The sequence below is a fragment of the Anser anser genome (genome assembly GCF_964211835.1).
Source record: "Anser anser genome assembly, chromosome: 14".
NCBI lineage: Eukaryota > Metazoa > Chordata > Aves > Anseriformes > Anatidae > Anser > Anser anser.
The window spans coordinates 13964010-14106889 of NC_139735.1; the positions used below are offsets into that span (position 1 = coordinate 13964010).

At 48.9% G+C, this 142880-nt stretch overlaps 4 protein-coding genes across 10 annotated transcripts in view; all 4 read right to left on the reverse strand.

Moving 5' to 3' along the window:
• Positions 1-5399: 5399 nt before the first annotated feature.
• On the reverse strand, positions 5400-77442 carry FGF18 (fibroblast growth factor 18). 4 transcript variants are annotated; one of them, XM_083798693.1, is made up of 7 exons: positions 77376-77442; positions 76670-76931; positions 76323-76359; positions 58223-58360; positions 51299-51479; positions 25473-25579; positions 5404-7085 (listed from the first exon to the last, which is right to left on the reverse strand). In XM_083798693.1, the coding sequence occupies exons 2-7, from the start codon at positions 76699-76701 to the stop codon at positions 6819-6821; spliced, it is 762 nt and encodes a 253-aa protein (XP_083654819.1). In that variant the 5' UTR covers positions 76702-76931; positions 77376-77442; the 3' UTR covers positions 5404-6818. The 4 variants fall into 4 exon arrangements, with proteins under 4 accessions (XP_083654820.1, XP_083654819.1, XP_083654818.1 ...); XM_083798692.1 differs by lacking the exon at positions 77376-77442 and having other exon boundaries at positions 76670-77299; XM_083798694.1 differs by lacking the exons at positions 76323-76359; positions 76670-76931; positions 77376-77442 and adding an exon at positions 69878-71856 and having other exon boundaries at positions 5400-7085.
• Positions 77443-87093: 9651 nt separating this feature from the next.
• NPM1 (nucleophosmin 1) lies at positions 87094-99697 on the reverse strand. Its single transcript, XM_083798801.1, has 11 exons — positions 99518-99697; positions 98890-98969; positions 96102-96221; positions 95201-95294; positions 94233-94336; positions 93810-93871; positions 93369-93423; positions 92053-92142; positions 91024-91125; positions 88406-88480; positions 87094-87447 (listed from the first exon to the last, which is right to left on the reverse strand). The coding sequence occupies exons 1-11, from the start codon at positions 99579-99581 to the stop codon at positions 87409-87411; spliced, it is 885 nt and encodes a 294-aa protein (XP_083654927.1). The 5' UTR covers positions 99582-99697; the 3' UTR covers positions 87094-87408.
• Positions 99698-129775: 30078 nt separating this feature from the next.
• TLX3 (T cell leukemia homeobox 3) lies at positions 129776-132519 on the reverse strand. The gene is made up of 3 exons (XM_083798190.1): positions 131965-132519; positions 131489-131732; positions 129776-130771 (listed from the first exon to the last, which is right to left on the reverse strand). Exons 1-3 carry the CDS (start codon positions 132374-132376, stop codon positions 130561-130563), a joined length of 867 nt encoding a protein of 288 aa, XP_083654316.1. The 5' UTR covers positions 132377-132519; the 3' UTR covers positions 129776-130560.
• Positions 132520-140753: 8234 nt separating this feature from the next.
• Positions 140754-142880, reverse strand: part of RANBP17 (RAN binding protein 17) — a 160077-nt gene continuing 157950 nt past the window's right edge. For all 4 annotated transcript variants that reach the window (XM_083798213.1, XM_083798209.1, XM_083798210.1 and 1 more), the window contains one exon: positions 140754-141150. In XM_083798213.1, the coding sequence (XP_083654339.1) occupies positions 141054-141150 (97 nt within the window). In that variant the 3' untranslated portion in view covers positions 140754-141053. The remainder of the gene's footprint in view (positions 141151-142880) is intronic.

A 142880-nucleotide genomic window follows, 5' to 3' on the forward strand; every position in this document is an offset into this window, starting at 1 on the left:
TCCCTAGCAGTTCAGAAGGACAGATGGGATGGAAACTGCTGGTGCACAGGGACGTAGCCTGGACAAGGAGACAGGTCCCCACCACTGGCTCTGATGGCACTCACCAACGTCACGGCTGTCACAGCCCCATAACTTGCCAAAACCTTTTGCCTAAAGCCGTGGGCAGTATTTTGGGGTTTCAGAGCCACACCAGAGCAAGCAGGCTCCATCCCCCCTTGGCATTTGAGCAGAGGTGGGTGTAAGACCCAGTCTCAGGTGCCTCCTGAGAGCCTCCTCGCTGCAAACCTTGCTCACGAGGGAGGCAAAGAGGATGGCCTCCCTCCTGCTGCCTCCCCCAGAGGCAGCAGCACCCATCGAGGGCTCTGCTGGGTGCTCCCCTCCCAGCCCAAAGCTTCCCCTCATGGTCCCCATGTCCCCGAGCCAGCTCTGTGAGCCAAGCTGGGGAATCTGGTTCATTAGCTCTTGGCAATGCCACCACCCCGAAATGTCATGGCATGCAGAAATCTATGAAAACCAGAGACCTGAGACATGTGTTTTTGTTTGTTTGCATGTGCCAACATTTCCAATGTCTCAGAAATGTGTGCCTGCAAAAGCTGCATGTGTGTTATTCATTTAGGATCATTTTCAGCCCTTATAATAGGAGGCTCATTTTATCCTTTTGAAAACTCCCGAGCAGAGATGATCACAGCCCTAAAGCCTGCCATTGCTGTAAACAACATTTAAGCTCCACGTAGCTGACTCTCCTTGGGAAATAATAGTGCCATGAAGGAGTGGAAGGGTTTTCACTATTTGCCTGTGTCAGATACATGGATAGATAGGCAGCTAATTCCTTTAGGCTCCTTTGTAAACTCCAGCCAAGATTTTTACATTCTGATTCATGCAAATACGGTCATATGATCAAAGTAACATGTGCTACCTCCCAGAAACTAATGCACTAATCACTTATGTGCCCTGGGCCATGGCCTATCTCACACCATCGCTTTGCTCCGTGGTTCCTGACACTGCTTCCTCCTGTCTTTGCACACAACATCCCCCAAGTAGACAGCCAGCCTGGAATAGGGCTTGCTTCAAGCTGGGAAGCATCACAAAATGCCCCAAAAGCCATTGCCTTCTCCCTTTCTTCTTCTCCCATGCCAAGGTTGCTGAAGGCAGATTTCGTCCCGGCTACTCATGGTGACAAGGGACAGCAACACCACAACAGAGCCGCGTTCCTCAAGATTCCTTAGCTGGAAAGTTTTGGGATGAAATCTCCGAATTACAGTTTTCTCCCAAGATTCCCACAAGTCCTCCAGCTTACTCAGGATGCAGTTTTGGAATTGCCTGCTCTGACAGCAAAAGGACGTCCCTTGCTCTAGCAGGTGCAAGTGCAGCCGGGGTGAGCAGGTTTGGGATGCTGGGCTAGGAGAGGGGCTCCTGGGGTCTCCATGCCCTTCCGTGGCCCCATCCCTTTGGTTGCACCGGGACCCCCACCACCCATGTGCTCTGCCATGGGGCTTCCAGCCTGGTATGATCCATGGCCTTTTGAAGCCATACCCTCACACAGGTATTGTGTCCTCCTGCATGAAGCTGGTTAAAATGCCATGGGGTAAAGTAAACCATGCTATGAGCTCTTTTCCTCTGGTTACAATTGCTGGAGAAGCCTCGTCACCTGGGATTCATGTCCTGGAGACAAGGGGGTGGTGGTGGAGGAACAGCAGGAACGGGCAAGGCATGGCTAACCCAGGAGGGCTGGGGACGTGGGGATGTCCACAGGCTCCAAGGAATATCTCTGGGTGTCATCACACGGGGCACACCAGTGGTTGGAGTGGGGTCGCATTTGCTGAAGAGACAAACTGCCACAGGAACAGCATTTTAGAGCGGGGGGGGGGGTTCAAACCTCTTTGGATATTTTGAAATCAGTTTCCACTGAAAAATAAGCAGGGGAAATTTCTTTCAACACCAAATATTGTGGTTTTTTTTGTTTTCAAAGTGAAGTTTCTGATTTGTCTCTTTCTTTTTTTCCCTTTAAAATCATCTACACTTAAGAAGCAAATTGTTAAATAGGTTGAATTAAATGTTTTTGGTAAACCCAAATCTCTCCACCCAGTACTTTGTCTCACTTAAAAAAGAAAAGCTTCAGTTTGACCTGATTTTTCCTCCCTAAATTTTCAGCTCACACCGTTGGAAATAACAGAGTCTACGTAGGTTACATCATTCGTGAGGAATCTCCTCTCATCCGTCTCCAAATGAATAACAACAAACATTCAAAAAATAATTGAAGTTTTATATATATCCCTTGGCCATTCAGGTGGTATGGCTGGCACGAGACAGCGGCACTTTAAACAGCTGTTGTGAATCTTAAGTGTAAACTTCCACCCTTTGGCAGTAAATCAGGAAATTATGCATAGGAATATACCTGCTTTCCCTCGGAGCAGACAAAAATTGCAATGTTTAATGCCTTGAGAGGGAATGGGGGAGAAAAGTTTTTCCCCAGGGTCACCCAGGCTTCGTCCTTCCCTTCCTGCTACTGCCAAGGGCTGGGCGAGGGGGACCGGGGTAGGCAAAGGGCTTTGCAGGGACTGTTCACACCCTCACCGGCATCCACACACCTCCTCCTTCTTCGTAGGCAGGTACCTGCCTTGGAGATTAAAGAAAGAACAAGCACTGCTCCACACACATGCGCTTCTTCACATAACACAACCTTATTTTCCAAGGCTAGGTATGGTAACACAGCGTGCTCTTCCAGCCAAGTTCACATGTGTTTTGTGTTAGCCAACCTATCCCACCTAGAGCCGACTCAGTGTCAGAGCTTTGCTGGTGGACAAAGTCTCCTCGGGGAGACAAATCAATCGACCATCTTCTACAGCCCGGCCTGGTGGGGCCAGGCCTGCAATGACAGCTGCGTTTGTTCAACAAGGCAGAGGCAAAACGAAAATACGCCATTGTTGAGCAGGAAACACCAAACCAGCTTCTGCTTGGGTTAGCCGAGCTCACCTGGGCACCTTGCGTGGGGATCAGGACACTCCTTGGCCTCTTGACCAGTGCTGAGCCCCAGGCAGGGTGTGACAATACTGTGGTGAAGGTTTGCTGCACCCTCCTCTGCCCAGAGCTCCATGGAAGGCAAGGTTGAAAAGGGAAGGGCTGATCTTAGCACAGCACAGACAGCAGTTCACAAGACCCTTTAGTTAGGCTGTATCTGCCCCGATGACAGCTGGACCTATTTCTATCCGGACTCTTTCCCTCCTCATTGCCCCTCAGACAAGAGGTGCTACGGGAAGCACACCAGTGCAAAGTTCAGATCTGGACCAGGATCCAGATTTTTGCAGAGCTCCAGTGCTTCACCTGGGGCTTGGGCTCTGCTCAGGACAGCCTCAGAGCCCTGCTGGGCATGGACCACTGACCCATCACTGTCATGGGGCCAGCACAGGAGAACCACCAGGAGAGCCACCACACAGAAGATCTCCCCAGCCAGCAGTCCAGTTTGTGCCAATCACTCAACGTATTGACAAAAAACTCTTATCTGGACCTACAAAGTGTCCCCCCTTGGATGGACTCACATTCTGGCACGCCCATGGGCCCTGCAGCATCTGCACCCAGCTCCATGACCAACCCAACCACGGCGTTCCCAGAGCATGCCATGATCTGATCCCAGCTATGGAGACATCACTACAAATCCAGCTGTATTCCTCAAGCCATAGCTACAATCTGCTATTACGAACTTCAATTAAGCAGTGTATTTGTTTAAAATGTGCCCACCCAGAGCTCCACACACATTCATGCCATCAGTTGCTTCAAGCAATCGCCTGGCGCTACACCCCTTGCTATTGAGGTTGTTTCCACAATAGTAATTAAATCCTCATTAACAGTTTTCAATTATAAAGTAAATGAAAGGTAATAGCCTACAAAGGGAACCGTAGATCATATCCAGGGAGCCTGAAGAATTTCTGAAAGGAAGAAATAAATGCAGAAAAGCTTCTCCTCTACAGAGAGCGGGGCTGCTGGTGGCCACTGGCAACCTCCAGCCTAACCATGGGGCATGACCCAGGCCTAGAACCACCATGTGCCCAGTGGCCGTCAGCATCGGCCTGTCCAGCTCTTGGCATGTGATGGATTTCCCCTTTCTTCTCCTTTCTTGAGTGTCTCTGCTCCCGAGCACCCATTTGCCCTTCCTGAAGGTGCTCTGAAGGCAGCCCGGTGATGCAATCGTCTCATCTATTCTGCTGCTTTTTGTTGTTGTTGTTTTAACGAAGCGTGAGGAGCGGATGTTCAAACACACACAGCATACACCATCCTCAGCCAACAGAGCTCTCTGAAGGCACCTAACCCAGGGGAGCAACGCCATCTTCTCACCACAGTGACTTTTCACAGCCTGAGGAGCCCACCTCACTGCCATCCACCAACTACTTCTGCAAACCACAACTGTCAGAGGCCCCTGTTGCCAATGCACAGCCCCTAGTTTGCACTTGCCAGACTCCAAACCCCTTCCTGTGGGCATTGCGGGACAGGGAGCAGATCTCCCCCAGTTGGTCTTGGCCTCACAGGAGACTCCTTCTGCACAGCCCTTCTCCATCACTCACTGCCTCCACCCCTTCTGATTTCCCCAACGGCAAACAAACCCTGTCATGCTGACAGTGATCCTCAGTGCTATGGGCCATGGCTGTATTTCAAGGAAAAGAAAGGCATCCATAAACCCTTTCTTGCTCTGGAAAGCATCTGGGTTTCTCGTCTTGGAGGAACTCACACAGCAAATGTACAGCCGCTCCCCATCGCCCACCCCCAGAGCTTCTCTGAACTCTCCCCAAATCTCTCCCACGTGAATCAATCTGAAGGCAAAGCTGGCAAAGCCTTCCAGCCCCCACCAACCATATCCACCACCGTGCCATCAGACAGCAAGGTCCCGCTTCGGTGCTGGTCCCCAGGTGGGTCAGGAGCGGCTCCCACTGGAAAATGGGCTGCCCAAGCCACTTCTCCCACTCAGACATGAGTAGGGCATCACCAGCAAGGCTGCCCAGCCTCTCTCTGGGCAGCTTGGAGTGACCCCGCTCAGCATTGTTCATTTTTCTCCAGGCTTGCGAGGTTTGGAGATTTGCTCAGATAAGCATCCTCAAGTTTGCATGCTTATCTGCACCATCTCCCCAAATGGCTTTGATCTGCAGGATTTGGCTGCAGCTCTCAAAGCTATCTTGAGAAAGCTTGCTCTTGGGAGAGCCGTTCCTCTGATTAACAAGAAAAAGCTTTCCGAGTGGCTCTGAGCAGTCGGAGCCCTGCCTGGAATCGGGGAGTGCAGCAACGTGAGCACACAGCAAGAAGAAAGTCAAGCGAACTTTTCCTTAAAGCTTGGCTGGGGCTCAGTTGTCGTTTCAGCTATAATTTAAGGTCGACCATTCCACCTTCTTGCTGCTCTCCATTTAACATCGTCTCACCCACCTCACCAGGTGGGTCAGTACACGCTGCTGGCAAACACGGAGCAGCACTTTGTGTTTACACGTGGCTTTACAGCATCCAAATTCTCTGCAAAACACTTGCGAGGAAAATTGGCTGTATTGAGGAGGAAAGCAAATCAGCGAGAGGCTGGGGGAACAGGGCAAGGAGGGAATGGGTCCGTTTGGGGCTTTGCTAGGTCTAGGGAGAGTTTTAAAAGATAGAAGAATACTGAAACACGTCAACTCCATGGAAACAAATAGACCCTCTCAAAAACTCCTGTGAAGGAAACACGAGCTACACGTAAGAACATGTTAATTGAGTCATATGCTAATTTTCCAGTTTACCTTCTCCTTGGCCAAAGCTTTAGGAAATATTTGGTGTACTGAAAAGTATCAAATTTAAGCCTTGCTCTTGAAAAACTCCAGCACATCAGCCCATCACCCCACATAAGATTTCTCCCTTTTGGAAATGAGGGAAAAGAAAGAAGACAATGTAGAGGAAAAGGAGGAATCACAGACTTAGCAATGATGTTTATAGAGGGGAAACCATCTCAAACATACTGCGTAGTCCTCACATAAAAGGTAAATGTTCATCAAAAAAAAAGCAACAACAAACAAAACCAACGCTATTCAGCAAAGGGAAAGAAGCATGAACAGCAAAAATATATACATGTGTTTTAAATAATTTTTTTTAATTGTTGAGGCAGTAATACTTGGTTCATGGAACTGCAATATACAGAGAGGTGAAATAAATAGCTTATATATATATAATATATATAATATAGCTGGTTTTAAAATATTCCCTTATCATTGGTGTACTAGGTCATTTTGTAGTCACTTGAATGTATTTAGCAGCATTCTCCAGAACTGAGCATAATGCAGGATCACGGAGCCGTGACACCTTATGTCGTCAGAAAGGTTACAGAAGATCGATGCGTCGAGAACTCCACGGAAACTCAGTCACTGCGGCACACACCATCTTGTCTCGGTCCAGCTTGCAGCAGACAATAAATAGATTACTGCAAAACTGGCAATTTTCAGGGCAGGGTCTCAGTAACTTTGGGAAAGAACTTTGGTTTTCTTTGGTTTTATTTATTTATTTTTAATAATTACTTTTTCCTCTGGGGATATGCTTGAAAAGTTGTCCTTTCCAAAAAGAGAAATAAGCACCTGTGTGTCATCAACAACAAGAAGTCAATTTAAATAGAGCAGTTCATTTTGTTTTTCAAGTCACAATAAATCCCTAACAGCTTTTCCCCAGCGTTTGCCACCTAGTCTTTTATTAATTTTTTTTATTTTTATTTTTTTTAAACACAATGTACAAAAATAGAGCTTCTTCCTTATTTTTAATGTAAAAATATTCCTCTGGTGCAGTTTTTTTTGTGGTTTATTATTGTGACACTGTTTTGTCTATTTTTAACTGGGGTTGGTGGGTCGTATTCTCTTAGTCCTCTTGGTGACTGTTGTGTACTTGAAAGGTTTCTGTATCTCCACTTGCCCCTTTGGGTACCTCTTCATAAAATGTACATCTTGCTGGTTCTCCCGGGTCTTGGGCCCTTTTCGTGGCCTCCCTTTTTTGGTGAATCCAACATACCAGCCTGAATATTTTGCTGACATCAGTGCCGTATAGTTGTTTTCTAGGACTTTTTCAATGAAGACACACTCCTTGCTGGTGCCATCAGGCTGAAAAAGGAAAAAAAAAAATCATTATCCAAATGCAAGCACAGTGACCAAAACCCAATTTGGCATAAATAAAATCATCGCATCTGGACTCTGGTTTTGGTTCGACATTGATAATAGGAGCAGTAACAAACATCAGCTCAAATAGAAATGATTAAAAAACATAAGATCATCCATTATGTGCTTTTTTTTAAGCACTTCCATCCAAGGGGAGATTTTTCAAAGACAACAGTTTATCCAGTCCAGCTCCTTCAACTGCAAGCAAAGCAAGACATTTTGCTTTGCGTTTTCCACTAGCAAGTAGGATGAATTGAACCTGTTCCAGGGAAACCTCATACAAGATCAGGAAAATAAAAAAAAAGAGAATTTCACATGGGCCAAACAACAGTGCTTCCACTTCTACTGCTATATTTGATATATTTTCAAAAATACCTTATAAGCTGTGTCCACAACTACCCAAATCCCTCTAAAATTATTATAAGCCTTGCTCTAAGCCTTCTGAGTGCTTTGAACACTCCCCCAGCCTCCCAGGCACGACAGCAGGCAAATAAATGGCGCATGGGACCCCTGGGATGAGCCGACCCCACTTGGATTCCCATGTTGGAGCAGCCCCTTCAGGATGGGTCGGCATCTCACACGCCTCCTGCGCCCCAATGCCAACGCAGCTTGGGGACAGCTTAGGGACTACGGGGCAGCAGGGTCCTGAAGCACCACATCCACCCCACAGCACGCCCCTAAATAGTTTTCCTCTTCACAGAGGGAGCCAGGACTGAATGCAGCACTGGAGGTCAGATGCTCCTGGGTGTGAGTGCTGTTCCCTGGCCACCTGGGAGCAAAACGCCCGCAGTGCCAGGACTGTTCAGACACAGCCTAATGCAAACACACCTCCCCGTCACTGTCACGGGCCCGTGATGGGACAGCACCCAGACCTCAAACCGCTCACTGGTTTGGGATTTTGGCAAGACGGGTTCACTTCAGCTTGGAGGCTTTCTGCCAGTCCCAGAACTGGATTTGGAGTGTGACAACATATCAGTCTCAGGTTGGGTTCAGGACTCCAATCTGCACAGCGCTCACAGCACTGGAGGGGATTCCAGCATTGCCCAACAGCACGTTTAAGTTGTTATGCACAGTGGAAATTCTTCTCACCTACAGTCCTCTGCCAAAAGACGTTTTGTCCTTTAACTGCTGATTTACTGGTGTGCACCTAGACCACATCACACACTGAGTGCCTCCTGCACCAGCACTTTGTTTTAGGCATCAGAAGATATTATGTAGATATAGGCTTACTTCAGCCCTGGATATCGTACCAGCCCTGTGTGTTTTACAGACTCTGGACAGTGACAAACACAGTACAGAACATCCTACAAGATTTAATCTAATGCTTAGCGAAGCCAAAGGAAAGATTCCCAGCACGGCAGCAGTCCGAGCCAACTCCCCACTGAAGTCAAGTAAGGGGCTTTGGGTACTGCAGGCCCATGCTTACGATTAAACTCATCCCTCTCCACACAAACACCCCGGTGTCAGACCTTTCTGTCCCTGGGGGAACAGAGAAGCAATAGTGCCTGGCCCCTCCTCACGGGGCTGCTGTGGGCACGATGCTGGGGGAACGAGCCCCTTCCCCACAGCCAGCTCCGTGGGGCCAGGCTGCTGCTGCATCCTGAAAGCCTTCCTAAAAGCCCTGCACACCCACAACAGCTTGGTGCAGTCTGGGGGAGCCGGTGTGCAGGGGCGGGAGAGAAGCACCAACAGTCTGAGCAGCAACGTGTGGTGTTAACCCAGAACCATTCGTGCACCATCCTGTCTAAGGGGGTTCATTACCACATGTAGATCTCATTAAGAGGGCAGGAGAGATCACGGCAAGTTCTGCAACAACAGAACAGGATGGTAACAGGCAGAAGGTTTGAAAAATGGTGCTGGATGACTTCGTCTGGCATCAAACAGCTAACCCGGGGTCTGCACGCCTACGGGGACAGAGCCAACTCTGCCATACAACAGCAAACTCCATCCTGGGCCAGGCACAAAGGTCCTAATTTCATCATCTGCAATCTGAAGGTTGCAAATGCTTTAATGAATGGCAGAACTGGGCGAAGCACTGTGGTTTCAGTTCCTGGGGGGGTCATTCTCTGAGCCCTGGGTTTGATCAAAGCCACATGAGTGGGGAAGGGGGAAATCAGTTGACACCACAGGGTTCCACCAGGTTTCAATGTGAGGCCATAAAACCAGCCCCAGGTTTCTCAGGGCTCAGCCCACTAGAAACCTTTCACCAATGAATGGAGAACTTTTAAACAATACCATGGCTGGCTTTCAAATCCACCCAAAACCAGGTGCTGATGAACCGACCAAATTTGTACTGCAGGGGCAGCAGGTAATTGGAACGGCTGTTTCCCTCGTGCTTGCAGAAAGGTCCTGGCTTTGAGCCCTGACCTTGTTGCTAGGAGAATTGAGGCGTTTTCATGCAATTTGGGAGGTTTCCGCTTGCACTGCAATGTCAGTTTCTCATGGAAAACGAAGACTGGAATTAAAAGAAAACGTGTGTGTAGGAGGGGGAAGTTATTCTATTCATAACAGAGAAGTATTTACTTATACCTTCAAATTTGCCGACAGAGGCTAAGACGGAGACAGGAGGTGTAGGAATAACAAGGTGCAACTTCAGGCCAACCTCAGGGCTAATTTGAAGTAAACAAGGTACACGAGATAAAATAACTTCGTTCTGGAAGAGGAAGAGCTAAATGATTTGATAACATGAAATTACAGCAACATTTACAAGTACTTCAAGATAAATCAGGATAAGGACCTTGCTCTTCCCCAAACAGAGCATTCCTGTACATGCTAAAACACGTCAGAGACAGACAAATGATTTTCAAATACTTACAAGATGATTTTACAGCATCTGTTATAATCCCCAATAGAACATAAATCACTCACACATGTTACCTACACCATGGAGAGCTGGACCCACAATAATCTATTAGGGCAAAATAACAATTTATAAGGGTTTTCAACATTTTCTCTCACCTTGTTTTTATCGGGTGCCAATCATTTAATCACGTCCCTGTTAAAACAGCAGCCCAACACTCATGGAGACTGCTGCCTCAGTCCTTCTCTCCTCCATGGGAGAGAAGAATGGAAGAGAAAAGGGAGATGGCTCTCACCACGTGTGAATGGCTTTCAGGCCAAGACAGCCTGCCCTTCTCTGAGAGCTCTCGATGCAGTTGTTTGCCACCAATATGGGGCTGCAACCTCTCCTGCGACGTCAGCAGGGAGATGCTGCCAAGCTGCATTTCATACATACTTTGCTGTCAGGATGCACCTTGCAGAGCACTCACCCTTCAAAACACAGAGTTTTATCTTTTGAACTGATTCTTTAAAATAAACAGGACTTCTTGAGAGCCTCGGAGCTGGGCAGGAGCTGCTGAGTGGCGGGGGAGGACCTGCACCCAGCCCCGGTGCTCTGGCAGCCCCTCGGAGCAGGGCTGGCATGAGGGACGCAGACAGACAAAATGCAGGGAGAGGAATCCACCTGCAGAGCTCCCAGCTGAGACCCTGCCCCAGGAGGACACAGACCTCAGCAGCACTGAGGCTGCTCCTGTCTTTTACTCTCCACAGGTGCAGGACAGGGTCCATGTGCAGCACCCCAGTGCCCAGCACACGCTGGAGCCTCTGCCTGGCACCAGCATGACCCTGTGGATCGGACACCCTGCACTACACTGCTCCTGGAGCAGCACGTGCTTTTGCCAAACACACACATACACACACACACCCTCCCCAGCACAGCATTTATAGATCTATTTCTTGTAGTGGCACCTTCGCACTGCTGACAGCACCAGCCAAGGAAAGCGGATTCAGGCTGTTCCCCAAGCTAGCCCAGCGCATACCGGGGGTGCTGGCTTTTGATGGCACACGTAAAAGCATCGCCTCCACGATGCAGCACATCCACTAACACTGAAACACCTTCCCAGCCACCACCAGCGGGTGCTGGGGTAGCCAGGAGGAGCAAGGCTAGCTCAGCCCGCGGCGCTCAGTCCCTTTTGCCTCTGCAGCCTGCTGGCACCTGCCTGCCTGGAACAGGTCAGTCTGCAGGCAGTTATGTGAATAAATGAAGTTTTAAAGAGAAAAGCTCAATACAGCATAATGGCTTAGGCCATTCTCCCCCTTTTTTACTGAAAGCAGTGTGTGTACAGAATCCCTTCCCTGCAGGAAGCATCCCTACCCAGCAGGACCGCCAGCCCCACGCGGGTGCTGTGCCCCAGCTCCCTCGGGACCAGTGGCTGTGACACAGCCCACAGCTGCCTCGCAGAAAGGGCTGCGGGACTGAGCCTCGGTCTTGCACCAACACCGATGCTCAGCTCCTGATACCTCAGCTCTTTCCAGAGAAACAAATTTTTCTTTTTTAAACACACTCCTAATACCTGTGAGAAGGCGCGGGAGCTGTTAGCCGGACTTGAAATAAACTTCTTACAAAATGCCTGACCTAAAATCCACCCTCCACAGAAAACTCTCAAGTACTAGGCAGGCCTGCAAAGGGGTGACAGAGAGCACAGCCGTGAGGGTGAAACACGGACAGACCCAGTGAGGCGGGCAGCGTGCAGCCGTGGCTTCAGCGGGGCATCTCCAGGAATTCACAGCCGGGCACCAGCTCTGGATGCTCCCAGCGGCATGGCAGTGAGCTGGAGCTGTTGCAATCTCTTTATCAAGCAGGGCTTGGGCAGCGGCAGCCGCTCCAAGTCCAGAAAGGGATCTCTCTGCCGTGGAACTGTTTATACACCCCTGGCCAGCTTCATCCCGCATGCAGCGGAAGGCCGTGGAGTTAAGGGAGCTGCATGTGAGCCAGGGTCTCTCTGAGTGCCACGAACTTACCAACGAGGAGCACTGGATTGTTTGTGCAGAGCATTTGGCGACGGCCTCCCCAGTATTAAACGTGAAACATGTTGAACTGACACTAAAGCAGAATTAAGTGCCAAAGCATTTGCTGCTTCTACAATTACACTCCAGAGCGCTGTGGTGCTCCTTCTCTCCCGCTCTCCTTTTTTATGACCCAACTTGGTCTTATTGTAGTTTTGCTTTCTTGTTTTAAGTTCTCCAAATGGAAAGGATCAAAGGGCTCTTTGTTGTTGTAGCAGGAGCGCGGCTCTGAGCGAGGCATTACTGCCACTAACAGCTTGCTGCTCAGGGGGAATTCGCGGGAGCCTCTGTGCCACCAGCCTGAGCCAAAGCATTAGCAGGTGCAGCAGCCGCCTCCGCCTCCTCCCTATTAGCCCGCAACACTAAGCCACCTGAGCAGCTTTTTATGGGAAAGGGAGGCCAGGGCAGGTTTTCTCATTTATGCTTCACAAATCTGGCTCAGTGGGCACCGGCAAATCCAAACTTCCTTGGCTTTTACGGCAACAATAAGCTTGCACAAACGGCTCGGATAACGACACGGAGCAGTGAGAGATGCCTCCAAAAACTGAAAGGTTTCTCTGTTCGCAGAGATCAGGGTGCAAATTAAGCCCTGTGAGTAATGCTGTGTTAAGCTGTTGTTAGCTCAGCTTATGTTAAAACACCTCCCTCCCCTCCCCACCAAACCACGCCGAAATTAGGAGCTCATGGAGTAAGGCTGGGGTGACTGAAAGCACTGGTGATGGGCTGCAAATAATGACAAACAAACAGCCGTATGAAACGTGCCTGTTAGGACCCAGGAATGCAGGCTTGGCACAGGACACTGTGACACTCAATGTTTCAAGAGAGAGGGATGACTCCCCTAATTATCACCTTCCTGCAAGTTCAGCCCCTCCAGGCTCTAAGTGAAATCGTGGAGACACGAGCCCCCCATGCAGAGCCAGGACCCAGGAGGAGGGAAAGCTGCTGCTCAGGCAAAAGGTTTCCAAGTGGGATACTTGCCTACCTTCTTTTTTCAAGGAAAATCCCTGAAAATGGACCTTTTCTGCATCCCTCCCTCCCCCTCTGCAGACAGACAGACAGACAGACGTTTCCCAAGCAGCGCTACCCCACGGCGCTAGGTTCTCACACCACCCCAGGTGAGAGGTCCCCCCACGGAGCACAACAATTATTTCAAAGGCTTGAAGAGAATTTCCTTCTAATGCTGGCACTGTTATATTCGCGCGCCGCATTATACAGAAGAAATCCTGCCCTTTGTTTTCTAAATTTCAGAGCAGTGACAGCATGGAAGTCTTACGTTTTCAGGAAATGTCCAGCTCGGGAGTCTCAAAGAGCCTCTCCTGAACCATCCTCGGCTGAGGACCGAAGGCCAGCGCACCCAGCATCACTGATACCCCCCTATAAAATCCCAGAGCAGTTTACAAAGCAAGTACATAGTGGCGTGTGATTTTCAGCAAGCATATTACTTCAGTGTTTTTGCACCAGCTCAGCTCAAAGTCAAACAGATGGGCAGCGCACAGAGCCTCCAGACTCACCCCACATGGCTCGGAAAATCCCGAGAGGAGGAAGGTAAGGCAGGAGCTATGTTAATGTAGCAGCTTTTAGCACTCCCACCTCTCCCAGTTCACACGTACACCTTTTAAACGCAGGTCAGAAAGCGTGACAAACGAGGCGGGCGCAGCAGCTGGCAGCCACAACTCCGGCAATGCTGTAGGAGAAATTCCCCCCTGCAGCACGGCAGATCCCAGTGCTCCAGCTGCCGGTAAACTGGGCGCAGCCACACTCGTGCACTTTCTAGGCATTATCGGGACAGATCTGTCAAAAGCATCCTGATGCGCAGCATCCAGGATTTATGGCAAGGACTCCTGACCACAGAGACACCTCTTGACCCAAATGCATTCTTGCTCCTAGACCGGGCTGTAAATCAGGGAAGCTGCATCTATAACTGCCAAGAGTTACTCAGCTCCATGCGCGTTTCCTCGAGCTCTCTGGCCTCTGAACCTGCACAATCCTCTGAGGAAAATACTTAGGAGTCATGATGGGCAGTTCAATAAAAGTGTCTGCCAGAGCACCGGAGAGGTTAATTACGTACGCTGGACATCTAAGTGCATGCATAAAGCAGGGGAAGTAATGCAAAAATCTCCGCAGAGGCGATTCTCCAAAGAAGGTGCATCTGCATTCGTAGGCCCAGGTTCAAACTAGTTTTGCCCATACCTGCCCATACACTGCGGGCACTCCCGAAAGCAAATATGGGCAAATAAACGCAAATATGGGCACCGTCTTGCTTGTGAGGGATGGGACCTGCAGGCTTTGCAGAGCCCTGTCCTGCCCAGCTGCCAGACACAGCACAAAATACAAGAACCAAGGAAGGAAGAGAAGGTTTAAAAGTTTTTCTTTCCTTCTACATTTCACTCAAAAACTCCACTTTTCTAACTGGTATCTGCTGAGCAACCCTCGTACTACCCTTGAAGAGCATTTTGTCACAGGAGAAACAGAAGGATATGGAGATGAAATAAGTACTTGTAGGGGTGAACCCAGCAAGGCTGTGGCTGTGTCAGGACATGCCTCCTAACCTGCTGCTTCTGTCACAGGCAAATTTATTGCTAACAGCATGGCAGGGAGGCACATATCCATAATTGGAGCAAATTAGGATGGCTTCATCTGGAAAGATGCACATTTGGTTAATAGAAATTCCTAACTGCATCTCAGAGAACTGTGTGTACTTACTATTAATGACGAAAAATGTCAATCACTCTTTAAATGAATTTTATGAAAACTTAGGAGGATGTAATTTAAGTGAGTACTTTGGGTCTCCTGCAATAGGAAGCTAGGCTTCAGGAGATGTGAAACCACAGGCAGGTTTCAGACGTGACTTCTGAGCAGATCTGTGACATCTACCATTCCCTGCACCTACCTGATCCAGCTGAATTTATGCTCCTAGGTGCTAACTGAAGGAGGACCTGGGAAGGTATTGCTACCCATCCATACGAAGCACCACCTGTTTGGCTATATGCAATGCTGGGCTTTGCTGGGCTTCATTTTAGAGCAGCCTCCACTGAGACCCACAGGCTAGTCCTGAACTTTCTGTACAAGGTATGTAAAAGCAGCACAGGCCACCATTCATTATATGGTGACCTGTGCCACCACAGGAAAACTTAAATACTTTTGATTAAAACATCAGGTCTAGGCAATAACTAGAGCAAGAAAACCAGACCAGAACAGCTGCTGACCTCATAGCAGGCCTGCTATATCCTACATTTACACACATTAAACAAACATATGTACTGACTTTCTAAGTTACCATTTCAAACAGGCACAATTCCATTCATTTGACATTCTGGTAGTGACACCAGTTTCCCTGGGGCAAGTTACATCAGTGGAATATGGGACCAAGAAAGGCCATTGATTATCTGCAGGATGGCATTGGTTCTGTTCACACCAAGTTACATTGCTAAGAAAAAAGAAAAACCCACATTCAAATCAAGTGCTATCCATAAACCATTGAGACTTGCTCCAGCCTGTGAATGACAAACTGTAAACAACAAATGTAAAAAACTGTAACTGCAAACAACGCATGAAAGGCTTTTAAGACTTGTCCTCCTTTAGGAAAACCTAATACCTTTCTTTAAGCACCCAAAAGACAGCATAAGAACACGTCAGGGACAAAAACATACTTAAGCAAGATATTCTTTTCATTGACTTAACAATGGTATTGTCATGGCCACATCAAATGGACTGTTTTTTGCTGCTGTTGGAGCATAGCTTTTTATTCTCCACTAAAGAATTAGACTCTGTGCTCACTTCACATCGAAAAACCACTTGAGAGTTGAGCAGAAACAGTCCTTGAGCAGCTGGATCCACCTGACTGCACATCTCAACTGCATCCCCTTAGGAAAGACAAGACCACACTGCTTTGTTCCTTGTTAAATACATCAGCGTATTTGCAAAGTAACATTTAGAAGAAATATCACCCCCATCTTAAAGGCTCTCAAGACCAAAAAAATTGCATGTGGGACACAAGATGATCTAAGGAAAGCAATTAAATGCAATTTGATACAAGTGTCTGCACAAGGCGCATGCAGCACACCCTCTCCACCCAAACAGGGTGAGGCATGACCAGGGCTCACCAGGGATGATCACCCCCTCTCAATAATTTTAATTAATGTTTAACCCTAGGGAACTGAAATACTCCAATGTGACACACAGCTGCAATCACCAAGAAACACAGAGGACAGGATGTTAGCAGCTTTATGGTGACACTTGCTCCTTGAACACAGAAAGGATTAAATTAAATTATCACATAGCTTTCAGGAAGGTGGCATTTTTTGTCCTGAAGGGGATATACAGCTTTCTGCACAGGATAAGAAAAAGCTTTAGATGTCAAGCTCGCAAGCCTGGTCTGCAACACGAACCCTGACTTTGCAAAACTCCAGTCTGAGAGACAGAATTGCTAGTACTTAAGATATAAAATACGTAAGGTTTTCTAAAGGGAAACATGAGGTTTGATAAAGAGGAATTGCAAGAAATCCGTGAACTTATTACGCAGCTCTCTGGTGACCAGACAGACAACTGGGACTCCTTACCATAAAACCAGAAAAAAATATATTTTTAAAAGAAAAGGACAAGTGGTTGTCAAAAGGGACCTACCTTTTGCTTTTTTTTTTGAGCAAACACCTGACTTAAAGTAGTGTGGCATTACTGAGAAGCCTCAGTTATCGGGAGATGCTGGCACATGCCTACAACATGACTACAATGGCCTCTTGACCACCTGGCCTGACCCGTGAAATGATGTATCGAGCACCAGTCCCATCCTGGATGTTCCCACTGCCAGCCAAGGAAGCCCTGTCCCGCAGGGCGCACAACAGATGTCACAGTTTGGTTAAAGCAAAACCTGTCTTTGGTTAGCCTAAGAGGATCAGCATCCACCTGAGGTGCTTAGAAGATTGCATCAAGTGAAGGTAACACAGAAGGACTTAGCACACACCTTAATACCCACATTATTATTTTAAGATGCTAGATGCCCAACCCAAAAAATGTGAATTCTCTGCCAGGCAGAGCAGCTAGATCGGAATCCAAGCCCAGCAGCATTGTGCATGCTTAAATATGCTTAATAACCTCAGTCTATGAAACCTGTGAGCTAAATCCATCAGACCATGCAGGTAAAATGAACACTCAGCAGCCACTGCTTTGAAATCTCTGACAACTGAGCAGCAAATGGAAGACATTGGTAAGCTGCCTATGTGGTGGCATAAAGCTCTGTCCATGCAGTGCCACGAATACCACAACCCTCTAGCTCAAACAGCCTTCAGAGGTTTGGCATCCAAGCATACATACACAAACACACCCCGAGGCCAGAATCTGTTAAGAATTGATGCAGTTTTTCACCATTTATGAAATAAAGGCATCTTCTCCATATAAGCAAGTTTATTCCATCTCTTCAACGTCTCCTGCACTGAGTGAGCTCAAACACCTCCAGCAACTCGTAGCTATCCCCATCCTCTGCGCAAACTTTCCAAGCTTCATGGCTGTTCAATATTCATCACCATCCACAAAACTGCTCTCCTGCTTCTGAATACACGGAGCTTCAAAATGACCTCTGCTCTCCCTGCGTCACCCAGACATGCTGCTTACCACCCCACAACGCCACAGAACATCTAAATTCCTTCCACAGAATTCATTCCCCGCATCATTTTCCCCTTTCTTTTTCACCTCCAGAGAAACTTTTATGTAACACACTGCTGTAAACAAATTGCCAAAAACACAGACCCAGGACAAGGCCCATTGCTAACAGCAAACATTAACGCCGCAAAGGTCCAGTTAACTCACACAAACCCTGACCACTTTGAAGGAACCACTGAGCACCTACGTCTATTTGCTTTTGTGCCAAGGCAGCCTCAGTGTAATAAACACTGGAAAGTAGTTTCACTGGGCTCAGCCATAAATGGCTTCTTGGGAACCATTACACGGTCGTGCCATTCAGAGCAGGGATTCCTGGAAACGCCGGGCGACGCTCGGCATCTGAAGGCTGCCCCAAGCGGCCCTCAAGGACAGGAGTTGTTCCAGCATGGCTCCTGCCCGCTGGGTGTGCAAACCCAGAGCAACCCTCAAGCTGAGATGCTCCATCCCCGTGCCACCTACAGCTTCAGAATGGAGGGTAAAAATCACCACAGCCCATTAGGGAAGGTGCGTAATGAAATCTGGCCAGCTTTTAGCATGTTAAACCCACAGAGAAGTTACACAACAAAATTGTCGTGTGTCCGCATAACTTGAAACTGTATAACAACAACGTCCCTGTCACAATGTCTAGCAACCCCTCCTCAGCAACCCCTCCAACACCTCTCCAGTACTGCAGAGATGTGAAACTGCAACAAGCGAACCAGATGCAAATACCTCCAGCATCCACAAAAGTTTGAATGCGATGTTTCAGTTCACCCAGAGATAGGAAAGGAACAGCTGTGAAAGGCTGCAGTGTTACCAAAAGCTTCATGGTCTGGGGGCTGAGAACAGAGGAGGGTGATTTTAGCTTCCACTTCTGCTTTTAATTTTATGAGAATCTCAGCTTCTAAGTTTTCAGAACACGCAAAAAAAAAAAATCAAAATTTTCTCCACTGGTCGCAGAAAAAAAAAGTCTGCTTAGGCAAATGCAGAAGACTAATCGCTCAATGGGAGGAAAACTGGCATTGTCTTCTCAATGGTTTCAAGACCTTTGCAGTCCTGGAGGCTCTGAGTCAGGATTTTTGGGCACTTGAGGTTGGTTTCAGATCAGGTCCATATTCCAAGTACGAGAGGGTTCGAGGTTGGTTGGCTCCAGGTTCTGCTGGGGTGTTTGTTTAGATGACTAAAACTAAAACTCAAAGGGGAATAAAAGCTTGGGAATGACTCATTTTTAAAAAGAACCTATTCCACCCTATATGAAGAACCAGATCGCAGTCCAAAATGAGATCTGAGTGAGATCCAGCAAAAGCCATGTCAAGTTTTGTTTGCAAGTGAGATGCCAAGTCAGAACAGTTTATGATTGAACACATCACAAAGAGATCTGCAAAACGCCTGTTATTGAACCTGACACTCCACTGTTCCTGCTTGTGTTTTTGTTGCCAGTTCAGCATTCAGCCCTAGAAATCATTAGGTTTTATAAGTCCCTTTTTCAAGCAACCCGAACACTGTGCGACTCTGGGAAAAATTCCGGATAAGCATCAAAGCTGTATGAAACTCGGAGTCCTGCCCCAAATCCAAGATGCAGTTAGGCACGGTTTTAAATATACAAGCTGGGGAGCGCAAGCACCTCATCTGCTGGATCAGAGGACCAAACCACTAACCCCTGGATATACGAAACTGCGAAGTAACAAAGATCACAGCTGGCAGAGTGCCCCCCCACCACACCACACACCTCCAGAGCAGCTCAGCCCATCTTGGCAGCTGTGACAAGCTCTGTCACAGGGAGGGACCGGGGAAGACCCAGGACCCAGCACCATGAAGGACATCCTCAGGTAGGCAAATGGCCCCAGTCTCTGAGCCCATCCGTGACCGTCCTTGTTCTCAGGCTCATGCAGACCCCTGGCTTTACAGAAACGAAATGTTTTCCCACCACTGGTGTTTCAAAGGTGGCTTTTCAAGAAAGCTCACCCTCAGTCTTGACCTTGTGTCCACCAAAGTCAACTGGTGAAAAAGTGGATCCAAACACACTAATAAGGGTTTGGAGAATCCACCTGGTGTCTCCCAGCCAGGTAAGTCCCCTGTCCTACAAAGCGTGGCTCCCAGAGAATAACCCTGAGCCCTTGTAACCCAACACACTCCTCTTCCTGCAAGGCCAGGGGTATTATAAAGGGCCAAGACTGCATGCAAAGGCCGTAACAAGCGCCTTCACTCTTTGATGCTGTCAGAGGCTTTTTTAGCCAACTTTCCTGACTAAACACACACATGCTTCAAGAAAACCCCTATTTTAAAGCTGTAATGTAAACAACCCCGAGTTATTACTATCCCCTAAAGGCTACTGCTGGCAGGAATCAGTGATAAAGCTCTGCCAGAGCAGTCTGGCATCTAGCAACAATTTGTTTGTTGTCCTGCAAAAATACAGAGAGCCTTGCCATATGGTATTAGCAACTTTCTGGTAACATTAAGAAATATACTGGCTTGGAAAGCAGTTATCACACCAGAGAAAGCCTTACGTTTCTGAGGCAGGTCTATGCTGTAAGCAGCATCAGCGTGGCCGTGGCGGTCAGGGGAGGGAGGAGAGGCAGAGCTGTGCCACCTCCGGCCCCAGAGCTGATAACCGGACCCTGGCACAGCCGCACATCCCCTGGCACTGCCTTGCTGCGGGGCCGAGAGGAGCTGCACTGCGGTGCTCATCTGTGCTTGGTGAATGCCACAAGGGTTTCAGCATGGCAGGCACAGGAGCAGCAAATTTGTCCCCAGAAAGCCCCCACGTTACCTGTCATTGCGCAGAAGCAACGCTCCAGCCACCCCAAACAGCCAGCGGGGTTCCTACCTTGCCACGAGCAGCTCTTTCCCACCATTCAAATTAAACAAAGGGAAAGCGGAAATAAAAGCAAACTCATTAAATTGTTATTTTTTTCCCAAATAACGCATAAATATTGTAATGATTTTCTGAGGATGTTTGTATATGGGGTTACTGAGGATTTTTGAAAGAAAACCAAAACAGAGATGGTGCAAGTCAGCATGTGGTTTTAGTGGGAAACTGCCCATTTTATAGCATCCCATAAACTTTGGCTTCAATTCTTAGAAGGAGCTGAACTGATATAAATGAGAAGAGGCTTCTGGGGACACAACTCGTTTCCAGATTTGACATGCAGTGCGCTTTTCTGTCTGGCAGTTGTGTCGAGGAAATCATCAACCAGAAATACTCGGTCATCATAGCCATCTAGGAAAAAGAGCTGCAGCTTTTCTCATGCTTTTCACAACCACAACCACTCCCTGCTTTCCCTTAATATAAATAAACTGGCAGGGGATGATACTTGGGATAGACCCCCTTCTATTGCTTTTCTAACTCTGCCCCTATTTCTGGAGTTTTCTCCGTAGCCACGTCCTGCCCCAGAACAAGGGCTCACCCTCATTTACAGCAGCACTGGATCTCCTGCAGGCTCACAGTGTCATGAGCACAGCAGCATTGCATGGAGCAGCACCACACAACTGACCAGTGACAGTAACCACGTTGTCCCGACAGCTCCTGCGCTCAGAGCCCCATCCCACCCTGGAGAGAGGGCTCCAGCACCTGCCCCCTGCTTCTCCTTCCTGGAAGGGTTCAAGAAGTGTCTCCAAGCACTGACAGATGGAGCTGTGCTCAAAATGCAACCAACAAAGAGTGAGGAACAATATTGCTGTTGGATCCAGAAAATACACAACCCAGCTAAGGCGAACCAACCATGGAAGAACATCAGTAGGAGTGCTTGGAGCATCTTCTGAAGAAATTTCTGGATCAAACCTAAGACATGCTCAGCCCTTTCCCCATTCTTCTCAAATCATTTGGATTCCTTCCAGTCATTACTTACCTTCCCTTCTCCTACATATTGCTCTGAAAAAACATGTCTCCCTTGCCATGGTCTACAAGAAGCAGCCTCTACTCCTCCTTCGCAACTTTGCAAGAAGCCAAGGTCCTTTCTCCTCTGCCCTTGGTCAGTCCAAAAAACAGGCCTGTTCGTTCCCTCCTCTCCCTTTATAACTGGGAGAGCAGAATACTCCTGGTATGGATACCAGCACTCGTGCAGACCACTCTGTGTGATCCAATGGGTGACTGCTGCAGGACCACAGGAAATTCCCTGCAGCACTCCCCGGGGATCAGAAGGTGCTCCAATCCCAAGGACCAGCCACTGGCACCAGCTGTGCCCGATGCAAATCTGGGCCTCTTGTGGCTCCAATCTCAGGCACCCTTCAGAGTAAGTGGTGTAGGGCGGTATCGACCCCTGAAATAACACTGCGTCTGCTCTGCCACCTTCCAGAAGACACTGATGGATCTTCAAAGTCTGTGTGTTATGTGAGGCAGTGGGGAAATCAGATCAGTGCCTAAAGGAAGGGGCAGAGCTTTGGTAATCTGGTAATGGTGCCAACAGATCCACTTTAAGCTTCCAACAGATCACTGACCTCTTGCAAAGACTCTCCTGATGAGAGGACTGGGCAGAGACAGGGAAAGGAAATCTCTGCAACGTCCTGCAACTCTAGATAGCACAAATTTGCAGTAAGGACAGACACAGCAAGAGCAGTTAGAGGTGGCCAAGCTAATTAACAGCCACCTGCTCACATCCTGGTCTGCCATTCCTTGCTGTGGAGCTTTAAAAGACTTATCTTTGAAAAGCATCAAGTCCCCACTTCACTGACATCATTATCTCAATACATGAGATAATAGAAGTGGAGGCAGAGAGAAAAAACACTAAAGGACTCACTGGGAGAACCACAGTTAGCAGCTCAGAGCCCCTCCAAAGTGACCATCAGCTCTTCCTACCCCCCAAATTGAATTATTGCAAATATTCAGAGTTCCTGCATTGTAAGTGGAAAGTCACCTCGTGCCTTTTGCTATGTACTCCTACACATGAAAGAAGCTAGTATTTCTACATGTGCTAAAATAGAGACACCAAATACCCACAGGCAAAAAATATGAAAAAAAATAAAAAGAAATCTTTCTTGGCCCTTCCTTAACATAACACTAAGAACCAACCAAGAAACACTATCCAGTTTGTTTTCCCCTGGTGCAGGCCACCTTCAACAGAGAAGTCACTCCTTGTACAACCCGTCCAGTTTTCGTAAGCAGCACATAAGAACATTGGTGACCTCAGGAAGTGTGAGCTGTGACAATAAATACTGTCAGAAGCCTGCCCCTACCAACTCTGAGCCGTTTGGCCAACGTTAGCTGTGAATACGCATGCAGTAACAAATGAGTGAGAAAACACGAGGCTTTGGGCTCCTGAGAAAGCTCCATCAGGTGGCCTACACTCAAAAAAGCTGGCATGGGTGCAACTTCCAATACATAAATAAAAAAGCCAAAGTCTGCTCTTCTGAACCCAGTGGATTAATCTGTTTGCCTGCAACGTAACCAGCTCCAAAGTGGGGAGCAAGCCCAGTTTCTGGAGTGCTTCATCACAAGTTCCAGCTGAGAACAACAACAACCTGCTCCCATTTGTAATGCCCATTGTAGGTGATTATGGGAAACAAGAAGGACTAAATTCAAAGCAGGTTTTCAACTGGGGGGGATCCAAAAATGCTGACTGAGAAGGAGAACAAAGCCAGATGGCATATGCTGGTATTGTTAGGGATTATGCAGTGTAAGGCAATAGGAAATGAGCAGAGAAAAAGAACCAATTTCATCCCATGGCTCCTCTGCTGCCAAATGAACATACCGGGGCAACCGTGAAACAATCAGTTCATGGGTTTCATTCCCCTCCACCCCCAGACTGAACTTAAATATTTGTATAAGCTGAGGCGTAACTTTTATCTAATGTTTTCCTTGGGGTTTACTAGCTGTTTAGAGCATTCAGTGTAAAAAGCATTCCCTCAAACTCTTGCCACAAAAAGAGCTGAAACTATGATACTAATTAAAACCACACTCTTTGGTATCAAGAAGACATGCTATTATTTTCTTTTTTGCTCATGAGAAGCTGTTAATATGGGCAATGCGTCTGGAACATTTTCCTTCCAAACGCAATGCTCAGTACCCCCTCCTGCTCAGGTCGGTTGGTTTATGAACTTGTCAGCAGTCTGGGGTGGGAAGGCTCAGATGGCATATTTACAAGAATAGATTTATTTTTTTTTTTTAATAACAAGCTGTTTGCCAACTTAATGTTATAAAAAGCACATCAAGAAAAAACAAAAGCTTTATGCTGCATGAAAGGTGACAAGCTAAAGAAATGTCCTGCCTTCTTGCCCAGTGGGCCAAACAAAGGGACTGATGTTGCCAAAATATACTATACATTTTGAAAAACAGCCTCTGACTTTGCCAGGATGCTTCTGGACACTCAGCACATACCGGGAAAGAATGTGGGTGGCAATGTGTACCATTAGTGACCCACACTGGGGTAAAATCCATTAAATAAAATGGTAATATTTCATGTTCATTTTAGCCCCATTGAATTTGGATGCTTCTAAGGTCTCTATTACTGTGCTACCAGCACCTCATAAATATTAACATATTTATCCTTACAACATTTCTAAGACAAGGGGAAAAATGCTATTATCACATATAAAGGATAGAAAACTAAGGTGTAAAAAAATCAGCGGTTGGGTTTGCGTTCAGTGCAATGTTCAAAAGCATCAGCGTGTATCCAAAGACGTCTATGCCCAGTCAAAAAACACATCTCTTATCCAAGATCAAGCAATGGTGTCCCATTCAGAGCAGGTAGTTACACCACAGAGGTGCAGGAAGCAGAGAGCAGTGCCCGCTTTGGTCCAGCTCTCCCAGAGCACCACGCATTCCCAAGTCCCCACTGATTTTGAACAGCATCCTGGATGCTCCCAGCGTCACAAGAGCGGATCTTCAGCAGTCTAGGCAGGGTGCCACAGCTAGTGGCTGCCTCTGAGAGATCTGGGCTCAGTCTCGAAAGAAGCATCTGTAGTGCTTGTGAGGAAAACAAAAGTGGCAGGAAGAATCCTCTGGGGAAGGCACTTGTCCCGCAAGTGTCACTCTTGGGACCACAAAAGTAAATAATGTTTCATCAGAGCAATTGGTTTCTGGTTTCTGTTTGGGAGTGTGGCTTTCACTGCTCTGCCTTTGTTGACTCAAAACAAAACTCTGCTTCCCTTTTTCACAGCCACAAAGATGCCAGATTTTAATTCCTGGCGGTGCACAGCATTGGCAGAGGGGGAGGGAGCTTTTTGGGGTGTTTGGTGATATTTTAGCTTTGAACAACCTCCTGCCTGCTTAGCAAGCTTCTAGGTTCGCCAACAATACAGAAAAACCGCCTAAGTTACAAAAACAAGTTAATACGTAAAAATATGACTTCAGCAAAGAAGTTAAGCTGCATGGATGAATATGCTGTAATTTGCTACATGCTTCCATCGAGCAGGGATCCAAAGTAATAAAATATTCCTGTAATGCTAGAACCAGAAGGCCCAGCCCTAATAAGATGTTCAGATTCCAGTATTAGCTTTGCCACCCTACAACCTGACTCACCATTGAAACGAGTACTCTATTGCTACCCTTTCTAGCACATCCCTATGTTTCCTTTCTTCCAATTTCACTCTAAAGTCAGAATTGAATCAAGTCATGAAGTTATCGTGGAGATGTCTGTAATGCTGTCATGCAGAAATGACTTCTTTTGTCATTTTACTCAACCGTGAAATGTAAACCCATATGCACCCAAATCATTGCCACAGAAACACGGTGGCTGGCTGCAGATTTGGTTTTATGGATGTGGAGGAGGCTTGGTGAAGTTACAGACTGCCTCAAAATGCCACCTTCCTGCTTTTCATTTGAGGCTGACAGACAAAGCTCGTACACAGCATTACAGCTTTGAGGAGGCTGCTGAAGGTAACAGTCACTTTACAAATGAATTAATTGGAAACACTTACCTTCCCCACTAGCTTGCCTTTCCTGTTCATGCAAAGGTAGAAGTCTGTCTCCTTCCCTTTGATCCGGACTTGACTGCCAAAAGTGTCCGTTTCCACTAGAAGCTGGGCTTGTAAAGGAAGAAGAAAAAAAAGCATTTACCAACGTGGCCACATTAAGTCAGAGTGTGCAAAGCTGAGCAGCATATCGTCTCACTGCCTCCCCTTGAACCACACCATGCTGCTTGGATGCTCTGCAAGGGAACAACTCAAAGAACCATCCATGGGCTGGGCTTCAGACTTGTTACAGGTGCAAGTCTCACACGTCTCCACTGACTCCTGTGCAGATGCTCCAGATTTAATGCCAGTTTAGCACAGAACATGCATGCACACATGTGCGCTCCATATGTCCGTGCTATCCCGTCAGGAATACAACGCTAGATGCTCTCCTGCACACTGCAGGAGGGTTGTCAGTAAGAAAGTGGATTTAATTCTCATGCAAGGTACAAGACTAGCATGACTAGAATCAAATTCCTTTCCCCACAGTCAGCAGCCCTCAAACGCTTCACAGAAGCATCCCAGCTACACGCTCGCGGCGCAAACATCACAGCGACCTCCTGAAGATCACTGTGGCAGCTAGTAGGGGAGAAATTCAGCACTGCTTGTTCTGTATGATGAACACCCACGCTCAGAAGTCCTCAGAGCATCTAGATATGTTCCCAGGAGGTCTCTGATTTCTTTGTGGCAATCCACTTCTGCCGAGTCCGTGACTCATGCTCTAGCTAGGAGAAATATGGCCAATCTCATAATAGTTTGCATGCCTATTATTAAGGCTACAATGCTACTTTGGAGCATTTCCAGCAGTCATTGCAGGGGCTAGATTTCTGCTGCATCTTTATAATGCCCTGACACAATTTTATTTGCAGAATTGGGTCAAGCTGTCACCCAGATGCACAGCATGCTATCATCATCACTAAAACCTATACATGTTCAAATTCAGCATTTCATTCTGTCTCTGATCTAAACATGAATTCCAGTCATGCTCGAGGTTCAGATTCCAAGAATTTCCCTGGAGAGGCAGGAACATGCAGACTGGACATTTTGGTTCAGCTCCATCTCCGATATGCAGGGGAGAAAGTAGACATGGTAGAAACACAATGCAAGAATGTGTAAGTGTCAGCAAGTGCAAATCCACGGTCCTGCTCTGGAAATTCTCACGTTTGTAAGAACTGAGTCTTACCGTAGAAACACAGTTTTTGCCAAACTCTGGAGAATGTTTGATCTGTGCTGCAAAAAGTCACGTTCTTTTTGGCATTCATATTTCAAACTTTAAAACCCTCTAAGAGCAAATATGTTCACTGTAAGGATTTACCATGGGGATAGAAATAGGAGTTTGTTTCATTTAAACACATTAATATTTTTCCCACTTGTAAAGTCAGCTTTTGGCTTCTGCAGCAGAGCAAATATCACAAACCTTTAACTCACAAGGGCCCTAAATGGAGTTTTCCCTTTGCAGCTCAGTCGCATATGCAAGTTCAAGGTTTGCCAGTTACCAGCTGTTTACATTTATTTAGATATATTAAACCTTTATCACAGGGGATATCTAAAGAATAACTTCTTTCAGACAGCAAATGGGATAACGCCTGATTTATACCAATATACTACTTGCAAACACACATAAATATGGACATTTATCTCTAAATCTTTCAGAAATGTAACATGTTTTGGGATGGACACCAGCTTGCCAGCAACAGCGGAGGGCTGCAGGCTTTGTCTCCCCACCTGCCAAGGAGGCACCAAACCAGCGATCACCTGCACGCTTAAGTGAGGAAGGGCCACACAAACCAGAAATGTTCCACCATAGTAAGGATATAAAGACAAGCAAAGCCAGGATAACAGAGCATGTCACAGATCAAAGACAGGTCTACAGGGGAGGCTGAGCCAGCTGGTATGTCCTTTGGAGAACGCCCACCACTACAAGAAGCTCAGGGGGGCTGCTCAAATACGGTGCTGCACAAGTGGATCACGCAATAGCCATTTATCTGTAAAGAACTGACTGAAAGATTGACTCCTCACATGAGGAAGGACCTGAGCACTAAATGGTCAATCTGAGAGTGGGAGAACAGCAGCCTGAATGCAAGAGGCAGTTACAGAGCCAGCACAAGAGATGCCAAAGACTGGCTCAAGAACCACCGTCAACACCCAGAGCTCTGAGGAGTTGCCTGCAGACCTACAGTGCCAAATCCACCCAGTGATGCAAGCGGGGCCACCAAAGGGCTGTCCAGCCAGGGCTTGACAGCTTGCACGCAGGCAAAAACAGGACGCTGCAAGTTTGCCCGTACCACCTGCCCAGCTCCTGCTAGCCCCTGCTCAGAAACACGTCTCAGCTGCAACGCAACCCCTGTCCCCCCAGGCCTCAGCACTGCTACTAGAACTGCTAAGAATAACCCTGAATATCAGATATGGGTCTTGTCCAGCCAAAGTAGAAGCAAATGTTGACAAACTCTCCATTCCTCTGCTCAGGCTGCTGTCCTGCCAGTCGGTCAGCGACCTGCACACCTCCAGCGCTGGGTGCCCCCTGTGTGAGTCCACGCTCCAATGAACAAACACGGGGCACACCGTCTGCTTCCCCTACCCCCTTGCGCTGCAGCCAGTATGAGTAATATCCAAGCTGATTTTAATTTGAAAAATATCACCTTAAAAAGATGCCGGTTCCCTGCTGTGAAAATTAAAACCATCTGGATGGAGTGATTTCAAATAATTAATCTAGGTCTCCTTTGACACCGCTACTAATTAAAATATGATACCTTCCTCCCCCTTTTTAAATAAAGAATTTAAATAAAGTTTAAAGATCTAATAAAATAACATTATAATTTAGAACGAAATGGGACTCACCTTTCCTGCAGGCTGCAGAGGTTACACCGGCACCAAAGTCCCTCCCGGATGAGTGCCACTGCATGGACCGAGCAGCAGTGGATGGGCAAACATCCAGTGCAGCACCCACACCAGTAAAGGCACCCACACACCCCCTGTTCCAACAAGGCGCGTCGGCCCCTGCACCTAAAGTCTAGGAACAGGGAGCAGAGGGAAGGAGGCTCAGCAGAAGCTGTGATCCTGGCTGCTAGAGCATGGGCTGAGGCAACCCATGGGTACCACTTCTGGAGAACCTGAGTCTTCAGATACTGGAAACATGTTCTTACTTTTAGGGATCCTTGTCCTACTTTCCTGCAAGAGAGGTGAGTCTGGCCTTGGCCTAGGGTTCATAACCCAGCTGGTTTCTAGTCTAAGGCACCCTTTAGATTCTCCTTTTAAAAACAGTCACCTAAATGAGGGAGGATTTACCTGTCTCTACCTAAATTCTCTCAACAGCCCAGACAATGCCCATGAAAAACACATCTAGCTTCCAGACAGCTAAAATCAGCTGGGGTGAATCCCAGCCCTGTAAAAACAAGGGAACTTTACGTGAGTTCTCAATGGAAATCAGCCACACCAGGCAGGGGCAGTGTCCCCTTGGCAGCACGCTGCTCACCCCACTGCACTCCTTACTTTGAGCTCCGTTTGTCCCTGGATACACTGTGAAGAGATTACAATCTTTATTTTCAAAAGCCCTGCACTCTAGCCTTCAGATCAGGTATTATTGTTTAAATTCTTTGACAACTAGATATTCTGACATATTTTCCAGGAAAAAAAGAAAAAAGAGAGAGAGAGACAGAGAGAGAAAGAAAGGGAAAAAAAAGATGTCTTTAGAGGGTAAGATCTTCTGCTACATGCTTTTGCCTTATTGGCCCATTTAACCTAAACCTTCCTGAAAACTCCCACTGGAAGAGACTGGAATTCCTCAAATGTCTAGGTGAAAAGGATTACATATATATGTTGAAAAGCTATCTTCCAGCTAAAAAAACACCAAGTCAGGGAGATATGTGAAGGTGGCAGAAAATATGCCGAATTATCTTTCAAATATTTTCTGGGAGTGCAAGGATGGGAGCCAGAAAAGCACACGGAAAGAGAAGAGAAAGAGGGCACAGTAAGCACAAGGTTTATACAGTATCACAGAATCCTAAGTGCCAGCTAGTTTCAGGTGAAAAGGACAGTAAAAAGGAATATGCAAGCAAGGTGCAGAAGGACTGGATAATTACAAATGTTTCTGAAGAAGCACTGGCCATAATCAGAGTAGACCAATTTGCTTTTTCTCACTCTGGTTTTGCCTTCAAGGAAAGCTGGATGAGACAGAGCCCACAGGCTGGAGGAGTCCGTCTGCTGACGGTCAGCACGGGAGCCCATCTAACCAAGTACTCCTATGCTGTATTTGCACTTCCTGAACTAACAATTTTTAAAAGCTTTGAGGCCAGTCTACAATAGTCTGCATCTTCAACAGGCCAGCTAAAGGGGGCTTTCTGGAGAAAAGGACCTCAGAGGGACCAAGATCCCAGGCTTTTGTCGTTTTTTTTGTCATTACAGTCTCACACAATTACAAGTTGGGAAACTATTCTCAGTATCTGAAACTATTTCCAGTTAATTAAAAGAAAGGATATATAGATGAACTGATGCTGTGGCCACAGCTCCTGCAATGGAGAACAGCTTTTCCATAGTTCAAAGCATGTATCACATCCAACTCATCCCCTGAGAGTTCAGGAGACAAAGATTTATTCTCTTGTAGGACTGTACCTCCCAATGAGAACCCCAAGCTGGCCAAGGGCAAACTCTTCTGCACATCCATGCTTAAAATAGTTGGAACTAGTTTGAACACTGCCTACCCCTACCAAAAAACATGAATCCTTTATATGACCACTACATCAGAGAGAATGATCCTGTCTCCACTTCACATTCATGACATAACGAAGAAGAAATAATGCCAAAATTACATAAAGTCTGTAGAGTCTAACAAAGCCTGTAGACTAAGGACAAGTGAGGGAGTCTATGCTGCATCCATAATTTTTATTTTCTCACTTTTATGTTCCTCCAAATTGTATCATTTAAAATAGTTATAGCCCATACAACCCGATCCCCTTCTCCATTGCTCAGGTGCAAATCAGGAGTAACTACTGACATCAGTGAGGCTGGTGCTCGGGAGGGCAGAGCTCTGACCCACCTCCCAGTACCATAAGCTCATCCCCTCTGTCGTGACTGAACACAGGCTACGTATGTCAGATCACAAAAAGGGGTGGTCACGGGGAGGTGGAGTAACAACCGCTCCAAGGTTCAGGCCCCAGATGTTTTCTTCTAAACGCCTCTAAGCACCCAGGTTTGAAGGGACAACCACCACCTCTTATTCAGTCAGCTGATGGAGTTAGGGAAAAAGACAGGATTTCAGGCACGTAAGCCCCTTGGAGCATCAGCCCATTCTTATCCCCCACAGCACTCCTGCGTGCCTGCTTTCGGGGCTGGAAGGGGAGCAGGGCAGAGGGCTCCATGGGAACAGAGGAAAGCTCAGAGACAACCTGTCCCTCCCGTAACAGCACACGCCAGCGCTAGCAGCTCTCAGGAACCAGGCAGGTTAAATATTTGCATGGGAGACATCAGAAGAAAATCTATAATGCAGCAAAGACCTCAAAGGCACTTACACTGCAGCTACTTGATCTTGCACATACTTCCACACAAAGGACTTTGCACACCTCGGAAGTCCCTGGAGTGCTGATAAAGACCGCTGCATGGCCTCAGGGTCCTGTCCCTGGGTGGGTGGACACAGGAGGTAGGAGCTTTCCCCTCCCAGCCCTCCAAAGGGCTGTCTCCTCACTCTGCTGCCTGCAACCACCCCAAGGGCTTGATGAGACAGAAAAGCCCAGGATCCCAGCAGCTTCAACAGAGAAATGAGCTAAAATTCCCTTCCTAGCACACACTGGTGCGTCTTCCTGAGGTTTTTACCTCTGAAGTAGCTGATAAGGGCTTCAGCCTCTGGGAAACGCTTCCAGGCACTCTCATCTGCAACCAACAATCTAACAGCAAAAAGACGTCCTGTCCTGTTTCCAGGATCCTGAGCTACCCACTCGGTGTTTGCTGGGCACGTCTACGTGACAGGAGGCCAAGCCATGTGGAAATATCCGTGCTGGTGCCAACCACACCAGCCCATGTACCCAACCCAATACAGATGTGCAAGCACGACACCCTGCCACGGGCAGTTAAAGCTGCAGGGTGCACGGGACAAGATATTCAGCTACTAAAGGCATTTGGGTACTACAATGTCACACACACACTGCTGAAGCATCCATTCTTTAAGCCTGTCACACTGCTAGTGGCTGCACCTTCAGGGACGCCCACCCAAAAATCCCCTGCCAGTTCAGCAGCGGCTAACCAAAGATGCCCAAGGAATGACTTGGAGCTGCCAGCGCTCCCCGAGCATCTCAGGGATCATCTCAGGTGAGCCTGCCTCACAGCTCTGCAGAAGGTGCACTGCTTCTGCCAGAACGGCAATACCACGGGGAAAAAAAATGAGTCTGAAACAAAGAAGTACTCTTCTCAGGATTGCCCACTCTGGCTCCTAAAGGAGCTTTCAGACACAATCCCTATAAGCTAACTCTATTAATAACAATGTTCGTCTTGAGAGAAGCCTAAATGAAAATATTCACTGAACTTTGAGGTCTTTAACTAGTCCATACGTATGAACATTTTTTGACAGTTTAGTTGACATAAGACCAGAATAATTACTCAGGTAGGTCTTACAGGTTTTACCCAACTTAAATAAAACAAATATATATATATATATATATATATGAGGACAACATTAAGACCATAAGTACCATGATACTGACACAAAGCTGCACTACCCAGAGTCTCATCATCATTTACCCACATGAAAAGTGGGTGTAAAATATTGTCATTCTGACACAGAGCCATTTGCACCCATTCGTAGATATGAGAAAACAGGACTAAGCAGTGGAGAATAAGACTTGGCCTCTTGCAGATGTTTTATACATAATTCACCATAAGAGACACTAAAAATACTTTGGCAGTAGCTTTAATTATGGTGAATAAGCTTATTTAGACAAGATTCAGTAAAACTGCAGGCAATAGGTTGTGTGCTTTAAAAACGTCTGGGCGGGGAGCGGCAGTGTACAAATTCTGAACTGAACTTTACCACCTGCGAGCTTGCAATGACTAAGACGTAGGCCTGGAAAGAGAAACTTTAAAAATGTTAGCACAGAAATTCCTCTATCTCACCAGGGTGTCTTGCTGTCTCCAAACACAGCTCAAGTGGACAGTATTTCTACAGAGGCAGGAAAACTGCTTGAAAAGCTGCCAGGCTCCAAGTCTGGAATTAGTGAAGGATGAGCCTCAAAAAGTTCAGAAGCTCTGTTATGCTTGAAAAAGCACCTAAAATGAAAAATAAAGGGCCAAACCCTGATGTCTTTGATCATTCTCATTTGAATAAACTCCTACTGACATAGTAAAGACCAACAGACAAGGACCTCAGAACCTGGCCCTGAGTGTGCAGCTGAAACACATCCAAAGTATTGGAGTCTCTTGGGTCTGGAAATAACGTGAACCTTCCCCGTCCTACGGAGGGTTAGAATTACCACAAGAACAAACTTTGCTGAAGTTATTTTGACTCTCTTGTTCCCAGTCTCAGCTGAACCCAAAAAAAATACTGATGTACACAAAAATAACAATAAGTAGAGAATGACAACTATGGGAACCCCATGTACTCTTGCTTCTTCAAAGCTGCTCTTCGTGGCCAGAGGCGTAGGACAGACTGTATTCACCCCGAAGCATTCATCCATCTTGGGCAGCCTGGTGGTTGGCTGCTCATCCTCGGCAATGAAGTAGGTGTGATGTTAGCACCACCACATCCCCTCACTGAGGAGTCCCAAGCACATAAATCTCTCCCCTGTGCCAACACCGTGATGGTTTCACACACTCCAAAAGTTAGCCCCATCCAGGTCCTCATGTTGTATTTGTGCATACTCCAAATTGGTGTCGAATCAGGAGCAATGCATAAGGTATTTGCGGTGTTAGTTGAATTAAGTTATCAGCCACATCTGGCACAAAAATGAATGTTACATTCTCTGTATACCATGCAGGTTTTATTATTCTGTGCTGCCCAGTAAAAGTTGAAATTATGACAATTAATTTTACAGATAGGAACATAAGCGTGCTTGTGCATTTTCTCAAAGGGGCTCATTGTAACTCTCCCTTCTTCCAACAAGTTAAAATATGTTGAAAATAAAGTTGCACGATGCTACGGTATTTTCAATGGGATTCTTGTGGCTCTGGAACCCAGAAGAGCAGAGGCAGCAGCACAACCTATCTGAAGAAAATGTTCTGGCATAGAGGAAATCTTCCCATATGTTTTAAGATTTTAAACAGGGATCAGTGTTACAAATGGATGCAAATGCAATTTCAAAGAAATACAACTGATTTTTTAATGTTCATGCTGCTGACACTCACTTCTGCCATACAGAATATAATGTACTCTTAAGTGAAGTGTACAATTGTCAAATGCCAACATGACTTTTCCAGTAAAGGCTGAAATAGGGGAGCAAGAGCTGATCAGCTACAGAGCCTGGTCCTTCCATTCCAGGGATGCACAAGCTCTGAAACTGACTGCAGCCAAGGTGTCCCTCAGAGGAGGGTTTTCTATATCAATCCCTTAAAAAAGACCTCTCCCTACAGACATAGCACAGTTCTTCCAGCTATTCTCAGAGCAGCAGCAACAGAAATAATAAAAATCTGATAACAAATTAACTCTGCCTTTAGCACCTTTGGTTTCATATCTATTTCTGGAAACATGTTTTTTTCTTAACTATTGCCTTTGGTAGACAGCATAGGTAGGACTATTTACCTGCCTTTTACTTCATTTTAAATTGCATGAAAAGTTTCAAAAGCTGGTGTGGTTTTTTTTTCTTTGCATTTCTATAGTCACTTGGGACAAAAGGCATCTGGCATTGGATATTTAAATAAGACCTGTCAGAACTGTAAAATTAGTTTTACGTTTTAATAAATGTATTTTAAAAGCTCTAATGCAATTCTGTATTCAGAGCCCAACTGTTCAGATTTAGAAAAGGAGATTCCAAGTTAAATTTCAATATAAAAAATAAATTGAGTACAGAACTAAGCCAGTTCTCTTCTGTGGCATTACGAACAGGAGCAGCAAAGAGGCAATATCTCTAACAGCTTACTTGTTATTCTGTGTTTAAAGAACCAGTGTTGATAGCATAAAAATCCATATTATTGTTACTTATTCCAGTTTCAATTTACCTAGAGACACGTCTTCTGTAAAGCTCAGATTTGGTCCCATATTTACATCCAAATTTTGTTCCCCAAATACTCCAGTTTCCCAAATACTTTAGGCTCTGCTTGTCTGTGTGCCCATAGGATCTTCTAATAAAAGCCCAATTTCTGTCTTGATTTATCACCCATATCACCGCGTTGCAAAAAGCCTCAATGCATAGAAGCCAAGCTCAAACAGAACACGACCTTGTCCTACTCCAGACCCTTATCCCAGCTGCCCACATTTCTCCTCTTCCCACACTAACAGGGGTGACCCTGTGGATCCGTGCAGGGGACAGTCCCTCAACGTGGTGGGTGACACACTGGCAGGGACGTTGCTGCTGTAGGTGTCCAGCCTATACCTGTCCTAGCACAGAGGAACACAGCTTATTTAACTTGGAGGGCTCTTTAATCAGCATATAATTCACTTTAAAAAAAACTTCAGACATAGGGACAAAGGAAAAACGCAAATGAAAAACCCTCCTCCCAACCCTCAGTACCCTATGTCCATGAGCACATCGCTCCTCCCTAGCTAGACACCTCGTTACTCTCCTCTTATCTCCTACAATCTTTAAGCAGAACAGAGTACACAGAACAAGTTTCCCCTTGGTTATTTACAAACAGTGGAGTTGAAATATTTAAAGGCAGCCCTGATGGCCACATCTTTAGCCTCTATGGCCAGGCGAAGGAGCGGGACCACCATTCACCTCTGTGGCAGACGAAGCCACCTTAGGAACCTGGCCAAGGCGGCCAAGTTGCCCCATGGCTGCTGCCACCCCGAGCTCTCAGATGGCCACCGCTGCTGCAAGAGGAGCTGCTGGGGACCATGACTTCCCTCACGGGTAGAGCCACAGGCGTGTGGGGGCCCGAGGCCATGCCACACAACTAGAGACAGCCCTTGGGAAACAACAGCCTGTCTGAAAGCTTTGTAGCCCCCTGCAGGGTTGCAGCCACCTTAGGGTTGATACACAGGGGAAGAGGAGTTCCTCCACCTGAAACCTCAGAAGGAGCAAAGGAACCAGCTGCTCTGAGTGAAGGAGCCTCTGTGCAAGCTCCTGGCAGGGAAAGGGGACATTCCCTAACCCAGGAACCCGCCAGGCCTGGCCCTTCACCAGGGAGGGTCAGAGCAAAGGCATGAAATGAGCAGAGACCCTTTGTAGACCAGGGTAGGCAGGGAGAGGGAAGGGAAACACTGCAGGTGTGAGCAGGCTGCGCACAGCCTCCAGCCTCCCCACAACAGCTGTGGTGCTTGCCCTTGCCCCTGTCTCCAGCTTCCCAACTCAGCGGTTTGCTTCAGGTCCACCTCCAGTGTGAAGAGTTAAAATTCATCCCCAACTGGCAAGAACAAGGAGGAGACAAAAAAGCAGGATGCTGGTGAATGATAACAGTGGGTGGCCAGTCGCCCGTGGCTGGTGCACTCTGCATACAACAGGCACAGCCAAGTGTGTCTGGCAATAGACAATTATTTTGCTCGAGGTGTGTGAACCGGGAGCTCTAAGAGCCATTCTCACGGCAAACCAACCAGCCATGTCGGCGAACAAAACCGCTCACCGTGAAACGTCCCTCTCCTCGCTCGCATCTCCCCACTGGGTTTTTCTGTGTTGCCCTTCCCGCTGCGGCATTTGCAGCTCTCAGAAAAAAGCAGGTCAAACATCCTCAAATGGGGTATTTAGTGCTTCCCCTCGGGTTTCCGTGGCTTCCCTGCCATTTTCGTACTGGACTTCCAAGCGCAGCAGTATTTATTGGGTAGCGAACTGACCCCTCGGCTGCGGTGGGCGAGAGTGCCTGACGTTAAGTGCTGCTAATGCGTTTTGCATTTGTGCTTGGGGGCAGGAAATCTCAACTTCCAGTGCCAAGGGGTTAATTATAATTTATATAGCAAGATCTCAGGCTGTGTTTTTTTTTCTCCAGCTAATTAAGAGGTACAATTACCTCTGAGAATCAAAGGGATATTTTGGTACCCAGCTCTTAGAAACAGATTACAGGCACTTAGAACACAAGGACAGCTTAGCTTTTTCTACGTGTGCTTCATTGTTGATTGAGATCATTAAAAAGAAATTGTCGTATTCATAATCCACCATTAAAATGTACTGGAAAATGCCTATGAAAACGGTCGCAGTACATTGACATATTGCCCTGCTGCTTTCCCAGGGATTACCTACATTTCCAACAACACATTTTCCTGGTATGTCACCTGCCGCTCTGGGAAGACTGGGAAGACTGGGAAGAGGCACAGATTTGGGCAGGCTCACACCCTGCGTGGGGCTGGGGGCTTCCTTCCTAGGAGCAAGTCAATCCCCTCACCTAATCTGCCTCTGTCGGCTCTTTTCTTTCATGTTTGTGCAGAGGTTTAACAGTTACAGTTCTCTTCCTCACCCCTCCCAGAGGTGTCTGCCAAGCCATTTGCAAAGGGTTAATGTAATTGAATATTCAGACACGGGGGGGTTGGGTTGAAGATGGCAAAAAAAGTTCTGGGGAACCTTGAAGTCCTGCCCTGGGGAGTCACCACAGCTACACACACAACACAGGCTGCACCCTCAGCCTGACTTGGCACAGGCTACGCACATACGTATTGCACCAGATATTATTTTTTAGGGATGCAGTGGACTATTACTCCGGGAAATGAAGCGCTTAAGTTAGAAACTGGTGCTGCGAAATTGTCAGCAGACCACATATGCTACAGGCAGTTACACAGCAGGCTCTCACGCATCTGTTTCAGCAGCTTTCACCCTGACCTGAAACACAGCTAGAATCACGTGTGGGGCTGGCAGTGGCACTGAAGACCAACTATTTTTCTATAGAGGATACTAGGAATGTCCACCCATTTGAGCTAGAAATGAAGCATGTGCTACCAGGGCCAGCAGAGCTCAGCAGCTGGTATCTAATGTCACCTGCCTCTGCCCACCACTTGATTAAATCTTCCCAGGTTTGTCTGGCTGCCCTTTGATGTGCAAAAGTAGCTAACTTGCTGTGTTGAATTTGCCGCAAAGCAGGAGGAAGTACACAAACCAAATACATGCTGTGAAAAGCGTTATTGTTAAATTATGAGGAGATAATGCAATCAACACCTTGGCATGGAGAGATGCTGATTGGTACTGCTCATCTCAAAGGAGCTCCGAGAAGTTCATTTGAAACCTGACAATCAAAAGCTCTGTGGCCTTCACACGTCCTGCACGTCCTTCCAGCCCTTGAACCACTCCTTGATAGGCAATCGCCAGAGAAAGGGCACAGCAGTTGGCACAAGCTGTGTTACAAGAACATTTACAAGCCACCCCAACCTGCAGCAAACAGAGCAGTCACTGCATTTTCGGGACTACAGCAGTCTCCAAACAGAATACCTGGTTTCACTGTGGGAGACCAAGTACAAAAAAAGCAAGCTTTCCTATGTAAAAGTTGATATTCGAGGTATAAGATGGGGATAGTACTTTTTAGAAGGTTTGTTATTGTGTACAGGAAGGGGTAAAAAAAAAAATGCACAAGACCTACTAGATGGTGCAAGCCAGGAAAGCTCTGCTGGAGGGACAAACTGAGACTGCGTCAGTGCAGAAAAAGCCGCATCTCTCTCCTAATGCCAGGTACAGCAATGGGCGCGAGTACACGTAAGAAAGTAGCAGGCTGGTAAAAGATCTGGCTCAGCACTCGAAAAAGCAAGATAGGAATCACAAAACTGTTGCTTTTGAGTCCTAGCCTAAGCCACTAACCTGCAGGATGTCTGGTGAAAAGGAATTGTGAATGCTTGATCAGCAGCACAACCAAGTTTTACAGGATAGAAAAAGAAAGGAAGGGCAGATCCAGAGGGAAACACGTATCTACCTTTCCTCTCCTTAAAGCTTGCTATTTATTGAAGAAGCAGCAAAAGCTCCAGCGCACTTTAGAATACAAACGCTGACACTGAAATTCAGAGCCCAGAACCACTTCCAACAGGGAAAATATACTGACCGCAGTCTGTTTGGAGGTCAAACAAAATCAATAGCCTTTCTCTCCAGTCTGTCTCTAAACTGAGCTTCTTTCAAAGACATCCAGAGAAAATGGATCATCTTTTGTTGTTGTGTGTGGTTTTGGGTTGGGCTTTTTTGTTTTGTTTTGTTTTTAAGTGGTCAAAGAGTCACACAAGTATAGTATAAGAAAACTCTCTCCTCCCTCAACATATCGAAAGGATTGTATACAGGTCAAAACTGCCCATCATAGAATCATAGAACATCCCGAGCTGGAAGGGACCCGTAAGGATCATCAAGTCCAACTCCTGGACTTGAAATCAGTAAAAACAGTTTTACTACACAACGGATGAGTTATCCAATTCTTGGGGAGGAAACCAAGCTGGAAGCTGCTTAACACTTGGTAAGAGAGGAAAAAATAAATCAATGTATTTGCTTGATCAGGGTATGTTTAAAGCTGGTTGTCAATTAGTTCAACACAGTTTGCTGTTAAAGAGCACAACAATTTAGCCCCAGGAGCTGAAATTTGCTGCGTTTCCTCAGGTTCCTCCTGCTGAGAGACTGATATTGGTTTCAGCCAGGTCAGGCACTGAGGAGAAGGGCTGAGGCTGAAAATCACAACAGCAAAGCGGGGCTCGGTGAAGGGAAGCCTGGAGCGGATACAGCAGGACTGGGAACTCCAGTCTGGAGTCTGGGAAGCAATCTGGAGAGACAGACTCAGGCCAAGGGATTTCCTTCTCCGCCTTTCCTCCCCATTCAAAGTACACAGTAAACTGGTTTAATGTCCAGAAAGGAGTAAAGATGACAGGTATGGGTTACGGCACTGGTGCAAAGCATGACCCTCCACTACACAGAGCACACCTTGTAACAAACTACAGGTTACACCCTTGGTACAGAAAGGTATCATCTTTACAAACACAAATCACGTCAAACTGAGGGAAAGGGCAGAAGCACTAGCATGGCAGTATGGAAAATTTTGCCTGATTCAAATTTTTACAGGCTATAAATTCTTCAAAATCACAAGGAGGAAAGGGAGGGGCAGACCACCACAAGATGCTTCCTAAGGGTCCCACTGCCTCTGATGGAGAACCACTGTCTTCAAAGTAACTGATCATTGACACTTGATCAACCAGGTCTGTTCTGATAATCACTGTTGAAAGATACCAAATCACAGAATAATTTAAGCTGGAAAGGGTCTCTGGAGGTCACCTGGCTCAACCCTCTGCCCACAGCAGGACCCTCAGGATTAGACTCACCATTCCTCAGCTGCCCTCCAGCTCCCCTGCAATAGTCTGCTCTCCTCGAGAACGCTGACATCCTTGTCTTGGATTAAGAATACCTCAGGGTGCATGGTTATTGTGTCAGAGATACGGCTGCAGACGAACAGGCCTGGGCCCCAGCAGCAGTGAAACAGAGAACAGACCCAAACAGGAATCACCTGCCCATGGCCATGCCCATGACTGCCCCCACGATGCCTGCAGCCAACGTACATGGAGCTGCACTGATTCACATTTACTTATTGGGCATCAGGAAGGTATTAACATCCACTCCAAACCACCAGCCACACAGCTCCTACTGTCCCCAGTTTTTCACTCTGGAGGTTGAAGTTTCCTCTCCAGTCCCCTACCACACATCTCCCCACTCACTCTGTGCGTCCACACTGCAGCTGGAGGACCGATGTCTGGTGCGCTCCCACACTGCTGACTTTTGCTGCTGTCAGTACTTATTCAAGGTATATTAGAGCTACTACACGTCTCAGTAACTTCCCTTCTGCCTGCAGTATACACAGCATGCCAGCCCCAGAGCTACACGGATCCTGACTCATGCACCATGCTGCGCACACATATGCTGAAGGAAGAAGGCTTTGTTCCACCAGCCGAAGTAAAGGGCACCTCATTTCTGAGCAAACATATTTAGCATCTCCTAATTAGGATCTTAGCTTCATCTTATGCCCACATAGGTTTAATAGTTCTGGCACTAGAAAACCCTGGCAAAGCCCAAAAGAGGTTTCAGCACTGGTGACAGTCAAATGTTCACCCAAACTCATTACAACTGCAAGAACAACCAAGGTGACTGTCTAGAAACTAAAATGCAGTTTCTTTGCTATGCTTTTGAGCTCCCCTCCTCCAATCCTTCCAGGTGGCTCAATTTACCCAGTGACCATACAGCTCTTATGTTTACTTGTTAGCACCCCCAAATTAGTAGGTGTAAAGTCAATATCCTTTTGCCTATTTGCTCCTAACGAGTCACCAGTCAAAACTTTAACTTGAAAAAAGAGTCAAGAATGCAGATGCAGAAGTAAATGTAATAAAGGTAAGAATTGCTGCTGATCATGCGTCACACAAAGACAAGGGGCTAGCCTGGCCACGCAGCACCGTACTATTGTCACGGGCTAAAACCTAACTGCTTTGATTTGCCTCCCACTGGCTAAAATGGCTTGAAATGCAAGGTCTTAACAAAGGTGCAAGACACAAGAGGAACAGGAGGCACTGCTGGGCACTTAATCTCCTTTCAGTCTCACACAGTCGCCTTGGGAATGGCTCTGCTGAAGTCCGGAGTTTCATGACCACAGGCAAGAAGAAACTCAGGGCTCAGTCATAAAAGAGATCCAACACTGTGACCCCTCCAGCTCCACACAACAAGCAGAAATTCTGTTTAGGATTTATACTGAAGTTACCTGTAGGCAAGATCCAAGCTTCTGGAACCAGAGACAACAAGACTGATGCCAATGAGACAAGACCAGCTTTCAGCAGCTGAGTTCACCCACTGCTTTGACACATGTAATTTCAAACAAGGAACCCCAGAATCTCCTAGAGTGGTAAACAGGGGGGGGCTGTGGGAAGGATATCCCCCACATAATCCCCCACAGGGGGAGCCACGGACACAGTGGCTCATGATCATCCCTGGCCAAGCACTGGAAGCCATTTGGACATTGCTTTTCCACTTTTTAGACTTATCTGGTGTATATATGCCATCTGATTCTTAGCTCTTCCCTGCTGCTTCTCCACATCACAGGGTCTTCATCTCTTGCAGTGGCTGCGGGTGATCTTCTCCTGCTGCTACAGTTCCCTCTTCATATTTGGTTGTCTGTTTCCTCTCCTGCTTATTCTTGGAAAAAGCACTTCAGAACAAAGGGTATAAACCAAACCATACCAGCCACGCCAGCTAGAAGCCTGGATCCCAAGTGCATTTCGCCTACCATATGCTGCAACACCAACCAGAATATGTTTCAGCTTGCGTCACCACCATCCAGGCACAACATCCACTCCTCCTCCGTCGCACGAGCACAGTTCTTTGATGAGGAACAGAAGCAGCTGAGGATGAGGGCTCCTCTCTACCACACTACCTGGGGCCAGATCCTTCCAGCCAACACAGCTGCCATCCAGTTGTGATCTCTGGGAAGCTGCTCGTTGGAGAAGACCCAACGCTCATTACTGTTACAAGAAGGCTGGGTCACAGCAGATGGCTGGGTTTTCTCTTACTGCTTTGGTTAGAAAGGCACCCTTTTTAGCAGCAGTAAATGCAAAGGAGAAGGCCTTACAGGCAGTCATTTCAGTTCTCAGACACAAGAGGAAAATAAATTTGAGTACTACTGAGTGCTTCTTCAAACTTAGTCACACCAGGTAGCATATGCAAAAGATAGGCATGTTTCTAAAGAGACTACAACATCAGGGACACAAAGCTCAGGAGACATTTAGAAGCTCTCAGCTTCTTTGTCACCATAAAAGCCTGAATCGTCTCTTATGGGCATTCTGAAAATACTTAAAATTCATTAGGGACAAAAGTATGCACTATTTATTGCTGGCACGGCTCATGAAGAAAGATGCTCACACAGTGCAGCCACGCAACCATCTCCCTCCAACCCCAATACTCCTCTCTTCCTCAGAGGAAGAAAAAACTATGATTTTTTTTTTTTTACTGGGCCTTCTCTCTCCCTTTACTTCCAGCTTGCCTTCCCCTTCTTGCGAGCGCTGAGGAGACCGCAGACGCTCTACACGTGTTCTCCTCTGCATCCGACTGGCAGGCAGTCTGGAAAATGCCAGTATTGGAACGGCCTGAATTCAGCGGTTTCTGAATGCTGATCGGACACTATTTCGTTCAAGCCACAGATAGTCACTTTTGGGGGGTATTTTCAGCTCCCTTTTTGGACTCTTCCAGATTTCCAAGCGTCATGCATCAGCAATTTCTCGTCTTCAGAGATTGATACTTTTCGCCTTTCTGCTCAGCCTGAGGCTCTGTGCAGATTCGGAGGGGACAGGGCTCTTCTCTCCTCTTCCAGACGGCCACGCAATGCTACTGGCATCGTGAATGTTTGCTGTGCTCCACCTCGCGACTGCGGAAATTCCTATCTGGTTTTTTAAAAAGTTGAGGTAAAATCTGAGCAATTAAAGTGCCTTAGTTTTTATAAAGCCTAACACCTTTCTTGAAGAAACCCAAACCTGAAAACAGCAATGTCCTCACAGCTTCTGAAAATACCAAAATAATTAGTTTTAACCAGACTGCTGATATATTCTCCATTACCACTGTCTCGTTAGCATGTCTCCACTCATAATGCTGTTATCTTTTGGAAACCTACAAGGGTTTATTGCAACTCTCGTGTTGGAGATGAGGGAGGAACAACCCAAGGATGTTGAGACAGAGGATGAAATTCATGCCATTTCCTCTCAGGTGAGGAGCAAAGGTCTTTACCCCACCACCTAACCTGGTCAGAATGGAGGTCAAATGGAGGTTCTCCAGTTGAGGAACACTGCTCCCACCATTGATATTAAGTCTCTGGCAAAGCAAGCAGCAGAATATCGGTCTGCAAACTGCACCCTAGTGACACACCATCTTATCTTCAAAAGCAGAACTGTGCTCTTCACGCTCCAAGTTTTCAATTTCCCATCCTCTCTTTAAATAGGCATGAAGGTTATCAACATTATTCCTTTCCCCCAAACATTTCTTACAAAGGACAAATCTCACCGGCCTCTTGACAACACGCATAGTCATCTACAGGGAAGCCAAAAATTACTAGAAGTCAATTTATTTTTATTTTTTACAAGGTTTTCCTCCTCCCTGCAAAGTAAAAGCAATTTAAAAAGCCCTTCAGAAACATTGCAGCGACTAGCCCATTCTCTGTGTACTCTTAATTGTGTCCCAATAACCAACTTGAATTCATGATAGTCTGGATGCTTACATACTGGAAAACCTCAGAAACCACAATACAGTGCTTGATAACAGACATTAAAATAAAACAACTAAAATCAACTCAAGACAACTTCTGTTAGCACTTTTGTGTACAATCACTCATGGCCTAGAAATATTTAAAATTATGCTAACGTCTTCTAGAACTTTATCTCCCAATAACAACATGACAGTCCCCATGTATAAATTTTGGATAGAAGTAATTTTTACACGAATATGCCTAGTGCCTATTTAGAATTACTAAAGAGAAAGGGAAGCCCCAACTTTGTTTTTGTGTTATTTCATCACAGAGAAGAGCATTTAGCAAAGCAGCTGCTCAAGCTTCATGGGAAAAAACGTAATCACAGCAAAGCAGGAACAGATAATATCATATTGACCTGTCTTCAGGGTCTGGCATTCACATTTTCATAAAGTGCCTAGGAAGATAAATCACTATACTAATAATATTTGTATTGATTATCTAAACTGAAGCAGCAATCGACTCCATTGTCTCACTTCCTCTTAAATTGCTCACAGATGGGATCCTATTTCCTATTCTGCATTTCTAATGGGAACACTTAAATCACAGCATAGAATTATATACACAAACTGTTAACAAAAACTCTTTTACGACTTGCATGAAAATAAAGATTTTTCATTTTGTAGCTCACTTTCCACTCTGCACAGAAATTAAAAATGACAAATTATCAGCAGACCTTTATATCACTTCTCTTCATTATTTCTGGGCACCTAATATTTACTGTCAGACAGGCCTAGGTTTTCCAAACACCAAGCAGTGATTATAGGGGCTTTAAGTTCAGACAGAGCTAAAAGGTGACTCTTTCTTCCCTGAAAGTAAAGGCTCTTTAAGACAACTCAAGGCCCAAAAGTCGGGAAATTAAAGATCACTTTAGTGTCAGAGGAAAAACAAACAGCAGCTTCTGCTGTAAGGGCTACTACAGGTACTTACACCAAACAGGGACTACAGAGGCAGCTGAACTTCAGGTGTGAAACAGGCCACAGTGGGAGTTTGGGGTAGCAGCTATCAAAAGCAAAAGTTTAAGAAACCAGCAAAAACGTGCATTGTTTGAAATAGGCTTGTCATAAATCAAAAAGCAAAAGGTTTCTACTTTTTTCCCCAAAAAACTTTTCGTCTTGCCTAAGCAGAGCTTTCTGGCACAGACACAGAATAGAGCAGAAAAAAAAAAATCTGAAACGTACAGATGGTTCGTATAAGATGATTACAACATATTCGCATGGCTGCTGAACCTTTCAGAGTCAACTCTAAGGTGACGGCAACCGAGCCTCCTCGCCGCACGGGGAAGCCTGGGAGGTCCAGCTCCAGCCCCACTGTTCGTGGCTCAACAAAGCCGCGAGTCGGCTGCAATGCTTCAATTCATCCCGCCGCCCCTCGCTCCCCGCATCCCCGCGCCTGCTTTCAAAGGAGAACTTTGCCACTGGCTGACTGCACCACCCAGATGAGAAGGGGAGACATTTTAAGGGGAAAAAAAAAAAAAAAAGCGATCAGGGGATGTTGGGCAAGAGGAAAAAAACGAGACACAACACAGCAGCTGGACAGCGAAGGCTTCTCGGGCTTAGGCCAATCACCAGGACCCATATGACTGTACAGCTGCCATGGTGAATGATCATCGCTTACGCTGAGGTCAGCTCTGCCCCCGGGCTAAGTAAGTGAAAATAAATGGTTTAGAAGATAAAAGGTCTTTTAAAAAAATTATTTGTCTTGTTGTCATGTCAAAACTGTAATGGGAAGAGACTGGAGGCAGCAATACGTAGTTTAAATAGGAAACAGCCATCCTGATGTTTCAGCTGAATAAATTACAAGGCAAATCACAGTGCTTTCAGGCTATCTGGCTCATCTACCCTGGGCCAGACAGGCCCTTTTCCACATACCTGATTCCTGGTAAGAAAAGCAGGTTTCTGAATGCCGAGCTTGTGGAAATCCGGCTATTAACTAGCCTCAGCCACTACTTGGGCTACATCTCCCATCTTCCTTGCAGCTTAATTCTGTGCCTTCCAGCCACGAGTCTAGTTTTCCTTCCTGATCTTCCCAGGGGGATCAAAATTGATTTTAACTATTCTGGGGAGGGAAAGGGTTAATCAGTTTTCCCAAGGCAGCTTGCTGTTAAGGTGCCAGAAATACTGAGGGGAAAGAATGACTTGCTAAAGATGGGACAATGGCACTGGTATTTTGCATTTGTTTCCAGGCTTTGAGATAGAACAAATGGGAGTCATTAGTGAAATGAGTTTAGGGAGTTCTAAATTAGCTGTCAGGCTGCCAAACCCAAAGAAGTGCTATGTCAGCTCATTAATTCTGGAGAGCGCAGGATTACCCAAACCTAGGAAGGAATCCTGCAAAATTTCGAGTCAATTAAAGGAGGCTATTTTGCTATAATAATATTTTCCGCACATATTACACCTCCTCATGGAACAGAGCCCACTTCTACCACAAATGAAATCTCTGGCAGGATGGAGTGTGGCTGATGTCTAGACAGCTGTAATGCGCTCTCCATGGGCTTGTCCACTGGCATCTCTGGGAAGCTGCAGCAGAAGAGCCGGCGGGACTGCCAGCTGCAGGGCACATCACCCAGCCTGGGGTGGCCCCAGGGAGGAGGCACCCATCTCCCCAAGCTCTGTGCTTCCCCTGCACACGTGAGGATGCTGGTTGCAGCCTTCAGAGCTTGAGACCTGCCCAAAAAAGAAAGTACAGGGTGCAGTGATGTGTACGCCACCTGCGATACATGAAGGTTCATCGTGCACGCACAATGCTTTTGCTTCCCTTCATGGCCCACCTGATGCCAGACGTGCTGACACTTAGCAGACACGTGCCTTGTCCAGCTCCATGGACTTCCCGTGCATTTTGTTGAGTCCTGAGCTAAAAGCCCCTGTACCCGGAGGGAGTCCTTGAGAGCACCTCACTGGCTTGGAGTCAGTCCATCCAGCAGCCAAAAACACCAGTAGCTGAAGGGCTGCTGAGGATGAGAGAGACCGCACCTGTGTGCTGTGCCCCTCGTGTGGGGCATCTTCAGACAAAGCCTCCCATAAATGAGATTTTATTTATTTATAACTGGAATAGACCAGGTCAATGGACAAAATAGCAGTGGGTGATAACCTGTAGCACACTAGCTAATAACCTATGTACACCATGCCCTCACCTTAAGGATAGCCAAGTATTTGCCCTAAATAAAAGTTAACTCAAAGGAAAGGGTGAGCACATCCCCCTCACGTCTGTCACTTCACATTGCGCCTCAGGACAACAGCAGACACTTTAAAACAAAAATTACATGGCTGTGAAATACAAATGAGGCAAAAAATGCCTTCACCCAACCAAGAGAGCTCTGTCTCACCAACTGCACCGGATACAAAGATAGTGAACAAACAGGATAGAATGTCTTCTGCCTTTTGTGAAATGAAAATAAATGAAAGGATCTAAGGTTTCAGGTCACTGATCCCTCTCTTCCCTATCTGTACCATTTATCGGAGGTAGAATATAAAGGTTCCAGGTCCTTTTCTTTTTTTGTCAGCACTTTAATGGTTGTTTTTTCTCCTTCCCCCTTTCATTTTCTGAATGAAAGGACCACTTAGGAACCTGTAAAGTAATAATAAGCTTATAACAGGAATATTGTTTTTCTGGGCCAGTGCAAACTCTTCTGAATAGGTTGAGGAGATTAAAGTAAAAATGCAATCTGTAAATAGATCAGTCATTTAATTAGTTTATAGTCTGTTAAGAGATAATATTTTGCTCACATAGATCCGTCTGTTATCTAAAGATCTCAGAGCACTTTAGGAACATCAATTAAGCCTTAAAAGAAAACAACCTTGGGAGATAGGTAAGTGTATTTAGATTAATTAGTGTAGCTGTGAGCAGCAGGCATTATTATTAGATTTAATTTAGTCCAATAATTGACTTATCTGTTAATGGATTCTAATTCATCTGAGAAGGGATCAAATCCATCTGATTAAAAGGATTACATCGACTCAATTAATTCTATTAACTGACTTAATTTGCCATTTAATAATTCCACACATGGGGCCAGATCTTGGCCCTGAACAATGCACAAGCCAAACATCACATACCAGAATTATTATGCCAGTAAAACTATGCATTACGGAGTTGCATTTTTCCTTGCACATGGGACATGCAGGCCCAGATAAAACATTCAGGGGGGCTTCCTCCCGCTGGACTTCTCCTGGCCCTGCAGAATGCTCTCTCACTGAGCCACGACTGCTCAGTCATTTTGCCGTACTTGTGATGGCTGCCTGGAAACGAGCAATTCACTGCCTGAGATTTGTCACTTCCCCTCTTTTCTGGGCATTCTCTTCAACCAAGAGGTGAGAAGTTTTACAGAAGTCAATAAAACCTCGCAATAAAACTAACCAACTCTCCCTCCTTCAAAGGCAGAATAACCCTTACACGCCAGCCATTTGGAAGCTCTGTATGTGCAAAAAAATAAAAGGCATCTCTTCACTTGGACACACTGTTCTTTATCCAGTTGTGAATGTATGGGAGGAGAAAGGTGCTAAAATGTTATTAGCTCCCCATCCTTAAACCTGGCTAGTGCTTATTGTTCACGATGAGCACTATGGACCATAGCCATGCTCACTCTCTCAGCAGTACTTCCCACACTAAGTCCGAGTCTGCACTGCCCTTGTTTAATATTACCTTCTCTTAATTGGGCTGAGCTCTTGGAAGGACACAGCGTCACTTTGAAAAGCCAAGAAAACAGCATCTTGCCCCCAGTACAGAGACTCTTAACACACTCCATCCCCTAACCTCTGCTGAGCCTCCTGCTCACAGCCTCGACCCTGCAGCAGTGAGACTTGGAGCTGGAAGCGTGCTCAGTAACACTTGCATCTCACAGCTTTCCAGTTTGGCACCTTTCTGCATTGCCTGTGCTTGTGTCCGAGCAGATACAACTGTCCCCCACCACTGCAGAGCTGGAGCCCAGCACAGGCGTTTCAAGATAGCCCTGCCTGGGTTTGTAACGCGGCTCAGGAAGGAGTAGGCAGGAGAACTCAGGGCTGGAGCCAGCTCACGTTCCACCTCCGCAGGCACCTTTTCCCACATCTGTTGCTTTTTCTCAGATGTTGGCTCCTGCTCGTCCTCTCAAAGCCTTCCCCAGGCTGACACTTAGTCTCTGAAATCCTTCCAACATCAATTCACATCACCTCCACCATGATCTCGCCTTTCCGTGGGGACAGGGTTAAGACAGGGGAAAAGCTGTGGGAGACTGCATCGCCTGCAAGGGCAGCGCAGCCAAGAAAAGGAGTGGGAACTGGGCACTCCCAAATGCTAAGCCTAGCTCTGACTCACTGTGCCAACTTAAAGGCAGGAATGGAAGAAAGAAGAGAAAAAGGGCAATAGGAAAAACAGCCATCTGCTGCTTAAGAGGAAAGGTGTCGTCCTACAGAGGACGTTCTGACCAGCAACACAGATTTGGATCAAAAGTTCACAACTGTTCAGATCCCCAGACCTGGTTTAAGCCTCTCTCTGGTCTTGATCAAAGGTTACTCCATAATAATGCCTCTGGGGGAGGGGTTCCCAGCACATAATGAATCCTGTGTCATTGCCTTTGTATCCAGTTTTGGCTGTAACACAGATGGTTCTCACTTCAGTAACTCCGACATCTCTCCCCCCTTCATTATCACAGCTAGGAGCTCTGCATGGTCACATCCTGGACCTCCATGCCCCACCTCACTGTCTCCCCGATTATCATGCTCTAAGTGTTCCTGTGCCAAGCAAGATGATGAACAGATTTCCATAACCTTTCAGCATGGCTAGAAATGGGGAGGCTTTGCAGCTTGACACATCAAGGAGTTTTATTAGTAGGAGAGGGGGAGGGAGCAGGCAGGGGTGTTAGCAAATGGCCTCAGCGGTCAGTCAGCACACATCAGGTTTTTAGAAGGATGCCAGCAACCAGGAGCAGAGAGGATTTGGTGGCGAGCAGCAATGTGCACACTGCAGAGCTCCTCAGACTGGAAATGTAAGGCTCTACAATTGTGTGGCTTCTCCACTGGTCACGAGCACTCCCCTGCGCTAGGATTTGTTGTTCAGACATGATTGCATATGTATGAAGGGGACAAGATGGGCTTTGACACATAAATTAGCACTTGTCAGCTGCTCACGGGCACACTTCCCTGCTGCACCCCACTGTAAATGCTGCCTTCTTTCATGGAGAAGCAAACTGCATCACGTTACCTGACATTCACTGCGGGCAGGAGCGCTTCCTGGGAAGCTAGCAGCTAGCACACAGCAACTAGTTTACATATCAAACCTTAAGAGAATGAATGTAATAAAATGACACAATAATTAGCAGCCAAGTGGCACTTTGCACTCCTGTTTTCTCTGAAAATTTTGGAATGACAAAAGACAAGGTTGAAGATCCCTCATGGCAGGGCTTTTCCTGAGACTGGGTGAGTTTGCAGAACAGCTTTGGGGGCTCATTTCGCAGCAGTCAGGTACTTTCTAGTTGACACCTCCAGTGGCACAGCTCTGCACATGTTGGCATGGCAGTAGCTACCCCGCTGACAGGCACGGACCGTATGTCATCCTGTCCAAAGTTCCCTGAGGGAATAACAATTCCCATATTTTGACCTGCCCTTCATCGTACCCCATTTCCACCTCACCAGCACTGCACATGAAGTCAACCTCACGTGACATGTGCACACCGGCCAACACATACGAACACATCTGCAGTGACACATACAGACTGTATGTCCGTAAGAGAAAAAGGACCGTTTCTCAAAACAGCCCTGAAACCCTTCCAACAACAGTCATTCAGGCCTAAAACAACTAGAGCAAAATACCTCTGCCAAAGCCATCTCCAAATGTACCAGCATTAGAGAGCTGTGTTTTTTTTTTGCATAGTACACTCTCCTGGAGGCATTTCTATCATAATGCTTATGTGCAAATCAAGACAAAAATAGTTGAACATACTGCTAGCCTGTGCAAGTTAGTTGCATTTCTGCAGGATCTACATGCCCCAAAATTCAACTTAAGCACTCAAAGCTCAAAAGTCTGCTTAATTTCAGCTCAAAGCAAACACACACACCCAGAAAGATGAGAGGACGCTTCATTCATGCAATGGGATTCATCCAAACTCAAGCCCAGGTCATAACCACAGCTCCCAAGTTGCTAAGCCCAGGGCCCGAGTTCATTGGGAAAAAACATTCCAAGTCGCCAACCTCAGTATCATTTATGAATTACACTGGACAAACTGTAAGCTCATCTGATAGGCAGAAAAAGAATTTTGTCTTCAAGCACCATCACGCACTCATAAACTGGGGCATTATGGTACTGTGGGAACTGCCCGCAGCTGGGAACTGAGCTGACAGCTGCTCTAGCACTGCAAATTCCATGTTCTTAATCTGAAAAGGTTTTTTGTTGTTGTTTTTTGTTTGTTTTGTTTTTCCCTGTGATCCTCTGCATTTTATTGCTCTTCTCATTTTTCTCCCATGAGGTTCTCAGGCCAACATAGTGAATTAAAGCTTTTGAACTGGAGTCTGGGGGATCCCAGTAAATATTCTTACCATATTTATCTCCGTCTTCTCCTTTGGCACTGATCCTCCTGCCCAGCACTTGGATGTGTTTCCCGCTTGTCCTGCTGTAGAGCTGATAGAGCCGGAGCTGCTTCCTGCTCACATCGTCCCTTGCTCGCGTTTGGTTCTCCACATGTATCCGAAAATCTACATTCTCCTCGGCAACAAACATCTGAAAGTGGGAGGGAGGGTGGGGGAGAAAGAGAACAGAATAAACTATGAAACAAAACAAGCATCTTGGATAGAAAGATTACACATCAACCTGCCAAAGGGCACATGGCGCAAGACGACTTAGATTTGGCTGGCCTTCACTTGACAGTCGAGGCCGTGGTATCAGGCACTCAAAATGTAATTCTATCCAGAGCTGGCTCTAGACAGTAAACCAAACCTGGATTTTTACAATCAAACTGTGGGGGGTTTTCTGAGTAAAAACTTCTGCTCGGTCTTGCTTTGATTTAATCCTGGTCAGCCACACTGACCATAAATTAGGCTCGCTTTTGCATATGCATAGACTCTACCAAGTTACGCAGACATGTATGGGAGAAAGGGGACTGACAATTCCATTTCAGAAAATTTGTGCTTCACCTTTAGCAGCTGCGTGGATTAATGGCAGGGAAGAAGTCAAGGGAAAAACCTATTTATGCTGAAGTTAGTAGACTGGATTCTAGCTACACACAGGCATAAAATCTAGTATGATAAAAGTGCCATTTGTTTGTGGGCCCTCTTCAGCATAAGTTTGTTGCCAGCTTTGCTTTAGTGAAGCTTGATCACTGCTGAAGGTCGATTGCTGCATCTTTTGTCCACTCCAAGTCAGGGAGAGATCATTTGGACCAGCAAAAGCACAACTGACACGTCCAGCAGAGAGGTCATTACCAGCGGGGTTCTGGGCACTTGAGCCTCTTCCTGTGTTTTTTCTGGCCAATAGATTAAATTAACCTTAGTTAACTACAGCCTTAAAATATTACAAGAAACCTTCTCAGCCACATCTGCCCTTCTCTGGAGATATTGTTTCCAATCTCAACTTACGGTTCCCAAGAAACACTGAAACAGGATTCCTGCTTTTGCTTTAGACCCATCCCAGCTTGCCCAAGGTCAGGGGACCAGGCAACCAAGATGCTCTCAAGAAGGCCCTCCCGACTGGGAGGCTCAGCAGCACACACCCAAAAGCACTTCACACCCAAACAACACAAAAGACCAGAAATCACTCCACGATCTGCCCTGAGAGCTTTTGCACCACTGTGACCATGCTGCCCATACAAATCCAACAAATAGACAATATTTTGGTGACAGACTCCCTTCACAGTATAATAAATCATTCAGAAACCAAAAACAGCAAAATATTACTGAGAAGCACACAAGAACACTACCACACAACAGGCAATTTTTAATTTGACCGTGACAAATAATGTTCAAAGCTTACTCATTGTTGATGAGTTCTAATGCTATGTACCACTTGCACGTAAGAGATGAAATCCACAAGAAGTAAGAATCATGCGGGAATTTAATGTTACCTAGGTTGGCAAAGGAATGACACTTGTTCCTAGCAGGACTTACTACTTCTACTCCTAACACATTCCAGCTACAGCATGCTTGTCCTTCTAGCCTGGAAGCAACAATGTTCTGATATATTAGTGGGTGGATGGAGCTGGTGATGCAAATGAAAAGGGGTCAATAAATCCTTGTACAGGTCCGTTCTGGGCTAAAACACATAAGAGCAAGTGGTCAAAGCACAGAAAATAGTCCCTCTTAAGCCTCCTACATCTGTCATCTCATACCAGCAAGTACTTCGGAGCCAAATAGTCAAATACTCCCTAAAAGTCAAAACCTCAAAAGAACTTTTTAGCTTTTCCAATTAGCAAGAAGACACACAGATCAGCAGCAGGAGGAAAACTTCAGGCTGGCCGTGCTGCTTAGCACCAGACCTTCACTAAGCAACCCAAACAAAAACATTATATTCAATACGGTGGCAACAGCAATGAGGTTCACAGGGATGTTACAGGATTGCCTTTGCTGCCCTTATTAAATGCTGGGATTATGCTATTTGAATCCCAAGTCCTAGGAGAGAAACCTATTTAACTCTCTTATTTTACTGTCAGAAGTCAAAAGGAGACTGCAGGAGCTGGACACATAGGCTGCAGAGAGAAGATTCAAGGTGATGCTGTGTCTAAACAGACATTCAGCAGGATGACAGAAGTGATGGGCAAGAATCACACAATTAATAGTAGCAACATTTCCCACTCCCAGAAAACAGCACAACAAGAAGCAAGAGCATGCCTATCCCTTGCACCTGCCAAGAGGACATGGCATGAGGCTAGCAGAGCTCTCATCCTTTGCTTGAGCCAAGCTCTGCTCACTTTCCTCTCTAGAGTCACCAGAGCTACCTCTGAGTAAAGCAAGCAGGATTTGGCTTTTAACATGAATAATATTAATTTATTTTTTTTCTTCCTACATTTCTTCTTGCTTTCTTTTCAAATAATATTGTTACAAAGGATGCTGACCTACTAAAAATAGAGATGTTCAAATAATGTCAACAGTCTGCCTCGTACCCACAAAAGCAAGGCTATTTGCAGTTAAGATTCTGGCTTCGCCATTCTAAGATTTAAAACAGATTTTAAATCAAGATGACGTCGCTACATTGCTTTCACCACATGTTAATGAATTTCACATTTTTTCTAGGAAAAAACAAAACAGGTGGGATTTGAAGTAGGGGGAAGGGATGGTTGTTTTGCTTTCTTGGAAACTTCAAATAGAAAAGGCGATCTATTTTCCAAAACATGTTTTAATTGTCTCTTTGCACTGAAACACCTTTGGGGTGGACCATCATCCCCACACTTTTCCTTTGCTGTGTCTGGTCTCCCCATCCATACCTAACAGCTTTCATCCCTAAGCCCTTTCCCACAAATTCACAGGGATGAAGCTCTGGGGCCTGCTCAAGACAAGGCCCAGGACCAGCATCAAAGGTCCTGATCATCCCTGACCGTACCCGTGTCACCAGTCCGACCAAGTCCCCACATTTAACACAATGTCTTTCAGTGAAAGACAGATTTTAACTTGCCAAAGCAACCTTATTAAGAGGTTTCTCGCTAGAAGAGATGAGCTGCGTTCACCTGAGAGCTCAAGCACTTGCACCATGAAGGCCCCAGCCTGTAGCCAAAGTGCACACGTGGCCTCTGGGCCATCCGTGGAGCCACCTTGTGCTGCAAACGGCTCCAAACACGTTTGTCACAACTTTCCTGCATGGTACAGCACAACGACCAGATAATACAGCGCTTCCTCCCAGCACAAGAAGGTAAGCTTTTATGCAGTGGGATGAAGTCAACTCTTTCTCCCCAGAACAGGGCTCCCCCGACTGAAGGCCTAGCTGGCCGTGCAGCTGAACTCCAGCACCCAGCAGCTCATCCAAGTACAGCAGTGGCCTGAAGCAGGGCCAGCTGGCCTGGCAGGGATCAGCTGGGGACACCAGGCCCGCCAGCAGGGCCGCCCAGGCCTGCATCACTCTGCCTCTCTAGTAACAGGCCTAGCTCTAAAGCAGGGGAAGAAATCCTGAAAAAGGAAGGTGGAGATGCAAGTTCTCTCCTTGTGGCTGACCTGTCCCCCTGGTCAAGAAGCCCTGATGCAGAGAAGCAGTGAATCGCTGGGATTTAGCTGTGTGCTTAAAGATAAGCACATGCTTAATCACTTTGTTGAAACAGGATGCTCTGCTGGAGCATAGCCAAAGTGAATTAGCTGTGCCAGCCTGGGCTGCATCTGGCCCACAGCAAAGAGTATCAATATTCTAAAATAAAATTTCATGCAGTGTTGATTTCATGAGATAAAACCAATTTGATCATTGCTGCAATCCATTCTCACAGTTTCCCTGCCCTAAAGAGTATACTCCCTCAAGCAGCTAACTTTACTGAGATAAGAAGGTCCATTTATATATACCATAAGAGTGGTTCTCCTTCATAAATCTCAAAAAAATTAGTAACATATGCCTCCTTCAGTAACTGATCGCCAGCACTCACTCAAGAAAGTCACCTAAAACCAAGTCCATTCCCCCCCAAATATATTTTTTGTAACAATCACAACCACACAAAAACAAATAATGTCTTCAAGTTCTAGCCTCACTTTAAAATTTTAGGGCTTTGAGTTGTATTCACCCAAGCAAAATGAAATCTTTTTTTAAAAACCATTAATGTGTTATTACTGCACAGAAAACATTATACACAAAATGACCACTTTTGCCTTTTAATCTGATCATCCACACTAACCACCTTGTAACTGCAGATCCTGCAAAAAGCATATAACCGAACTCCCTGGAAATTACCATTGCTTTTCCGTTTGCTTCAACAAACCATAGATGAGGCCCTGGGCCAAGCACCTGCATGTGAGCCGTCTGGGGGGCACCCAGCAGTGTTACATGCCAGCAGGAAAGTAAATTTGCAACACCAGATCAGAACTGCTGAAATACCCTTACTGCCCGTAGAAGCAAACCTACAGATCCAAAGTTCAGCACAACAGGTCCCCAAAATCAACAGCTGACTGCATCTTCTAGCTCCAGACCAGGAACATGACTTACATTCTCTTGGAACAGAAAATGATTTCTTACATTACTTTATCTCCTCCAGCATTTTGTTGCTATTTGGCATTGTATTGTGGTCTATTCTGCAAATCTATTCAACAGGTATGGACCTTCACTGCCTATGGAGGACAACTTCAGCATCTCCAAATAGCAGGTGTCATTTAGCTCCATCTAGTTCTCTGCCTGCTGCTTATAGTCTGCAAAATCTAACAGCATCACATTCATTTTCATTTGTATTCTTCTTTTATTTTCCTTTCCAAACAGTTCATCCATTTATTTATCACTACATTTTTCAGCAATAATACACAGCTACAACAGCATACCAGAAATACAGTTGGCAAAACAGAAGTTTATGCAAGGGAATAAATAGCAGTCATTTCAAAAAAAAGCATCACTTCAAGCAACTGATGCATCTAAAATGCCTCACCAGAAACATGTGCACTTCTGAAAATAAGCAGCTCTCCCTTCTCTTTGCTTCTTCTGTTTTACCTACCCAAGCATTCAAGGTAGGTCCGTTTAGTCTTGACTCCTACTCAGTCACAGAAACTAGAAGTAACGTCTAATCCGTCTTCTGACAGACTACAGTGGGAAATTTTCAGTGCTTTTTTGTGGAATGGCTTTCAAACAATGACTGAATTTCATTTTAAATAACTTTACAACGATCCATCAGCTTAAAGAATGACTATCATATTTGTTAAATCCCAGATGGAGGGCAGGGAAAGACAATTTTGCTGATGCTGCCTAGAGTTTCAGCATTAAGTAATCCAAGAAACAGTCAAGAATCACAAAAGCCTCTGACAGCAGCACCGTGATGTTAGTCCTACACAAGCTCATGCCACAATTCTGAAAACACCACCACGTTGTTTTGAACTGCAAGCAATCAAAGCCCTGCCAAGGTCAATGAAATCCTTACAGTGCCAAACCATGTTTACAGGATTTGGCTTTCCATTCAACCAACCTCTGCACACTCCTCATTTTCTATTTTTAGCTTTCCGGTAAAAGGGAATGTTAATATGTTATTGTTCATGTCATAAAGCGTTACAGCGTTAGAAGTCCAAGGCCCACAGCATGGCCAAATTAGCTGGGAGCTGGACTTCAGAATTTCCTGATTTTTTGCTTTCTATCGTACAGAGTCTCCAAGCCTCATCAGAGAGCAAACCATATGTCATTCCCCAAACTGAACTAGAAATACAAAATCCCTCTCACTGAGGGCCTTACTGATTTCAGAAGATAAACAAATCAAGCAACTCAAAGTCCTTTCAAAACCCAATCTGATAAGCAGGAAATACTTATTACCTTTCAGCCATCAAATCAACCTAATATTAATGATTTTCTCCGTGACCTTCTGAACACATGAAAGTTAACTTAATAAGGTCAACAAGAGGATATCCAAGACAGATCTCTCTCAAGTCTGCAAAGGCAAGTAATAAACCGCTTTGCTTCCATGACTTTGGCAAAATTCCTCTATGCCAATTACGAGATTTGCTAGCTCACCACGACAGTCATTCTTTGACATACAGCGAAACATAATGCCCTCCTTATTTGCTGCTTTTTCTTCTTCTTAACTGCAAAGTCAATCCACAGCCAGGATGTTGTTACATTCACATTATACAGCCCGGTTCGAAGCAAGACATAAGCGGATGTGGACTGCTTTGACGTACTCAGTTCTTTGTGCTTTGAAGCACATTTGGAAATTAATCTAACAAACTGCCCCATGCAGGAACCCTAAGCAAAGGGAGAGGGCACTTCAGAGCAAATCTCTGTGCATCCAACAGGAGAGAGGCTATGACACAACACTGCCAGGATTGCACAAATGTTATGTAAACCTTTCACAATAACACAATAATTTAGACTTTTGTTTCATTGTTGTTTTACAAAGTGACTTCTTTCTGCTATTCACAGAACAGTAACTTTTCCTTGGAAAATAAATCTCGAAAAAGCTAAGTCACTCTCAGTCTTGGCAGATGTCACCTTGAACGATGCCCATGTACCCTACAGGATGCCCAGTAAGAAAGGGCAACGTGGTGCACCAAGGAATTGGTTGTTCAAACAACACAGACACAAGACTCCCAAACTCCACAAAAGACCCATGATGCTTACAAAGTACTTGACTTTTTTTTGTGGTGGTGTTTTTTGTGGGGGGGGTTGTTGTTCTTTGGTGAAAACATGAATGTCCTATTTAAAACCCAAATGCCAAATGATCTAAATTCACAAGAGCCACATCACTGCATAGCCCATTCACAAATTGAGTTATAAACCATTGGGGGGGGGGGGAGGTTGTTTCCATATAAGGCTATTTCAGAAACAGACTTTCCTAATGCTCTATGTCATAATTCTCTAACTTGTGTACTTACGTCCAGTTTACGTCTATTTATTCTTGTACCAACAGCGTCCTTGAGCTTGAACAACACTTTTCCCCCTTGCGCTTCTCCTTGTGATGCATTCAGGCTGCTCCCTTTCTCCGCTCTCCTCCCAGCCTTCATTTCGCCATGCTGGGGAAGGAAGAAAGCCAAGTACGGCCGTGTTCGCCCGCTCTCCTCGCCGACCGCCCCAGGCCCACACCCCATGCCAACCCCCGCCCCAGAGTAGCTCCCGCCCGCAGCAGGGCCTGGTGCTCGGCACCGCGCTCTCGCCACCATCCAGCGCAGTCACAGGCCCTCTCCACTGCACACGCCTGGCCTACCCTGGCCGTTTGCACAGCTGCATCGTGTCGGTGGTTTGTGGCAGTGACCTGCCATATGCATGGGTCCCCTCCACCTTTCTATTCCTGCCCCCCCCCCCCCCCCCCCCCCCCCAAGGCCCTGACCACAACATGAGGAGAATGGCTGGGGCCTGGAAGGGGGGACGCGCGGCCCGGCAGGGTGCCACATATGTGGGGGTCCAAAAGCTGCTCTGCAGTTTTAGCCTCGCTGTCTCCAGAGAGCTGCCTGCCACAATGGGAGAGGCTGTATGTTAAATCTCCTTGGGCCTTCATCCCTCCTAGCCACACAGCTCCTAGGGGAGACAGCCATGGCTCGGCCAAACCGCCCGGCTGCCCCTCCTCGGTGTCCTCTGCCCGTCTGAAAGCAAAGTGCCCATCGACCCAATGACGGATGGCAATATTGCTGAGTGCAGCACAAAACCATGAGGAAGTGCCAAAAAAATGGAACCTGAGAGGGCCTGAGGAAGCAAATGTTTTATGGCCTATCACTGAGTACTTGGCCGCTTTCTAGAGAAAGATGATGATGCCTTCGAGAAAACCAAGCTTCTCCTTTTGATGATGGGCTGAATCTCAGCCAGGACTGTGAAAACGCACCGTTTGCTAGATGGTGACATTTTAAACTTGTTCCACCCAGGGAAATGGTTCGGTCTGGGGAAGAACAGGGTTTCAGCCTTGATTAATGATGTAAAGGAACAGCCACACTGTGTAAAACCAGGAAAGGGAAGGGTTGGGAAGGCTTGCAGTACCAGGCCTCTCCAGCCAGTGCTGCCACCGGAGCAAAGCTCAGCATCCAAGTTATGCTGCAGTGCAGTTCTGTCAGACAGACACCACCAGCAGCATCCTCCACATCCCTACCTCCATCTGCCTGTTCTCACCAATTCAAAACCAGGTCACTGCCCGCAACGCGAGTGACATTATTAATACAATTACCGAGAGCAGCAGCTCAACCATATGCAAGGGTAAGCCCACCCCTCCAGCATCCACCCTTCCCTCCACAGTAGCCTGCATTGTGCCACAGAGTGGCAGTGCCGTAGGGATCAAGACAGCTTCCTGCTCACTGAGCTACCAGGACCATAAGGAACCTCCTTCCCCATGGGACCAGTTCCCATTACCTCCATTAACCAAAGCAAACCATTCCCGTATATCTCAACCACATGGCTATCCGCAGGACACTGCCTTTTACCATAACTAGATTCTCTGGAAACACAATTCAGTCCTTAACTTTTTATTTTTCTCCAGTTGTAATTTTTTCTTCTTCAAATTCAGGACTGGTCTTAATTTTACTACAGCTATCAATCAGTCAATGAGCAAGCAGGGCTTTTTCTTTCTTCCTTTCTTTCTTTGTCTTTCTTTCTAATGCTTGTTATATCTCTCCTATGTACTTCCTCCCTGCACAGAAATATCCCTTCAAAGCTTGATATTATTGAGCAGCTTTCAACCATGCCCAGCAGAGCCGTGTATTCTCTGCATTTGTCTGGCCTTTGTTTCTAGGAATGAAATACCAGTGTCTTAACAGTGTGACTTCATTTCACTACTTCATTCCAATACTTGTTCTATTTCTATCCCACTGGGTCAAACTCACCTATTGTGAGACCTCACCGATTTCAATTACATCAGGGATTAATTTGTTCCATGGCGTTGAAGCTGTTAATACAATCCTTGCTGGCTCTAGATTAGAAAAGGCACGATCGAGACCTCCCTCGCAGGCAGTGTGTTTAACAGCGGTCTTGATCTTCATTTTGTTCTTTCCCCCCCCCCTCCTTTGTGCCCCTTTGCCCCTCTTTTCACAATCTTCTCCTTCCTTTCTAAATTGCCCTTATCAGAACTGGGTGGTCCTCCTGACTTCCACTGTTACTGGCAGAAAGTTGCCTTCCAGCAGCTGCTGCCCAGCATTTGTGAGGGAGCCTTCCCTGCTGGAAGGTCAGCAGCGACAGGTCCGACCTGACGCTGCACAAGCTCGTGGCAGCCGGGCTGCTTCGTGAAAACGGAGCACAAGGAAGATCTCAGCGAGGGACGTTAAAACCAAGTCCGCCTGCGCTGTCCTCCCTCTGGCATCGCCTCTCCCCGAGATGTCACAGGCAAGGGCTGGCTCTGAGGAGTCACTGCAGGACTCCGTGCACCCAGGTGGATCTGCAGGGGCTCAGCTCTGCAGCTCAGAGCATCGTTCATAGCAATTAGGTTCTCTAGGAAAAAAAAATAGATTCACCACATTGCAGGTGGAAGCCTGAAATACGAATTTGTTAAGTGACTCTAGTTCTTCATTCTGAAGAGGGTGTGATCATGGCAACCCAAATTCTGGTGCCAGCTGAAGCCCTTAAATGTCACCAGGACCATGACCTCACTGCACTTACATTGCTCTGGATGCTTCCCACAATGCAGATTAAACCCAGCCTCTGCCATGTAGCCCTTGGAGAGAAGACAGGATCGGCTCTAGAGGACGCGTTACATTACAACAGGTTTCCCAACAGTACTGATCTGCAAAAATCACTGCTTTCACAAGCCTGAGCTTTCCAAAGTACTCCCCTTTAGCATTGAAATCTCCTGCTTTAATTATTCCCCAGATGGTTTTGCTGGGGAATAGCTAAGCTCCCATTGTTGCAGCTTCACCACAGTTATTTCCGACACCTGCAAGTTCAATGAGGGCAAAACAAAACCCAAAACAATTTCCCACCTTCCCACCGTGCCTTCCACAGGGTGCACTCTCTACTCAGGAGGAAGTTTAGGTATTCATTAATTCACCACACACTCTGCATTCCCAGCTCAGACCAACTGCATTGGCTTTCAGAGCGCCAGGGACATCACTGCAAGTGGGTCCCGTGGGACTTGTGAGCAAGACACAGTATGACACTGTCACCTTAGCCATGGGAGACAACAGAAGCACTGCCACTTCGGCGAGCTGAAGCTCCTGGCTGATCAGTGGCAACATGCTTCAGGCTCTGCAGGGGCCATGAGTGACCCATGGCTCTGTGCTACTGCCACCGCTCCTTGCTGCTAGCACCAGGATTTATTTTTTGGAAGTAGATTCATGCTTGTGTCCCCCTGCCATCACCAGAGCAGCCCTCCTTCATGGCATGGTTACTGCTTCAAAGAAAACAGTAACAAGGCTTTGCAAAACAGCCTCAGTCAACCTCTGAAATCCTGGATCCGCAACGCTAGCAGTTGGATTCGGGGAGCTTGCCATACTACAACTGCCTAACTGCTAACTTAACAACAACAAAAAAATTCTTTTCATTAGGGAGAAAATACTCAAGCTGAAATAAACTGCCCTGATACGCAGGAATGAAAACTATCCAGCAGTTCAGACTGCTGCAAGTAGTTGTCTCTTAGCATTTCTGAACAGTTGAAACGTGCATTCAAAAAACAAAACCTGGAGAATAAAGTGCAAAGTCTCTGCAGCCCAAAACACACTCAAAAAGCAAACCTGGTCCCCAGCACGGCAGCAGCACAGAAACCCCTGAGCCCAAGCACACATCACCTGCACCAGGAGCCACGAAGGAGACGATTTTGAAGCAGACCCAGAAGCAGCAAACGTCTGCCCCCAAACAACAGGGAGTGCCTTTGCAAAAAGTGTGGGCATCTCTACAAAAGGCAAAAACAACAACAACAGGGCTGCCCTTGCCCCGCTGCCCATCCCAGGGTGCTGCTGGCCGCATGGCCCCAAATACGTGCCTGGCTCGAGCAGCTGCTGCGCCCCTTTTGGCACACAGCAGCGGAGGAGCCCGGGCTGGCCACACCAGCAGGCTGAGGTGGAAACCAGGGCAGTCCTCCCTGCAGGGTGCTCTGGGACAAAAGCTACGCACACACCCCACTAAAAATACTTAAAAGCAATTTGTTCATCTCTTCAAATGATACCCATGTAGCCTGAAAAAAATGCCGAATTCGAAACAGTCCTGACCTTTTCTCTCCTTCCCTCCATCAGCAGGCACGTCTTTCTGGGGCAGATGCTCCAGCCACAAACCTGTGCGGCCTGCTGTTCTGCAGCAGTAAAGAGAAGAAACCCCAAACACACTACCCTGAAACAGGTCAGATCACCCTGGAAAAAGGCAGTCATCCCCCCGTAGGAGTTACAGTGACTCTTTAAAGCACAAGCCTGTCGGGTCCGAAGTAACATCTCTGGCTCTTCTGCTCAATGCCAGCCCCACTGGGACCTCCACGAAAACAGCAGCAAAAGCCCAAGACATGGGAAATCCAAGTGATGCTCAGTAAAACACCACTGTCAGGAGGAGACAGACGATCACCAGAGACCAATCTCCCCAGAAAAGAAATAAATATTTGCAGTGGCAGCACAGCAGCAGGGATCTGGTGTTTACCCAGGTAGCTCCTTTCATCCCAGTCCCTTGACATCGTCCAAGGAACACACAGGTCCCTGCTCCCACTGCAGAAAAGCAACTCCCTCTAGGGTAAAGCATGGCAACTGCCGACAGCACACACGAGTTTAGGGCAGCATTTCCAGAACTCCTTTTTCTACTGAATTTACAAAGGAAACAGAGATGGGAGCTACTGCCCAAGGAGACAGCTGTTAGCCACCAGCACCTATCTCACATGAAAGGTGGCTTCTCCAGAAGCACACAGCTCCCATTTCTCTGCTGATTCAGCAGTGAGGATGCTGGAGACCCTATCGAATTATCCTGTGCCACTTTTCCTCTATCGCATTTCCTCTGGAAACCTTTTACGAAGCTGCAGACAGTCCCACTCCTGCTTATTCTGGCAAGATAACAGTGACCTGACATGGGACAGGTGCCAAGTGGAAAGGGACCTGCTCAGGTGTCACCCCATGATTCGGCAGCATCTGCACAGAGCTGGGATGTAAGAAAATGGCTGTGGGCAAGGACGGGAGAGTTAATTCATCTAACAGTACCTGGAGGACAATCAGGAGATTTTCTGGAATTGCAGGAGCCATTTCACTGGGAAGCTAATTAATATTTGTGCTGCCGATACCTCCCTTCTGCCTTACCTTCATCTCTGCCAGCCTGCATGCGGTTTTTATTTTTTCATGCCTACTTTTTGGACTGGCTGACATTAGCTGTTTGAGATGCCAAAGCCTTCGCATAACTTGTCTCCTTCCCTCAGTACATTTCAAGTTTCTGTTGTCTATCATTTGGGACCTACAGGTGCCTGCAGCTGAGCATCACCTCCACTCCTGCTGTCTCCACTCTGAATGGAGGTGTCTGCAGGTTTGAGGCAAGGATCAAATCCATTTTATGGAAACTACCAAAGCATCAAAGCATCACTGGAAACTGTTAATGCACAGCAGCCCCAGTGTGTTTCCTGAATACCAGCTGGCTGATGCTAGTTACTGAGGGAGAGAAGCCCTGTCTCTCTGGACTGATTTCTTTCAGAGACAAGTCAATGCCCGATGGGGATGCCCAGCCTGGGGGCAGCCTCTTCAGCCTGACCCCGCACAGCACTGCAGGAGCCAGCCCCTGGAGCTCTATGCAACCACCAGGGACTTGGATGAAGCAAGGTCCTGTGGTGACAACACTGAAGGAAGAACAATCAGGGTGAAAAGTGGAGCAGGCCAGCAATTCACCTAAAAATAAATTGCAATTTATGAAGTCACAGCCATGGAGCTGAGCACCCGTTTCAGCCACACACCTTGCCAACGAGTTTCCTTTTCCTTTCCCCACATTACCATGACCAAGCACCTGCAATGTTAGGGTCTGTCCCGCATAACCCTCTGCCCGCGTACATGAGAAATACCTTTATCTACAAAAATCTTGCCAGTTATTTCTGGAACAGGGCTTTCCAGAGATGATTTTGATCAGTAATTCACTTATTTGAAACATAAGATGCAAAGTTTCCATCGTCTTTGTATGGGAGATATTTTGCCTTGATCTTGCTGTAAGGTTTCGCAAGGCAAACAAAGCAATTCCATGAACTGTGCTGCACAGCGGAGCTTTCTGAACCCCAAAGACATCCCTGCAGGAACCCTGCTGAAGCAGGAGATGGACAGATCCAGTTTCCATTTGAAGATGTGTTACTACTTTTAAGTAAATCTCTTCAAATCTACTTACCTGGGAAGACCCAGTTCTATTTAAGGAGTTTAATTGATTTTCACTAACAAGCGCCTTTTCCATTTAAGAGCATTTCTCCAGGGCCAGGCCATCTCAAAGCACACCGAAAACCTGCCGGCACCGTCCCAGAGGTGAGACAAGCGGCTCTGCAGCACTACCTTAGTGCTGCCCATCACGCCAGCTCAGTACCTGCTAACAGCAGCACGGAGCATGTATTTGGTGCTCCCGGCTTCCCTTTAAAGCCCTGCGGCCACAGCGTCTCCTTTCTGATGAAGCCCGAGGGTATTTATCGCTGCCTGCTCCCGCTTGCAAGTCTGCTTAAACAAATCACCCCCGACGCAAACCCGAGCCTGCTGCCTCGGGATAACGGGCTATGCAGGCATTTTTTACTCGGAGTTATCAACTCTGCTCTGCCTGCAAAACCCATCAGCCATAAAGAGAGAGCAATAAAAAATACCCTGCCTGGGCTACTCTGCACTCTTCCTCCAGCACAGCCAGCACCACGTATCTGCTAACAGCACAGAAAGTTTGCTTTCCCCAAAAGTTATTTTCAAGCTCTATTATCTCCCCTGTTTATACCACGCTCCCTCTGTTATCAAGAGATCTCCAAGTAATTTATAAGCCCACCAGCTCCCGCGCTAACGTGGCAATAAATCAGGCTTACGCAGCGTGTTGCCTACTGTTGGGAGCAGCGGGCAGGACGCGGCCGGGTGAAGGCACGCAGCAGCAGCCATGCCACATCCTCTGTGGCCACCAGCCCCATGCAGATCAGATGGGAACCTGGCTAACTGCCCCACATCCTGCTCCTGGACGGCACCGTGCGGAGGTGGGATGTAAACCGTGTCTTAGAAATCCAAGAGGCTGCAAAGGGAAGCTCCGTTGAAAGTGGAGTGGCTTTTTTCTTCCTATTTTTTCATTTTTTCTTCCTATTTTTTCAGGCTGATACCTAGCTAGGCAGCCCTGAGTACTGCATCTCTACAACTCTGCCTGACGAACCCAGTCCTTGGATGAGTCAAATGAGACAAGGCACACACAGCTGATGTGCTCTTCCAAGTGCTCCACCTTCAGCAGCGCTCAGACGACTTGTTCAGAGTGTGCTGGTTTTGTTCTGAATGGGCTGGACGTTTATTTTTAAGTATCTGGGGAGGATTCCAGTCTGCGCCTCACCTCGCTGTGTTTTCCCCATCTGACACAAATACAAGCACACAAAAGAGGGTTTTCTTTTCAAAAAATCCAACCAAAGGAGGAGGATGTTTTTGGCTATTTTCCTCGAGGAAAGAGGTTGCCCATCTAATAATCCCTAAATGGGCAGTGGGTTGTTGGGTTTTCATCTGCGCCTTTGAGCCTTCATTCCCTCTGCCAGGTTGCTGGTTTTCTTTTCCACAGAGTTGCAAAACCCCTGAATAACAAGGTTTGTGCATGGAAGTGCTGACACAAACCTTAACTACAGCATCCTGAACATGATACCAGAATAAGGACGCTCCCTGTGTGGCCCAGAGTATGGATAAATAAAGCATTTCAGCAGCCAGCACCGACAGATCATAAACCTCCACAAGCATAAATACCAACAACAACCCAAAAAGATTAGAGGGCTTACGGGTGAGCCAGACTGGGATGATTTAGAGTTGGGGTGGAAGGGTCATTATTTCTGAATAGGTGGGGGCGAGAGGGCCAAAGAAATCAATAAACCATTCGGCTGCCAGGGAAGGAAGGGGCCACGCTGATTGTGCGGACACGAGCCCGACACGCTCCGCATCAGGCTGGGGACCTCGGGCTCACCAGTGCCGACGGCTGCGGGCAGCACACAGCACCCTGCTGCCAAACGAGGGCACCCATGGGGGCTGGCCTTGGCTCCTCGCCGGGCACGACTCGCTGAAACGAACGCAGACAAGGCCAGCCTCCATCCCCACTGCAAGCACGAGCTGCGGGACTGAGCTCGCCCCAGGACTAGCCGCAGCGGGCTCCTGCTTCCTGCAGCGAGGGCGAGCGCAGAGCTTCGCAGCCGCCTTCCCAGACCAACAGCTGCTGACTGCGGATTTCAAAGGCCACAAGCAATTCCTCCCCTGCCTTTTTTCTCTTCTCGTTCAGCCCTCCTCGTTCCCAAATCTTGGATGTTTCCTTCCCCCACTTTCTTTCTAGTGAGCTGAGCAATGACGAATGACTTGGGCTTAAAAGGCTTTGCAGTAGAAAGAACCTGAGCTCGCAAGCCTACAGGTGCAAATGGGAAGGATCTCCATTCCCAGCTGAGCACAGCAACGAGCCGGTGCTTGGCATGGGGGGAAAAGTACAGAAACCTGCTCTGATGCCTCCCAATGAGCCGGCCACCCCCTCTGCTGCCTTTCCAAATATATTTAAAGGAAACTCACTCTCTATCAGTTAATAAAATAGCTGGAAACCTGACCAGGTCATGTCAAGCTCAGCTGAGTTAATGAGTTTCAACTTTACATAGGACCTTGAGAGTTTTTAAAATCAGTAATTTCATCTTCCCTCCAGAAATGAATTCCTCAACGGTTACACTGCAAAAATATTCCTCGGATGGACAATTCTGCTGCTAATATACTAAAGATGGCATTAAAAAAATCAGATTAATATTGAGCCTTATCAAACGTACAGTACAAACCATGTGTTGAATTTAATCCAAACCAAACTGTCAATCTGCCTTCGGGATCAGATATAACAAACATGTGAGCCTGGGGCCAGAAATGAAAGCATGGTTTGTTTTCTAATACAAGATTTGTACTGATCTCTATTAGTTGTACTCCTGCATGGAAATCTTGACACTGCAAATGCCGGAAAAACACAATTTCTTACCTTTCTGCTTTGGTGAGCCGGGAAAAGTTTTGTTTGTTTCTAATCAACCTTGCATTGCAGGTTTCCTGTTTTCAGGGAACAATTCTCAACAGTTTCTGAATATAAATCCTTTTTGAAACATTTTAAATGGGGGGGGGGGGGGGGGGGGGGGGAAGAGGTATTGTAATCATTAGGCACCAAATGTTTGGGCTGCTGCAGCCCCGCACAGCCTGCCTATTCCAAGGAGACCCAACATACTTCGCTGCATCCGCCACCAGCCTCCAGAAAGGGACCTTCTACCATGAAGCCTGAGGTTCCCCCGTGGTTCCTTCCTCCAAAACCCCAGCATTTGTTCCTGTGTCACCAGGATGCCATAAAGCCCCGTGCCTCATCCCAGATGTCCCCATCCCTGTGCTCACCGAGCATCCTTCTGCAAGGGGACCTGCGGGATGGGTGGGAGCCCTGCAGGCACCGGCACGTGGGCAGTGGCAATGAAAAAGCACCAACAGCCCCCCATTCGGGCTGGGAATGCCTATAGATTCCCCCCTTCCTGGGCTGCCACCCAGCTAAGGTCACAGCTCTGTGAGCTCAGCCAGAGCTAGCGCAGGTTTTGTTAGAAAAACCCGCTGCTTGACCCGGCGTTACTCAGCCTCTTGGCACGCACCGCTACGGCATGCACCGGGGAAATCAGGCTCCCAGACAGAAACAAGAACCACACAAGTAAATTCCATTTTCTTGTTTGCTAAATTCAAAGGGCAATTAAATTCATATTATCTACTCTTTCAATATAAACAGCCAGAAAGAAACTCCTCTGCCTCTCTGGCAGACTATTCCCATCTATTTGCTTCCCCTGCAGATCACAGGGGTGCAGCAGCAGAGGCATCACCGCGATGCTCACACTGCGGGATCAGGAGCGAGGATGACCCCACACAAATCACCCCAACAGCCCCACACCTCCCTGCCCAGCCCCAAGCCCATCAGCTTTGCTGATGATATTGTCTTTCCCTGCAGTTACGCCAGCTTGTCATGCAGCAGGAAAATCCGACAGGGCTTCCCATGGAATTCGAGACAAAGTTTGCAAAAGAATCGCCTGGATAACAGCACCACGCATATGCAGCACAGTATTCCTGGAAAAGGCCCCCCCAGCCAGCCCCACTGGTTTTCCTATTGATTGCTGGGGGGCCGCTTGCCGTTCTGATCTCAGCTGGTCGGAAGTCTCACCAATCGCTGTAAGGTCACGACCACGGGGTCAGAAACCTGCACTACAAACATCATAATTTATTTTACAGATAATCAATACAGAACCGCGCCGTGCAGCCTTACAGTGCGGTGTCACAGTTAGGGGCTGATGCTGCTCGTGCAGTATTGTAACCTTAAGGCCTGGCAGCTTACAGGGTGAAAATCAGCTTTCATTTTACAGTTGTAAATCGTGGCTGGAAACCGAGTGCACACCCCCCCAGATATGGGTTGGTACTTTCATACAACTGGGTAACGTTCTGCTTATGGTTTGAATCCAGACAGTATTAGCATCTGTTCAGCATCATCTCTGTCGCTGAGATAATTCAACAGGACAAGCCCAAAGAGAGGCTTGGTTAACATATTGCCCAAGGCATGCATGGAAGGAGGGGTTCTCAGCTCAGAAATGGGGTCAACCCCATTCTGAGGGAACAAAATCACAGCACTTCAGTGCCAGGTGTGGGTGGCAGGGAGGAACCAAACCAAGACGCCATTCCTCACCGTCTGAGCAAATTCTCATCAGCAACCAGAGACTCTCTTCAAATGGATTAATAGCAACAGAGAATTAGCAAAAAGCCCTTCTACCAACATTGACTTCCACCCTATTTTCTAATTTGTAATCCCAGGGTTTGGGGAAACACATCCCACCAGCCATGCCCAGGGCACACGCCGCAAACCTCTTTATTCAATGGGCTCTCCATTGCCTCCTGCAGTTGTGTTAATTCTGTTTTGCTGCAAGAGGGTAGCTCAGGATATTGCAAAAGATACAGCAGCTTTTTAACAAGCTGTCCTTGCAAATGATGCCAAAGATGGTATTTTAGCAGGAAAGACAGGAGGCTGAGAAATACACAGGAGGAAAAAGAGGAGCTGGGAGGAAGAAGCAGTGCTGGAAATACCTTGCAGGGCGAGCAATCCACTATTAATTAATTGCTGCACTCTGGTATTTGTACAGATGCAACATGCAGCACCCTGGGAAATTCACCAAGATCTAGTGATCAATCTCGATGTGACCTGTGGTATAAAATGTTACCAGGAGGCTCATGGGGCACACCATGTCCCACTTTGCTCCCCTTTGGTGCCGTCCCCCTGCTGTTTGCTGAATCCAGCCCCTCCAAACCGCACATTCAGCCAAAGCTGCTGGACAACGAGCCATGCTTCCACCTGCCTCATTTTGTCCCTGCATCCGGAGCTCTCCCGCAGGCTTTTCGGATGCCCAGGGCCAGCCAAATCTGCCCCAATTAGCCCAGCCCAGGAAAGCACTTCCTCACCTTTAATCTTAGTGGTGCGAGCCCCAGGGCTGGGCTCTGCCTCATTTCCTTTAACTCCCAGGCAGCACAGCAGCAGGACCCACTGCACCCTCCCCACTGAGCACTTTCTATCCCATTTTAAGCACCTTCAGATCTGCCCCTTTCCTCCCCACTAGCTCCAGAGCAAGGCTCACCTCTGCCAGCATCGCCCTGGACGGGGCGAGCACCACTTACAGCTGCGAACCAGGCAAGCAAACAGCACCTATCTACAGAGGATACCGTAAGGAAGCAGGCCAAGGCGTTGGAGCAGAGCAATGCATTTCTTATTTCACCACGTGAACCCTTCTCCAGCGAGCCACAGAAGGAGGCAGGCGTGCTCATGGGAACACAACTGTGTGCAGCGAGCAGAGCGTAACGATGCCCACCCGGGAGGACGTGCCTCCGCTAAGGGGGAAGCGCGGCCGCGCGTTTTAGCTCGAAATCCAGCTGTCGGCCCCGGGCAGGAGAGGCAGGGAGGAGGCCGTGGGGAGGCCATGGGGAAGCTGCCCTCCAAGGGAGCTGGCAGGAGCGGGGGCCCGGCCCCGCAGCCCCCCCGGGGGGGATCGGCACATCCGCTCCCACCCACCGCAGACACCGGCGCGGCGAGGAGAGGAGCTCTCACAAAAGAAAGCACGCAGACCATGACAGGCTAAGCCTCCTCCTTCCTCTCTCTGTTCTCCTTTCTTTCTCTCTTCATGCTATGGCGAGGCTGCTGAATGCCAATAAGAAAATACTTTGGCAGACTCAGACGGTCTTTTCTATTTTATTTTTTTTTTATTTCCCCTGCAGCTACTTCTCTGGATGCCTAATCCTCAGTGGGCGTCCTGAGAGATGCTGCGAGCAGGCGAAACACCCCAGGTGGGCAGGGAAACGCGCGGCTCTGCGCAATGCCCGCTCCCACCTGCGGGACCGAGCCACAAAAAGCCAGGGGAGGGCCAAAACCCAGCCCCACCACCACCACAAAAAGGTGCAGGGGGCTCAGACACCCACGGGAAAACCCTGCTGGTCCCGGTGGCTGGTCGGTGGCTCCCCAAGGGAGCTGAACCGCTGCCATGAGCCTCATCGCTCCCTGCCTCCCGTGACAAGCAGCAGTCAGGATGCCCACGGAAGCCACGTCCTCCGCTACAAGCGATGCATAAAGGGCCTCGATGGAGCCAGGCTGGCGTCTGCCCTCACACGCCTGCACACAGGCACCACAAGAAGGCACACAGCTCTTTCCGAAATATCGCAGTTCCCTGAAAACATTTTTTCACCCGCTCTTATCAAAACTGATATTGAAAGCGTCCAAATCTGGGAGAAGTCGAAGCACAGGAAGATATCGCTGGTAGGGAGGAGAGGAGAGCACGCAGTAGGGGTTTTCCCAGCTTCTGAGGAAAGGAAGAGACCCATAAAAATGCTCTGAGGGTCCGGGAAGTAGGTCGTGGATCCAGAAGAAGGACTTTTAACCCCAAGGGAGCCTTTCTCTCAAGTTCAGACTCCTTCATGGAGCGAGATAGCCGCTTGCTCAGCTGTGTTCACATCGCAGCCTACAGAAAGCCAGGGGCCAACCTGGCATTATCGGCCTACGTCAAAATAAAACATCCCGGGTCGCTGCTGGTGCTGTTGAGTCCTGGCGATGCTGGTGATCGTACCTGAGCTCTGGCAGACCCTCGGCTGCCAGCCCTGCCTTCAGCAGCATCCCCACATCCAAAAATGCACCCACAGGGCTCGGGAAGCATCAGCCCTTCCCCTTCCACTCTTTTCTTTCCTTATTTGCTACCTTATAGCCAAGCTGCTGCACAAGCAGATAACAAGTAGTCTTTAAGCAAGCATCCCTCCAAACCCCAGCATCGTTCACCTCCATCCAGTCTTGCTCATGCCAGCTGCGATATAGAAGATAAAATACAGATCAAATACAACCCTCACAGTGTGTCCAGCTATCGTGGACAGGGAAATTGGACACACCCCCCCCCCCCAATACTGTTCTCTCCTGCACGCTCACCTCAACAACGGCCAAGCCCTTCCTCGTTTCCTTGAACCACCCTGCACATCTCCAGAGCGTTGAAAGCTCAATGCGAGCTGCAATATATGTTTGGAGATCGAAGCATCCGAGCAGCAGCTCTGCTTTGCCACATTGCCACAACACACAGAGAAAACACCAAGCCCCAAAATACTGAAGTGTGCACGCTTGTCTCTGCCTGCTCCATGCTGCCTCCCATTTCTCCAGAGCCCGAGCATCTCCAAAGACCGAGACAGAAGCAGGGCACGAGGGGCAGGTTCAGGATGCCGCGTTTCCTAGAGCAGAGCGGTGAGTCAGCAGGAAAAATAATGAAATAAAAAAATCACCCGTGGCAAGCAAGCATGGTCGTTTCCTTGAGAGCAAGGGATTTAAAACAGGAACCTGCGATTCAGTATGCGGCCAGCCCCTGCCTGCTCGGGCTGCAGGCTAGCTGCGGGACAGCCAGGGAGCCATGCAAGTGGGTATTTTGTCCACCCCAAGCACCCAGCCCCGAGTATGGAGCCGCGCACACGGCACCATCAGCTCCATCCCCTGCTGGGGCCATTCGCTCCCCACCACCGAGCTCCTCCGCTTCCAGCTCCAGCAGGTTTTGCTCGCGCAGTTCCTCCTGAGCTCTCGCTGCCTAATAACTGAGAGTTGCTGTGATCAGAAAACTCAAAAGAAGATTTTCCTGCTCGAGCTCAGCCCCTTCTCAGCCTTTCCAAGACCACTGTTAGCACATTTTGTCCTTCACACCAGCACCACTAAACCTACCTGTCAGCACCCCCGTGGAGGAGCTCATGGGGTAACGCAGCACAGCAGGACAGCTCGGTGCTGAAGCTGCTGGTGACGCTCACGGACCCAGCTGAGCAGAGATGACAACCATGGCACCTCACCTCTCCCCAGCCCCTGGAGCCTGTCCCCATGGCTGCTTTGTTCTGGTGGTACTGGTGGCCCCCAGGGACCGGCGCGGAGCCGGGGGAGAAGCAGCCCCGTCGCTGCCGCTCAGCAGACTCATGCCTCTGACATGTGCTGCGCGCAGCCCGGCCAGACCGCAGGATCTGGCTCGCTGAACGTGTGGAAGCAACGCTTCTCCATGTCTCACTTTACAAAGCCCCAAACAATAACTGTCTGTAGCTGCACAGGAGCTTAGGAGAAACATAAGTTACTATTGGCATAGCACGCAGCAGCCTTCCTCTTACACAACAACAGCAGATGTGAAAATAGCACGGTGCTGCCTTGTGCACTCCTCTGACCTCCTGTTTGCTTCTGGATCAGATTCCAAAGCTGGATCTTAACCTACAAGAGCCGTAAAAGCAAAGGATTTGGCCCTATCAGGGACCTCTCCATAATCTAAGACAGATGCACGTCGTGTAGAAGAGCACGCCGAGGTTTACCGGGGCAGGGGAGCGGCACGGCTGGGCAGCCCGTGCTGGCACTGCTGCTGCTGCTGCGCTGGAGGCAGCACGGGGCCAGGAGAGCTGGCAGCTCCCAGCCCTGGCCCCCTGTGGCTCAGCCAGCCTCATTCAAGGTGAGGAGCTCCCAAAGGTGACACTGTCCCAATGCCATCGTCCTCGGGGCTGCCAGAGCCAGCACAACGTGGTGACCCATCAGCCACGTGGACAGTAACATGTCCCCAAGGTGCTCAGAGGCACAGGGTGCATCTGGGGCTCCTTGCCTGTGCTGACCCCAAAACCAAACCCAAAACTGCACCAGGATGCGCAGGGAGATGAGTACAGGGAGAACAAATCACACCTGAAAGCGTGAGACAGCAGCAGCAGAACTCAACTGGAGAACGCCAAGGGTAAGTGCCAGCAGTCAGTGACCTGCATGGGGTCATCCCTGAGAGAAAGCTGCATGAATCAACTGATCTCTCCAGTGTCCCCGAGGACACCCACTGTCCCTCCTGCCTAGAGCAGCTTTCAGGACTGCAGCATCCCCAGGCAGCAGAGGAACTGCCCAAGATGCGAGAGAAGGAAATGAGAGAGACGGGGACACTGCTTCCACGGGTCAGGGATGGAGAAGGAGCCATGCTCCTTGCAGCCCTGCCTGGAGGGGACGCAGCGCAGGGATGCTCGCTGCTGTGCCCAGAGCTGGGATCCCCCTCTGATACCCAGCGGTGATGCCCTGGAGGAGCCCAGCTCCTCCGACAAGTCCAAACCCTGCTCCCAAAGCCCCCCATGCCCTCTCACCACCCCACGACCCACCCACAGGTGATGCTTCCCCACAAAGAAACGCCAGCGCGGGTCAGGCAGGGGTCTTGGTGCCTTCGGGAATGTTTCCAGCCCGCAGGCGAGTGGCGATGCCACCTTGCACAAATCCTCCTGCACGAGGAACAGCGGGCACAAAACCCCTGGCGCTGCCTTGGTCCTGTCACCTTCCCGTGCAGAGCCACGGGGCGATGCTCAGCAGCCCGGGAGCGCAGTGCCAGAGCCAGCAGGCAGGACGACCTGCTGCTCGTGGCAATGAGGGGAGGCGAGAGCCGGCCTTCAAATACATCCATCCACCCTGAGAATATAATCCGCTCCTAAACCTCCCCAACACAACGCAGAGCCCTTTAAGCAAAACCAAACAACTTCCTCCAGCCTAAATAAATATTAAACCTAAGCGATGCATTAATTTGCTCCAGTTCACCAAAGGCTAACTCCTACCCAAACTGATCATTATAAAAGAAATCCTATAATCCCTCGCTCCCATTCAGGCTCAAAACATGTAATCCCGTGAATAAATCCAGAAAGAAAGTGTAACAGAATGGGCAATAAAAACTTACAGCGTTCACATCTTTTCATCTACCATTAATACTGTAAACACTCACTCGAAGGCCCTTGAGTATGACTAATCTCGTGTTTTGGCTCCCCACGCTCAGCGCCGTAAGAGCTCGCCTCGCGCCGCGGTACCCGCCGGGACCCGCCGCCCCCCGGCCCCGCAGCGCCCAGCCGGGGCGAAGCCGAGCGGCAAATCCCGCAAAACGCTGCAAAATCAGCACTAAAAAGAAAAAAAAAAAAATCGAGAAAGTATGGTTCTAATAGCACGAGAGCGCGGACTGACTTTTTTTTTTTATATTATTTTATTGCTTTGGAAGCCTGCAAGCTCCAACTGTATAAATGCCAATAACTTCCCAAGTTTTAAGGCTGCTGAAGTAAGAGATCAGATTTTAGCAAGTGCTTTCCAGGCAGCGAGCCAAACTTTTCCTGATTCACTAAAAGCACCGAAGGGAAGGGGAGAGGGAGGGGGCTGGAGGGCTGATTAACTTCAGTTACCACACAATTGCAAAAAAATGTCTCCCTGCTGCAAAGGGTGCCATCACTGCGAGCCCTGCGCAGCCTGTTATTCCTCGGGTTTGGAAAAAAAAAAAAAAAGAAGGAAAAAAAAAAAGAGAAACAACAACAAAAAAATGCACTGGAGCAACGCAACGAACGCCTCCCAACCACAGGGTAATTTACAGCTGTGGAACCCCTCCCGACAAGGAGGCTGCTCCGCTGGTTTTATGTTCGAGCCACAATTTTCAGGGGGAATGAGGGGGAAAAAAATAATCTGATTTTTTTTTTTTTTCCAGAGGAAGGGAGCAGGGAAGGGTCTGGTTGGGTTTAGGCTTGGCCAGGGGGATGGCGCCCCTTCCCAAACCCATGCCCACGCTTTGCCCAGACCCTGCCTCACTGCGGGAGGACGAGCAGGTGCAACCCTAGCCAAAACTCGGTGCAGGGCCAGGGGTGGCACGAGCAGCCCCCAGCCCAAGGGACACCGGCTGGGAGGTGACGGGGACACGGCACCTGCCCTGCCCACCCCGCAGGTGGGTGTCCCCCGGGATACCCGGCTCGAAGCAGCACCCTGGGGAGCCCCAGTGCTGTCAGGGGGCAGCAACCACCCGTCCCCGTCCCATGGGTGCTCCTCCAGCGGCTGCGTTCCTGCCGAGGCAGGATCAAAAGCGGGATCGGACTTGGATTGCGTTCTCCTGAATAATGGGGAGGGAGCGCGCAGCCTCCTTCTCCTGGCTAGGGAAAGTCGTGTTTTTCAAAGTATCAGTTTTTGGGAGTAAGTTCCCTATGAAGAGAAAAAAAAAAAAAAGAAAAAATAGGGCGAGCAGGAGAGCGCCTGCTATTCCAAGGCAAGTGCATCAATCAACGTTGTGCGAGGAGGAGAGTCCAACACTGCCTCTCACATCATTAGCCAGGCTAATGCACTCCAGAGGATCCCGCTAACGCAGGCTACCGGCGCCCGGCTGCGCCCCAGCCCGCCGAGGCACCGAGTGGCCACTGGAAAGCGGCTCAGCTCCCAGGGCAAGTGCCACTCCAGCATCTGGCGTGGGGATCATTTTAATGCGGCTATAAAAACTAGAGGGGGAAGAAAAGTGAAAGCCCTAGCCAAAACTGCCTGGCACTCCGAGGTCAGCACGCCGCCTTTGTTTCTTTTTTACAACCAAAAGCGAAAGAGGACAGAAAGGACACGTACCTGTACCTGAAAGCACAGCAGCAGGAAATGTAAACATCTGGAGAGGAGAAAAAAAAGCAACAAAAGATCAAATGATGCGGTAAAATGGTTAAAGTCGGATATTTTTTTTTTGCTTTGTTTTTCTTTGCGATTTTTTTTTTTTAAACGGCGCAGCTCGATGCTCTGCGCGTGAAAAGGCTCGGCTCCCCATTCCCACCTGATCGCGAGGAAAACGCAACCGGAGCCTCCAAAATGAAAGTTTGAAAAAGAAAAGCAATAAAAAAAAAAAAAAATATTTTTTATGTATATAAAGAAAAAAAAAAAACGAGGAGAACAACAACAAAAAAAAAAGATGCCGTAATCCTTACAGGCAAGTGCAGGCGGAGAGCAGTGAATACATCGCTGGGCGAGGAGAGGGGGAGGTCGGTGGCTTGCCGCTAGCGGAGTGCAGACCCCCACCGCCGCCCTGACATGGGAGCGATCCGGCCGGCAGGCTCCGCTCCGCTCCGCACCGCTCCGCGCCGCCGGGAAGTTGTGGTACCGCCCGCCTTGCCTCCGCCGAGTGACTCGCTTAGGCATCAGCTCTCCTCTCCCCCTGTCTCTCCTCCTCCTCTCCCTCTCTCTCTCCGCCTTTGGGGGGGATGAAGGTGCTTATTGTCAGGAACTTCCGATCATCAGCCCGTGCCCCCCCGCCGCTCCCCCCCCGCCCCGAGCCGGATGAAGCCTCCCCGCGGCTCCGCGCCCCCTCCCCGGGCATGGTGCGGAGCGGGGTGCGGAGGCGGTGCCCGGCCGGGGAGCCCCGCGAGGAGCGCTCGGCACGGCCGCTGCGGTGAAAAATAAAGGGGGGGGGATTGGGGGGGTGGGGGGGCACAGCCCGGCTGGGAGGGCTGGGAAAGCGTAAAAAGTATTTAAAAAAATAAGGAAAAAAAAAATAAAAGAAAGGAAAAAGGGAACGGGGCCCGACGGAGCGGGCAGAGCCCGAGCCGCGAGGAAAACCCCGAAAAAAATTAAATAACGGGGTGGGGGGGTGGCAGCCCGCTGCGCACCGGTTTGGGGGGGCCGGGGGGGTCTTACCTCGGCGCGGCCGGGAGCGCGGCGCGTCCTCGGCGAGCCCCGGGGGGGCGGCAGCCCCCGGCCCCCCCCGGGCCCCCCATCACCAGCCATACCGGGCAGGGGCATCCCCCCCGGCTCCCCCCGGCCCCCCGAGCATCCCCCGGGGGTGTCCCCGCGGAGCGCCCTGCCCGCGGCCGCGCTGCCCGGCGCGCTCCGGCACGGCTCGCCCCTGCCCTCCAGCGGCCGCACGGCAGCACCGCAGCCGCGCAAATGAGCCCCGCCGGCCCGCCCCCCCCCTCAGCCCCCCGGGTCCCCTTTCTCTTTCCTTTCCTTTTGTTTTTTTTCCCCATCGAGGAAAAAAAAAAAAATTAAAAAAATGTTCCCACATTGAGAGCGCGCGGTGAGTGCCCGGGCGGCTCCGAGGGCTCCTTTCGGGCAGACGAAACGCCAGGAGCCGTTAACCTCCACGCGCGTTGGAACTCTCAGAAGAGAGCCTAGCGTCAGTTAACACCTTATTAAGTGAGAACATAACCATAGCTCATAACTGCGGGCTTTCCAAACCCTCGGATAGAGGCGTGCAGGAGCACCCCCCTCCTGCTCCCCCCCGATCAGGGCACCCCGCGCTGCCCCCCAGTTTTCTGCCACTAACCAAGCGGCCTCCTCATCCCTGGAGCTTGTCAGCAGGGACCCTTTGGACAACCACTCGGTGGTTTTCAGCTCATAGTTTCAGGCCCAGGAGTAACAGAAAGCATTAAGTTTGTCAAAAACCTCGCAAATTCAAAGCTCTTAGCTTAGTCAGGAAAGTATTCAATATATTCCTAATTATCCCTATTTCTCTTTTGCTCAGACCCTCTCACAGCCCCCATACCCTTCAAACCTGAGCTTTGACTACTCCACCCCAGCTTTCCCACACACCAAACCTCAGAGCAATCGGAAAATTAATCTGAACTCTCCCCAGACCAGCCTCAGGACGAGTCAGGCCCTGATGTGTTGCTTTGGGCATCCTCAGGACGTAATCTCCCCTTTGACTCTACCGTAGGCACAAGTGCCGAGCTGTAACACCCATCAGAAATGCAGAGCCACCTCACACCCCATGTAGGGAACACCCCGGCGGCAGGGGCTGGCCATGGGAAGCTGGCACAGCCCTGCCCAGCAGAGCCTGGAGCCCCCAGCTCCCTGCAGATGGCCAACGTGCCACAGGCTGCCTCCAATTCCATCCTTGGATGAAACCAGACTTCCCCTGCTCCACCAACAGCCCTCGCCACCTTTCCCACTTCCAACCCCCCAAGTTATACCTGAAGCCATAGGACCCATTGAAAGCACCATATTTTCCTCCACCCATGAGGACAGAAGCCCCCAAGCAGCAACAGCGCAGACACCAGGATTCCGCCGTCACCTTTTCCCAGCCACAGTCCCCCCCACAACCTGCCCCTCGCCGCTGCCAGCACTTTAGCTGCTCCCTGCACCCACCAACGCCTGGCACCTGCGAACCCCCACTGCGGAGGGCAGCCCCCCCTGCTGCCCTGCACCTCTCTGAAGCAGGACCCCAAAAGCTCCCCCGGCTGCTGAGACCTGGCCAGCACCACCCGCAGCTCTGCAGGGCTCTTGCTGAGCAAAGTGCTGGCAACTGCTAAATTCACTCCTTCTCCTAGACCAGAGAACCCCAAATGGCTAACGTGAGGCACACCAAAGCTGCTCTCCCTACCCAGCCTCTCTAGGAAGCAGCTGAAGGGACTTGCCAGGTTTGGAGCACCACCATTAGCGACCCACTGTGAAGGGGCAAAGTCCCTAACTCAGCCGTGAGCGCTTATCCCACCCCATCAGAGCACATCTGGCTCAGGGACACGGCCCCAGACTTTGGGTCCTACGACCTATTGACCTAAGATGGACCCACTGGCCCATCATCATTCCTGCAGCATCAGCTCAGCATCAGCAGCGTGACACCAGCTCTTGGCTGGCCCTACAGCTACTGGCAGAGGGTTTGGGGAGTGCTCAGGACACGTAACCAAGCTCAACACCCCAAATCCACGTCAATCTCCAGACCACGCGGTGGGGATGCACCACCTTTGACGCCAGCAGCACCTCACCAAGAAGAGCATCTCCTGAGCCAGCCCAGGCTGGGACCTGTCACCCACGAGGGCTGTGGTGACACCGGGAAGCCACCTGAGCACCACTCACAAGCTGTGGAGCCGGCACTTCGCGCTGCTGGATCCCCACTGGACATAGGGCTGGTGGTTTTTAAAGAGGACATGCTGGGTCGGGGGGGGGGGGGTCATCCTGAAAATACTCCCTATGTGATCGCAACTTTTTCTTGTTGTGCAGCACAACTCAGGTGCGAAGGCTGGCACAGTGGTTACGGAGAGCTGGACGTTCACCACTCCTCACTCAGCGGCACGCCGGCCAGGCTGTCAGGGCGTCCCCTTCCCTGCTCATGTCAGCGAGGCAGCGGGAGCTTCACGGGGCACAACGCCTTCGATGAGGCTGCACACTTAAGGGAGTGGGAAACCCTCCCACCTGCAGGATGCCCTTGTGTCTGGAACTGAGAATTGGGACAAGAAGGGCAGTGCAGGATCCTGGCACCCTGCGCTGCCAGGGCCCTTCCTCCCTTGCAGCCAGGGTTTAAAGGCACAAAGAAAACCCCAGGCTCACGTTTTGCAAACAGTTCAGCAACGCAGCTCAGCCCCGCCAGTGTGCCTACGCTGGTTTTGCCCCATCAGATTCTGAATCGCTGCCCTTGGGTCGCATCCATGAGCGACTCTTTCTGAAAACCAACTTATGGAGGACTTCTACATTTTAACCTCTTTGAAAAAGGACAGCCAACTTTTGGAAGGGATGCGGTGCATATTCCGTCCATACCCAGCATGCACACAAAGAAACAACTTCAGCCCAAGATAACGGATTTTGGGAACTCTTCTGCCCCACAGATGGGCCGTGCAGGGGATGGATACTTTACAACTGCTCTCATTTGACAGAAGAGCACAAAGAAAAAATGAATTGATGCCCAGGAGGACAGAGGTAAGCCTCAGCACCACGACATTCAGTCGCAGCAATGAGCAAAGGCAGGATGCAGCTTTGGCCGCATGCTCCGGGGTGGAGCCTGGAAGCACAAAGCACAGAGCCACACTGCAATTTTTGGACATATAGATATGGATATCTAGGCCACAGAAAAGGTTAACAAGCAAAGCTGTAATTTCTAACAGAAACTCATCCATGGGGACACTGAGCCCTGCAGGAGACCAGAGCTGGGAGAGGGTCTAGCCTGGGACACAGCCCACAGCACGAGTCCTGTTGCTTTCCCAGCAGGGCCGCAAAGCCCCTGCAGTCCCGGCCTTCTGTCTCCATCAAGGGACCCAACGACTGGCACCACCGATCTCAGGTGTGCCGTGACCCCCCGAAGCAAGGGAAAGTGTTGACCACGTCATAGCTGCTGGGAAGCCCAGCTGGAGAGAGAGGAAGGTCTCTACCTGGAGCCTGGGTGAAGAAAACAAATCCACCGAGCAGCACTGAGCAGAGAGCTGTGAAGAACGCCCTGAAGTCCCTGGGCAGTCAGGGAACAGTGGAATAATGTACAACGGAATCACAGAAGAACAAATCATTGCAAATAATGGAATATCAACCTCGGCAGCTTTCATTTAGCAATACGAATGGGAGGGACAACCAGCTGGGACAGCACCGAGCCCCACGAGGAGGGAGCTGGCCAGGACCCCCCAGCCCACCCAGTGCTGCCGGCCCAGGGAGAGCAAGGCTGCTCCCAGGAGCTTCCTGGGCTTCTTGGGAACGGAGGCAATGGCATCACTGCTTTACCTTGGGCTTTCTCTGGTCCCACCACCCACAAGCATCACAGGTCCCCTGGGAGAGCACGCGGCAGCTGCTCGAGTGCTCCTGGAGGGAGGAAGAACAGACAAACCTCTGCAGAAGACCCTACACAAACCAGTGGGAAATTCCAGCCTTCGCACTGCATTAAATCCTAGAGCTTGGCTCCTTGGATTTATATTCCTCCACGGTTTCATTTTTCCCTAAAAAAAAGTTGCAAGCTGTTAAGCTTCAAAACTTAATATTTCCTTAACTCGGAGCTTTTCAGCTCAACAGCTCTTAAACATAAACCTCTTTAACTGAAGTCTCCTGAATTAAGCTGTCTCCAGCAAGTCCCCACCTCAAGCCCAGCCTGTGGAGCCTTTCTCCCTGGGAGGACAGGTCCCTGCCCACGCCACCACCACAGGCTCCCACGCGCTGCCGCAGGGACTGTCCCACGGGCAGGACCTCACATGGAGGCTGCACGACCACGTGTGGCCCCGCGGCTGACGTGTGCCACCCCGGGGCAGTTTGGGGCTGATGCGATTCGGAGCAAAGTGCAGCCCTGGGCAAGGGCTTTTGGTTCAGCATCCCTCTTGGATCTCCAACGTGTTTGTGTTAGCAGCAGCCTCAGCTGCTTGTCCTGACCTTCTGTCAGAGAGCATCAGACCTGTAAGAAGTCAGAAGCAGACGTACCTGTGCAGGATTCGGTCTGGTAGCAAGCACCAGCAGTGAAGGTGCATTGTGCTCCTGCACACGGCTGCAGGGACAGCCCTGGGTATGCTCCTGCTGGGATCCGATATGTAAGGCAGGCTGCTCGCTAGGAGATGCTCCTCGGGCTTTATGCATCCCCCCTAACGTAGCAGGAGGAAGACTTACAGAGGTAACTGTGCCCTCAGACTGCCACCAAAGACCAAGCAGAGGCCACTCGGCACATCCTGCTAGCGCCTTTTCTTAGCTTTGCAAAACAAAGTTTGGCAGGATGATTTTTTTCCTTTCCATGTACCTGCATCAGGTACCTTTCAAAAAAGTCAAAAGACCTCAGTTCTTTCTAAAAACGAGGCTGAAAAAAGTACATTTCTACTGAAGAGCACCTGGCTTCAGAGCAAGAACTTGAAATATAACAGATGGAGGGGTCGTCTTGCTGTTTCCACAAAATACACCCAAACGTGACCCTTCCCTGGAAAATCCACCACAGCTCTGCAAAAAGACCCCCTGGAAGTCCCACTGTCTAGCAGCAGGGCAGGGCTGGACCCATTTACCTCTGCAGCTCTTCACCCTCTCAGGGACACTCCAAGCTACAGCCACGCAGCACAGAATGGATTCATGCAGGGACACAGGGTTCACATCAGTGTTCAAATGTTGTCTAAATACTGTGAGAGCAAGAGGGACCAGAAAAACAGTGCTGTAAGTGGGAACGAGTTGGCAGGGACTGTTCTGAGCCACAAAGCTAGAGGAAAGAAGCAGAGGCATCTCACCTTAGTCTGAGACCCTAAAAAAGCCAAAATCCTCCAGCTTTGGTGTCGTTCTGCAGTCTTGGGATCACAAGGCTCAGTTTCCTTTGTCCTGGTGACCCCGTGCCGTGTTACTGCCCTCAGTAATGGCTTGTGTCAGTGGAAGCCTCTTGGCAAGGACACTCATGGGAAAACAAGTTCACCATCCCCATTCCCTCGGCTTAACAAGCCCACAGGCAGCATGACGCTGCCTGCCAGGACACCTCTGCAAGCCGCAGGCACCATCAGATGGTGACCCTCCCCTGCAGGGTCTCCGCTCTTCCTGCTCTCATTTTGACCCTCAACCCCACTTGCTCTTTTTTGACTCATTACCCTTTCTGATTCTTTGTTTTCTCCTGGGATCCTTTTCCCACAAAGGCCCTTCTGGCTGGGTTTGGGAGAGCTGATAGATGTGGTGCAAGGGGAGAAGAAAGTTTCTGAAGTAAGCAGCAGCACAAAAGTCATCCCAAAACAGCTGACCACAGCGCATGCACGCAATTAGAAGAGTCAAGTGGTCTCCACGTTGCACTTTTATAACATCTTAATTAACACACAATATATTTTTGATTGACTTATTTGGTCCAAATAAAGCACAGCTTCAAATCCCCTCTTAAAAGAGCCACTTGCATAACAGACAACCAACAGCCAGCCACTGAAGAGCTGATCCAACACAACACACCAAATTGCTTCCAAAAACCTAAGTGTAGGTAAAAAGCAAGCAGCAAGTAGAGAGAGGCTGGGGGATTCCCTCTGCTGTCTGAGAAAGGAAGGACAAGATCAGCGCTCGCAGGCACCTCAGCACCCCGTTCTCCTGTGCCTGGCCACGCAGGCTCTGCTCTGCCCTTTCAATCAGATGGAGGAGTCAGTGCTCAGACAAAGCAACCCTTAATAAATACCAGATCACAAAGCCTCCAAACCTCACTCAACACAACCAGTTGCACTTGGTGCCGCTTGCCAGGACCTACTGCCCATTAGACCGGGACAGGGAATAAAGGCACTCCATCGAATGCTCAGCTCCAAACCACCAAAATCGTTTGGCGCTTTGTCTATGACATTTCACAAGCAGGATACAGCCTTTAATTCCCCTTTGGGGAAGCAGCAAGAGGAATAGGGATCGGCTTGTTCCACAGGGAACGAGGAAAGGAGAAGTTGGGAGAGGTTGGCTGCAAGTCAGTAATGGCACGTTGGAAGGAGACAGGACATGGCCTGGGGCACTTGGTAACGTTACTAGAGGAGGGGAGGACAGAGCATGTTCCAGCATGAACTTAGCCTCGAGGGACTGTCTGGGTGGCAAGGAGCCCAGAACCACCACCCATCCTGGCCCTGCTTTCCATTACCTCAGCCCACACACACTCCCTTCCACCCTCCTGCCAGCCATGCTGGGGCTGTGCTTCTCCAAAGGCTCCAAAGTGCTGCTAAGCACAGGTGAAGCAGCCGAGGCCCACGCTTGTCTTAGGCTCCGAGATGTCCTAATCGTACGGGAGCAGCAAACAGAGCCCCAAGGCAGAGTTAAGGAAGCCACAAACACTTTTCTTGAGCACAAGAAAGAAGACACAGACCAAGGCCTCCTGAAGCTGAGAAAGGCTGTTTCACTGCAGGACCCTCCATCACCTCCTCAGAAATGAGATGTCCAGACTCAAGGCAGCAGACCTGGAGACAAAACACGTATCAGGAGCAGCTGAGGCTGCAGCCAACACCATGCAGCAGAGGTTGAGGAGCAGCCACCTGAAGAAGCATTGACCCCACTGTAAAGGCAGAGCACGTTGCTTTGCCATGGCACATGAGAATGCCTGTGCTTGCATCACCACTCTTTACTCTTTCTCTACCTCTGTGCTCTCAAATATGCCGTCCTCAAGGACCAGAACCATACAAGCTTTTGTAGTCTCCAACATTGGATGCAACTATTTCTGTCGAACATTCCATTTTTATTGCAGTCATGCCATTAACATGTTCAAGGGAAACACTCAAGAACAAGTCAAGAACAATACTTAACAATACTTCAGCAACCCATCTACTATTTGGTATCTTCTCTTCAAATCTAAGCTTAAACGGATTTTTTAATTCAACCTTTTAGGCTCCAGTCAAAAGAACTTTAATTGAAAGAACTGGCAGCTGCCTGTGAAATCCTACCTGGAGGACACAGCTGCACAGCCCAGGAAGCCCACAGCAGTCATCAGCCAGCCAGTCCCAACAGGACCAAAGCATTTGGAGACGTGACTGGCAGGAGCAGGCAGAGCCTGGCCCTGGGAGGGCTGGGGCAGTGCCACGCAGCACGGAGCCAGGCGGGGAGCAGGCAGCAGAGAGCCACCAACCGCTCCTCGCAGCTGGAGCTGCAAGACCGTAAATTGACAGAGTAAGCCAACTAGCTGGAGCTAATTAAAGTTATCATTTTCATGCCACGATGTAGATGCCTCTAAGATGCCTCATGATGCGTAATGGCAGCCTGACAAAGATGTGGCTTTACATACTTTAAGAACACATTTTCTCACTAGAACTGCCCGTATAGGCTCCATCTTCCCCCTACAATCCCCGTGCCAAACATGGCTGCACCCCACTGTCCTGCTTTGGTCAGTGACCTGCAGGGAGAAAACACCCTGGCTTTTCTTAAACATTTAATATTCAGAATATTTTATTGGCTGGATAACCTCTTGCTAAAATTACTGTACAATTTTCATATGTTTCAGCCAAAATTGAGGGCAATTTTGCTTAAATGAGCCTGTCTGTGCCATTAGCTCTATTTCACTAGGGAAATTTGCGCTCACTTGTGCATATGACATCATCTATTGACATAACCCCACCGAAAGAGGCATTTCAAATGCTCGTGCTCTGCCATTTCACATGCTGCAATTATAGTCAAGCTTAAATGCATCTTTGACACTAGACTTGCACTGTGGTTTAGCTTCCCTACCATGCACAGTGCTTGGCTTCATTTTTCCCAAAGGAAGCGTTTGCTTCCAGACAGTTGCATCTGCTTCCATCACACCCAGAATCTCCACTATAGAAATGAGTTTTTGTAATAGCAAACTAAACGTTTTCATGGACAATTTTACAAATTAAACGATATATTCTGCTTCTAGAACAACTTGAACACCCTGTAAGAGATCCCATGCCCAGCTAGCACAACCCAACATTTTGTTTCAACCATGTGGTACAAAGGCATCCTCTGTAGGACCCCAACTGTTCAAGTCCTTCAGGCAGTAAAAATCCTCAACCTGCTAAGACCTGCTTTAATGCCTTTCAGTTCTCAAATGTAAGATTTCTGCTGGGAAAAATAAGAAGTTGCATTAATTCTCACACATAGCAAGGATTAAATCAAGCTTAATAGTTACAACTGTTTGTTTATTAAGTATCATTTAGATCTTCATACCATTACTGCAGTTACTACAGAGATAAAGCATTCAAGCACCTGAAGCAATACAGCATTTAGACACAAGCTTTGAGGACAAGTTCACAATGCCAGGCGTATCATCCATGCTTTCCTTCCTCCCTTCACGCAGAAGTACCTTTATACCTTGGCATTTCTACTTTGTATGACAGTAAGAACGCCCAACAAATAATCTTAAATCAACCTCATAGTACCCTTCGGATCAAAACCAAAAATACCTAGTAAGGCTCCATTTTGCTATCTCAGCCACTTTAAAGGATGTTTCCTGCTTAGAAAGTTTCATCATGATGTTTACTCTGAGAATTATTTTCCCCCAAAGGCCAATGTTAGAAGTTGTACAGAAATTGCCCCACTTAAACTGAAGAATTAAGCTTGAACATGGACAGCCATTATCCGGAGTACCTCGGAAAATGATCTGAGTGGTAACTGATGCAGCCTACCTGCCCATCTGAGCTTTTGGGATTTGCAGTCTTCAAAGACTGGAGATTAGCCCTCCCCACTCCCAGGAATTTATCCACTGGTCACTGATCTCCCTCAGTGTGAGTTCTCTAGGCACACCCTGCAGCACTGAAGCTTTCTCCTCCACAAAACCCATACCCCAGTCATTAAGTGAGACAACCTCAGAGACTGTAGCCCCTCAGAGGAACAGCACTGCCAGCAATTCCCAAATCAAAAGCATTACATTTTACAAGAGGAATCACAAGCCCTACAAATATAGTTGTTAAGAGAAAAACCATAAACCAAAGAGCAATGAAGCAGGTCAGAAACTGAGATGCAGGAAGGGCTGTTTTATGCAATTATATAATTAGTGGTCACTTCCAGACAAGAATAAAGTCCCGCTTACCACCTAGTCTTCTCACCAAGCCGAATGCTCAGTAGCTGTAAAACTCATGCAATTGGGATAGTTGTTTTTGAAGTTGACAACATTGATGACAAAGTTGACTGATGCGTACTTGCTAAAGAGAAGTAGCTAAAATACTTCGTAGTTCCTACAAGAACTTTAAAACCCTGTTATCTTCCGCACTGAGTATGCAGACTACCCCAACCCATAAAAAAGAAACGATAGTACTTTATTAAAATACTAAATTTTATTTTTTTTCCACGTACATTTAGTCTTTCCACCATTTCCATTTGTCTGACCACCACCACCACCATGCCTTATCAAAACATTCCATACATACTTAAAACGAAGCTGAGGGTGGAGTCCCATCTTTAAAAACTAAACAGGCATTTTGGACAACACATTCTTGGCAAGGTTATCTGGATGACATTTATCAGACACTGTAGGGAAAGCTCTTTCAGCATTTGTAAAAAGGACAGCCAAATAATGGTTACAGAAGTAAGACTGCAGATTTTAATGAACTGTTTAAACTGTTTTCTTTTCTTACAGAGTCTGTCTCCACTGCCAGAGAGCTTGAATGACCTGGAAGCGTACACAAAAAAGTTAGTAATTGAAATCTATTTTTATTATTTTCAGTTTACTATCTCCACTTACTCTATAAAATACTAACATTAAATTACAAAAAAAAAAGCATTTATTTCAGAGAAAATTATGTTGAAAGCAACACACTAGCTCCTTCTGCTAAAAGACTGTTATTCACTCAGTTGCAATAGTAAGAATTCAGTGAAGGTAAGAGGATGGGTGTGGACCAGCTAGGCAAATATTGGCTGAACTCTGCCTACCCTGGCTCATGTCAGACCAACTCCAGTAGCTGAGGCTAACTGCTTTTAAACATTCTTTCGAGAACCTATCAATTTGTCTATCAGACAAGTTTACTCTGAACCACTGAAGGAAGCAGGAAAGCATAAGGAATTCTGTCACTGGAAGAAAGTCTTGACTTACAGGAATTTTGATAGGGAAATCTAAGACACATTTTAACCTAGTACATGTTGAGTAATAACTAATTCAGAAACTTGCTTCCTGATACCACCTTTTGGCTTGCCCTCTTACAAGAGTTCAGTTGACTTTGGGAGAAAACGCAGCAAGAAAGCCATAATATCAATTGCAAAACAGTTCCCCCTCCCAGACACCCTCCCCAACAAAAGGCTGAACAGCAGACTGGCCTAGGTGGCCAACTTCAGCAGCAAGGAAAACCACAGCTCATTTCCTTAGCCAATATGGTGCCAAAAGGAAAATTCTGTGGGTTTAGTAAGCAAGAGATAATTTACCAACCATATAAAAGCTGGAAAAATGTAATAAAATATTAGCTTTCTCATCTTAGCCAACTAAACCCTTAAAACCGTTCCCATTTATTTAATTTTAAGTATTGTTAGTGGTTTGTAACCCTTTGAAACAGTCCAAAGCTTGTAAAGATTAAGAAGTGGAAAAGTCAGGTTATAAAAGTTTTTGGATTTTATCAAGTTTCAATAAATTTAGTTACCTTCTGGTCCTCCGTCCTGAAACAATTCTTAACATAGTTGGCGAATTTGGGTTCCAGCTTAGGAAGGGAAGAACCCTATTTTGAAAAAAATAAACTTTAGCGTATGCAGGCCATTTCATCATTCCAACAAACAACTCCGACAAAGCTTAAATCCTTTGCAATACAAGTGGAATTTTACCAAACTCCACTTGCAACATCCAAAACCAATCAAACCATTTTTTAAAAGTTTGCTTTTCTACAGTACCCAGGTATTTCTCAAAGCAGCATGTGCCTACACTCTGAAATGCCCGTACAAGCACCGTTGCTCATGCTCCAAAACACAACAGCACGCTGGTTGTAGTCAACATTCCTGTGCTTTTCAGATCAACTAGAACTAATTCCACATTTAAGGTTTCCTACTGCAGGGTGCAACTTGCAACACATATCTGCTTTAGCTCTTCTCCGAAGCAAAAATTTAAGTCATCTCCTACCTACATTCCCTCCACCAAACCCCTTAAGTCTCATTCTGATACAACAGTTCTAAGAATTTAATGAACTATTTGAGACATTTTCTTTTCACCTCTGAAACTGTATGTACTCAAACATACAAAACAGATTGAGTAACTCACGATCTAGGTTCATCCTTACACCTCCCATCTCCAGGGAAGATACAGCACAGTGTAAGTATCTTCTCACATGCCTCATGAGCAATTCTTCAGGTACATCAGTTCAAGTATCTAGCTAACTATGACAGTACACTTAGCAGGTTGCAGAAGATGGCAATTTTATGTTCAAGGGATACAAAGCCAAGATTATGTGAAAATGAGATACTACAAACAAAAAGCTTGTATTTGGACAAAGGCTTACATACCAAGTACTGACACTTTTCTATTAGCTTGCTGATATCTACTTACTGGAGCAGACCCCCTGAATTAAATTAATAAAAGCTATTTTTGAAGCTGTTAACTTGCTGGCTGTTACAGCAAAAAGCCACACAAACCTTTTGCCTTACTACGGCCAACTAACAGCATCTTGGAAAGCCTTAAAGCTGCCTGCTATTGCTTCTGTGGTATTTGTGCCTACACAGCACTTCCCAGTAAAAACTTTTCAGCAATGAGAAGTGTAATCTACAGCCACCTGCCAGTTAACTTGTGTATATCCTTCCTTCCAAAGGGACACCTCTGCCTACCGTGAATAGCTAAGCCCCTTCTGCCTACACTGCAGAAACACTGATCATTGCTCCTCCGTGAGTCATGCACGAAAACCACCCTAACACCCATCTGATCCAAGAGGTTAGCTTGACCTAGCAGAATGATACCATCCATCACCATCAGGTTCACAATTTAGGAATAGGCACTTCTATCCCAATTAAGTGTCATGTATCAGTCGTTGCTTAAATGTCATACATCAGTGTCGTCATATATCACTCTGCACCTACTATATACACCTAAACCCTTGCAGGACAAAACTGCCTTAGAGCTTTAAGAATCTAAACCCAAGATAAAGCTAATGCTTCCACGATCAGAGGGCTGAAGCACCTCTCCTCTGAAGACAGGCTGAGAGAGCTGGAGCTGTTTGGCCAGGAGAAGAGAAGGCTCCAGGGAGACCTTAGAGCGGCATTCCAGTGCCTGAAGGGGGCTATAGGAAAGCTGGGGAGCAACTCTTTGTCAGGGAGTCTAGTGACAGGACAAGATGTAATGGCTTTAACCAAGAGTGTAGATTTAGATGAGCTATTAGGAAGAAACTCTTTACGCTCAGAGGGTGATGAGCCACTGGAACAAGGTTGCCCACAGAAAAGCTGTGGATGCCCCAGGCCAGGTTGGATGAAGATGTCCCTGCCCATGGCAGGGGTGTTGGAACTGGCTGATCTTTAGGGTACCTGACAACCAAAACCATTCTGTGATTCTAATTCTTTAGATGACTTGAATGCCTGCATAAGGAAAAAACAGTTCTCAGACCAAACTAAAACCAGAACTCTTTGTAGCACTGACATCAGCACAGGCTTTAGCTTTGTCCAAAAAATAAATTTCCAGCAAAGAGTTTGGATCAGTCACATGCTCTTTCTGCAATTCTGAGTCAATGAAGAAAAAACACAACAGTAGCACAGTGTACATGTCAGATCCCCACTGCCACCTATTCTGCAGTAAAGCTTTGTTTGTACTGTACTGCACACCTAGACAGCACACATATCCAAATTTGGCTAATGAGGAAAGAATTGCTATTACCCTTTTACTCAGCCAACCTCAGCCCTATTACACTTTTACTCAGCCAACCTACGGACAGAGCACTTCTACTAAAATGCAGTTCTTTTAATCACAAGCACCTATCTCCCCCTTCTGGAAGTTACAAAGCCTTACAGGCTGCACAGTTTAGTCATGTCATCCCCCCCATCACCACAAACTAGGACAGTTCGCTAACTTCACCTACTGGTAGAATAACAATTTGTTATTTGTTCCTTTCCTTGTGAGTACCAATGCTCATCTTTGTCCTAAGTGAGTTTTCATTTCTGAGCTTCAACATCAATATACTCTGCTAACAAGATTGCAAGCAGTGACATGCAAACATTTCTTAATGACATTCTTCTGCTGCTCAAGTATTATAAATAAAGCTGACAAAACCTGAAGTTTTAGAAAACTCACCTTGTCTATGGAGGCTTGCATTTTTGCTTTAATCTCCTCTAACGACAGAGGAACTTTTGGTGTTTTTGGAGTTAGAGATTTATCTTTCTTGGAATCTGGAGTCTGAAAGGTATTGTTAGAAAACTGCTTATTAAGCTGCTTAGTACACAAAATCAATTTTTCTGAAAACAAAAATCTTAATTTATTTTTAATACAAGAACTAGCTATCACAGACATTTCAGATTGTTTTCAACTCACAGAAAAAGTTGTGTTTCCAAAACATTCTTCAAAGAAAATGTGAAGTATGCTAAGTTAGGAATTTAACTGCAGTTATCATCTTATGCTTCTGGGCACACATCAACACAGCTGTTTCTCCCAACACAAATGAAACTGAAAACAGGCCAAACATTCAGTGATTTCAGGTTTGCTCCACAACTGCAGCCAGATTCGATTCATACTTTAAAAAAGGTACATAGCCACAGTGCTTTCCAGGTGCTATGCTGCTGTCCGTCCCGTACTAATTTCTGTACTGACCTTCCCTGTAAAGTTATTTGAGTACACACAGGAAGGAAAGGCTGCATAAGGAAGCTTGACAACTACAGAACTGAAGAAAACTTTCAGCTCTCACACGGATCAGTTTCCGAACCTAAGATATTATTAAGCCACAAAAGCAGCACTGCTGGAACAAGGTAGGCAGCAAACTAGAACCAAAAGTGGGACTCCTTAATAGCAAGGGTCTCCTGTTGTACTGCAGCTGAGCATTGGAGCAACACTCTTGTAGGAGTATGTACCCCAAAAAATATACACTAGCCATTTAAACAATTGGATTGCTAACATTCATGAGGGACAGCACAGCTGATTACAAGCATCAGCTGTTGTAGTTGTATAGGCAGTTTTACTGAAGAGTTTCACAAGGCAACACAATGCAATGAAGCAACAGCATGGTTCCTATTCATTCAAAAACTTAGGATTAGTACATTTTGTTTCTGGTAAGCAAGGAAACCAGCTTCCACAGTAGAACAAGCATTTGACTCATTTGCCTTCACTCACTTTTGTTTTGGATGCTGGTGTGGACGGCTTAGAGTCTTTTCCATTTTGCTTTGCTTTCTGCATATTTTTTCCTGAAGGCTCACGGACAGGCTGAAAAGAAAGCATTTAAGCTTATTTGTCATGAAAAACTGCTGTTATGCTTGTTAACATAATACTAAAGACTCTATGACAAACACATACTATTTAACCTCAAGCAAAAAGGCACCCTTGTTTCCAGCACAGTATGATCAGTGCCTCCTATTTGAGCCTAAATAGCTTATGCAACAGAACTCAAGTGACAAACCACTGGTCCAACACAATACAGAACACAGTCAAGGCAATTTTGTTATGATGCCATACAACTATGTGGGACTTGATTTTCCATACATTTATATAATTATCTAAGGGGGTATGTAAGACCATAGAGTTTTCTGGGCAGAGATGGTGCAAGGCTTGAGTCCTTTTTTTTTTTTTTAAATAAATTCTAGATGTCACTGCAAGCCTAAGATCTGACCAGCACTACTTGTTATTTGTAACACAATCATTAGCTCTTCTCTGGTATGTTATACAGAAATCTTGTCCAGGATGTGCAAAGGCAATGCCATACACAGATTTAAGAATGGGATTCTTGTACTCCTATATAATCAAGGGACCATTTCCTTCAGTCACGCTAGACTTGATTATATAGCCGGAAACTTGCAGTCAAACACAATCTTCAGACCTTAAGCTACCCTGCACTATTACCTAAAGAAATTCATCAGGAGAAAGAAGCATTTAGTGAAATAAAACATTAAATGTTTGTTTCTAAGAATGTCAATATGCAAATGTAAGTCTTAAAAAAAATTACCATCTTTCAACTCCACAACTGCCAAATTGTCTTACTTTGTTTTACCACCAGATGGCACTCAAGGGCTGATGTAATTTCACATTCAAGCACTGGGCTGCCTGAAGCAAGTCTTTTCCTATAGGCTCACACAGTTCAGAACTTTTTTTAATTGAGAAAAAGTCACTAAGACCTTTCTCACAGCATGCAGGACTAATTGAAATGGCAAAGCACAATCCACATGTATCAACAGGGTTTTATACATAAAACCACAACAGCCTGACTATTGCACGTGGGTATACACAGACAGTTAAGAAGCACCCAGCCACCCCTCTGTAACAAAGTAAGAAATCAGATGCCTATTCACATCAAATTCCTAAGACTTAATTAACACCTATTAAAAAGGTGCGAGTACGTGTCCCTCCTGTCCGGATGAACTGTCCATCTGGCATTAGCACATAAAGAGGAGTCACTACGTCTACATTCAACAGATACACACAAACATGCCACTTACTTTCTTCATTGGTGTTTTGATCTCTTCCTCATCATCATCCAAGTCGTCCTCATCACTAGAATTAGAAAGTGGTCACTCACCATAACTTGTTTTAACACGTGACAAGGTGTTAGGCCAAATAATCTTTGTCCTGTTCAAGTATTTAAAGGTACTCCCTTTGTTTTAGTACTCAATGTGTGAATCTTAGGACTTTGCAGTAGTACTAAAGAAATTCTAAATTTACTCGAAGTTACTGAGCTACAGGAAACGAAGTTTCCGAACCCAGTATTACATATTTGAATAACACTGATTCAGGTTACATTGTGGAGATAAATTTGAGCTCATTTTTGGTAGCTAAGACCAAGAAGTAGCTTCCTCACTTAACATCTAGTTATGTCACTCAACTCATTCTTAAAGTTATCCCTGTATTTCAAAATACATGATCAAAACAAAAATACGTACTCATCCTCCTCATCATCATCTTCATCATCATCTTCATCATCTTCTGATAGTTTTGCTTTTTTCTTAAAAAAAAAAAAAGGATTTTAAGGATTTACATTACAGTGTTTCAACAGAAGTTCAAACTCTTGCAGCACACTAGTGTTTATTCCAAAACCTGCACATATCGAGTTACTTCAGTGGTCAAAGTTTCTGCAGAAGTAGCCTTCATATTAGCCTATTCAGCAAAGCTTTGAAAACAATCTGTGGCTAATACATCCTGTAACTTAATACTTCTCAAGATCTAAGTGCAAAATAACCGCGCCCCCCAGAAATGTCAGACCATCTATTAAGTAAATCACTGCAAATAATCTAACCACTCACTCCTAGGCAGAATAAATACCAAACCCAAAGAAAATTTTGCAGACCAACAAATTAGAAGTATACCTGTGGTGTTTTAGCTCCTCCTCCACTTGCTGGTCTCTTTGTTGAGGCATTCACAATTTTTGTATCTTCCTCCTCATCCTCTGATTCTGGTTCTTCCTCTAATGCTGATAAAATGATGGCAACATGTAAAATACCCACCTCATTTAACCATAGCAAAAACAAGATTACTAGTAAAACAGATTATCACCCACAACTAAGTAAGGCCTTCTTGGGATGCTGGAAACAATTGAGCAAGCTTCCCATCAGCACTAACCACTAAGGCCAGAAGCTTTTCCAGCTGACTGGGTGCAGATAGTACTACACCAAAATCCAAGAATGGATAAAAGATACCCATATGCTGCAACACTCATCTCAAAAAAAGCCATAGGACGGTAAGAGCAAGTACTTCTCCATATCCAGGACATATTTAAGAATTTCTAGAAAGATCAGTTTCAAGACAGTTCTATAAAACAAAAGGCTTGGTTTACCCTTTACTGGAAAAAAAAACAGAAATAATTCACAGAGAGCCTTCTCAAACTCTAAGTAAAGGAGAAAGCTCCCATATGGGGAACAGCAGCGCCCATTTTTAAGGGGAGCAATTAGAACCCGAATTGAGAGGCTGACAAACTCCCCTTATCCATACAAAAAGGAGGCAAGAAAGTATATAGAAGCATTTCTCTGAACTCCTTTGCCCTCAGTTACTTCAGGCTTCTGAAGACAGTCAATGCATTGCTCGAGATACCAGATACACCTCTGAAGTTCTGGTGGTGCTGACAGTAAGGTCCCAGGGCTCTGCCCCAATGCAATTCAGGCTCAAGCATGGGAACTTTCCAACAGCAATGCCTTATGCACATGACACCGCTACAACATAGCATGCTGACCAGCTGTAACATGCATGTTGAACATGTAGAAAGGAACATGTAGAAAGCCTTTGTTTTGCAAATTAATAAACACTAGTTTTGAAGATTAGCAACCAGAACAATACATACCTACAAGATGTTGACCGCTGACATAAACAGGCCCGGAACCACATTTCAACCTCAAGGTGACTGGTGGCGTGATCTCAAAGCCGCCTAGTGAAACCTAGGTAAACAAAAAAAGCATTACCTATGGAAGACGAGGTGTGTGTAACAGGCAATCCATTCAAACAAAACCAGCAGCACCAACATCTGGAGATTCCAATGGTAATACAGCAATTACAAGTTTCAAACTGGCAGAATATTCCAGAAGTGTTGAGTCTAAGTGCCACGACAGGGTTGGATTTACAACAGTCATGGCGTATCATAATTAAATCACGCTTTTCAAAACCAGACCAATCCATGTTTCTGTACATCACTGCAGCAATGATAATTTTAAGATCAACCATCACACCTGTCCCCAGCATTGTGCAGTTCCACTTGCACATCAACAACCCCGATTCAAATTACATTCCAGATGGAAAGAATCAAAGGAAGGTGCTTTTAATTCTACAGAAGGTAGCAATCATCTTTACAATCTTATAAGAATTTCTGATCTGAAGGAAAAGGTAGATTTTCTCATCCCAGGCTCCAAGAAAGCAACAGGGACTAGAGATGCACCCACTTGCAAATACATACATTTGTATACACGGAGATGACATGCACAATTAATATAGCTTCTTTAAAAATGCGCAATTTGAACCGAAGTCTATCATCTCCAGGTGACTAGAACAAGTCTGCTAGGTGCAAAAAGATATATATCCATTTAGCTTGTATTCATGGCACGTGCCAAATTTGACACTTCTCTGAACCCACTATGCCTCACTACATCACTTGCAGATCATTGCAATCCAGACAACCTAAACCTTTACTAACTTGTCCTTCTCACCTGAGACCCCATTTGTAACAGACGTTTCCTTGCTCATTTACTTACCGTAGGCTGCACAGACATTTTCAGAGACGCCAGTACTACTTTAATAGGGTTGCCTTCATAGTCCAATGCTTCTGCTTCTACAACGTGTAATTCGTCTTTGGCTCCAGCCCCTAAAGTAACCTGTGAAGCAAAGAACAGTACACATTCTGAGAATCTCAAATACTCAAAGACTCTTAGAGTGCATTCACTGTTCTGTAACTCAAGACTGATGTCTGTGATTCTGAATGCTAATGACTGAGTTGCACTCCTCCCCCAGCCAATAACCTCTTTCCCCATAACACTGGTGCTTACAGGGTGTGATTGCAGACAATTGCTTTGATGAAAACACAGTAAAGCTTTCTGGGGGGTCAGTGCTAAGTCCAGCCAGCACTGGAGCCGGTCCATAGGAAGAAGCACAAATACATGACTAGAGAAAGATAATCAACTACTTTCATTCCCAGAGTATCACAGCCTCAAACCTTACCTTTTTCCTGCCATGTTTCATCTGCCACATCTTTCACCGCATCACCTACACTATGCACTTCAACTCTGAGGAGGAGTTAAGTTTTATATAGCTGCTGAGCTCAATGCTATTTTTTAGGCAGGAGCCTTCTGTATTCATTTATTAAGGACAGAGCTGCTGTCCCAGCATATTTCAAAACTCAAGCTCCTCTATTCCTTACACCAACTACAACAATGGCACGTTCTGAAGACTCAAAATCATAGCTGAAGGGAGGCAAACAAATGACACGACATGGGACATGCCTAAACTTCCATCTTAACCTCTGAGTCAGCATTACGTGCAAGAGCTCTGAAAACCAAGAATTCTCTCAAGTACTACCATTATTCCTGAGACAAGTTAACAAGGCTCTCTCTGTGCCCTTTTCCAATGGGAATGAAAAGAAAGCTTCCCACCCCCCCATAGAAGATGTGGGTGTAGACACTTCAGGCTGACAGGGGCACACTCAAGTTCCCATTCTCTAAGAGCTGTGTTTTAGTCAAGTTATCACGATCCAGAGAAGGCTTATCAGGCTGAAGACTGAGAAATAGGATACAGAAGTCACTAATCCTGGCAAGTTTTGTTACTGTAAATTTGAACAGGGGAAATTGGTGCTCTGATGTCATCTCTCAAATGGGTTAGTACCAAAATGAATCACTCCGCTGGTGGGTTAACCCACCGTGACGAGTTTCATTTAAGAACTTGCCCCCAGCCCCCAGTTACCCTTGCCATTTGCACAGCTCAAGTAATACTGTGGCACCTGTTTGCTTACTGAGTGGCTGGCAAGTAGCTTTTCTTGGGCTTTGCCTTCTGCACTGGAGAGACACACAACTGCAGTAAGTAGGCAATGAAGTGGTGGCCACCCTGCTTTATCTCAGCTTTCATTAATAAAAGCAAACATGTGAATCTGTCCCCATACCACTTTCTACCTCTACATGCATCATCAGTCCCGCTTCCCGTTTCACTTTTACTCTTTTTTCTCCTCACTTTACTGCATCTCCTACCTACATCCCTTGCATGATATGTGTCAGCCCTTGTTCACCTAGTCTGTTATCATGTGCACAGATCACAGGCACAGGGCTCACTAGCTTCATGTTTCATCTCCCAGTAACTTCTTACTCTGCTTGCCATGGTATTTTTTGTTGTCAGATGCTTCTTAGAGCTTCCAAACTTCGTAAGGTATTTCCACTTTGTTGCTTCTTATTTCAACCCCCATAACTCCTGTGGACAATCTCGTCTTTAAAAGACAGGTTTTTGAAGGAGACTTCTTTCCAGACAACCCTAAAAAACTAAGTACTGATAAACATTCAGTCTGGATCATCCTCACTGAAGGATGTACACTCAAATCAGGAGATGCTATCAATAACTTCCCAGATCAGAATCTGTGGACAAAGCCATACAATTAACTGTCACTCTACAATTAACTGTCACTCACACTGACACACTTAATCTGCATTAGGAACCTTCAGGTGTGAGAACTGCCACATGAACTTGCCCTGCCTATACTTTACTAATTATCCTTCCCTCAAAATAAACTTTAAAAGGTTACCAATTAAGTACAAATTAGTCATTGTCAAGGCTGCAATTTTCATAAAATGCAAAGACTGAAGACATGTAATTTACAAGACTAATGTGTAAATGAAAACATTGTAAGCATTGTTTTAAGTTGTGCCTTGGACAAGGCTAGCACCCAAGTCTCCCACAGGAAGCAATTCCCAATTCTAAAGCTCTTCTGGCATCAGGATATATCTTTGTGCTTAAATAAACGATAAAGCACAGAAACACTACAACTCAAACTCCTTGCCTGTTAAGTCGTGGCATCTTGTGCTTACGCTAACCATAACAAAACATGCTCAGCCTAGGGCAAAGGCCTTGACATGCTGTGTCTTGCTTGCTGGGGCAGTAAAAGATTTAAGGACACATTATTTGCTGTTTGCAGGAAGGAAAAAAAGCACTAGAGTTTTATCTGGGAAACGTACAGAAAAGCTTTTCAAAATAAAGTTTCCATAGTCTACTGAAGAATGTCCACCTATGATTAAAATAATTCTCCCCTTGTGCTCCTGCAGCATCTGAACTACTACCTTAGATTTGTCAGTGTGTATACTCCAGCCTTTAATGCTTTTCAGCAAACTAACCTACTGTGAATTAATTTTTAAGCTTTATCAGCCTTATATCACTTACTATAAAGCATACAATATCAGTGGACGTTTTTGTTACGCTTATCACAAAAGGGAACGAATTTATACGTTAAACGCACTTCTCACAAGATCACCCACCAGTACTTTAGCTTAAAGAACACATAGTACTTGCCGTTCTCAAAGACAGCTGATGCTCGTTTTCTTCATCATCTACTTTGAACTTGTACTCCTTATCTGCTTTAAGCTCGCAACCTGCGAAGAAACCACCGAGCGATGAGCACGGTGCGATATGAGCACGGTGTGCTATTCACGGGCAGGTACCCGCCGCCCATTACCCCGCATCCCGCCGCTCCAAGGCTCCCCCTCTCCACGGACCGCCCCCCCCACCCCCACCACGTGCGGCGGCGAAGGCCGCGGCCTGGCGCCGAGCACCGACCCGACCCCGGGAGCGCCCCGCGGCAGCCCCGATCCCCCCCGGGGCAGAGCAGCGCAGAGCCGTGCTCCCCCCCCACGTGCTCCCCACGCGCGGCCGGGCCGGGCCGGGCGCGGAACAAAGCCGCCACGTGCCCGCCACGTGGGGTGCGCGCGGCGGTGGCGAGCGCGCGCGAGTGGCGGGAACAGCGCCACGCGCCCCCTCCCTCCCCTTACTTCCCCCCCCTCCTCTCCCAGCTCTCCCCTCCCTCACTCTCCTCCCCCACACTGAGGCGCCCCCAGGCCGCGGCCTGCAGCAGGCCCCGCGCGGCCCGGACGAGCGGAGGAGCCCGGCGGCGGAGGGCCGGATCCCGGCGGGCAGCCGTTACCGAAGAGAAAAGTCTGGGGGCGCAGCGGGCCCATGCTCTCCATGTCCATGGCGCTGTCCTCCATCTTGTCGGCCTGCAGGCGGGGGGAGCGGAGCGGAGCGATGCGTGCGGCGCGGCGGGCAGACGCGCACTAAAGGAAGCCGCGCGCCCGCCCCCCTCCCAGATATAGCTCGCGAGATCTCGCGAGAGCCGCGCCGCGGCCACGCCCCCGCCGGGCGATACCGCGCGTGCGCACTCTCGATCCCCGGCCTAACGGTGTTGGGGGGGGTCGCGAGCGTGGCCGTGGGGCGGCCTCAAAATGGAGGAGGCGCTGAGGGGGCTCTGGCGGTCATCGAACAGGGGCTGATCCGGACGGTGGGGAGGCCTCGGTGCTGCAAACTAGATGGTTTAAAGCTAATAAAGATAAATACACCTTACCTGAGCACCCCCCTCTCAAACTCTGAACATACAGCCTCAGAGCACAAGCCCCTCCATTAATTTGAAATGTGTAATTCACATCCATAACATCTGTATTCGCATTCATAGAGTAGGAAATTTAATTCTATTACCAAAATGAGACAAACAAGTGACACAGTGGCAAACTGAATCTAACCCACCAAAATGCACCATTCACCTTGCTCCCCCACAGAGCTCACCCCCTCTTTCAAAAAGAGTAAATGCAGTTTTACAATATGTTTAGCTTATTTTCTAGAGTGAAGTCTCATATTTTAGTGCAAAACTCAATTAGTTTTCCAAAGATGAGGTTCCTTGAGCCCTGGGTTTACCAGGATACATCCCCCTACAATCCTGTTAACATTAAAGCAGATTGTCTGCTGAGGTTTTGTCAGGTGGATTGCCACAGGCTGACTCAAATACAATAATAGTAAAATTGACTTGTGTGTGAAAACAAGGTAGAGGAATAAATAGTGTGGCTTGCTATGTGAGTGAGGGTGGGGGACTTGCACCCTTGTACAGACATAACACCTTGATGGATGTCACGTCAAAAAAGAGGAGTTTTGCACTTCTTCATTTTGAACCTGGTCTCAGCTCCTGTGGAAGCTCTGTAAGCACTGTGTGCTGCGCACCAGCTCTGTTACTCCAGTGGACACATATGGGGGCACTGCGGGTTAGGGACCACAGTCAGCTCTCTGGAAAATACGTTCATGTCAGGAAAAAAAGTAACTGCATCGGGGCAAAGACATTAAGCCAGATGCTGGGCTTGTGCTGGGAACATTGAGGGGCATGGAGACTTGTGCTGTTACAGTGGGTACGGGGCACTGCATTTTGCTTCAGCCCATATTCTGTACTTCCCTTCACACATTCTTTGTTAGAAGCAGTATTTTCCCACCTGCTGTGCCTTTGTTTCCTAACACTGCTCATTCATACCCTACAGTCACATTTTCTATGCAGAACAGTTTTTGCCTCTGGATGTGACAAACCATGAATGCCCATAAGGAAACTGGAGGTCACAATTAAGAGAACATAAGGGATCCTGAGTATGTAATAGCTCATTCTGTGAACCTGGAAATGCAGAACTACCTAAAATACCACAAATCTGGTACAAATAAAAATTAACTAGTAGGTCTGCATGTAAGAAGATCTGCATCTGTTTTCCATTATAATGCTAAATCTAAGAGCTTGATAAAAGACATTAACTTCAAGAGAAAAAGAATAAAGATGGGTGTTTCAAAGCATATGCTTTGCTCCAAGTAAATGTAAGACAAGAGTAGTGTCTAACCTTATCATTTCATTAATTGTCCATTGGCAGATAGATGCCAAACAAAAACTGAGAGGAGTGTGTAGTTTCTTTAAACTGGTAACAAAGCCTGATTGCTCTGGAAGGACCAGAAGTTGTCAGGAGATGGAGGAAGTTTTCAAGGACAGTACAGGCTTTTCTACGTCTCCTAAGCTCCTGCCCCGGTGCTAGACCACAGTAGTCTTCTTCATGATTTTGCAGACAGAACTGCCACACCAAAGATGCCGTGGTGCCACTCCTTTTCCTCTGAGTAACAATTTTTCGGGTAAAGCTTCGATTATCAGCAACCTGAGATTAAAGCCAGGAAGTGAACTCAGAACAAAGAGAACTTCTAGCCCTCATAACTGTGCAGAAAAACTTCAATCTTAGGAGACTCAAGTATCAGAGAGGAAACAAGCAGCCTGCGACCAGCTGAGCTGAGGAAGGCTGGCTTCCTTCGAGTGGGTGTCCATAGCTTGTGTCTGACAAGGTGGCAGCTCCCCCACAAACTTCCTTCATCATCAGAGTACTGAAAATTATTCTGTGTGGTTCCTCTGGTGTCTAAGGATGAGTTCACATTTTTTGGGTGGGCAGGAACCAGGGGAGGCAGGGAAAAAAAGTCTCCTGTCCTCCCCAGCCAGTCTTACACACATGTAACAGTACTTTGAGCCCTCTGCTAAGCATGTCTGAAGTTCATCTGCAGTCACTTCTTGGTGTAAGGGCAGAGTGATCACACAAGCAGCATGAACATCCTTTCCAATTTACTGCACTCAAAATCTCCCTAGGACACCAGAGAAGTGTTTCATTTTCTAACTTCTGGCTTTGTTCATTTCTCATGATCTTTAAGAAGCAATTCCTTTGAAGGGTGACCTTTAAAATGTAGGTAAAGAGTGGCAGCTTGGCAGTGCAGGACAGGGAAGATGGGCACAGGGATCTGTGAAGCAGCAGAGGAAGGAAAACCCATTGAGTATGGTGGCCAGCGTCACTGGCAGAACAAAGGCATCGCTAATTGATCAGGCATTTCAGCCAAGGGGAGCTGTACAGATACAGATAAGACATTTGTTTGATTTGGCTCAAAAATAGGAACTAGTATCAAAATCTAAAATGAAGTTTTGGCACAACCCTAATGACAAGCAGACTGGAGTGGGAAGGGGAATTCTACGTGGTCATAGTGAAAGAGGCTGCAGCTGTTTGCACGAACACTTACCTGATGTAAAGCCAATGCGAGTACCTGGCTGCTTGTCAAAACCACTCCACAACTTGCTCCATGCAGCACTCAGCAGCTCACAACACAGGCTGTGCTTGCAGAAGTCCACCCAGTCCTGCCGAAGGGAAGCGGTGCAGCCACAGCATGTTCCTCTTCGTACAGAGTCGCTTTTAATTCAATTACAGTCTTCCATTACCGAGGAAATAAATGTGGGAGGAAACAAAGGACAGACACAGAGAAGCAAAACACGGGTAGCAAGTAGGAGATATATGCTTACTGCATCTCGTTTGGCTCCACCGGGCTTTAGAAGGGCTGTCATATATCATGACATTTATTATTTCTGCCATGTACTAGGATGAGAAGTCCATTACAATATCGATCATTTTACTCTGCTCAACTCTACGCCATCTAATACTCACATAGCTGAAAAAGCTTACAAGTGATTTAGAAATAGCTGCACAGGGAGAACTGAGGAAGAAATCGGAGTCAACATGGTTTCCCTTAATGGAATTCTCTTTTTAGTAAGCTTTTACAAAACTTAGGAAATTGCATTTTAAACATTGTTAAAGCCATAGCACGGTTGCATTCAAGCAATCAGAAGCTACAGACATGATAAAAGTTTTCTATGCAATCTTAATTTACACTCTGCCATGATGATACAACCGTCAGCTCCCTTGCTGACACATAAACCCTCCACAGAGCTCCTCCTCCTTTCAGCGGTCAATAATTCCTAGCCCAGAGAACTCCAAAGGAAATTCTTAAAAGGCATCAAAACACTTACCCTTCCTTGACATCAAAAGGTTTGGCTTTCAAACCTGAAAATCCCTGTGGTTCCAGTGAACCCGGAGTAACTGCAGTAATCAGACCGGGTGGCACAGGGGGAGCACAAGCAATACCTGGCAGCAGGACATGTTCCAGCACTGCAGCAGCAGTGAGGACAGAGCTGTCCTGTAGCTGCAGATAATCTCGGTGCCTCTCAGCCTTACCTGGCTGTCTTCCTTCTTACCTGCAGTCTTCATTTTACCTCTGAGCCTGCCGTGGGTAGCACCAGAAGTTTTCTTCATCCTCCTTCTTTAATGTACTGTCTGCCGCCCCAGCCCCAGCTTCTCCGGTATCTCATTATTTATGCAGAGCAGCCTGAAGGTTTGCGTCAGAAGATCCTTCGGCTCTGGAGAATGCTGCACTCTGGGACTGAAGCCAAGAGCGGCTGGTGACCAGGTCAGCTTGCTAATGACGGGGTGTGCTGGTGTTGCTCCATCTCTTCCGTGTTCTTACAGAAGCTTTCAAGGGATCCTTCTTACGTAGGGCCCTATTCCAGAGATTCACCCCTATGAGGGAGGAATGACAGACAAGCCAGGATGTCCACGAGGAAGGCTCTCAGGTGGCACAAACTCGCACAGATAGATTACACTGGGTGCTAGCATCACAACAGTAGAACATGAGCTAGGCTGAGCTTCCTCCTTATTTATTTCTTTATTAAGTACTCTAAAAGCTGTAACAACAGATGCAGGGTCTAAATATTTGGTATGAATGACCAAGCCTTGAGTATGTGATGATTAGCTCTAATTTAAAAATAACACGTCCAGCACCTAAATTAAGGTCCCTTTAAATAAAAAGACATAAAAACTGTACAGTTCTTTTATTGTGTGTGTACAGCTTAGGCACAGATATGGCTCTACTCATGCCCAAATGGATGGCATGGCCCTAGGTTTCAGCTGGTAGTTTGTAATACTGAAAAGTAAAAGTTGGATTCTTGGGGTGACTTGGGCCATACCAGCAATATAGAGACCTTCATACGTTCTGGGATCAGGGCTCTGAGTGACACAGAAGCTAGATAGTGGAGTATCTGGGTTAGCGGGGCCACGCTTTGGGGAAGAGTGTTAAAAATCTGCTTTTTCCGTTGAGTTATATGGCCTGATGCAGGGATGAGCAGCAAGAGCTGTCTTTGGTCGCCTGCCTTCATGCTGGGTATGAGTAAAAGCCACACCTCGAAAGGGAACAACAGGGAAAAGCTGTGTACGGGATACAGTTCAAAAGGACATGGTGCCCTGAACTTTTTCACCAGCTCTTACCAATATTCAGGCCCATCCTTACCAAATAAGACTCTCTGGTCCTGAAACAGAGATACACTGATATTCTATCAACTATTCAGATAAACTGAATTCTAACAACTTTGTACATCGTGCACATCTGCCTGCTTTGCAGCAGCATTTCAGACCCAGGTTGCCACCAGCACTCCCAGCTGCTGTTTCCTGCCCAGGAACCATGACTCCGGGGCATGCCTTATGCATGGCTTCTCCACCTGCACTGTCTTTGGGAATTTTTGCCTGGAAAACATTGCCCTTAAAACTTTACGCACTTTGACACTTTCTGTGCCCTGCTAGTCCCAAGGGTGAGACCACCTCCCAGCAGGATATCATTCGCTGCCCTGCACCACTGCTATACCTGCTGCCAGCTCACAACAACCTTCTGCTTGTTAAACCCAACGAACCTGATCCCGCAATGATGTTCTGCATCAGTGCATGAGCTCTCCTGGCTGTCTACAGGCAACCGTGGCTCAGTCACAACCAAAGGCATGGAGATGGGAGATAATACGTGGTACTCCACATAAAGTAGCCTGTTCTGGTGGTCACTTTTCACATGTATTTGTTCTGTGGTCCAGGCTTTAAAATATCCTCCCCCATGCGCTGTTCCTGCAGGCTCTGGAAGGGCAGAGCTAAGGCTGTGAGGTGGGACCACAGCAGACACTCGTCCAATTTCTGAACTTCCCACGTTTGATGTAGTTCATTTCTATGGCTTCAGTGTCAGAGCACGAAGGGCAAGTTCATGTGGTGTTTGGGAAGCAGGTGAGATGCTGTCAGTCAGACATAATTTTGGGCAGGTGCTCTGGGTGCAATCTTCAGGAGATGCCATCCTCTGAGCTGTCTGTTCTCATTTCAAGATCAACAGCACCATCTAGTGACCCCAGACCAGCTCCTGATACCTGTCTGCTTCCTCTCCCACATTTCATCTGTTCCTCCAGGTCTCCCAGAAGGGTGTTTGTCTCTTCCTACCCGCAGCATTACAGCTAGAGGTTATTCAGCTGAAGGTCTTGCATGGTGCAGGCTGAGAGCACTCAGCCACAGCCCCCTGAGCAGGAATGAGATGATCCAAATTAACTTGCAGACCAACAAACATCTCTGTGTCATGTACCAGACCCCATCTGGCTCAGTGCAAGCCTTTTCTGCCTTCCTGGGCACAAGTCACAGCTTCTACATTCAAAATAAATCTCTTCAGGGAAATAAATAATCCATCCTTATTCATCCGTTGGTTCTCTGCTGTGCTTGACCTTGCCACATGTTGTTTAAGCCATGTAAAGCAAGGACCTCAAACACACCAATCAAAGGTCATGGTTTGTCCCCAAGTTCACAGTGCGTGTGTACCTGATAATACAGATGTCAAAAGAATCAAAAGCATGGGCAGCTTTATTTCTACTCTCGGCTTACCGCAACAGGCAGCTCCCCATGTCCAGCATGCAATGAGCCCTTCTGCTCCTCTCCCTATCAGCCCCACCGCTACCCACCCCCCCAAAAAAAGAAACCCACGGAAAACTTCCAGGATCTGCACACAAACATGGAGAGGCCCCCGTTTCCTTACCATCCCAGCCCCTGCACCACTGCAAGAAACAGGAGATATCATTAAGTCACTGTGTGAGTGCAGGGTACAGCCACATCTTGACTTCTACAGGGAGCAGGTGTCCTGTCAAGAGAAAAAAAGACAAAAGAAAGGACTATTCAACGACAAGAAGCACGGAGACTGAGAAACAACTGTCTGCTGTCTCACCTAACAGAAGAGACAGAAGGGCATAAAACGAAACATGTAGGTGGCAGATTAAAAATAAATAAATAAATAAGGAGGCAGATCTTCACCTAACATGTAGCAGGGCAGAGGAAGTCACTGCCACAGGATGTTGAAGACATGGGAATTTAACATATGTTTGGAGAATGTATGGGAACTGTATGTATACTCATGGGAAAAGAAAACTCATTTGAGGGAGAGTAGACAACAGACTGGATCAAAAAGCCCTTGAACTGCTTGGGAAGATATCCTGGGGAAAATATGACCCCTTTGACTCACATTCGCCTTCAGCCCAATATGCACCACCGTGCTGGTTAAAAGACTCAGGTCCAGACTCGAGTTCAGTTCTGAGGCTGACCATGCTCTGCTCAGTGGGGTTCCAGGGCGAGCAGCAGAGACTTAGAATATTTGGGCTGGCCGTGTCCCTCCAGGCGCAGCCACCTGACGCTCCCACACGTGGAAGTCTGTTCGCTTTTCTCCTTCCTTTATGGCAGAGACTCCTACACGCTTGTATGATCACCGAAATGGGAAACCTGCCTCAAAAGAATCTGTCGTTATTGCTGCTGGTGGGAATTTGCGGCAGATAGGTCAAGACGGAAAGGTGGCAAAATATTCACATGGTCATCTTGATGCTCACCTCACGGCTCCCTCACAGAGGGGAAAACTACTTCCCAGAGCAGACACATACAGCGGCAGAGTTACCCAAGTCCCTTGCCACAAAGGGAAATGGTGTGGCCCTCCCATTTAGTTCTCTGCACTTCCCATACCAGTTGGATACTCCAGTCAAGAACGGTGCAAGCTCGTGTGATCCAGGCTTTTAAAAAGCTGACGAGGGTTTGCCAGTGGTGGGAGTCCCACGGGATGTTAGCTCTCAAAAGAATGGAGAACTTCCTTTCCAAGAAAGAGGATTTCCACCTTGCTCAGGAAATAAATAAATAAAAGAGATGATTATTTTTCAGTACTTCTACCAATCTCTTCCAGAATTTGAAAGCCAGAGCACAGATAACAACCCCAAAGCAAGAGCTCCCCTCTGTCTTGTATAGCACTTTTCAGGCCTGGCTCTCTGCTTGCACATTCCTAGCGAGTTGCTGCTGACCTCTTTGCCATCTCTGCTTTGTTTTGTTAACTACAAATGTGACCTGACACAACCAGCCGTACTGCACACATCTGAGCAGCTTCCTGCGGCTGCCAGGTAGGTCCCGTCCATTTCATTCACTTTTGTTGTGGCGCCTTTTAGCACTTAATTACCAAGCAGCACTCCTCAGTCACTTTTACTGATCATCTGCCATTTCTGTCACCTCAGCAAGAGCCCAGAATCTCTCCAGCTTCTTTACCAGCGGGGTTTTGAGGTGGGAAGGTCTGTCCCAGGTACATCGTTAATAGCTAGCTGTTGACAGATCAATTAGCCCTTGGCACTCCTGACGTTAGCATCGCCCGCGTGCTGCCCGCTTGCGGGATGGTTTGTCACTCGCCCATTCCTGCCTAGCAGACACGCCTGGCATGGGGCAGGGACGCCTCCCGTGTGCTCAGGCACTGCTCAGAGCAAGCAGCACGTGGCAGTGCTGGAGCTGAGCAGGAGACCAGGTGGATGAGCTCTGCAGGGGCCACGAGGTCCACAGTGGCATCCCTCTGTCACGGTCATCGTGGCGTCCACCAGCAGGCTGCATCAGCTCCAATCTAAAGGGAAGCAACCACAGCCTACACTCTACGTTAGCTGCAGGGGAGCACACAGCCGGCTGAGGGGTGATGTGCCTCAGTTGTCACCCGCCGCCAGCATCTGAGGTCCCTGCAGAGCCACAGGATCTCTGCTGCTCCTCCCCATAGCGCTGAGGGTGCCTAGCCTCTGCTTCACAGAGGCTCCACAGTTCTCATTTCATAAGATACCACATCACAGTAGGCTTATGTTTCCAAAACTAACGGATCTTAAAATAAAAAATAAAAAAATATGTCACTGCATGCAGTGACAAAGGGGGGTCACGTTCTCAGCTGATATAAGTGTCCTCAGTGTCACACCCTCATCCTCCAGGTATGTCACATCCACTAAGTCGATGCAGACAGAGCAAGGACTATTTTGTCTCACTTTTTTCTTGTTACTACACGCGAAAGCACAGATGAATTCTGCCACCACATTTGCACGGCGAGGCTCATGGCACCACGCCGAGGTCCCACCACCAAGACCACTGCCCCACTAAGGACCTGTGCTCCAGTTATTGATCTCGTCAGTGACAACACGCGTGCATTTTTGTTGCAGTTTGGGGCCATCGGATGGGCAGGACCTCAGCTAACTGATGGGAAGTCTTGGGGTACTCAAGGTAAGGCCATGGCAGTGCAGTCACCAGGTCAGGACTTGCACTTGGATTTGGAGCCCCCTCGGTGGACCAGGGGTGGATACACGCCAACTGACACAGGAGTGGGTTTGTCTGCGGGGTGAGCGAGCCCGATGCACTGGAGGTGCCTGTGCACCAGAGGGCACTGTGAAATTACATATGCCGAAAGGAAAATTTATCGTACCGGGGCTGGGAAAAGACCTCGGCTGGCAGGAGGAGGGAGTGGGGTCTGAAGCTGTAAACAAGGAGTTTGAACCTTCACGCCACCACGTAAGGATCACTATGAAATATTAAAACTTGTAAATAAGAGACTATACTGAGAAACAGATTGTTTTGCCTTTTTTTTTTTTTTTTTTTTAAGTCTTAAAACCAGCATCACTCCTTGCAGTGTTTAAGTTTGGGCTTGATTTACCTTTCCTTTATGAAGGTGTAACTTAAGAGCAGCTTTGCAGGGGTCAAAACCATTTAATCAGCATGAAATCCGACTTCAGCGTATCCTGAACTGCTGCGGAGTCTTCCTACCCGTCCCTGCAAACCCCGAACTTCACAGTGCCATCGATTTCCTGGAAAGATGTGGAAACACAGGCACGCGAACCTCACAGGGGATTCCTTCGGGTGAAAGCCCCGTGGCCTCCAAGCAGCCCTGAACAACCAAATCCCAAAAGTGCAGGGGCTGCGACACCCGGACCCCGGCTGGCAACGTCGCCGCTAGACGGCACGAGCAGCTCTGCACAGGAGCAGATCAGCCCTGGAAAGCCCGAAACGCTCCCCGGGGACACATCACATCGCCACTCTTGGCTCTGTGGACAGATTTCTCCTCTATCACTGCGAGCGCAGCATCCTTCACCAGCGCTGGCCTGCTTGCTGGTGATCTCCTGCTGGCACCCCAACAACCCAGCCAAGCCAGCACCCCGACCCCAAGGGAGGCGGGCTGCAGGAGCATGCAGAACAGCCCGCTGCAGCTGGTCGAGTCCATGGGGAGCCCGAGGAGGGGACCCGGGAGGTGCAGGCACCTCTGCAAGTCAGTCCGAGGATCCCAGCTCAATAACTGAGAGCCAGATAATAGCATTTGAACACTATCTTCTCCAATTCAATTGTATTGATTTATTGCCTGTCCAATGAAGCTGTGGAGTGTACAAAATGGTTAATCTTATATTTTTTTTTTCCTGCTGTCTTCTCAGAGGAGTGAAGCTGTAAACACTAATCCATGCAAGTGGCGGGGGGGGGGGGGGGGATATCTGACTTTCAAGGCAGATGCTACAGCTTGCGTGCAAAGCTCATCCCATCTCAGCATGGGGCAGGGGAAGGACACAAGCCCTTCCCTCCCACTGACAAGCTGCTCCATGAGCGCCTGGGGCTTGCTTACAAACCCCACGGGCATCGCCATACTGCCTCAAGCTCCGGGAGCAGGCAGGGCAGGAGATGAGACAAGGCCAGACCCTGCCACGCTCGAGGTTTGCAGGGCATTTTGCAGGACACTGTGGGGTGCAGCAGCAGCAGAAACATCCCGTGCTGCCCTGCCAACCCCAAAGCCAGCTGCAGGGACGCTGGGCTCCATCACACCGTCCGTACACAGGGCCAGCACAACTTGCACAACTCACCAAGTTGTTTCAAAGCCCTACAAGCAATATTTCATGCTCACCATCAGACCACCAGGCAGGAAACGTTGGCTGTTTGAAGCACACCGCTTCAAGGTGGGCGGCCACGACGTCCAAATGGGGCAAGAGGGTGCCGGGTCCTGAGCTGGCCAGCTCGGAGAGAAGGAAACAGATTTACTTAAAAGAAACAAAAACAACAACAACAAAAAAAAAGTATTTTCTTTCAAAATGTACATTTGCAATTAAAGGCTAAGTATGCAGTATATTTTATTAATGATGTGGGATAGCAAGGCATTTTAAAGGTCTCTTTTGTTTTGATGATTTTTTGGAGGAGGGGAAGGAATTGAAATGGAAAGCTTAACACTTATAATTTCAAAAATTTGGCTTATATTTTAGGTTCTGGTAACATGCAATTACAGGCACTTAGAAAGAATTCCCTTTTTTATACTATGCCCTAGAGCATAAAATTAAGAGGCCAATTCAGGCTTTGTACTGCTTTCAGAGGCAGTTTGCTTCAGCATAGATCAACATGGAGACTGACTGTCGCCTTTCTATTGAATTAGGTCTATATTTTTGACAAGTATGGCAGCAGTATCATCACTTTAATCACCAACAATCCATTGTGTCTCTTTATGCTAATAAATAAAACATTCTGCGTTAAATATTTCCCAGTAAGCACTTGAAGACCTGCAATCACCACTCCTTCTATATGTTCCCAAGTAAAATAATACAATGGTAATAAAATCAAATGATGTCTAGGAGTTTTATAGACAACTAATAGCAGTTATTGCAAAGTGCACATCAGATACCAATTGAAGGTTACATTTCTCTTTAATATAATATAGCATGCATATTTCACTAACTGTCTCTGTATATCAAGTGAATTAAACAATGCAATGATATAGGTCAAAAACCGAGTTCTTTAGGAGAGGCCTCCAGGCTGAAGGGCTTTGCTGGAGATGTGTGTTAAGAGCAGGAGCCCGTGGAGCACCAGATGCAAAAAAATGGATAATCATCTGAAGTTACTTAGAAATTCCAAGGAAGCCCCTGGCCCTTCCCAGACAGGCTCCCCCCTCTTTGTGGGGAGCTGCTGGTGGTGAGGGTCTCGCACACCCTCCCAGAAGAGGCTGGGAGAGACCCCAGCCCATCACCCTGGCCTCGGTTCGGGAGGAGCATGCTGGTCTAGGACCAGAACATAGTCGGAAAGCAGGGATTTTGGTCCTGGGAGAAATGCAAGCATCAGAGCCCAGGAGTCACCCTAAAGAAATCCTCGCTAGGCTTCAGCCCAGCTTGCCAGGGGATTTTTCCCATCCCCGTTACTAATATACCTAATATATTCTGGGGCCCCGCCTCAGTCAACACGAATTGTAAACCATCTCTCTAATCCCCTCAACAATACCCTTCCCCAAACCTTTTTTCTAGCTTAATTAGATATTCTATCCCTTTGGTTTAAAATAGTATTTAATTTCACTTAATGATTTCAACAAAAAATATTAGGATTCCCCAAACAGACATGTTCCTTCTGAATTCTCTCATTCTTTTTTCAAGGGCTTCAGTTTCATCTTTTTGTTGCTTTGTCAAAACACAGCTAATTGACTGTCCTAAAAGTACAATTTTAGTAATTTCTCTCAATGAAGCATCGCCGCCTCCTCTATTAGCACTACCTAATTGGACTTTGAATCCCCAGCCGGTGACTTCACCCATGCTACGGGCCCGAATCGCTGCAACAGTAAATATCAGCACTCCAGTTAAATGTAGGTTGGCTCACATTCCCCCAAAATTGGCTTTCTGCTCCTCGGAGTACAATGCGATGTAATATTACATTAACCGTGGTTTTCGTTTTTTCGTTTTTTTTTTTTTTTCTTTTTTTTTTTTTTGAGGGGAATTGGAGGAACTGAGGGGGAGCCGAAGCTCAGCTCTGCATTTCAGCTCCCCGGCGCCGGCGGGGCGGGCACGCTGTGGAGGCTGGCGGGAGCCTCTGCGGCCTCCCCAGCCTTGCAGCCTCCTCTCAAGGCCAGTTTGCAGCAGCACCGGCCGCAGGGAACACAGCAGGTTGGGGGACATCAGCATCGACCCCTGCCTGGCCCACAGGACCGGCCCGATGGGCACCCAACCCAGCCCATCCATCACCCAGGGACAGGTCCCAGCCCACTCACCATTCCCCATCCCCTCTCCTCCGCCTCCCAAAAGCACAGCACGTGGCTTTCAGCCACCGAAGACCTCGGCACACACGGTGTCAGCCTTCCCAGCCGTGCCACGCCGCAGCAAATGGCCCACGGCGTTATCTGCAGCGGCTCTAATTATCCTCCAGCATCTGCTATCAAAATGCAAGCGTCAGGCCAGGCTACGAGTAGAAAGCAGAACCAGAACTCATCCTTGATGCCCATAATAGGCACCAAAGGCGTGTAACTCTGCCTAATTGCTAATTGTTAGGAGTAGTGCATTGCTGCCAGAGATGCCCGGAGCTGCCCCTTTGCTGCTCCCCTCCCCATGGGATTTGGGAAGGCACGGTTCCCGCTGCCACCCGTGCCACCTCCCTCCCAGGGGACCCCCCAGAGCTGCCCCACATCCCAACCCCTTCCTCGTGCCAAAATGGCAAAGGGAAATGGAGCAGCAAGTGTAAACGCAAGCTCAGAGCAGGACAGAGCGCTCGCCACGCTCCATCTTTCAGCTCTCGCAGCGAAATCCTCTGGGGCCCGATGAAGGCACTTAACCCCTTGCCCCTTCTCCTGTCTGCAGCAGGGGACGTCAGTGCTGCCGACAGCATGGGGGGCACGGGTGGGCTCGGCGAGGGCTGGCAGGGCTGGGGCTGCACCTGCAGCAGCACGCCGTGAGATGCCCCAAGCATTACGCAGCGTTCAGAGAGAGCGCTCCCAAATGCTTTTTTCCCTTTCCTTCGCCCTCGGAAGGGGTCAGCCACAATCCAGGCTTGTGTTTCGGGATGACACCTCCACCACCCACACTGCTGCGGGCGCGATGCCCTTGCAAGGCTCACGAAGCAAACTCCTTTTTGCTCCATCCTTGCACAAACCGCTTGCAAAGTCGCAGCCAGCGAGCCCAGCTCCTCCAAGGCGACTCACCGCTCTGCTTCTCAGCCTCGCTCTGAGCTCGCCGTGGCCAGGCAGGAATTTTTGGGGCTACCCCTGGTTTCCTTTCATGGTCAAGCGTGGAGGCCGCCGCTTAAAAGCTGTTGCTCTCATCTCCTCTCTTATTGCCGGCAAGCGCTCCGGCGATAAATGTTTTCTTGTAAACATGCCATAGATGGAGGTAGGAGCCAACGAGATGGAGATGCCAGAAGCTTTCTGTCTTCGTGATTTAGTTTCTTATTAGAACATGCTACTGGGAAAGAAAAGATATCATTGATAAGACTGACATTAGAGTCAGCCAGTAAAATTAAAACCTTAAGGACCAGCCTGGCCCTTTTCTTGTCAGCAAGGAATACAGACTCCCTGCCAAACTAACACTTTAAGGTACTCATAAATGTTAGGGACAAAACTTTAAAAAAAATAAAAAATAAAAAAATAAAATAAAACCAAGAGCAGGATTTTAGCTGCCTCCAGCTTGGGTGGAGCAGCGTGAGATGCTCTCAGGGGTCTGGCACTTGCCCCAGCCCCAGGAGGTGCCAGCAGCTTTGGACTGGGGTAAGAAGAGCCTGGTGCCGGTGCTTCCTTCCAACAATGTTAGTCCAGATGATGCTGGGGAAAGCAAGCCTCGGAGCACCACCAAGAGCTCGTGGCAGCATCCAAACCTTGCAAGCACACGTGCACCAGGCGCTGATGGATTCACGCAGCGCAGCTGCCAGCTCCTCCCAAAGGCTGCAGGCTCATAGAGCTACAGGAGGAGAAACAACGGGCTGCTGCTCACAGAGGACTTAAATAAGCCCCGCTCTTTGTGCTTGCAGATTTTAGGGATGCGTTTATCGTGAAAATAAGCCCTTAGAATAATCTTGCAATAAGCACTGCCGTAGGTGCTGCACCACGAGGGTGAGGGCGGTGCTGGATTTCTGCAGGATCAGCCTCGTGGCCACTCACGGGGCTTTGAAGCAGCAGCAGCAGCCAGCCGGGCTTACAAAGGGCTTCCTTAATAAATTCTGATTAATAGTGAATGAGTTCCTCCTGTCCCAGCCCCTTTCACGGCTTTCCCAACAGCAGCAGCCCAAGCTTGCCTGCACACGTGCACCACACGAGCTTTGCACAAATGTTGCGTGTCATTAACAAAACACAAACCAGCGGGCATATCTTAACGGGAAAAGTTAAATCTCTTTATGCAGTTAAATAAAGATACCTTGTCCAGTCATTAAGAAGTGATTAGCTTATCTAAGAAATAACAGCGCTAGCCCTGTCAGACTGGCACACAAACACTAAAAAGAGCAGGGATCAGATATCACATTAGGCTAATTATAAAGAGAAGAAAAGACAAGCAGAAGCATAAAATAGCCATGTGCACAGCATTTTGCTGGATTTTTTCTTTGCGTGGAAAAGCCTAAGTGCATTCTGCAAAAGAGAAATTTAAGTATTAAAAAATTCCTCCTCTGGCGTTATTGATTTAGCATCGCCTGCACCAAGGCGGTGTGGACACACACAGGCTCCCGCACCATGCAAAGCCAAAACCCGGCGAGGACCAAGGAGTGCCTAGAACCTGCTGGAAATTCTCAGACCCGTGCAGCAGTGCCGGGGCTGCCGGAGCAAGGCAGCGATGCCCCAAATGCTTGCTGACTTGTAGAGCCAGTCACAGGGACTGCTGGAAGCCCTCGCTGTGTGCCAACCTCTGCTGCAGACCTCGGAGACCCGGGTAGCCTTGCAGGGACACCATCGGGTCCCAAACTACCACCCAGGAACGCTGTTGGGGCAAGGAAATTCGCCACCAGCAGCAACCAAGCCTGAAACCTGCACAAATTTTGGCACTCAAGAGACCTTGGAGGCAGGCACAGGGCTGCCCAGAGCCCTCTCATCCATCAGGACATCACCCACGAGAAAGCCACCCAACACACCCCAAGTTTTGCTGAAGCCAGCAGAGGACAGGACCCCTGCCTGAATGACTGCTCCAGCCAGAAATACCTGCTCCCTGCTGGGGGAGGAGGGAGGTGGTTTTCCATTTTTAACACTTGTATCCTTTTTAAAGCTTTTATTTGCCAAAACCTAATATGAATAATGACGGCAGGTCCTATTTTCCTTGAGGTAATACCAATTTTAATGCAGTGTTTTTTGTTTGTTGTTTGTTGTTTTTTTTTACATAACTGTAGTATTATTGAGGAGCAAGTAGTAAATGATAGATACTTTAATGTAATATGAGTCAATATGTATTTATATGTGCTTTATGACTTAATCAATATAGCTACATTAGCAAGAATAAATATGGTGTTTCCTTTTCTGGCCTTGGAAGGAACAAATAAGGAAAGTCACATCGCGAAGTTTAGGGATGAATAAAATCTCAGATAATTTCACAGGCAATTCAGGAAATCTCTGACATTCATTTGTTCTCCAGCACGGAGCAAGTACATCCCTGGGCAGCGGTGCCAGGAGGCTCAGCTTGTGCCCCTGCTTCAAGCTGCTCCCAACACATCCCTAAGAGGAACTTAGAAAAGGAGACAGGCCCCAGCACAGAGCCTACATCCACTTTTGGCTCTACCACTGAAGAAGACGAGGAGCCCGCAGCTCACATCACCCCCAAGCTCCTGCTGCACCCTGCCAGCTCCCTAACAGGAGGGGATGGGGCAGTGCTCCTGATGTGATGCATCGGACTCCATCCGCTGCTGCCAAAACTAGTCATGGAACATCCATTGTTACCACGGACAGAAGCTTTTCCATCAATTACTTGTTCCATGCAGAAGACACCCTCTGCATAAACGTTAAAGTGGAAAGCAGCAAACGCTTGCCTGTTGCCCTCTCAATAACAGGAACAGACCTTACAGGAGGGGCACTGACCCAGCCAGCACACGAGAGAAGCCTGCCCCACCAGCAAGAGGTTCATCCTGCATGTCCTACATGTTCTCCCCACAGCAGCCAACCTTTGGCTGGAGCGAACCCACTGGGGAAGCCCGTCCCCAGCTCCTCTCTGCCCCTGAGTCAGAGCTATGCTCCTGGCCCCTCCTCGGGTACCCATCGGGGATGCCAGTTCCTACCCCAGGGGCTCGGTTACCAGCATGGAGCAATGCCACGTCCCCTTGCTCCCCTTGGACAGGCAGAGGGAGCAAGATCCAGCACGTGCAAGCTGCCCTTGAGCACCTTGAGTGGGAAGAAGGCAAGGCTGGCTTCTCACGAGGCCTTCGGATATCCCCAAACCATCGCAGCAGAGAGAGGCTCACTCCTGGCAGTACTGCTGGAGAATAAATCCAGGCAGCATTTGAGGAGAAAACAAACAAAACCAAAACCACAGTGCTTGCTCGTGCCCCCAGACCCCAGATCCAAGTCCGTGATATGCATTGCTGGTGGCACTCCCAGGAAGGACAGCACTTCTGGGTGAAAGCAGAGTATTTACTGCTATTTACCACTCATTCTCCTGGATGTAATGAGTTCGATGCAGAGCAATGTTGGTCTAAAGAAATAAAGCTGGAAAGCGGCTTGCAGTTCTGCCTCCTCTAATGGCACTGATGATGGCTCGAGAGCCAACTTTTAGAGCTAATGCTTCCAACACCACTTTGCCTTGAAGACCCCGGTGAGACTCCCAGCCAAGGTGCACTCCAGGGAGTTTAAGACGGGATCTTAAATCACGTCCTCTGGCTGAAGCCACTCATAGCAGCGACCGGTGTCCCTCCATGTCACCCAGCCACCTCTTTTACCCCCCCCAGAGCCCACCCAGCCGCAGCAGGCAGCTGAGGGCTGCTCCTCCCAACGCCTTATTCCTCGGCTGGAGTCACCCAGCCCCACAAGGACCTCGGGCCTGGCCATCCTCACTGCGGGCCTTCAGCAGAGGCCGTTCCCTCTGCTAACGGGGGCCGAGCTGGGCTGTCTGTGACCTCAGATGCTGCGTGGGGAGCTCCTCTGGAGAGCGAGGGCTTCACGCCAGCTGAGTGCCACCCGTCGAGGGGGATGAACCTCTGGAAATTCAGCTGCTGCTCATTACTTCTACCTTCGGCACAGCCAGATGGGTTCTGCCTCCATCCTTCACCTCCCGAGCTCCTCAGGATGTGCACTTCTAGGGCTGGGCTGAAGGGTTTGGCCCAGAAACGCTGAGTTCCTGCTAGACCCACCTCAGGCCAGCTGTGGCTGCCCAGACTGAATTAGATGCAGCCTTTTCCTCGTCCAGCCCCCTCGTCCCTCCGCTGGCCCCCCCAGGGTGTTCTTCTGCCACACCGGATTTACTCAGGTTTCTGTGGGGTCAGGGCTTGGCCTCGCAGGTGACTGAGCCTGGACTCACATAAGGACAGGGACAGGAAAAACAAAACAAAACAAAACCCAAACAGTATCTCCTCCAGCCCAGACCTGGGGAGTCTGGCAGCATTTGTTTATTTTTAACAGATTGCTGCTGCTGCGTTTCAGACCTTTTCCTGTTGTGATCGTTAGAACTTTTAACCGGATCATAAATCTTTTATTAACGTTTGGTATTATACTAATTAAAACTGTTCCATATATGTATTATTAATTTCTCCAGCACTTCTTGCGAGGGTGACATTTTTAGCTGGCTTAGCAGAATGCACCATAGTAAATAAGGAGAAACTCATTTCCAGGCAATTAGGCTTGCAGAAAAATAAGTTTCTTAATGGAGGGCACGATCATTACAAATTTTACCTAAATAAACAGGGTTTCTTAATGGTAACTCTTCAAGCTAAGTAAACAGATTGGTGTGGTAATGTCCTAAGCAATACTTAAATGTAACTGTTTAATAAATTGGTAAATTACTCATTTCATCTTAGAACAAAATGGTAATACTGTAGTAATAACCTAGTATATATTCTGTAAATATGAAGCATTATCACTTTAGCTCTGAAGAAATCACCACTGTGATATGTCAGCATTGATCTAAAACTGCAGCATTTTATCTCAAGTTTATTACCCATTTTTGAGAATCGCTGAGATTTTCAGAGCATAATGGCAATAAAAGAAGAATTTAAAAAGCGCTTAAATGTGCATAAGTTAATCAGAGGTATCCTCGGGGGGAAAAGGAAATTTGGTAAAACATGAATTATAAGCATCATTTAAACTTACTTTGGACACTAGAGATAATAAATGGCACCATAATTTAGAAATAGCTTTTAACATCAATGACTGTAAGTAGCACTTTACTGTTCATAAGAATTGCAAAGCAACAGTGCTGAGGCCAATTTTATTAGCCATTTTTTTCTTTATAAAAGCAATCCAACCATTTCCAAACTGAGCAGACAGGAACAAGAGTTACGTGTTAATATGCAAAATGCATTTCAGTTTTTTTGTTTTTGTTTTTTTTTTTAAATAGACAGCAATAAATTTACTCAAAGATACAGTCCGAGGACAATTGAATGATCATTTAAGAAGAATAAAGCTCCTTCAGAGTTTACATATTTGGGAAAAGCGGATCAGAGGAGAAAGAGGAGAGAGAGAGAGGGCCTGGCTCATAGATCCCTATTTACTGGGGAACGTCGCGGCGCTTCCGAGCGGGGGCCATAAATCCAGGCGGCCACCGGAGGAACACGGCTTTTCCTTGCTGACTTCTCACCACTGACGAGCCAGCCAAGGATCACAGCGTTTCCTCCACCAGCGCTGCCTCCTTCCTACAGGCAGGGACCCCACATTGTGCCTCTCGGAGCTGCGCCCCTCACACCGACGCATTTCCATGCTCTTTGGGCGTGCAGCCACATGGGTACTTGCTCTGTAGCTCGGGAGAAATGACTGTATTTTTTTCTATATTTTAATTATTTTGCTCCTGGCCACTTTAGCACAAACAAAACCTAATAACAGCCTTTACCCTACGCTGCCCACCCAGCTCCTCCATGCTCTGACAGCCTCACCCCCCGCTTGGCCCCCCAATAATTTCTGCGGCGTGGCACAGTCACGCACCAGCCCTCAGACAAAAACGAGCAAGGTCGCTCACGTTATTTCCCGGGGAAACAAATTCGAGCCGTGCTGGTACCAGATGGCTGCTGATTTCGTGTCGATGTCGGGAAGATTAATTCAACCACTAAAAATCAGAGCCTCGACGCGGTCACCGATGCTGTGCAACAAAGTGTGTAAGGAGGGAGGCGGCGTCATGCTGACTCGTGAGCGCGGCCTCCTCTCCGGGACCTCGGCTCAGCCTCCAGCGGAGCCCAGCGCCAGAGGGATGGCCACCTCGTGGAGCAGAGGCAGAGGATGCCAGCACTTCTGCTGGCTAAGCTGAACAAAGGGAAAACCCAGAGGTGAAGCAAATCGCAGCTTCCGACGCGGGAATCCGCAATGCAAACAAAACCATATCGAGCAAACAAGTGTGCCACTGATTCCAATGGCTGGAAGCGAAAATTATGCAAAATCAGACAACAAAAATGGGAGCAAGAGATCTATTTTTACCCTGACTGTGATTTGGCACTTCAGCTGAGAATTGCTTCTCCAGCACGAGGAATGTTTCATTCAAGATTCGATAGCTTGTTAAATAACAGATCTTAGCTCAAATCAGGGTTTATTCAGGAGGAAGGCAATGCCTTTGTTATTAGACACTGAATTAGGACAAACTTGTCATGGAACAACTATTTTTTAATTTACTCTTCTTAACAGAAAGCAAATCTCTAAAAATCTTAGGGTGATTTTTTTCAAGCACTCATGTAAATCTCTCTGTGATTCCAAGTGGACATCCTCAAACACCGCGGGGCGGTCCCAGAACAACTTCTAGCACAGATTCGTGGAAACCTGGCCGTGCAGCTTTACCCAGAGAACTCCAGTGCTGTGCTCCACGAGCCGGGAAAAGCCTCCCACGACCAAAGCAAACCTGCAGTGTCTGTGCACCCCCAGCAGCGGTATGTCCAGCTCCAGCTGTGCCTGCAGACGTGCAGCCCCATGGGAGAAGCCCCTGCAGCACCCAGCCAAGGTGTGCAAGAAGGTGCAGGGCATGAGCCCGCTCAGCCAGAAAGCGGAGCTGGATCTCAGCTCCATCCGAGCTCCTGCTGCCTGTCACGGGCTGCACACGCTTGCCTGTCAGTCTAGACAAGCCTTCGTACATGCCATCAGGAAAACTAAACGCGTGCAGTTATGAAGATTAAAACTCCAAACAAAAAAACGTGTGCAGAAGCATTTGGCAACGAGCGAGATTGTTAAATTGTCCCCACGAGCCAGATTTTCAGTAAATCAGAAGAGCTCTGCGAAGGCTCCATCCCAGCCTACAAGTAGTATCAGAGAGCCCAGGAAACACTCGTGCAGCAAGCGCAGGCCGCGGCGCGCTCCTCGTGCCACCCCAGCGCAGGCCCCGCACTCACCGTGACACTGGGCAGGAGGAAATCATTCCACGTGGGCTCCCCCAGAACCACTGCAGGAATGGGAGCGGCTGCTGGGGCTTGTCTGAGCTGGCTTTGGCCTCTAACCCAGCCCTGGCCATTGCTCGAGTGCCGAGTGGGGCCGCGTCCTGCACCGCCTCGATGGCCCCGCGTGCGCTCGCCTCCTGGCAGAAGCTGCACCCGCTCAGCTCGGCCCCCGCTGTGCACTAACGACATGCGGGCGGCACGAGCCAAGAGCTGGGAGCAGCTGAGCTCTCCTCCTGCCTGGTGGGCTCAGGAAGAGTTACAGGTGTGGGACTTGGCTTGGCTGCTTCATTTTGTCCTCATCTATTTCCATGTGCGGTTCAGCCTACACTCCAGCCGGGGCACAGAAATCGCCTCAAAACAGATTTATTCACTAAAAAATGAACGGGAAAAAAAATAAAAATGCATTTCTCTGTAACCAAGCACACCACGGAAGGCCTACCTGAGGGCTGCCCATGGCCAACCCTCCCCTGGGGCCACGGGGAGCACGAGGGGCCCGGGCACGCAGGCGGCCAAGCAGGTGGCAGCGCGGGCAGCCTCCCCACCCGCCGCCCCGCCAGGCCTGTCAGGCCGCGCCATCGTCACCGAGCGCAGATGTCAGCCGGGCAGCCAGCACCGTGCCACGCGCTGCCCGGGTGCGCTCCAGCAGCTGGCTGCGAGCTGCTGGCGGGGCCTTTTTTGGTTTTTTTTTGGAGCATCCTGTCATAGGGGGGTTGTCTCGGCTTCCTCGCACGCGACTTCTTTCCCCCTGCCACTCGTGTAACGCAGCTTTCTCTGCTCTGTAGGCTTTGTCAGTGGCTCGTACCATGTCTGGGTGCATTTGCTGCCTTCTTGCTTGCTTGCTGGCTTGGGGGCTTCAGCACATTGCTGTCACAGCACTTGCCATCCGGATGGGACCCCCAGGGCACTGCGCACAGAAGTTCCCCCTTCCTGCCCCTCTGCATGGCCTCACCCCAAATTATTTGGGTTCCTGAGGTGATACCCTGCCGCTTGCTCATGTCCAGCCCTGCTGCGCTGGGGTTGCAATCACAAAGATGCATTTTCCATCAGGGCTCTGGGAGGTCTCCTCCTGCTGATCCTGCCTTGCATTTCTTGCTCGTGCCACGCACCCAGCGCTCCCTCACCAGCTCGCCCCCACACACGGGGCAGAGGCTCCCAGAGGCGTTCAGTTTGGGCAGAAAAGCCACAGAGCAGCATCAAGAGTGGGCAAGGAGATAGCAGCAAACTGAGGCAGACAAAAAAGGCCGGTTCGATATTTTTCCCCATTCAAAATGGCAAAAAGTAATTTGTGCTGCGTGCGTCCACCCAGAGTCCCCAGGTTTATTCTCCACTTGTGGATGTGCCGCTTGAGATGCAGGACCACATCTCACACCCAGATGAAGGACTCCAAAACCCTGCTCCGGGTAGTGGGAAGAAGAGAAGACATCTGTCTTCTCAGATGTGCGAGAGCACCTGGCAGAGCGGACAGGGAAATGGTGGCTGTCCTCATGAATTTTGAACAGAAGGCTTAGGTCAGACAGGAGCTGCTTTTCACTGGGAGCAATTTAGGAGTGGATCACACAGGGAAGGCTGGAAGCTTCACCTAAAAGCTGTTTAGATAACCACATCTGCAGTGTTTGAAACAGAGCCCTGACATGAGGAAGGGCACAGGCTGCTGTATTTTCCCATCTGGTAGCGGGGGAAGAAAACAAGAAGAGCGGAGTGGTTTTGCTCCAACCCCTGTACAGCAGAACCGTATCCTTTCCCCTCTAAGCACTCAGCCAAGGTATAAATGGAGAAGGGCAACTCCGTAGACTGATGTCAGAAAGCCATAGCATGACAAGGCAGGGGAAAAAAACAAAACAAACAAACAAAACAAAAACATCTAAAACCCTACCATTTCTACACTTGGTAAGCTCAGAGGAGGACCATGCTGCAGCTCTCCAAACAGGTCCTGTGTATGTTTTTTTCCTGAACCCTTCACTCATTCCAGGTACTCCCAAATATTTCAGCCTGGGAAGGGAGGCAAAGGTGTTTTTCCTGTTTGGGCTCTCAGGAGTGATCTCATGCCACGCAGGGTACGTAGGCACCAGGTTTGATAGCTCTAACTCGGCGTTTCAAGGTGAAAGTCCTAACCCTGACGTGCCAAGCCAGGCACAGAAAAGCCTCCTCGCCCACCACCCCCACACTCGCCGTTGGCCTCCTGCTGACCGAGGAGGTCAAACTCAAGTTCAAAGCATTCCTGGTGAACACCCTGAGGACACGGGAACCTCCGCAGCTCCTGGCAAGCTGGCGTCGGTGCCATGCACAACAGCTGCTCTGCTGGAGCGCCGAAACCGCAGAGCTCCCCAGTGCAAGGCGGCAGCCTCAGCAACCAGGTCCCCAACTGTGCAAACTGCTTTCAGAATCAATTACCCGTCCCGGCCTCTTTGGGCGAGAGGCAAAATCCTGCTTCCTTCTGCAACTCCACAAAAAGGGGGTATAGCAGCACTAGGATACCGCTCTAGCACTAGAAGGACTGGCTACGGGAGGGCTTGGCTCCATTTGGAGAGAAAACGGCGGCACCGGGAGCAAAGCGCCCAGCGACCACCAAAGGGCTGCCCGAAAATGAGGGCTGAGGAACTGCTGGGGACCAGAAAGGCTCTGGCTGTGACCTGGGGGTGGCAGGGGCTGCAGGCAGCAGCAGAGGCCATGTGGAAAGGGGACACTTGCAGTAGACACAAGTGCCGTGTGGAGAAGGAAGAAAACCAAGAACTCCCAGCAGAAGCACCGCCATGCAGTACTTTGTTCAGGAGCACAGGGTGAAAAGAAACTATGAACCAGGCTGCAGGACTGTGCCTCCCCTGCCCTGTTTTTGGGTGCCAGAACCACAGCACGCTGGGCTACCAGCGGGTCCCCACTGACGGAGGACCCAGCTCCCACAGCAGCGGCAGCCCTGCGGACACCTCGAGGAGCCAGGGGTGCAAGTGGAGACCACAAGGGGCTGCAGAGTGGAGGCCCCCGAGCTGCTGCTCCTGCATGGCCTTTGTCTGGATGCAGTGGAAGCATTAGAAACACTTCCCGTTGTGGTAAAACTCCCCATTTTCCAAATTTTGAGGAAAACAAGAACTCAGGTATGGATTGTACCACCACTACCGGCAGCGGTACTGGGTGGAGGGGAAGGGACGCTGCCCCCATCAGCGGGGACGTCCCCATCCCCATCCCCTCCTGGCACCACCAAGGCCCAGTGCAGGCACCCTTGCTCTGCCTCCTGGCCAAGGGAAGGACCTGCAGGCTGCTTTGATTATTAACCGTGGGCTTTGTCCCCTCCCCAGTGGAGCGCCCGCCCTGGTGGGACCGGGACGTCCCACAGCGGGGTCCCTCGCAGGCGGCTCCATTACCATTAATGGGAGCAGCATGCGCCGGTGAGCGAGGGAGGGGAGCCTAATGTCTTTATATTATACCACCAATTAAGTACTCAGGGTCATGTCCTCAGCTGATGTAAAGTAGATGAGATCCACTGAGCTTAATGGATCTCTGCTGGTTTACTCCGAACGAGGAGCTGGCCCTCTCTGGCTCCTATTAAAACATCTCAGCCCTTCCAGCAGCCTTTGTGTTTAACAGCCCCGCGCTCCAGCCAGCCTTTCCTACCACTCCAGTCCATAAACCACAAGCTTTATTAACTAATAATTAGTTTTTCAAGTTAAGTTTCACTGTCGTATTTTAAGAAGCTGTTGCCCTTACATCAGGTGGGGAATTTGGAAGCGACTTGAAGCAGTGGGAAGAAAGCAGAGGAGAGTCTTGGCCAGGCTCCGGGTGCTTAAACCCCTGCAGGTGCACCCCAGAGGGGGTCTCTCCACCCACCCACCAGCACCCAGCTCCCCGTGGCAGGAGCTGGACACCTCAGTACTACCTGCAACACACCACCTGAGCACGCAGGGACATTTGGAAGGACTTGCCACAGGCTCCCCTAGTCATTTTTTTTCCCAGTCAAATACTAAGGCACCTTAAAACACTAGTTCAGGAGCTAAGCGTGTGATGAATGCTGGATTAAATTGCAATTAGAAGACTATTTTTGCAAACATAGATAATTTCCTCGCATGTTAAAACACAACTTCCAGCATACGTGAGCTTCAGCAGGCACACGGATTGCTCTTTTTTTCCCCTTCTGTCACTGAATTGAATAAGGAACGTTTAGTGTATTTCTGCCACAACAAGGAATAAAAGCAGCATGCTGTACAGAGCTGGGGAGGAAAAAAAAATAAAAAAAAAAATCACAACAGCCTACTAACACAAACGTTCTGAACAAGGAACGTAATATGGACAGCTCTTACAGACACTGTTCTCGTGCAATAACTTAAACAGTGCAGATTACTACTTGGGGAAATAAAAGACAACATAACTTTGAAACTTGAAAAGCTCTTTCTTCGTTGTAATCAATTGCAATAATCCATGTCAGTGATTTAGATGAAGATCAACTTTACCTTTCTTTGCTGATGACACAAAACTAAGAGCAATAAAAAACTTAAGTGCATTTGTGCACAACTAATGGATTGGATGTGGCATGTGCCAATGGAAGTCAGTATGTATAATGCAGCACATGCTGGATGCCAAATTAATGGGATCATTTGGGCATTCTGGAACACTTGTGGCATCGAGCTTAAGTCATCTAAGGAGCCTGGCAAGGGTTGATGACCTTCCGTTTTCCAAAGCCTGCAGAAGCCTTGTAACATTGCAGGCAAAACATGACCATGAATTTTACCCACTCTGTCCAGCTGCTATTTAGTCCAAAGCAGAAAGATGACGAAACTAAGACAATGCACCCGTGCCTTGTGCCCCTAATACAACAAACAGACAAAAGTGCAGGTTGACCTGGACGGGGAGCTGCGGTCAGGTGCACAGGTGACAGACCAGGTCATGCCTGCAGAGCCTGACGATCTGCATCGGGCCATGGGCTCACACCCATTTACACTGTGTTTGCTTCCAACCTGGATTAAATCCTGAAGAAAACTGATCCCAATACAGAGAGGAATGCCCCTGCCTGCTAACAGCATCACCGAGAGGTGCAGAGGTTTGCCCTAGCAGCTCAGGCTAGTGACGGAGCTGGAGATGCCATTCCCCTCCCCATTCCCTGCTCCCAAACCCTGACAAACAGGGCCAGGGGAGGAAGGAGCAGCTCCTGGGGCCGTGGCACAGCTCCCCAGCCGGCCAGGCACGGCTGTGCAGAGCAGGATGCAAGGGGAACAGAACCACCCGGCCCCGATCCCTGCAGTGCAGCCACCTAGTTGCAACGAAGGTCCAGATCCCACAGCCTCATCCATGGGAGCTTGCTGGGTACTCCACAGCCCAGCAGCAACACTTGGCCAGGCTCAGAGGCTCTGGCTGAAAACTTCAGTGAGGTCACCAAGGTCCACACGGCAGGCACGCCGATCCTTGCACAGATGCTCTGTAAATGTTACTGGGAGATGTGCTGCATGAGTCCCCTATTCAGGGCCAGATTTCACTTTAAAAAATGTAATTAATCAAGGTATTTTGAAGAATGGCATGGGGCACAGCAGCACATTGTGCCCAGCTCCAGAACAGATGCGGGAACCTTCACCTGTGCCACCCAGAGAGCACAGGAAAGCTGTCGGGTGCCTCAGCTCCATGGACACGTGGACATCTCTGAATGCACAGCGCAGAGGCGCCTTTAGGCAGCCAGCTCCTACTTTCCACAGTGACTTCAAGAGAGTATTTTATCTCGTAGCCTCAAACAAAATTCATGGGAGTAAGATATCTAAATGCCATTATTGCTCTAACCTTAATGCTGCTGCGAGTCAGCAAAGTTCAGAGCTTTGTGGCCCCCAGAGAGTGGGCAAGGGAAACACAGCATGAAGGGAAACACCCCCAGCAGACAACAGCACAGGGTGCACGTACCCCTCCTCCCCAAAATGCACACCTGCAGAACGCTGTCACCCCAGTCCAGCTGGCTCAAGCAACGCATCGGGATGGCTTCTACCAGTTCAGGAGCAGCAGCTACTGGAGAAGTGCTCACCTGGGTTAGCCACGGCCCCCAAATTATTCCTCATCAGTGGTAGTGATGGTTGCAGTCCAGAAATACACGCTTCAAGGAAAATTCCTCTGCGTGAGGGAGGTGTAAATCTCGGTATTATTTATGTTAGCTATAAATAAGTTAAATTATGACCTAGCTGAGTGAAACACTTTCATAAACCGAGGCTCTGAATATTGTGCAGTTTGCACATGTTTACCAGGACCGTGCTTTCATCACAGAGTGGAGAAGGAGAGCTAATAACCCATTGATTTTAAGGCCCATTTAGGAAAAGGATTGCCTATGCAGATCTGATCACCGTGCATTACTTCGTAACATCTAATACCCTGGGCACAAAATAATGCTGAGAGATGCAAATTCTGCAGCCATTTTTATACGGAGAGGGGTTGCGCCCGTGCATGCGAGTGTGCTAAGGGGCGGCTTTGGGTTTTGGCTGGAAGCAAAGTCAGGAGGGACCCTGAGGAAGGGGTGAGTGTTTCGCATGGCCCTGGTTGCCCTGAGCCCTGCACTGTGCACTCATGCACTCAGCTGTTTGGCCCTGCTCAGAAAATCACTTGCACACCTGATTAAGCAAAGTTCAGAAAGCGATCTGCCCAGCGTTGAGTCCCACTGATAATTCAAAACACTCACCCTCATTTTCCATCCCCATGTGTTTGAACAGGAGTTTTCCTGGGCTTGAAGCTCCAAGAGGAGGGAAGGTAAGCACGCAGCCTGTGCTTCCCAAGGTGCCCGCGCACGGAGACGCGGCCGTTCAGGCTGCTTAGGAAAGATCATCCACATGCTAAGAATTATCAATTTCCTAACAGCATCAAACATCAACGTATTAAAACAGCTCAGGGGGATGTGTAGCCCCTCCAATGCTCTCAGGCCGCATCTTTATCACAAGGCTCACGCTGCCTCTGCTCAAAACGCACCCCCAGAGTGAGCCGGGCCCGTAGAAGAGCGGCCGTGCCGCAGTACGGCTGTCGGAGCTGCTGCCCTCGCTCCCTCTCCCCCCTTCTCTGGGTGTCTGCAGGAGGCTCCCATGGAGGGAAGGGGGCATTTGGCAGGGGTGGGAGGGTGGGGGCAAACCAGTCTGTGTCAGGAACCTGCAAGTCAAACCACTGCCCGCAGACAGCAGTCCAGATCGAGGTGTCGGAGGCACCACGCACAGCCCGGGGGCAGCACATAGGCAGCACTGCCACCGGGATCAGCACAGCCAAGCAGCCCACCCCAAAAAGGAGCCTTCTGCTCCCCAGGCATCTGCACCCCCAGGGCCGCAGCCCCTGGGACGGACAGGCTCACGCTGGGAGCACCAAAGGTCCCCGCAAGCCCCGTGGCTGGCTTCACCTACTGATGGACGTCCAGAAACGCACAGCAGGGAGCGTCGGGCAGCCCTGCCACCCCCGAATCGGGCTGCCAGGGATCGCTGCTGTCACCCACGGGGAGGGAAATGCAGCGTATGCGTTCCCACTGGCATTTCCCTGGCGCTCCCACGAACGCAGGTGCACATCACCCAGGCAGGGGCTGGAGCTCTCCCCACTTCCACCGCCTTCCACGCAGGGCCACATCAGTGCCCCCGCGCCGTCTCATCCACAAAACTGCGGATGCAAGAAGCAGCCTGGCCCCTGTGCTCTGCACATCTCCAAACCCCGAGACCCTCTCCTCCGGAACAAAGACACCACGGCGAGCCCCAGCACACCAGCTCCCTGTGCCAGCACCCTGCTACCACGGCTATTCACGCAGCCGAAATGGAAGCCACCGGTTTCTGAAGTCCTTCGGAAAGTTGGGGGCCCCCCCAAGGCCTCATCCTGCCGTCGTGCCCCCAGCACGTCCCGGGGAGGAGAGCGGAGCCCTGCCGGGGCTGGCAGCACCGGGCCGGCCCCAGCGGTGCTGCGCCGGTACCGGGGCTGGCGGCGCTCGGTGGCTTTGCCGAGCTCCGCGCCTGCCGCAGAGCCGATCGCGGCGGTGCTGAGCTCTCTGACAACGCGCAGGGAAAAAAAAAAATATGCGGGGAAATCGGGAAAATACAGCGGCGTGGGGCCGTGGGGTGCTCCGACAGCTAAAGAATAAGGAGGTGTTGGAAACAAATAAATAAAAAGAAACGCGGGCAGTTTGTAGGTGGCAGGGGGCACCGACAAAACACAACAAGGAACGCACGTGAAAGCGGGGACCCGCTTATTGCGGCCCCCTCGCGTGGTGCTGAGCTCGGCTCGGCCCCGGCGCAGCTCGGCTCGGCCCCGGCCCGGCCCGGCCCGGCCTGCAGCCGTTCCTGGCGCTGCCCGGCCCCGGCCCCGACGGCGGCGGGGACGGGGATAGGGATAGGGACAGGGACGGGAACGGGGACGGCCAAAAGCTGCGGGCAAGCGGCATTCCCGAGAACCCGTGGCCAGGGACAGACCGCCTCGTTGCTTTTTTTTAGTATTATTATTTATTATTATTTTTGATTTTAAATCCTCCGTTCCTCTCAGACACCTCCCCTCGGCCGCCGCTGCCCAGCTCAGCCCGCACATCCCCGGCTGCTGAACGGCGCCGGCCGAGCAGCCGCAGCCCAGCCCCGGGGGCAGGATCGGGCCCTGCCTTCGCACCGCCGCAGCCCCCCCGGGCGAACCCAACCCAACCCCAATCCAACCCAAAGCCCTGCGGCAGGGCGAGCCCGAGCCCCGCCGCCCCCAGGAGCGGGGCTCGCAGGAGATGCGGTACCGCATCCCCCCCCCGGGGACGGGCTCCGGCCCCGACCCTGCCCCTTGCCGGGGGTCGGGGCCAGCCCAGGAGCGGGCGACCCCCGGCGGCCCCGTTCGCGGCGCCCGGCCCCGCTCCGCCGCCCGCCGCCCCCGGCCGGCCCCGCAGCCCCGCAGCGGCCCGGCCTTCGATACCAAATAACGGAAATACAAAATAAAGCGGCAAACGAAAGGCGACGGCCGCAGCCCCCCGGGCCGGCGGCGGGGTCGCGGCAGCGGCTCCCGAAGCCGCCGGCACCGCCCGGAGCCGCCGGTGCCGGTCCCGGTGCCCTCCCGGTACCACCCCGGTGCCGTCCCCGCTCCGCCGCCCGCTCACCTCCGGCTCGGCCCCGCCGTTTCCAGCCGCCTCCGGCCCGGCTCGGCCCCGGTCCCCGTCCCGGTCCCCGTCCCGGTCCCCGTCCCGGTCCCGGTGCGGCGGCGGCGCCCCGAGGCACGCAGGGAGCGGAGAGGCGTTTTTAAAGAAAACGTTTATTTACACGTCTCGGCAAGTACAAAGTATTATACATGGTCTGTGTCAACCCCAAATCTTCTTTATTATGAAACATAAGGCGCTTTCTCTAGAGTCGGTGGCGAAAGGAGAGGGTGCGGGTGCTGTTTCGGTGCGCTAAGCTTGTCGGCAGGAGAAGGTGAGGACGAAATAAAGTGTGTGTGTCGCCTGAAAGGAGCCCTTATTACTACGGTGAATAAATTACAGCTGACATTAACTTCACCTGGGACAGATGGAAGCTACCGCTTTTCAGCTTAATAGGGTTTCCTAAGCTAATGAGTCATCACCGGCTCCACTTAGTCCCCTCCGCTAAGTGATAGGTAGGTGCGTTTTTTTTTTCTTTAGACTATCCTCAGAACGGGAAAAAAAAAAATAGCCTTTTGTTCCAAAGCCAACACAAAATCCCTATGTCCGGATTTCGATATAAATAATCGAGGTTTTATATAATTCCATATTAATAGTGCCCAAAATCTCGATGCATAAATAAATTAAATTATTAACACTTCTTACAAAAAGTGACATATCTCCCCTCCTAGTGGAACATCGACACGAAGATACAAGCGGAGCGCGGGGCCCCGCTGCCGCCGCCTTGGCCCCGGGGAAGCGGCGCGGGGGGCCCGGTCCTGGTGCTGGTCCCGGGGCCGGTCCCGGTCCCGGGGGCTCCGCTCGCCGCCGCCTCTCCCCCCCTGCTCGTGCCGGGACCGGGAGCGGGGCCGAGTCCGCTGCGTGCCCGGCGGTGGCCGGGGCTCAGACGAGGGAGGTGACCGGGGGGATCTTGGCGCTCTCCTCCTCCCAGGGCTGCAGGTTCTGCAGGGCGAACAGCGACGAGTTGTGCAGGCACAGCGGGTCGGGCTGGATCGACTCGTTCAGGGACTTCTGGAAGGCGTCGTGCTGCAGCTGCAGCATCAGCCGGCTCGCCTGCTGCCGCTCGGCCTCCCGCTCCTCCGCCGTCTGCCGCCTGCCAGGGGACACGTTCAGCCCGGCCGCCCCGGGGACGGGCACCGGCACCGCGGGGACAGGGACCGGGACCACCGGGACCACCGGGACGGGCACCGGGACGGGCACCGGCAGCGGGGCAGCCCCGGCGGAGGCGCTGCGGGCGGCGGAGCCCCCCGAGCTGCGGCGAGCCCCCCCCATTATTTTACGGAATATCTCCCCTTTTCGGAATCAGCCGTTTGCCGGACAACCCCCCGTCTATCCGAGCAACCCCTCCTTTTCCCAATAATTCCCCCAATTTTTCCAATAATTCCCGCGAATTTTCCCGATAATTCCCTTCCCCCATTTTTTTCATTCTTTCCGAATAGAATACTATGTAAAAATAAAAACGAAAATAATAACAATAATAATAATAATAATAAAACAAACACAAATCGAAAAGAAAAACCAAACCAAACGAACAAAAAAAAACACAACCCAACCCAAACCAAAAAAATAAAGAAAAAAGAATCCCAAACCAAACCCCCAAAAATCCCAAACCAAACCGAACAAAAAAACCCAACCCAACCCAAAATAACTAAGGAGAACCAAGGGAAGGAGGGACGGCAGCCCGCCGCCGAGCCCCCGGCTCCCGGCCCGGCCCCTCGGCCGCCGGCCCGGGGCAGGGCGGCAGCGGCGCTCCCGGGGCTCCGGGCGGTGCCGGGCGCGGACGGGGCGGCCCCGGGGGCGCGGGACTCACCGCCACTTGGTGCGCCGGTTCTGGAACCAGGTCTTCACCTGGGCGTCCGTCATCTTGAGGGACTTGGCGAGGGCGGCGCGCTCGGCCGACGCCAGGTACTTCTGGCGGTGGAAGCGCTTCTCCAGCTCGCAGATCTGCACCCGGGAGAAGGACGTGCGCGGCTTCTTGCGCTTCGGCGGGGTCCGGTTCTGGTAGGGGTGCCCGATCCGCCGCGTCACCGTGAACGGCGTCAGCGCCGCCGCCGCTGCCCGGGGGGGAAGCAACAGGGGTCGGCCCCGGCCCGACGGCGGCCCCGCGCCCGCCGCCCCCCGACGGCGGCTCCGTGCCGGGGGGGCCGGGGCCGCGCCGCCGCCCGCTCCTTTCCCCCGCCGCCACCGGTATTTTTTACGGTTTTTAAATTTTTTTTTGATTTTTCGTTTTTTTTTCTTCTTTTTTTTTTTTTTTTTCCCGTTAGCCGCGGCCCGGCGCCGCCTTACCCGTGAAGCGGTCCTTGACGAAGCGGCGGCTGCTCTCCATCCACGGGAAGTTGAGGCCGCCCAGGCCGGGCACGGCGGGGATGGCGCTGGGGATGGGCGGCGGCACGGCCCCGGGGATGGGCCTGTGCGCCGGCACCCGGATCACGCCTCCCGGGGCCAGGCTCAGGTTGACGCCGTACGAGCCCGAGTCCTCGAAGGGCGCCGCGATGGCGGGGAAGGGCGCGGGCAGCGCCGGGTAGGGCGCTCCGCCGCGCCCGCCCAGGAAGGCCGCGCCGTCGGGGCCCCGGGGGGGCGGCGGCGGCGGCGGGGGAGCGGCGTCCGGCTCGGCGCCGCTCAGGATCTGGTCGATGCCGAAGCTGATGGGCTCGTGCTGCGGCTGCGGCTGGGGCTGCGCGCCCGCCGCCGGCTCCATCCTCCCGCGCCGCCCCGCCGCCGCCCGCGCCCGCTATAAAGGAGCCGCTGGCACCGCCCGGCGCGGCGCGGCGCGGCACGGCCCGGGACAGCCCGGCACGGCCCGGGACGGCCCGGCACGGCCCGGCACCGCTCGGCACCGCTCGGCACCGCGGGCCCGGCCGGCCCCGGCGAGCGCCGCGCGGGAACTTTGCGGAGCGCGCGCCGCCCCGCCAGCCCGCCCGGCATCTCCGCGGGGCCGCCGCGCGCCCCGCGCCGCGTGCGCCCCCGCCGCCGCCATTGGCCGCCGCCGCCCGGCCTCTGCGCTCCCATTGGCTCCCGCCGCCCCGCCACCGGGGGAGAGCCCCCCCCTCCTCCCGCCCCGAACCGCCGGACCCGCGGTGACGTCACTCGGGGCGGGAGGACAATGGGCGCGCGCGGGGCGGGGCGGGGGGGCGGCGCCGCCGTCGGGGCGCGCCCGCGGGGGGAGCGCGGGGCGCGGAGCCCCCCCGGAGCCCCCCGGACCCCTCCGGTCCCCCCGGCCGCCCCGTCGGGCCCGGCCCCGCCCGGCCCCGCCCGGCCCTGCCCGGCCCCGCGGCACCCAACGGCGGCGATCGAGCCCCGGCGCCCGCCCCGACGGCAGCGGGGAACCGGGGAGCGGGTCTGGGGTTTTTTGGGGGGGCTCCCGGAGCGGCCCCGGCCCCGGTTAATTGGCGGCGGCGGAGCGGGAGGCGGCCGCTAAGCGAGTTTGCAGACGCTCCCTGACGTCCAAATTGGACTAAAGGCGTTAAAAATTAAATAACGCTCAGCCGCATTTACTTAGTTCCCCTCTTATAAAGGGAAATGAAAACAGGGAATAGAATTTTCCTTTTAATAGAATGTAATGGTATTTGATCAGCACCTGGTAGGGCGATCCCGTGCTCGCAGGAGCGGTGACAAGGCGGCAGTTTATTAGTTTGTACAGCCCGGGATTCAATTACCCCAACGCGCCCAACAATTCCTACGGCAGCGCCGAGCGCGGGCGGCCCCCGGCCCCCAGCCCCCGCCCCGACGGCCCGGGGGGGTTACGGGGAGCTATGGAGGGCTATGGGGGACTACGGGTTATAGGGCTATGGGGGGCTGTAGGGGGCTATGGCGGGGTTATAGGGGCCTATGGGGGCTCCCTCGTGCCCCCCCCGGCCCCGGCTGAAGCCGAGCCCCGGAGCCGCCGCCTCTTGCCCACGGAGCGCGGCGCTGCCCGCGGCCGTCGGGGGGGAGAATCCCCGTGCCCCGCGGTCCTTCAGCTCCGCCGTTACCGGCCCCCCCCCCCCCCCCCCCCTCGTCCCCTCCCGTCCCCCGGGGCCGCCCGGTGCCACCCCCGGCCGCGGGCAGCCCGACGGGGCCGTCCCCGCTCGGTGCCGCCCGCAGCGGCCGCCGCGGCTCCTCCCCGGCCCCGGAGCGGCGCTAATCGGATTTCCCCGAGCCCGGCAAGATGGTGCGGGGCCGGGGGGCGGCGGGGGGCAGCCCGCGGGGACCCCCCCTCCGGCCGGGCAGCGCCGACGGGGAGAGCCGGGCTGCGGGCGGGGGGCGGCGGGGAGGGGGGGGGACACGGGGAGTGGGAGGGGGGGGGCGACAAAAATAAAAGCAACCCGGGGGAGGGTAAATAAATAAATAAAGTGACACCCGGTCCTGAATCAGGGCAGGCTTTGTTAGAGAAAATTGCAGCTTGATCTGCATAATGGGAACTCTGGCTGCCCAAGGCTATCTTTTTATTGCATGTGTGTCTGCTGTTATCAATTTTGTGAACGATTTCACAGGGAGCCTGGCAGACTTGAGCTGGAATAATATGCAAAGATGAGCTTTGAATAATGAATGATGTGCTTTTAAACCAATTCCAAAGTGTCTGTGATAGTACAATATGAAAAGGGGTGGTAAGTAATAGTATATTTAAAAGGCGCTAGTATGTTTTTATTACTATATTTAAAAAGATATCTATATTATTTTTGTGAAATGGATAATATATCACAGAGTCTTTGATAATCAGCTAAACAATACATTTTTCTTTGGGAAAACTCTCCCGGTTTTACACAGTTAAATATAGAGTAGAGCTTTGTAACGCTCGGCTACCTTATTAAATATTAACTCTATTTTAATATTAGCTTTTAAATTTAATATGTTGACGTTCTGCAGTTTTACTTTAATTACGTTTTATAATTAATAACCCGGGACGTATGGTATCCTTAAATGCGGCTCCCCCGCTGCCGCCTCCTCTCCCTCGCCCCTCCGCGGGCCGGGGGCGCGCAGCCCCCGCGCAGCCCCCGCGCAGCGCTGCGGCTCCGCGGCCGGGCTCGCCCCGACCCCGGCCCCGGGACCCCGGCGGGGGCTGCTGGGGGCCGTCGGGAGCCGGAGCCGGGCCGGGGGCAGGCAGCGGGCACCCGCGGTAGGCTGCCAAGGTTTCCCGTCCCGGGAAAAGTCGCGCTGCGCCCTGCCAAAGCACCGCCGGAGCCGGCGGAGGGGGCCTGGGGAGCTGCGCCCTGGGGTGCTGCACCCTGGGGAGCTGCGCCCTGGGGAGCTGCACCCTGGGGAGCTGTGCTGTGCCACCTGCAGAGGCACCGGGGAGAGGAGGAAATCGAAGGGGACAGAGGAAAATAATCGCACGCAAGAGGAATAACCAACCGGCTCCCCAGCTCCCGGAGTCTGCCAGCAGGAGGATCTGGGGGCGGCCAAGCAGAAACCCCCTTGCCTGCCCTGAAACCCAGAGCTGTGCCCGGCCCCGTGGCTGTGGGGTGCGGAGGGGGATGTGTGACAGCCCGGGGGGACTGGGTTCAGTTGTGGGGTGCATGTGAACCCCTCAGCCCCTGCCACGTCTGTGGGCTCAGATCAGAGAGGGCATCCTCACAGGCCCTGCCACGTGCCAGGCAGCAGCTGATGCCACCGTCCATCTGCAAGGAGCTTCCTGGAGGCTGGGAGAATAAAACCGTGATGAAATAGGCACTGCCCCAGTCCCAAACGCCTTTTAAACGAGTCAGCTCCTGCTCCCCTCTTCCATTGCGGCCCCAGACATTTCGGTTCCTGCGTTTGGGGCAGGTTTGCTGGCAGCAGCCTCAGCCGTGCTGCCCACGCGTGCTCCTGCACCCCATGGGCCACGGCAGAAAGAAGCAGCAATTCCTGGAAAGCAGAGGCAAGATGGGGATGGTCCCCTCTCCTGGACATATCCAGTGCCAGCGAAAACGAAATCCCTGTCAGGAGGAGGCTGGCGCTGCCAGCTCGAGCATCCCCACCCGTCCCCTGGTCCTGCCGCCACCCTGAGACCACCCATGGGTGGCTCTGGGGGGACCCAGGGCAGCCCCTGGCTTTAAATCCGTCTGCACCCCGAGGCAGTATTCCTCCACACAGCTCTGTTCCTAAGTAGCCTTGGTTAAATGTTTATTGACAAAATTTAGCGTGGGCCAAATGATCCATTACACTTTTTTTTTTTTTTTTAATCATATTTACCATTAATTATTTTTAAAACGAGGCATTTTGTTTCTAAGGTGAGAGGGACAGATCTCTGGGAATGAGACCAAGAGAAACCACTGCGGGACTCCTCCAACCTTTTAAAACCAGGAGGCAGCGTTTTATAATAATGGGCCGTTAATTGATGGCACATTGCTGCGCAATTCCTATGGAGCGGGAGCGCGGGGCCGCAGCGAGATCGATGCTCGCGCAGGAGACCTGAGGCCGGGAGGCCCAGCCGGGCTTGAGCAGTGCTGCTGCAGCCGGCTGGAGAAGAGAAGCGACCCCAGAGCTGGGGAAAACATCCACCCCGAGCCCTGAAGAGGCTGTACAGCCCACCTATGTCACGCAGGTGGATGTACGAGCAATGCAGCCCCCCCCTCCTGCCCCGTCCAGCTGTGATCCTGCACGTCCAGCGCCTCCTGCCCCGTCCCTGCCTCCCGCCCCCGCTCCAAAGGCTCCTGCTGCCAGGGCCTGGGCTGGCAGTGGCTGCACGACCCTCACCAAGGCCCTGCTCGAGTCTGAAACAAGGTAGAAAGAAAGAGGTGTTGTGAAGGTTGCGTGCTCACGCCTCTGACCTAGCACCGGTCTTCAGCAGCGTCTTCGTGCCGCCTCTCTGGCGGTCTCAGTGCTACAAATATATCCTCCTCCTTTAAAGGATGCTCAGGGCAGCGTCTCCTCTCACCTATCACCCTCTGTTACCCTGAGGCCGTGCTTTAATGCAGGAATTCAGCCGCTGCAGGGCAGCTCCCGTTCCAGCTCACAGGACCTCGCATCACAGCCAGCTGCAGGCGGGGACACAACACCCCAAAAGCAGCCCCTGATGCTGCTTCGGGTTTTGTCTCTCCCCACACAGGGCCTGGAAGCAGCGGTGAGTGCGGAGAGGTTTCTGCTGCAGCGCCTGGCACCGGTAGCAGGCAAGGCCGGGCCGGCTCTCTACAGCCTGTTCTATATGGAGATAATGGGGTGAGACTTACTAATAAATAAAATCACTTGTGTAACCCCCAAACGTGTTCTTGAACACACAACACCTGTCACTACTTATGTACACTCTGCAGAGGCTTTTGCCAGGCCTCCCCTGAGGCAGTGGCCTCGCAGGCCAGCGGGGTGAGGCTGGAGCGGGCGCGGGCAGGGGAAGGAGGACGGGCGGCTGGGAAGCAGCCCCCACCTGAGCAGCTCGCAGCTCTCAGCTGTCCCCTGCCGCTGTCCTGTCCCTCAGGCCTGCTCCTGCGGGCCCTGCCAGGCTGTGCCCGTGCGTCCCTTCCAGGCAGAGCCCGTGGAGAGGTCGCCACCCAGCTCTGCCCCCCTTTAACCTTCCCGCACCTCTCCTGGCACAGCGGGGGCCGAGCCCCCCACCAGCACAGGCTGTGTGAGCCGGGGTCTGTGCTCACCGTGAGGCACCAGCCCCCAAAAAGCAGAGCAGGGAGGTAAATAAACCCTGTGCGTCCCTGCGGAGGGGTCGGAAGGGTTAAATGCTACTCAGAGCAAACAGGTAGAGGTGGCTTGCAGCCTCAGACACCGAACGTACCTTAGTGGCTTCAAGTCACGTTTCACAGAGTGCGTTTTTATCCAGTTGGTAGCCTTACGGGTCTTATTAGAAAAGCCTGAACTTTGTTTTGGTTCAAAATCCATGCATCGTTCCACACAAAAGCGTGACACTCAGTTACGTGGGGAGGGCGCAAGAGAAGGAACCGGGGCTGGAAGGAGAGCGGCAGGGGGACGCCGGGCAGACGGGGCCGTTTCTTTCAGCCACCTCTGACAACCTCAGGCTGCGGCGGAGCTGAGGGGAACGTCCCGGTAACAGGGCAAACCCTGCAAGAGGCAGCCGTCGGGTCCCCCGCACGCATCGCGAAGGGGCTGCGTGGAGGTGCGGGTGCTTGCTGCATAAACCCGGAGAGCAGCCGGTGCCTTCCTTCTCCTCTCTTATTCTTATTTTATATACCAACATGCGGTTGCTGCCAGATTTTTCTACTAAATATGACTTTTGTTGGGCAAATTACATTAGGATGGATGCCGCAGGTATCCATTAAGGTTTATTTATCGTGATACTGTTTGGATCTCACACTTATAAATAACTTATGTTATGGCTTTTGTTTGTAGAAATGTAACTTACATATTTTATTGCGCTTTCTGTAAGCCTCAAAAAGAATGTTGTCAAAGAAGCGCTCTTAACAGCAATCTAAACTATGGTACATAAAATCTACACTAACATTATTTTTTAATACAGCAAGGAAGCATGTTATCCCTCTACAGTTTGAAAGGTTTGCTGTCATCATAAACTCATACTACAATAAAACATTAACAAGTCCAAGGAATTATTTTATAAAGTGTGCATATACTCACAGCTGAGTTTCTTCAAAGCCTCCTTATGCAAGCAGGACAAGATATTAAAACTTTGTGTTTTCCTTAGAAAGCTGCCTTTGCCTGTGCAAGCAGAGTGAGGCTGCTCTAGGGGCTGCTTTATTCTCCCCTCTCAGGAGGACGGTTGCTTACCTGAGATTTGTTTGTTGGTGCCTCTCGCTGGGACAGCAGAGAACACAGCTGGGGGAGAATCAGAACTATTTTGCAGCCCCAATTGGTTTGCATAACCAGACAGACTCACATCGGGCTCTTGAGAGGAAAACACTCGGGGCCAAGTACAGTCTTCCTTTCTGATTTTTGTTTTCCCATTCCATTTTTTCCCACTTTCTTTTTTTTTAAAGAAAAAAAAATCCAAACCCCTTAAGGCAATTATGTGTTAAAAAAAGAAAAAAAAAACGCACACAAACCAAAAAGGAATTACACATCCTTTGTAAACATATGAGGAAATTCTGTGCTGTACCCACTTTGTCAGTACCCTTTTAAAGGCTGACACTAAAGACTCTCGACAAAGAATCTGTAGTCATAAAATACATTATTTGCTACGCTATACATTTTCAACCTAAAAGCAAGAGTATTTATATGGCCAGCTACTCTAAATAAGTTTGTTGTCAATTGTTAACCAAGGTTGGAACGCTGTTCAAATACACGCATCGTTTGCCCAGTTTATAAGGTGTTCTTTAGATCTTACTTGTAAGTTGTAACAAGGGATGCGTTAGAAGGGAAGTTTCAAAAACGCACTCCAGCGCCCCAGGGAGTCAGTAGCCTTATATTAAAGCATGCCCTAAAGTCTGAGTGCCAAGTTACGAGGGCACACGGTGCTCTCCTTTTCAGTATGCCAAACTTCGGCTTTCAGCAGAGCAGCTAATTTAACCAGCAAACTGACTGCTTTGTGAGCACAAGCAGCTTGTATGCAACCGATATTTATTTCCACCCTATGACAAGGAAAACCGGAATCGCAGAACCCATTAGCTTTCAACCGAGCCTTTTAATGCCAATTTTGAGTTGTAAGGTTATGGAAGGGTGCGTATAGCAAACCTGCCAGAGAGGCAGCAGCACAGCTCAGCACTGAGCCCTGCAACCATTTGCAAGGTAAAATGGAGAGACCTTTCCCCAAATCCCGCTCCCCACACACACACATTCACATGCACATGCGCACACGTGAGCGTGAACCAGTTCACAAGTACTGCAGCTTGTAAAATTTGACTTAGGAGCAATGATTCTAGTTTCCTTCAAGGACTGAAATGGAAGATGAACAGCTGTACTAATTCCTATTTGTTTCAGGTGTTGATAATGATCACCCACTTAGTGTGAAGTTTTCAAACCTTGGCACTTAGCAATACCAAAAAAAACATGGCTCTTTACTAACTCCATCGATTCTTTTCTCAGGTACACAGCACTCCTGGAAATCAGACCCTTTGGCTGCACATTAAATAATTTCTCCAGCTAAGCTTAAATGAAAACAAAAAGCTGCTTAACAAAATGACTTCCTTTCAGATCCAGTTCCTGCAGTTTAAACATGTGCAGAAAAATAAGAGTTGCAAAGAAAAAAATGCAAAAATCTATAGGAAATATTGGTATGAACTTTTGCTCCCTGATGGCCACAATAAAAAAATCATATTCTGATCTAAACAATGGTGAAATGCTCCTAAATACAACAATGTAAGCAAGCGTGAAAAGCACATGAGATCAATTATTTACATAAAAAAAAGAAAAACCCAACCCAATACCGATAGCTTCTAATTGCACATAATAGCATTTGTACATTATGAACTAATTGACTTACTGCTTAAATAGTTCTAATTTTTGTTAGATTTTGCTTCAATTCATTTGTGTATTTCATCAGCCCACACAGTGCCTCGTACCCGCCACAGAATAATGACATTAATTGTTCCACAGAAAATCAGCGTGGCGAGCTTACACGTGAGCTTCAGACTGGAGGAGGGATTTTGTTTTGGTGCGCACTGAACTCTTTATGTTCTCTGACAGGTGAAGATAAATTTGCTGAATTTGCTGGTTTAGATGCATGTGTTCATCTTCATTGTGCCACAAGCCATTTAAATATGGGCGATAAGTCTCTGTAACTATCTGCTTGCTTTTTTGTAGCGGTGGATGAATTAAATCCCTTTTAAACAGTGTCATAACATTTTGCATTTTTTCCCCCTCTCCATTTCCAAGGACCTGGAAAATTTGTACTTGTAAAATTCAAACAACTATCGGTATTTCATTAATGGTTGCTCCATCAACCATTACGTTGCACATTTTTTATTATGTGCAACATGCTTAATTTCCTTGTCATATTCATAGCCTAAAATGATCATTTTTACTCTTCTTCCACATTGTTATCCATGTTGTCATAAACCTCCTGTGTTGAAAAGAAATGTATAACATTTTGTAGAAAAATAGCAATTTTATTATTTCAAAAAGATGTCATATAAAATTTGCACTGGTTTTCAACTCATTTTCCAACAAGTATGAGCTCAGTCAGAATGAGCTCAGGGTTTTTTATCGGTAAGAGATGTTATTTAATACTATATGCAGAACTGAGAATCATTAACTAATGCAAGTTCAGAAGGAACGCATATTTATTTTGTTCTTTGGTTAAGTACTGTTTCTACACCATTTTGTAAAGATAAAAGAACAAGATAATATTTATTGGTAAGAAAGGCTGAAAATGTTCAAAAGCTAAGGCTGATTTTACATTGTTTTCACTATCACAAATCCTTATGTTTATGCCAGAGATATAAAAAGGCAGAAGTTATCTTAAAAAAATAGTTTTCATAAGGGACAAAATCTAACAATATAACAGAGTCTCAAAACTTTCAAAGTAGTTTTATTAGCCAGTGCTCTGGTTTCCTAAGTCGATGTCAACTCATCATGTCCAAACTGCCAGGATCTGAGGCCCCTTCGCTGCGCAGAGCTTCAGCCATGTCTCTTCGAAAGACTGACATATTCTGAGTGAACCTGGGAAAAAGACAACCCAAACATTTCGTTAAATGAGACCTGATACTGAGGTATTGGTTTCAATAATTAGTAAAAAGAATAACTAAAATCTAAATTTAACTGAAAAAAGAACAAAGGAAAATGCAGAAACAAAATCACTAGGTGCCCTCAAAAAACAGTTGTATAAAATAATAATGAACTTCTTGGCATATACGGAAAGCGTTATAAACTCATTTCAGAAGTCAGCTGGGAAACAAACGCATCGAGAAACCTTTTCCTCTCGCGTGACTCAGAACATGTCCCCTCTCTCCCAGCCTCCAGCAAAGGGCTCTCTGGGACGTGTCCAGAGGGTGATCTAGTCCAGGCTATCTCAGACCTACTTTCCCCCCTCAGAGTCTGAGTACAACCAGTCTCTGTGAAATGTGGTACCATCACCTATCTGGCACAGAATGATTCACAAAAGTATTTCCCAATAGTTCTCTACTGGCATGTGTTGGATGGGAAACCTGTCCAGTGGCATCAGACATGAGACAAGGAGAATTCTGACTCAGCTTTTATGACGGCCCAAATCTGATCTACTTCCCTGGGCTATCTTTACCTGAAATGAAGCATTTGATTGCCATTTATCACATACCGTGTACACATTTTAAAAATAAAAAAATATTTAAAATGCCAGAAAAGTACATTGCACCCTGCATTTAGGATCTTTAGGTGTTCTTTTGTTTGTTGCCTCAGTGCTCTTTGCTTTGATTGTGTTAGACGTTGCTGGCTCATTATAGTGAAGCTAATAAAGTTTCCCAAAGAACAGCTCCTTAGGGCTCCTTCCTGTGAAGGGCTGTGCGGACAGGTGCTTGCAGAACTGATGGGATCTCAGGAAAGCTCTCTTTGCAGGACTGGGGTAATAACCCTTCCCTTCCTGCTTGCCTCCACTGTACTGTACTTCATGGGTATGTGTAGCAGCAGTGTGGTAAACGGGGGCTCACTGTGTGTGGAAATACAGGATGCAATTATGAGTTCATTCTTTATTCTATTCATAATTTTTTACTTTTGAGTTTATTTCCTTACTAATGGAAATTGATTTCTGCTCAAATTTAAACAATCACGGTTAAAAGAAGCCTCCTGTTCCCCAGCAGAACTCTGAAAAGGATTACAAATCACGGGCTGAAAACAGAAAAGCCATCGTATTAACTCATGCTGCTTGTTAGGGAAGTGATGGCTTAAAAGTCTTCCTAAGTTAGACAGGCGGATGCTACTGAGACAGACGAGCTGCTCGTTCGACCAAATTATCCCTAACCCCCTCACACCTGCACCCGTCCCTCCCTGCCTGCACTTCCACAAAAGCTCCCTGAGAGCTTCCGCGCCGCTGCCTGAGAACACTCCAACGAGCTTAGAGATGAAAATCTGTATTAAATCTATGTATACTCCAATCTAAGGTTTGCCAAATCTAGTATCTGCCAGCAGCCTCTGTCCGTTCCCTGAACAGGGGGAGCACAGGGGAGAGCTGGATCCCCAGCGCTGTCCAACACCCCCAGGTGCCTGCCTGGAGGTGACAACAGGGGACCTCAGCCTCCTCTCCATCATACTCCTTCCCTCAGCCTCGACTAGAACATCCAGTGATCCCCCTTCTGTCCTTAACGGCTGTTGTTCTGGGAATATGGCAGCTCAGAGAAACTGCACATCAAAGTCTGCTTTTCTCAGAAAACAATGTTATCTTAAGGAGTTCCTGCCTTCAATAAATATAAATAGTTATT

Bases quoted from the DNA above. Each gene is read 5' to 3' on its own strand.
- FGF18 (XM_083798693.1), bottom strand. From the start codon at position 76,701: ATGTATTCACTGCTCTCCGCCTGCACTTGCCT. The intron at 76,360-76,669 runs GTAAGGATTACG...TCTCCTCTCCAG, and splicing joins CTCTCCGCCTGCACTTGCCT to ATGTTTACATTTCCTGCTGC. The intron at 7,086-25,472 runs GTAAGTGTTTCC...TTCCTTTTTCAG, and splicing joins AAGGCAAGCTAGTGGGGAAG to CCTGATGGCACCAGCAAGGA.
- NPM1 (XM_083798801.1), bottom strand. From the start codon at position 99,581: ATGGAGGACAGCGCCATGGACATGGAGAGCATGGGCCCGCTGCGCCCC. The intron at 94,337-95,200 runs GTATGTATTGTT...TCATTTTATCAG, and splicing joins CAGCGGTCAACATCTTGTAG to CATTAGAGGAAGAACCAGAA. The intron at 93,872-94,232 runs GTATACTTCTAA...TTTTTTTTTAAG, and splicing joins GAGGAGCTAAAACACCACAG to AAAAAAGCAAAACTATCAGA.
- TLX3 (XM_083798190.1), bottom strand. From the start codon at position 132,376: ATGGAGCCGGCGGCGGGCGCGCAGCCCCAGCCGCAGCCGCAGCACGAG. The intron at 131,733-131,964 runs GTAAGGCGGCGC...CCCCCCGGGCAG, and splicing joins CGTCAAGGACCGCTTCACGG to CGGCGGCGGCGCTGACGCCG. The intron at 130,772-131,488 runs GTGAGTCCCGCG...GTCCCCTGGCAG, and splicing joins AACCGGCGCACCAAGTGGCG to GCGGCAGACGGCGGAGGAGC.